Source organism: Lithobates pipiens, unplaced genomic scaffold (assembly GCF_037356315.1).
Source record: "Lithobates pipiens isolate NorthernLeopardFrog02 unplaced genomic scaffold, aLitPip1_a1.2 Scaffold_10, whole genome shotgun sequence".
NCBI classification, from domain to species: Eukaryota; Metazoa; Chordata; class Amphibia; order Anura; family Ranidae; genus Lithobates; species Lithobates pipiens.
In genome coordinates, this window is record NW_027507686.1 from 100,775,459 (window position 1) to 100,906,758 (window position 131,300).

The 131,300-nt window shown below is 47.9% G+C and overlaps 31 pseudogenes; 1 reads left to right on the forward strand and 30 right to left on the reverse strand.

The window, feature by feature from the left end:
- Positions 1-14,220: 14,220 nt before the first annotated feature.
- Positions 14,221-14,339, reverse strand: LOC143953693 (5S ribosomal RNA; annotated as a pseudogene).
- A 317-nt stretch (positions 14,340-14,656) lies between these two features.
- Positions 14,657-14,775, reverse strand: LOC143949084 (5S ribosomal RNA; annotated as a pseudogene).
- A 535-nt stretch (positions 14,776-15,310) lies between these two features.
- On the reverse strand, positions 15,311-15,429 carry LOC143955443 (5S ribosomal RNA; annotated as a pseudogene).
- A 317-nt stretch (positions 15,430-15,746) lies between these two features.
- LOC143946973 (5S ribosomal RNA) lies at positions 15,747-15,866 on the reverse strand (annotated as a pseudogene).
- Positions 15,867-15,966: 100 nt separating this feature from the next.
- LOC143951141 (5S ribosomal RNA) lies at positions 15,967-16,085 on the reverse strand (annotated as a pseudogene).
- A 321-nt stretch (positions 16,086-16,406) lies between these two features.
- LOC143951460 (5S ribosomal RNA) lies at positions 16,407-16,525 on the reverse strand (annotated as a pseudogene).
- A 98-nt stretch (positions 16,526-16,623) lies between these two features.
- On the reverse strand, positions 16,624-16,743 carry LOC143946442 (5S ribosomal RNA; annotated as a pseudogene).
- Positions 16,744-16,843: 100 nt separating this feature from the next.
- LOC143946773 (5S ribosomal RNA) lies at positions 16,844-16,962 on the reverse strand (annotated as a pseudogene).
- Positions 16,963-17,283: 321 nt separating this feature from the next.
- LOC143955458 (5S ribosomal RNA) lies at positions 17,284-17,402 on the reverse strand (annotated as a pseudogene).
- Positions 17,403-17,502: 100 nt separating this feature from the next.
- Positions 17,503-17,621, reverse strand: LOC143948189 (5S ribosomal RNA; annotated as a pseudogene).
- A 974-nt stretch (positions 17,622-18,595) lies between these two features.
- On the reverse strand, positions 18,596-18,714 carry LOC143943628 (5S ribosomal RNA; annotated as a pseudogene).
- A 565-nt stretch (positions 18,715-19,279) lies between these two features.
- Positions 19,280-19,398, reverse strand: LOC143954948 (5S ribosomal RNA; annotated as a pseudogene).
- Positions 19,399-20,067: 669 nt separating this feature from the next.
- Positions 20,068-20,186, reverse strand: LOC143956635 (5S ribosomal RNA; annotated as a pseudogene).
- A 39,868-nt stretch (positions 20,187-60,054) lies between these two features.
- LOC143953295 (5S ribosomal RNA) lies at positions 60,055-60,173 on the reverse strand (annotated as a pseudogene).
- An 8,420-nt stretch (positions 60,174-68,593) lies between these two features.
- LOC143955466 (5S ribosomal RNA) lies at positions 68,594-68,712 on the reverse strand (annotated as a pseudogene).
- Positions 68,713-70,736: 2,024 nt separating this feature from the next.
- LOC143948929 (5S ribosomal RNA) lies at positions 70,737-70,855 on the reverse strand (annotated as a pseudogene).
- Positions 70,856-71,614: 759 nt separating this feature from the next.
- On the reverse strand, positions 71,615-71,733 carry LOC143954596 (5S ribosomal RNA; annotated as a pseudogene).
- A 322-nt stretch (positions 71,734-72,055) lies between these two features.
- LOC143951471 (5S ribosomal RNA) lies at positions 72,056-72,174 on the reverse strand (annotated as a pseudogene).
- An 8,956-nt stretch (positions 72,175-81,130) lies between these two features.
- Positions 81,131-81,249, forward strand: LOC143943078 (5S ribosomal RNA; annotated as a pseudogene).
- Positions 81,250-102,455: 21,206 nt separating this feature from the next.
- LOC143953704 (5S ribosomal RNA) lies at positions 102,456-102,574 on the reverse strand (annotated as a pseudogene).
- Positions 102,575-102,891: 317 nt separating this feature from the next.
- LOC143949095 (5S ribosomal RNA) lies at positions 102,892-103,010 on the reverse strand (annotated as a pseudogene).
- Positions 103,011-103,545: 535 nt separating this feature from the next.
- Positions 103,546-103,664, reverse strand: LOC143955473 (5S ribosomal RNA; annotated as a pseudogene).
- Positions 103,665-103,981: 317 nt separating this feature from the next.
- Positions 103,982-104,101, reverse strand: LOC143946995 (5S ribosomal RNA; annotated as a pseudogene).
- Positions 104,102-104,201: 100 nt separating this feature from the next.
- Positions 104,202-104,320, reverse strand: LOC143951163 (5S ribosomal RNA; annotated as a pseudogene).
- Positions 104,321-104,641: 321 nt separating this feature from the next.
- On the reverse strand, positions 104,642-104,760 carry LOC143949382 (5S ribosomal RNA; annotated as a pseudogene).
- A 98-nt stretch (positions 104,761-104,858) lies between these two features.
- LOC143946453 (5S ribosomal RNA) lies at positions 104,859-104,978 on the reverse strand (annotated as a pseudogene).
- Positions 104,979-105,078: 100 nt separating this feature from the next.
- Positions 105,079-105,197, reverse strand: LOC143946784 (5S ribosomal RNA; annotated as a pseudogene).
- Positions 105,198-105,518: 321 nt separating this feature from the next.
- On the reverse strand, positions 105,519-105,637 carry LOC143955481 (5S ribosomal RNA; annotated as a pseudogene).
- A 100-nt stretch (positions 105,638-105,737) lies between these two features.
- Positions 105,738-105,856, reverse strand: LOC143948200 (5S ribosomal RNA; annotated as a pseudogene).
- A 974-nt stretch (positions 105,857-106,830) lies between these two features.
- Positions 106,831-106,949, reverse strand: LOC143943639 (5S ribosomal RNA; annotated as a pseudogene).
- Positions 106,950-108,294: 1,345 nt separating this feature from the next.
- On the reverse strand, positions 108,295-108,413 carry LOC143956641 (5S ribosomal RNA; annotated as a pseudogene).
- Between the last annotated feature and the right edge of the window lie 22,887 nt (positions 108,414-131,300).

The window sequence follows — 131,300 nt, forward strand, 5'->3', positions numbered from 1 at the left end:
ACTTTTCTGTTTTCTGTTTCTTTTCTAGGCTGTACTTCGCCGTATACCCGAACCATTCTTATTACCCCAGCCTCATTCCAATTATAATAGCCTCACTGTATACCCCAGGCGGTCTTATGTATACCCTAGCTTGTCTTTTATACACCTAGTCTCTCGGTATACCCAGGTCTCGTGTATACGTCTTTATACACTAGCCTCTCTGTGTACCCTATCCTCTCTGTATAATCTTGCCTCTCATTATACCCCAGCCTGTATTCTGTTTACCCAATTTTGTCGTTTATATAAACTAGCCTGTCTACTGTATAACCTAGCTTCTCTTTATACCCCAGCCTCACTGTCAGCTTGTCTCTGTACACTAGCCTCTCTGTTTTCCCTAGTCTCTCTGTATAAAATAGCCTCTCTGTATACACTAGTCTGTCTGTATACTCTAGCAAGTCTGCATACACTAGCCTCTCTGTGTAAAAAAGCCTCTACCTCTGTTTAACCTTCCTGTCTTGTGTACACATTAGCCTCTCTGTATAAACTAGCCGGTCTTCTGTATACACTATTCCGTCTGTATACACTAGCAAGTCTGTGTAACTCAGCCTCTCTCTCTGTATACCCTAGCCTCCATATCTGCATACCCAGGAAGTTTTTCTGTATAATCTAGCCTATCTGTATAAACTAGCCTGTCTTTTGTACAAATTAGCCTCTCTGTAGCCGTTCCTCTGTATGCACGAGCCTCACTGTCTACTCTTGGTTGTCTTTTGTATACACTAGCATCTCTTTATACATTATCTAGTCTTAACTAGTCCGTCTGTATACACTAGCAAGTCTGCATACACTAGCCTTTGTGTAACCCAGCCTCTCTCTCTGTATACCCTAGCCTCCATCTCTGCATACCCAGGACTTTCTTATCTATAATCTAGCCTATTTGTATAAACTAGCCTGTCTTTTGTACACATTAGCCTCTCTGTATAAACTAGAAAGGTCTTCTGTATACACTAGTCCGTCTGTATACACTAGCAAGTATGCATACTCTAGCCTCTCTCTCTGTATACCTTAGCCTCCATCTCTGCATACCTAGGACGTTGTTCTGTATAATCTAGCCTATCTATATACACTAGCCTGTGTTTTGTACACTTTAGCCTCTCTGTATAAACAAGCCCATCTTCTGCATTCACGAGCCTCTCTGTATACCCTTTTTTTTGCAAATCTTTTTATTAAGATTTAGGCAGTAAACAACAGCAAGCAAACTAACAAACAAAAAAGAACACATACATTGGTCACGACTACAGTTACAGGCGTGGTGTATACAGAGTTGTAATACAAGACAGTTTGGTACATACAGAATATGACGGAGAGTCTAAGGCACCTCATTGGCCACAGATAGCTGACTCCATGTGCAGCAGGACAACTTGGAGTTAAAACATGCTACTCAGACAAACAACATTTCCACTGGTGCAGTTTCCAGTTTACTAGCAAAAGGTAACTTGTTAAGTAGGCTGCGGGTCAGAGGCTGTGGAGGCGTCGGCCAGCCAGCTGGACCAGACCTTGTCATATTTTTGCGGGCAACCCCTATTAACATAGCAGTCTTTGTAAAGAGGCATGCTGCCGTTGACCAATTTTTTCCACAGGGAGAGAGGAGGAGGAGTTGGCTTACGCCAGCTGAGGGCTATGACCTTGCGGGCATAGAACAGGAGAAGCCCAACCAGGGTGCGTCGCGCCACAGTGGGAATAATATGATCTATCAGGCCCAGTATGCAAATTTCTATGGAGGGCTGGAGCGATATGGAGGTGGCCTGTGCAATGACCCTCAGTATCTCCTTCCAATAGTCGACAATAGCCGGGCAGGTCCAAAAAATATCAGTGAAGTCCCCCGGTATTGTCCCACAACGCCAACACCCCAGGGGGGAAGCGGGGTTCATTTTGTGCAATCTATATGGGGTGAAATATGCTCGGTGGACCATCTTAAACTGTATTAGCCGGTCTCTCAGGGAGACCAGGGATCTGAAAGGGAAGTCCCACATGTCATCCCAATCATCATTATCAAAGGTGGGAATGTCGCGCACCCATTTGTCTCTGAGTTTTCCCAAGGTAGGGAGGGAGGTCGTTATCAAATGGGAGTAAAGTTTCGAGGTGGGCTTATTTTCACATCTGGACGTGAGGAGGTCCGGACTGGACAACCTGGGGGGGAGACCCGGAGAACTGGCATCTGAAGGCATGGGAGAGTTGTAGATATCTAAAAAAATAGCTCTGCGGGACGTTGAAGTCAGAAATCAACTTGGGGAATGGGGCCAGCGATTGGTCGGAAATTATTTGGTCCGCTGTTTTAACGTTAAACTTAGTCCAAGCATGGGGTTCAGGTAGTTTGTAAAACTGCTCTAGGGTGGGGTTCAACCACAAGGGGGCAGCTGGAGAAAGTGCATTGGCAGGGTATTTTTCAAGTTTAAGTCCTGCCCCCCATGCACGCAACGTGGTGCGCATGGAGGGGGTCAGCGGGTATGTTGCTTTTGGGCCACGATACAGTAAAAATTTCAGCGCTTCCAGTGACTTCACCACCGCCGCCTCAACCAAGGTGGCAGGGTTCGTCCTATCAGGAGTGAGCCACCAAGCCGCAGTAACCAGCTGTGTCTCCTGAACCACTGGGGATAGATTCAGAGGTAAGAAGTCCGAAGCCTGCCTCGAGACCACCACCCCAAGGTACTTGAAGCTCTCCACCCACTGTAGAGGTATATCGGGGGGGGGGGGGGGGGCGGTGTCACTGGCTGCTGGGTCTATAGGGAACAGAAGTGATTTTGACCAGTTAACCTTAAGGCCCGTGATCGTGGAGAATGAGTTCAGAATTTGTAATGCCCCTCTGAGAGAGGAGTCTGCGTCGTTAAGGAAGAGAAGGAGGTCGCCCGCATACAGGGTGACCCTCTCCTCCAGCCAGCCAACACGCAGGCCCCTAATGTGCAGGGAGGTACGTAAGGCCTCCGCCAGGGGTTCCATTGCGATGGCGAACAGGGCCGGAGAAAGAGGGCAGCCCTGTCTCGTGCCCCTGGACAGAGGGAAGGACCGTGAGAGACCCCCCCCAGCTTAATGGCTGATGTGGGGTGCTGGTAGAGCGTCTGTAACCACGCAATAAATACCAAGGGGAACCCCATTCTACGGAGGACTTCCCACAGAAAAGGCCACTCCACAGTGTCGAAGGCCTTCTCTATGTCCAGGGAGGCCACCACCCGGGAACCCTCATTGAAGTGTTGTGCATGGATGTTGGTAAACAGGCGTCTTAAGTTGATGTCAGTGGCTCTATTAGGCATAAAACCGGTCTGGTCCGTCTCTATCACAGATGGCAGTAGGGGCTGTAGTCTCGTAGTGAGCAATTTGGTAAGGATTTTGAAGTCTGCATTTAGGAGGGCGATAGGCCTATATGAGGCGCAGGATGTGGGGTCCTTAGGGGCTTTATGGATTAGTATTATGTGTGCATGGCTCATGGAGGTGGGAAGGGTGCCCTCTGCCAGACAGTGAGTATAGAGCTGGGCCAGCTGGGGGGCAAGAAGGGCCCCGTGGGTTTTGTAGAACTCCATAGGGAGACCATCTGGACCCGGGGATTTTCCTGCAGGAAAGGAGCAAATTGCCCTCTGTACCTCCTCCGGGGTAATGGGCTTCACCAAATTTTCTCTCTCGGCGTCCGAGAGCCAGCCGAGTGCCAGGGGGTCCAGCCAAGGCGCCAGGTCCTGTGGCATGAGATCCGAGGGAAGCACAGAGGTATAAAGGGAACCATAGTATTGCCGAAATGCGTCCAATATGTCTGGGAGAGAGGAGACCGATTCACCCGAAGGGGACACCACACCCTAGTATCACCGTCATGGGCAGGTCGTGTTGAGCTAACATTGCCAGGAGGCGACCGTTCCGGTCCCCCTGCTCGAAAAATCTTTGCTTATTGCGGTAAAGATCCAGTCTGGTAAGCTCTGTGAGGTGGAGGTGTAATTCTCGTTTCGCCGCATTAAGGGCTTCAAAACTAGAGTCGGTGGGGTCAGCTGTGTAGGCCTCAGTCTGGGTATCTACCTTGCTCTGTAGCTCAGTCGTGGTGGCAGCTTGCTCTCTACGGATCCCAGCTATGGAGGAAATATAATGACCTCTACTGAAGGCCTTGAATGCGTCCCAAGTAACCCCTGGGGAGGAGGACCCTGCATTAATTTGCCAGTATTCGGCAAGGCGGGCGGGATAGTGTTGGTCAAATCGGCGTGGGAGAGCCAGTGGGTTCCCAGGCGCCAAAGGGCTGAGGTTCGGGAAGTGGGGGAGCGGACATTAAGGAGGAGGGGGCAGTGGTCCGACAGCCCGCTGGGCAAATACGTGGCGTCTAGCACGTATGATAGCATGGCTGGATTGGCAAAAGCTAAGTCGATGCGTGAGGACGTTTTATAGGTGGTGGAAAAGCAGGAGTAGGCCCTAGTCGAGGGGTGTTTCCACCTCCAGACCTCCGTCACTCCCATGGCCTGTGCCCAATTGGGTAGGTCTGAGGATCATTGTTTGGGGGGGACCGGCCTGTATAAGTCTGGGGCTAGAATAGCGTTAAAATCGCCCATAAGTAGCAGCCTAGCGGGGCAGTATGGAGTAACCTTTTCCAGGATAGTGTATAAGGTGGATGCTGAAAAGGGAGGAGGCAGGTATACATTTACCACAATATATCTCGTACCCCAAACTGTGAAAACTACTATCACGTATTTGCCCTGAGAGTCGGTGTGAATCTGCTCCACTGCACAGGGAAAGGATTTGCTGATCAGCACCGAGACCCCCCTGGCATAGGTAGAATAGGAGGCATGAAAGGCTCTCTGGATCCACGGCTTCTTTAGTGCCAACAGTTTGCTGCCCATGAGGTGTGTCTCCTGGAGCAGTATCATATGGGGGGAGTGCAATTTAAGATATTTAAACAGAACTGCTCTTTTAAATTTAGAATTGAGCTCCCGGACATTCCAGGATAGGATATTAAAAGAGGACATGTCACGTGTGGCCATCAGATGGTTCCGTTAATATTGCAAGGAGACGCCCATGGGTGTTAATATCATGTACCAAGAGCCGCCTAGACCCAGAGAGCCCATTGTAGAAAGAGTCATGACCAAACATTAACCATACAAACAAAAAAGTAAATACATAGACAAAAAACAAAAGTACCCTTGGTGACCGCCAGGGGTCAACCCTGCCCATATCTGGTGGCATCCCTGGAAACTGGGGAGCGATCAGATCGGGCCTATACCCAAAAAATAACAATTTAACCCCTTAAACTGTGCACGGCAACAGTGCAATGCCGTGTGTAAGAACGTGTAAAAGTCCTCCAGGGGGAAGTCCGCTGCAGGTTAGCAGCAACACTCCGTGCTAACCCGAGTACCTCGAGTGCGACTTAGAGAACAAAAAAAAAGGGAGAAGAAGGGGAACAGAAAACAAAATACAAAACCCCCCCAAAACAAGGGGGAAATATAGCTTCCACGGTGTATTCCAGCCGGGATGGAGAGGTATATCCCAGGCACAGCTACAATCGTCACCGAGACAAGCCAGAAGGGGGGGGAGCAACAACTTATCTTGTAAAGTTCCGTGTGGATAGCTCACTCAACATAGGAGTTCGCAGACATGTAAGGATGATGGGCCGATACTTGGGCCTGAAATAACATAAGAGTTCAGTGTGTCCATTCATGTTCATTGCCTTCCCCCAGTGAGCCCCAGACAACCTCCGGGCCCCCACGATGGAGTAATACACGCCACCTCAGCACAGCCCAGTAAGCCAGGCATCCACCTCGGCCGGCGTGTCGAAAAATTTGACAGTGCCCTCGTGCTGGACCCGCAGGCGACTAGGATAGAGCATTCCATATTTAATGTTGCGGTCTCGTAGTCTGCGCCGAACATCAGTGAAGGTCTGTCGTCTTCTCTATAGATCCGGGGAGAAATCGGGGAACAGCATGATGCGTGCATTACCATATTGCAGATTCGGGTGCTTCCTGGCCTCAGCGAGTATGCGATCTCGATCACGGTAGTTGAGGAAACGCACCAGGAAGGCACGTGGGGGTGCACCCGAGATAGGTCGACCCATCGGAACCCGATGAGCACGTTCTGCCACATACGTAGGGGGGATATCGGTCAGACCAAGTAGATCTTTGAAGAAGGTTTCTGCAAAGTCTGCCGGGTGGTCTCCCTCCGATCCTTCAGGAAGGCCCAGGACCCGAACATTGTTACGACGCATTCGGTTTTCGGCATCATCTGACTTCGCCACTAAAGCTTTAATCGTGTTGTGTAGGTCGGTGAGTTGGTCGGCATGTTGTCCCGTTCGATCCTCCACCTCCGAGATACGGTGTTCAGATTCCGAGAGACGCCCCCGTATTTTATCCAGATCGTTGCGGATAAGGTTGCACTCCTCTGCCAGGTGATCGATCCGTACCAATAGAGATGTCCTGCTGCTTTCGATTGCTGCTAAGATCATGTTGGTGTCACCTGTGGGAGGCTGGGGTGAGGAGGGCGTGGGAATGTCAGCCGGGGGACCGTCCTCCATGTCAACCAACAAGGCCTGCAGTTTCTGGAGTAAGGCGGGGTCCCCGCGGGGGGATGGGGCTGCAGCCGGTGTCCTGGGCTGTTGCACAGTCTTTGGAGGCTTCTTTGAAGGCATCATAGGGCTCTCGACCGGCAGCAGATCTCTGTAGCCGGAGCAAAGCAAGAGATGGGGACTGTGGAGACAGGAGGGCCAGCAGTTGGTATTATGGCGTAGTAATATGGCTGCTACGTGCAAGGCTGGCAGTGCGGACAATGTCCTGGTGAATCCAAAAAAAAGGGGGGCGGAGCCTCAGTTGTAGATGTTGCGGGCGGCAGTCCAGCCGGGGGGGCAGCTCTGGTGGCAGTGAGCTACAAGGGGAGGAGTCAGGGGGATCAGGATTGTGCACAGTACGGCTGGGTGGAGCAAGATGGACACTGCACGTGGCACCGGAGTCAGGGAGGAAGGCCACAAAAGGTCTGGAAGTGGAGGCTGATGCCCAGCACTGCGGGCAGGCCAGGGTGTCCTTAGAAGGAGTCCGGAGCAAGTGCAGAGGAGGCAGGAGATCCCCCGGGTGTAGCAAGATGGCCGCCAAGTGTCCGGCCGGAGCCACAGAGCGCTGTGCAGGAGGGCCAAAGCACGGGCTGCAGAGGGGTTATGGCACTGAGGGAGGCTAAGAAGCTGAGAACAGGCCCAGGGTGTCCAGGAGGCTAGGGGTGGATTCCAGGCCGCAGCCGGTTGTACCAAGATGGCCGCCAGACCGGGTGCAGGGCCCAAGACTAGGCCCAGCAAAACAGCGGTTGGAGCAGGAGGATGGAGGGTTGGCAGGGTGGCAGCGATCGTGTCCCAGCAACCGACGCCGGCCGCTGTCCGGCGGCCGGTGGTGTAGGAAAATCCGGTAGGCTGGAGGCTCTACTAGGCCGCACTAGGCCACACCAGGCCGCGGCCTTGACGGGCGGCACTGGGGGTCCCGCAGGCCACGAGGCCCCACCGGAGGTGCAGGGAAGCTGGCTGGAGGACAAGGGGGGGTCCCTTACCGCACCGCTGGTCCAGGAAAGGAGCTGCTTGCAGAGCACAGGCCTGGAAGATGGCGGCTGCCACTAGCACGCAGGCTCCCAGCCGATTGCGGGTCAGAATCCGCCCAATGGAGCCACGGACTGCAGCAGGCCACGGAGCAGAGCAAGGAGGTAGGGCCTCCGGCCGTTTTAGGGCTTTGAAAAAGAAGGATTGAGAAGGATTGAGTTCAGGATGTCAGGAGTTCTCCACTTAGACGTCCGTCGCCTTTCACATCCGGACACGCCCCCCTCTGTATACCCTTGGATGTCTTTTGTATACACTAGCTTCTCTTTATACATTAGCTCTCTGTATACCCAAGCCTCTCTATATACACTAGTCCGTCTGTATACACTAGCAAGTCTGCATAAACCACCCTCTCTGTGTAACCCAGCCTCGCTCTCTGTATACCCTAGCCTCCATCTCTGCATACCCAGGGCGTTCTTCTCTATAATCTAGCCTATTTGTATACACTAGCCTTTCTTTTGCACACATTAGCCTCTCTATATAAACTAGCCAGTCTTCTGTATACACTAGTTCGTCTGTATACACTAGCATACTCTAGCCTCTCTCTCTCTGTATACCCTAGCCTCCATCTCTGCATACCCAGGACGTTCTTCTGTATAATTTAGTCTATCTGTATACACTAGCTTGTCTATATATACTAGCCGGTCCTCTGTATACACTAGTACATCTGTATACACTAGCAAGTCTGTGTAACCAAGCCTGTCTAGTGTATACATACGGACTAGTGTATACAGAGGACCTGCTAGTTGATACAGAGAGGCTAATGTGTACAAAAGACAGGCTAATGTATACAGATAGGCTAGATTATACAGAAGAACGTCCTGGGTATGCAGAGCGCTCAGATTCAAGGAATGGCCGACGTGAGTAATATGAGGGACACTCCTCACCCCCCCACCTACCACCTTTCATCCCCTTTCCCTCTCTGCCCCGGTCATCTGGTGGCAGTTTTATGCACTCCCTGGCCCCCACCCATTCATAATCCTTACCGACCTTTCCTTCCGCTGCTCACAGGAACATACTGGATGACTTGTCTAATTAACTAACTGTACAAGACAGCGCTATCCTCCTGGAGGAGGCTTTACCCCTCACTGTTTGGGTGGTCCCTGCCTCCCCCTGGATGCTCCACATATACCCCGACGACATTGTCGGAGGGGCACCACTTGACAGGACATGGGGCTGTCATGCCAGTGGCATCTCCCATTGGAGGAAGGGATGATGGCCCCAACCCCTTGGCAGCAGGTTCTTTCATGTACAGACCAGTTCCGCTCATCTTCCCTTCTGGAATCTTGACCTTAGAGGGGGGAGTTGCACTTTGGGGGGTCTGAGTGATACCTAGTGCGCTGTACTGGAAGGCCTTGACATTCCCGCATATGTGTCCCCTCCCCCTGGTTGCGCCCCTCTTCCCCCCCCTCTGGCCCCCACCTACTCTTTGCCGACATTGCCTTCTGCAGCTTTTGGGGACACCCTGGATGACTTATTTATTGAGCCTATTGGTACGAGACACTGCTTCCCTCCAGTTTGACTCTGGACCCCCCTGGAGGATTTACCCCTTACTGTTTGGGCGGTCCCAGCCTCCCTCTGGATGCTCTACACAGCCCCCAATGGGGATGCAGGAGAGACACTAATTGGCGGGCCCCAGGACTGCTGCTCGGGTGAAGTCTCCCATTGGATGGAGGGATGGTGGCCCCAGCCCCTTGCCTGACGGATTTTCCATGCACCGACCAGGGCTGCTCCTCTTTCATCTTGATGTGGTGACCATGGAGGGGAGGAATTGAAATTTATGGGGTCCGGGTGGCTGCTGGTGTGAGTGCGCTAAAGGACTTGACATTTCCGTATGTTTGTCCCCTCTCCCTAGATGCCCCTCCTTCCCTCCCCCCTTCCCCCCCTTCCCTCCTTCCCTTCCCTCCCTCCTTTCCCCCTTCCCTCCCCCATTTCCCTCCCCCTTTTGCCCCTTCCTCCCTTTTTCCCCCCTTCCCTCCCCCTTATCCCCTGGGGTGTGGACGGGGGAGAGGGGGTAAGGAGAGGACAATCTGCCAAAGGGAGAAATGCATTTGTTCGGGGGCTGCATGTGTACTTTTGGGGTATCAGACGGGGGGTGGTGGATCCCATTCTGTGATGCCTTTTCTGTTGTGACGGGCTCCCTCATGCATGCCTACGTTTAGGGCGAGCCGAGGAGACCCCTCAGTGCTGATAGTTATATGCTCTACCTCGGTTTTGATTATACTATTGTTTTTTGGTTCTATGATGTTACTGATTGTCTTTTATTTGCATACCGGTATCAGACGTGACATTTACCACTGCCAGGACTGGGGGGACTGGGATCCGGGGGCTCCCTCTCTGACCTGTCTACCCACCAACCCAAGTAGGACGGCGCTTTAAACCCAGTGTACATCTGGTAAGCGCTATAGCATAATTGTGCTGTTTTAGTATACCCTTCCTGTACTGTTGAGTGCAGACAACCCTTAATTTCTCTCTCCCCCTGGGGTTGAGGTGCCCGGCCTCTTTTTCCCCTTACCTTTCCTTTCATTTGGCCTTCCTTTCTCCTCCTTAGTTCCCGCCATCCATTTCCTATCCAATACCTACCTTGGTTCAACTTTCTTTGCTTTTCTCTGACGTCCACCTCCCCCTCCCTGAGGAGCGATGGCAGACTCAGTCAAGGTCACCTCTCTAAACGTTAAGGGACTGAATTCCCCTGAAAAACGGCTGATCCTCCTGTGAGAACTGAAGACTTCCCGTACTGATGTGGCCTTTATGCAAGAAACACATTTTAATAATACTAGCCTCCCCTTTCTATGGTCGAGATCCTTCCCTAAGGTCTACCATTCTACTAACCCCTCCTCTAAGACCATGGGAGTCTCCATTCTGATCTCTAGCAGGCTCCCCTGGGTTCTCCAGGATTCTCTGGGGGACCCTGGGGGTCGATATCTTTTTCTTAGGGGCCACATTGGAGAGCTCCTTTTTACATTTGCCACTGTGTACGCTCCCAATGATCACCAAGACACGTTCCTCAGAACTACCCTGCACAGATTATGTGACTTTCGGGAGGGCCAGTTTATATTAGGTGGGTTGACACTTCTGCCTCTTGCTCCTCGCTCCTCATTTCCTCTAGAAAGCGGATTACTAAGTGTTTACTGAATGACCAATTAGTTGATGTCTGGCGTCTGCAACACTCTGGGGAAAGGGACTACTCTTTTTGCTCTTCCCCTCACAAATCATACTTTAGGATAGACTTCTTCTTGATTCCACATGACCAACTGCACTTGGTGAGCTCTTTCTCCATCGGCCATATTACTTGGTCTGACCACGCTCCTGTAGCCCTTACCTACACCCTCTCTAGGAACCCCTCACCTTGGTCTCTCTTCTGGCACCTTAATGAAAGCCTCCTCCAGATACCGGAAGTTTTAGCAGATGTGACCAGGGAATTGGACTTTTATTTCCAAGAAAACTAAACGCAGGACTGCGACTCGGGGATAATTTGGGAGGCTCATAAGTCAGTATTCTGCAGGGTACTTATCAGGCATGGGGCGCGCATCAAACGAACACGGAAGGAACAGCTTGCTAATCTGTTTCGTGAACTTGCCTCTGTGGAAGCGAAACATAAACATGCCCCCTCATGGACCTTAGAGATTGAATTGGGGACACTCCATACCTAGATTACTGACCTACTCCATTATAAAGCGAAAGCGGCACTCCAGTTTTGTCGTAAACTGACGTAGGAGTCAGGGGACAAATGCGGAAAAATCTTAGCCAGGTCGGTAAAGGAGTTGAAATCTGCCTCTTACATACCACAGTTGAGAGATGAGAATGGCCAGAGGGCCTCTACCCCAACCCAAATAGCCGAAGTCTTTGAAAAATGTTACTCTGATCTCTACAACCTGCCCGATTCAGGGTCTGGACAGGACAATATAGACAGATATGTAACCGTTTCTGGTCTACCAACCCTCTCATCGGAATCACGGGAGTACTTGGAGGACCCGATTACACTGGAAGAACTCCAGACGGCCGTGGGACCTCCGAAGGTGGGTAAGCCTCCGGGCCCTGACGGATATACCGCACAATACTATAAGACCTTCCTCCCTATTCTCGGCCCGCGCTTGGTGAATTTATTTAATACTCTGAGCTCGAATGGGGATTTTCCTGAGGATACCCTTAGAGCCCACATCTCGTTGATACCTAAGGTGGGCAAAGACCCGGGCCTATGTGGGAGCTACAGACCCATTTCCCTCCTAAATTCGGTCCTAAAACTATTCTCTAAAATCCTCGCCACGTGATTGGCACAGCACTTGCAGTCCCTTATACAGATTGACCAGTTAGGTTTTATTCCCACCAGGGAAGATAGGGACAACACCATTAGGGTGCTTACCCTGGTCCATAAAGTAAAGTCATCTGGGACCCCTTGTCTTTTCGTGAGTACTGATGCCGAGAAGGCTTTTGATCGGGTCAAATGGACATTCATGTTCTCGGTCCTTCGCCATATAGGTCTGAGTGAACGGATGCTGGCATGGATAAGTAAGATATACTCACGCCCTTCAGCTCAAGTCAAAGCGAATGGGGTGCTCTCATCTCCCCTTGACATCAGGAATGGGACCAGACAGGTTTGCCCCCTGTCACCCCTATTATTCGCATTGTCATTGGAACCCTTTCTCTCCACAATTCGACAAAACTCAGACATAACGGGTACTTTTGAGTGCAAGGTATCTGCCTACGCGTATGACATGCTGTTCTCGCTGACGAATCCCAGAGTTTCCTTGCCAAATCTCCTTCGGGAATTCCAGATATACGGGATACTTCTTGAAATCAGAGGCCATGGGGGTTGCAGTCCCCCCGCAAACGTTACTAGACTTGCAGTCCAATTTTCATTTTAAATGGACCCATATTAGGTACTTACATTCCACCGGACATCGCGCGTACGTTTATGTTGAACTTCCTCCCACCCCTTGTCAGTAAGATCTGCAGTTTGCTTCACGGGTGGCATTCTGGCCTCCATTCCTGGTTCAGGAGATGCAATCTCATTAAAATGAACATACGCCCTAAATTTACCTATCTTTTCCAAGCTCTCCCGATCCAGATTCCAGTCCCATTTTTTAAGCAAGCTCAATCCCTGCTCACTCAATTTAACTGGGCCCAGAAAAATCCCAGACTTAAGCGGTCACAGCTGACATTGTCTAAACAACAGGGAGGGTTGGTTCTCCCTGACTTGCGACGCTACTACCTGGCCTCCCATCTGGGGCGTGTATTGGACTGGCATCGAAACAAACTTTCTAAGCTCTGGGTGCAACTAGAACAATCTCACTCCCGAATTCCGCTAAGAAGCGCCATGTGGTGCTATAAGGATTTACCCACAGAATTGACGTCACATCCCACTATAGGGGCTTCGTTGAAAGTCAGTCACCTGATCGCTACCCAAAACACACTCACGTCTTTGACTTCCCCCTTATTCCCTATATGTGGCCATCCGAACTTTGAACCGGGGACCCACTTAGAAATTCCAACCTAGACCATGCGTCTAAATTCGCCATTGATGGAAAATGGCCTTCTTTTTCAACCCTAAGAGATCCGACAGGGCTTTTCCAACAGCCTTTTTGGAGAGCGCGCAATGACATAATTTTCTCCATTCCATTCCCAATCCTCAAACTTTCGCCCGCCCTCAGATGGAGTTTGAGACTCTATGCAGGAGCGAAGGCCCTTTGGCCCACATTCTCTCTCAAACAGATCACCCACACTTAACCTGTCTGTCCAACTGGGAAAAAGACCTTAATTGCTCGTTTTCCCCAGCACAGAGACAACGCATTATCACTTTGGCTCTCAAAACCTCGCTGTGCACGAAGATACAGGAGACGAATTTTAAACTTCTCACCAGGTGGTATTTGACACCATCAAAGCTGCATAAATGTTTCCCCTCTTCCTCGAACATATGCTGGAGGTGTGGAGAAGAAGAGGGCACGTCGCTCCACATTTTTTGGTCCTGCCCCAGCTTGGTGGACTTCTGGACAGAGATCCGATGCATAACACAAAAATTCACAGACTTCTCCATCCCGGAAGAGGCTGCATTCTTTCTCTTGCACCATTCACAGATTCCCATTAAGAAGTACAAAAAATCTATTTTACAGCATGTGATAAATGTGGCAAAATCCTGCATCCCTCTCTATTGGAAAAAATGTTCCCCCCCCTTTCATTACATTTCAAACAAACCTGGGACATCTGGAATACCTTTATATTCTCGCTGGAAGGATGTCGCCTGCTATCGCCTTAGTGCTCTGAGCTTTCCTTGACTGGCCCCTTGGGCAGTGGCTGCCATCGTGTCTCGTCCCATTTTCTTCTTTCCTGATCTTTCACCCCTTCTCTTTTATGCCTTCCTCCCCTATCTCTCACCCCCTCTTTTGGAAAAAGTGGAAAATTGGCAATGACGGCCCCACACCCCCCTCTGGATGGATTATGCCGGAGGGACCTGGGGTTTGTGTGACCCTGGATCTTGGTACAGTACTTTATCCGTGCCTCGAATCATTATGATTGATGGAAGGCAGACTCACAGTTGCAAATATACCAGTATCAAGTATTGTTCAGCTGCTTTTTGCTTTGTATTTTTCTGTTGCATTATGTACTCGGGGGACCGCCTTCCCCTGTTTGGAGAAAAAATTATATTTGAAAAAATAAAAAGAAGCCTACGACACCTGGTATTCCCAGGTGGTCTCCCATCCAGGCATTAACCAGGCCCGACCCTGCTTAGCCTCCAAGATCAGATGAGAGGGAACAGATTCAGGGTGATGTGGCCGTAGCCAATATCTTCAGGCACTCTCAACTCTCTTGACAAACGCCAAGATGGTCACCTTGGGAACAAGCGGGAAAAAATAGGTCAACGGCAACAACATAAAAAGAAGACTACGGCATCTGGAAATCCCAGGCGGTCTCCCATCCAGGTACTAAACTGGTCCCAACCCTGCTTAGCCTCTGAGATCAGATGATATTGGGCTCTTTCAGGGTGATGTGGCCATAGGAGATTTCTTCAGGCACTCTCAACCCTCTTGACTAACGCCAAGATGGTCACCTTGGGAAACAAACAAAAAAAAACAAGTCAACGCCAACAACATAAGAAGAAGTCTACAGCACCTAGTATTCCCAGGTGGCCTCCCATCCGGGTATTAACAAGGCCCGACCCTGTTTAGTCTCTGAGATCAGACGAGATCTGGTGCTTTCAGGGTTATGTGGCCATAGGCGAGCTCTTCAGGCACTCTCAACCCTCTTGCCAAACACCAAGATGGTCGCCTTGGTAAACAAACAAAACAAAAACAAGTCAACGCCAACAACATAAAAAGAAGCCTACTGCACCTAGTATTCCCAGGTGGTCTCCAATCCAGGTACTAGCAAGGCCCGACCCTGTTTAGCCTGTGAGATCAGAGGAGATCGGGCGCTTTCAGGGTTTTGTGCCCATAGGCAATCTCTTTGGGCACTCTCAACCCTCTTGACAAATACCAAGATAGTCACCTTGAGATACAAGCGAAAAAAAACAGGTAAATGTCAACAACATAAAGAGAAGAATACGGCACCTGGTATTCCAACGCCATCTCCTATCCAGGTACTAACTAGGCCCAACCCTTCTTAGCCTCCGAGATGAGAAGAGATAGGGCTCTTTCAGAGTGTTGCTGCTGTAAGCGATCTCTTTGGGCACTCTCAAGCCTCTTGACAAATGCCAAGATGGTCACCTTGGGAAACAAGCGAAAAAAACTAATCAACGCCAACAACATAAAAAGAAGCCTACAATAACTGGTATTCCCAGGTGGTCTCCCATCCAGGTACTAACCAGGCCTGACTCTTCTTAGCCTCCAAGATCAGACGAGATTGGGTGCTTTCAGAGTGATGTGGCCATAGGCAATCTCTTCAGGCACTCACAACCCTCTTGACAAACACCAAGATGGTCACCTTGGGAAACAAGCGAAATAAAAACAGGTCAACGCCAACAGCATAAAAAGAAGCCTACGACACCTGGAATTCCCAGGCGGTCTCCCATCCAGGTACTAACAAGGCCTGACTTTTCTTAGCCTCCAACATCAAACGAGATCGGGTGCTTTCAGGGTGATGTGCCCGTAGGCAATCTCTTCTGGCACTTTTAACCCTCTTGACAAACGCCAAGATGGTCACCTTGGGAAACTAACAAAAAAAACAAGTCAACGCCAACAACATAAGAAGAAGTCTACAGCACCTAGTATTCCCAGGTGGTCTGCCATCCGGGTATTAACAAGGCCCAGACCCTGTTTAGCCTCTGAGATCAGACGAGATCTGGTGCTTTCAGGGTTATGTGGCCATAGGCGAGCTCTTCAGGCACTCTCAACCCTCTTGACAAACACCAAGATGGTCAACTTGGTAAACAAACAAAACAAAAACAAGTCAACGCCAACAACATAGAAAGAAGCCTACGGCACCTAGTATTCCCAGGTGGTCTCCAATCCAGGTACTAGCAAGGCCCAACCCTGTTTAGCCTTTGAGATCAGAGGAGATCGGGCGCTTTCAGGGTTATGTGCCCATAGGCAATCTCTTTGTGCACTCTCAACCCTCTTGACAAATGCCAAGATAGTCACCTTGAGATACAAGCGAAAAAAAACAGGTCAATGTCAACAACATAAAAAGAAGAATACGGCACCTGGTATTCCAACGCCATATCCCATCCAGGTACTAACTAGGCCCAACCCTTCTTAGCCTCCGAGATGAGAAGAGATAGGGCTCTTTCAGGGTGTTGCTGCTGTAAGCGATCTCTTTGGGCACTCTCAACCCTCTTGACAAATGCCAAGATGGTCTCCTTGGGAAACAAGCGAAAAAAAACAAACGAATCAACGTCAACAACATAAAAAGAAGCCTACAATAACTGGTATTCCCAGGTGGTCTCCCATCCAGGTACTAACCAGGCCTGACTCTTCTTAGCCTCCAACATCAAACGAGATCGGGTGCTTTCAGGGTGATGTGCCCGTAGGCAATCTCTTCTGGCACTTTTAACCCTCTTGACAAACGCCAAGATGGTCACCTTGGGAAACTAACAAAAAAAACAAGTCAACGCCAACAACATAAGAAGAAGTCTACAGCACCTAGTCTTCCCAGGTGGTCTGCCATCCGGGTATTAACAAGGCCCAGACCCTGTTTAGCCTCTGAGATCAGACGAGATCTGGTGCTTTCAGGGTTATGTGGCCATAGGCGAGCTCTTCAGGCACTCTCAACCCTCTTGACAAACACCAAGATGGTCAACTTGGTAAACAAACAAAACAAAAACAAGTCAACGCCAACAACATAGAAAGAAGCCTACGGCACCTAGTATTCCCAGGTGGTCTCCAATCCAGGTACTAGCAAGGCCCAACCCTGTTTAGCCTCTGAGATCAGAGGAGATCGGGCGCTTTCAGGGTTATGTGCCCATAGGCAATCTCTTTGTGCACTCTCAACCCTCTTGACAAATGCCATGATAGTCACCTTGAGATACAAGCGGAAAAAAACAGGTCAATGTCAACAACATAAAAAGAAGAATACGGCACCTGGTATTCCAACGCCATCTACTATCCAAGTACTAACTAGGCCAAACCCTTCTTAGCCTCCGAGATGAGAAGAGATAGGGCTCTTTCAGGGTGTTGCTGCTGTAAGCGATCTCTTTGGGCACTCTCAACCCTCTTGACAAATGCCAAGATGGTCTCCTTAGGAAACAAGCGAAAACAAACAAACGAATCAACGTCAACAACATAAAAAGAAGCCTACAATAACTGGTATTCCCAGGTGGTCTCCCATCCAGGTACTAACCAGGCCTGACTCTTCTTAGCCTCCAAGATCAGACGAGATTGGGTGCTTTCAGAGTGATGTGGCCATAGGCAATCTTTTCAGGCACTCTCAACCCTCTTGACAAACACCAAGATGGTCACCTTGGGAAACAAGCGAAATAAAAACAGGTCAACGCCAACAACATTAAAAGAAGCTTACGACACCTGGTATTCCCAGGCGGTCTCCCATCCAGGTACTAACAAGGCCCGACTCTTCTTAGCCTCCAACATCAAACGAGATCGGGTGCTTTTAGGGTGATGTGCCCGTAGGCAATGTCTTCAGGCACTTTCAACCCTCTTGACAAACGCCAAGATGGTCACCTTGGGAAACAAGCAAAAAAAAAATAAGTCAATGCCAACAACTTAAAAAAAAAGCCTATGGCATTGAGAAATCCCAGGCGGTCTCCCACCCAGGTACTAACCAGGTCCCAACCCTGCTTAGCCTCTGAGATCAAATGAGATTGGGCTCTTTCAGGGTGATGCGGCCATAGTAGATTTTTTTCAGGCACGCTCAACCCTCTTGACAAACGCCAAGATGGTCACCTTGGGAAACAAACAAAAAAAACAAGTCAACGCCAACAACATAAAAAGAAGCCTACAACACCTAATATTCCCAGGCGGTCTCCCATCCAGGTATTAACAAGGCGCGAACCTTTCTAGCCTCTGAGATCAGAGGAGATTGGGCACTTTCAGGGTGATGTGCTCATAGGCAATCTCTTTGGGCACTCTCATCCCTCTTGAAAAATGCCAAGATAGTCACCCTGGAAAACAAGCGAAAAAAAACAGGTCAACGCCAACAACATAAAAAGAAGAATACGGCACCTGGTATTCCAAGCCCGTCTCCCATTCAAGTACTAACTAGGCCCAACCCTTCTTAACCTCCGAGATCAGAAGAGATAGGATGCTTGCAGGGTGATGTGGCTGTAAGCGATCTCTTTAGGCACTCTCAACCCTCTTGACAAATGCCAAGATGATCACTTTGGGAAACAAGCGAAAAAAAACAGGTCAACACCAGCAACATAAAAAGAAGCCTGCGGCATCTGGAAAACCCATGCGGTCTCCCATCCAGGTACAAACCAGGCCCAACCCTGCTTAGCCTCTGAGACCAGACGAGATTGGGCGCTTTCAGGGTGTTGTGCCCATAAGCAATTTCTTTGTGCGCTCTCAACCCTCTTGACAAATGCCAAGATGGTCACCTTGGGAAACAAGGGAAAAAAAATAGGTCAACGCCGACAACATAATGAGAAGCCTACGGCACCTGGTATTCCCAGGCTATCTCCCATCCAGGTACTAACCAGGCCCATCGCTGCTTAGCCTCTGAGATCAGATGAGATTGGGCTCTTTCAGGGTGATTTGGCCGTAGGCACTCTCTTTGGGCACTCTGAAGCCTCTTGACAAAGGCCAAGATGGTCACCTTGGGAAACAAGCTAAAAAAAGCAGGTCAAAGCCAACAATATAAAAAAAAGCCTACGGCATCCGGTATTCCCAGGCGATCTCCCAATCAAGACACTAACCAGGCCAGATCCTTCTATGGCACCTGGTCTTCCCAGGCAGTCTCCCATCCAGGTGCTAACCAGGCCTGACGCTGTTTAGCCTCTGAAATCAGACGAGATCGGGTGCTTTCAGGGTTATGTGGCCGTAAGTGTTCTCTTCAAGAAATGCCCAACCCTCTTGACAAACGCCAATATGGTCGCCTTGAGAAACAAGCGAAAAAAAACAGGTCAAAGCCAACAACATAAAAAGAAGCTAGGTACTAACCAGGCCCGACACTGTTTAGCCTCCCAGATCAGATGAGATTGGGCACTTTCAGGGTGATGGGGCCGTAGGTGATCTCTTCGGGCACTCTCAACCCTCTTCACAAACGCCAAGATGGTCACCTTGGGAAACAAGTGAAAAAAAAAAACAGGTCAAGGCCAACAACATAAAAAGAAGCCTACGGCACCTGTTATTCCCAGACGTTCTCCCATCCTGGTACTAACCAGGCCCGACACTGCTTAGCCTCTGAGATCAGATGAGATCGGGTGCTTTCAGGGTGATGAGGCCATAGGTGATCTCTTTGGGATCTCTCAACCCTCTTGTTAAACACCAAGATGGTCACCTTGGGAAACAAGCGAAAATAAACAGGTCAATGCCAACAACATAAAAAGAAGCCTACGGGACCTGGTATTCACAGATGGTCTCCCATACAGGTATTAACCAGGCAGTACACTGCTAGGCCTCCGAGATCAGATGAGAGCTTTCAGGGTGATGTGGCCATAGGTGTTCTATTCAGACACTCTCAACCCTCTTAACAAATGCCAAGATGGTCATCTTGGGAAACAAGTGAAAAAAAAACAGGTCAACGCCAACAACATAGACCCTGGCGGTCTCACATCTGACCCTGACCCTGCTTAGCCTCTGAGATCGGGCGCTTTCAGGGTGATGTGGCCTTAGGCTAACGCTTCGGGACATACTCAAAACTCTTGACAGATGCTAAAATGGTCCCCTTGGGAAACAAGCGGAAAAAAATCATGTCAAAGCCAACAATATAAAAAGATTCCTATGGCACCTGTAATTATATACTATTTAGGCCGGACCCTGCTTAGCCTCTGAGATCAGTGATGTGGCCGTAGGAGATTTCTTTGGGCTCTCTCAGCCCTCTTGACAAATGCCAAGATGGTCACCTTGGGAAACAAGTGGGAAAAAAAAAAACATGTCAACGCCAACAACATAAAAAGAAGCCTACGGCACCTGGTATTCCCAGTCGATCTCCCATCCAGTTACTAATCAGGCCCGACAATGCTTAGCCTCCGAGATCAGACAAGATCGGGCACTTTACTTGTGATTTGGCCGTAGGCACTTTCTTTGGGCACTCTCAACCCTCTTGACAAACGCCAAGATGGTCATCTTGGGAAACAAGCGAAAAAAAACAGGTCAACGCCAACAACATAAAAAATAAGATTTTTATGTACAGCTTACCTGGAAAATCCTTTTCTTGAGAGTACATCACGGGACACAGGAGCTTTATTATATAGTGGGTTATATAGGCACCTCTGGTGATTGGACACTGGTTAACCCCCAATTAAGGAGAATTCCTCCCCTATATAACCCCTCCCATATGGGAGGCACCTCAGTTTTGTAGCAAAGCAATAGGAAACCACGTAAAACCCAAGAGGGGCGGGAGCTCTGTGTCCCGTGATGTACTCTCAAGAAAAGGATTTTACAGGTAAGCTGTATATAAAAATCCTATTTTCTTGATCATACATCACGGGACACAGGAGCTTCATTACATAGTGGGATGTCCCAAAGCAATGCTCAGATTGAGGGGAGGGAGACACAGATCATAATATATAGACCGCCAAGGACCAGAGGACCTAAACTGCAGCCTGCAGTACACTGCGCCCAAAGGCGATATCCTCTTGCCCTCTGACATCCACCTGATAGAATCTGGTGAATGTGTGGACTGATGACCAAGTTGCAGCCTTTCAGATCTGAGCCAGGGAGGCCTGGTGATGCACTGCCCAATAAGCACATACAGCCCTAGTTGAGTGCGCTTTCACTTGAAAAGGAGGGATCTTCCTTTTAACACTATAGGCCTGAGAAATAATCTGTCTAATCCACCTTGAGATAGTGGAATTTGATGCCGCCTGGCCCTTCCTAGAGCCTTCCGGCAAAATAAATAAGCAATCAGTTTTCCTTATCTGAGCAGTTGCCTGATGATAGATACTGATTGCCCTTACCACATGCAAAGTGTGCAAAGATTCTTCTTCTGCGGACTGTTGGTCCTGAAAAAGTAATGGTAGGATTACATCTTGATTCAAATGGAATCCTGAAACCACCTTAGGCAGAAAGGACCTGTTGGGAGGCATTACCACCCGGTCCTTATGAATAATTAGATACGGCTCTTTGCTGGAGAGAGCTGCTAGTTCTGACACTCTTCTAGCCGTGGATATGGCTACCAAGAAAACCAATTTTTTAGTCAAAAGAACTAACGAAGGCTGATGCAAAGGTTCAAAAGGTTGCCCCTGCAAAGCTGAGAGAACCAAATTCAGATCCCATGGGCATACCGGAGGTTTGGCCGGCGGCCTTATCCGCATAGCCCCCTGGATGAAAGCCCGCACCAGGGAATGCGATGCCAGTGGCTTCTGAAAAAACACTGAGAACGCCGAAATCTGCACCTTGATAGTGCTTACGGCCAAATTAATTTCTAGGCCTGACTGGAGGAAGGCCAAGATCCTGCTAATGACATACTTTCTAGGATGCCATTCCCTGAGTTCACACCAGAAAACATATGCCCTCCAGATTTTGTAGTAAATAAGCCTGGAGGCCGGCTTTCTGGCATTGACCAGAGTAGAAAGGACTGGCCCCGAAAGCCCACGGTCTCTCAGAATGTGGGTCTCAGCAGCTAAACCATCAAATTCAGACTGTGTAAAGCAGGATGGTAAATTGGACCCTGTGAGAGCAGATCTGGCCAGAGAGGGAGGATCCACGGCCTGCCTACTGCCAACTTCATGATCTCTGCATACCACGGTCACCTGGGCCAAGCCGGGCTACCAAAAGAACCGACTTTGTCTCCCTCTTGACTCTTCCCAGGAACCGCGACAGAAGCGGGCACAGGGGAAAGGCATAAAACAAATTGTACTGATCCTAGGGAACTGTTAGAGCATCCGACTCCTGAGCGAGTGTATCTCTTGTCCTTGACACGAATTTGTCTAGTTTTCTGTTGAACCTGGACGCAAACAGATCTATGTCTGGAGTACCCCACCTGTGACATATGTTCCAAAACACGTCGGGGTGCAGAGCCCATTCTCCTGGGCACAACTGCTGGTGGCTCAGAAAATCCGCCTGCCAATTTTCCACTCCTGGAATGAAGACTTCAGAAAGGCATGGAACATGCCTTTCTGCCCAGACAAGTATGCGATTCACCTCTTTTTGCGCAACCAGACTCATGGTACCGCCCTGGTGATTGATATAGGCACCTGCTGTGGCATTGTCAGACTGAACCTGAACAGGGAGACCCCGTAGTCTGAAAGACCAGTTTATGAGAGCCATATAAACTGCCCGGATCTCCAAGAAATTTATGGGCAATAGCTTCTCGATCGCAGACCATTTCCCCTGCGAGCACGTCTCCTCCAACACTGCTCCCCAGCCTGTCAGGCTGGCATCTGTTGTAATAATCTTCCATGGAAGAGGAAGAAAAGTTTTGCCTTTCAGCAAATTCTCGGTTTGTAACCACCAGATGAGACTCTTGCATGTCCCTGGGGATAGACGCATAGGAAGATCCAAGGACTGGGGCTTCCTGTTCCAAGCCGCAAGGATGCATCTTTGCAGAGGCCTTGAGTGCAACTGGGCGAATGGAACGGCCTTGAAGGAGGCGACCATTTTCCCTAACAGTCTCATGCACAACCGAATGGGGGAAGATCTTCTGCCCAGAATTAGGCGCACCAGATCCCCAATGGCCAATGGCCTTGGTAGAAACACCTTGCCCTGAGCGGTATCGATAACCATACCCAGGTATTCCAACCTGGTAGCAGGCTGTAGGGACGACTTTTCTAGGTTTATAATCCAACCTAGTTGTTCCAGGTGTTCTAGCGTTCTGGTAACACTGTGGTTCAGGAGCGCTACTGTTTTCTCTATGAGAAGCAAATCGTCTAGATAAGCCATGACGGCTATACCCTGAGCTCTTAGGTTTGCCAAGAGAGGGTCCAGAATCTTTGTGAAGACTCGAGGGGCTGTAGCGAGCCCGAACGGCAAGGCCAGAAATTTAAAATGGCGCCGCTCTACCGCGAACCTTAGATAATTTTGGTGTGCGGGAAAAATTGGCACATGGAGATATGCATCCTTGATGTCTATTGATGACATAAACTCTCCCCCTTGCAGGCAGGAGACCACAGTGCGAATTGACTGCATTCGGAAGGACCGGATGCGTAAAAACCGGTTCAGATCCTTCAGATCCAGGATAGGTCTGACACTTCCATTTGGCTTTGGAACGGTGAAGAGATTCGAGTAAAACCCTCAACCCTGTTCTTTTGGGTCCACTTCTACTATCACCCCCTGGGATAGTAAGTGATCTAAGGCCAGAAATAGCGGTCTTTGCTTTACTGGGTCCCTGGGGATCCTTGACCTTAGAAAGCGAGAAGGTGGAATCTCCTGAAATTCCAGCTTGTAGCCCAGAGATACTGAAGAGACCACCCACTTGTCCCGGATCTCTTCCCGCCAGGCTTCCGCAAACTGCAGGAGCTTTCCTCCCACTCGGCCGAGTGGGGGCGCCCCTTCACAAGGAAGCTTTTGGGCTCTGCTTGGCAGGCTTTCGCCCCCAGGATTTCTTCTGCCCCTGAGCCCGGCATAGAGCCTTTCCTGTGGAGGGGGGTTGAGAAGGCCGTAGAAGAAACAGCCGCATCGACAAATGGGACCCCCCATTTCTTGGTGAAACTTTCCTCCAGAGGATAAAGCATAGAAAACCTTTTAGGAGGAGCAAACAGTTTATCAGGATGTTCCCAATCCTCATACAACAATTTATCCATTAAGGGATGAGTTGGAAAGGAAAAGGCAGTCTGTGGGATTTTCCTGACTCCCAGGGAAGAAACAGAGGATGTAGCGATCTCAGCAGCAGGCATTCTGAATGTGGTACGCACCAATTCAGTATAATACTGCACCTGTTTTCTGAGCGCCTGGGAGGAGGGGACTCTCTCCTCTTCCTCTGATTCATCCGACTGCTCAAGATCCCTGTCCCAAGATAGGGATCTCTCCTCATTGTCAGAAGTGTCATCTGAAAGAGGAATCTCAGCAGAGGGAGGGGATCTACCCCTTTTCCTGCTATCTTTCAGGGAAGCTGAAATAAAATTAATGATTCTCCCTTCAAAACCCTCCAATGTAGCCCTAAGGGAGTCCCCAGTGACGTATATCGGGGCTGAAAAATTAGGAGAGGCTGCAAAACCTGACAGGGGCACTGACTCATCCTGTGAGGCTGGCTCCAGTCTTGCAGGGGGGGATGGTAACCTACAGGCATTTTTAGAACCCCTAGACCTAGGCGGTGACTTACCAGTGCCCTTGTTACCTCCCACTGAGACCCTCTTACGAGGAGACATAGTCATAAGCTACAAAGCAGAGGTACTAGTACAAAGTGCAATCACTGTTGTGCTTAAAGTCTTACAATAAATATATATGCTTAAACTGCACAACCTGATGCTGAGTAGGTGTCTTAGATTTGCCTGGATCCAATCCCTTGGGATGCTTACTGCCCACAGCTCCTGTGTCTCCACTTACAGCCCCCTGACGCTCTGGGCTTTTTAAAACTGCCGCCTGGTGCCTGGTGCCACACCGACGTGCACGGCTCGCAACCACACTCCCCCTCCTCCATTAGCACGGGAGCGCGCTCAGCGCGCATGCACGATGACCGCCGCTATCCAGGGGGGAAGGGAATTGCCATCGGAGCTGCGTGGGACCCCTAGACTACGTGGGACCCCTGTATTACCTTCATTGTGGCAGAGATTGCAGTGGAGACGTGAATCATCTGGGAGAACCAGGCTTCACTGAGCGTGTGTATCTGAAAGGCATGTAAGTATGCATCAGGCTGCTCTTACTCCCTCTAGTGGTGGAAACCAGGTAAGACATACAACTACTCAATGAAGAAATCCATAATATAATTTATAGAGGATTAACTTCCCTTACCTGTCCTCACCGCAGGAATTGCTGAAAACAGACAGATTCCAGCCTTCACCCATCACAGCGGGCAGAGTTGTGGAAAGCTTCAGGGTTTTTTTGGGGTTCCTTCTCAGAAGAACCTCCTACCTGGACCTTGTAAAAGACTCTGCCAGAAATTTTCGTGCCACTATGTAAATAGTACACCAAGTCTGGTTTTCCCAGAGCCCAGTCTTCCAATAGGAGAGGACTTACAGGCAAAACCTTGTTTCTTCGGATGATGAGGCCCGGGTACCATATCATCTTGGGAGTCAAAATATCGGCCCGAGATATGGATCCGGTTTGTTGTAGCCCTTAGGCCCCCGCAGGGACCTGCACAGAGCTTTCTTCATAGCACATGTTTTACGTGACCAACCACCATAGACACTGGCGAGAAAACTGAGGTGCCTCCCATATGGGAGGGGTTATATAGGGGAGGAATTCTCCTTAATTGGGGGTTAACCAATGTCCAATCACCAGAGGTGCCTATATAACCCACTATGTAATGAAGCTCCTGTGTCCCGTGATGTATGATCAAGAAATAAGCAAACGGCACCTGGTATTGCCAGTCGGTCTTCCATCCACTTACTAATCAGGCCCGACAATGCTTAGCCTCCGAGATCAGACAAGATCTGGCACTTTCAAGGTGATGGGGCCATAGACGATCTCTTCGGGCATTCTCAACCATCTTGACAAACGCCAATATGGTCATCTTGGGAAACAAACGAAAAAAAACAAGTCATTGCCAACATTGGAGGCTAAGCAGGGTTGGGCAATCAGTTTCCTTGCCTGAAATAGGCATCTCAGAACTGCCATCTGGCTGCTTCCCGGGTTTCCAACTCCTTCAACTAATCCCAGGAGACAATACTTTGCCTCCATGCTGGTGGAGGTTCCAAACACTCGATCAATGGTTCCTGTGACCTCCGTCCAGTAGCGGATCAACTTCGTGCATCTCCAAAACATGTGCATCATGTCTCCCCCCATGTTCCCGCACCGGGGGCAACTTGCGTCCGGCCGTTCGGCCAAATTGAAAAAGTGTACGAGGAGCATAATAAGTTCTATATAATAAGAACAGATGTGACATCCTCTGAGAGGAGAGCCACAATTGACCACAGGGAGGATTCCTGTGGCCAATTATATCTCAGGCGGCCTTGTATAGTGTATTGCGGCGGTCAGGGAAAGAGGACGATAGTCAGGGACAGTGTCTTTACTTCTTGGGAACCTGTTACAGTGGGTGTTATGTGCCTCCTGCACAGTACACACCTGAAGCTACCCTTTATTACTGGTGTTCAATTTCTGCAATACAGGCATCTGCGGTGCAGAAGTTAGAGTGGGTGTTGTGTGCCTCCTGCACAGTATAAACCTGAAGATACCCCTTATTGCTGGTGTTCTGGTTCTGTAATACAGGAACCTAGCACTGTTACAGTGGGTGTTGTGTGCCTCCCACTCTTGTCCTTATTTTCGGCAGCTGGACGTGTTGAGCCACATCATGCCGAACACTTGGTCGGATGTGGAAGACCAAGCCCTCCTAATGCTCCTCATCCTCTCTCACCCAGGCTCAGGGTACTAGCCTGTGTTCTGTATACACTAGGCTTTCTTCTGTATACCCTATCCTCTCTTTATACTCTAGCCATTCATTTATGTACACTACACTTCTTGTTTACCTCATAAATGGCAGTGTATATAGAAGGAAGGCTAGTTTATACAGAGAGGCTAAAGGTATACAGAAGGTAGGCTAGATTATACAGAAAACAGGTTGGGAATACAAAGTATGTATTTTATTTAGATGGCAGGCTATTGTATACAGAGAGGCTAGAGAATAAAGAAGACAGGCTAGTGTATACAGGACACATTCTAATGTATACAGAAAACAGGCTTGGTTATAGAGAGAGACTGAGACTTTTATATTCAGAAGAAAAGCTAGTGTATATAGAGAGGCAGGCTGGGGTATACAGAGAGGCTAGTGAATACAGATAGGGGGATGCATACAGAAATGCTAGTGTATACAGAGATGCTAGAGTAAACAGTGAGGCTGGGGTACACAGAGAGGCTAGTTTAAAGAGAGGCTAGTATTTACAAAGATGTTAGTGTATATAGAGAGGTTAGTGTATAGAGAGAGTCAAGTGTATACAGAAAGGACAGTGCATATAGAGAAACTAGTGTATCCAGAAGACAGGCTTGGGTATACACCAAAGCTGTCAGTGTATACAGAAGACTGGGTAGTGTATACAGAGAGTCTAGTGGGTACAGAAGACAGGCTGGTGTATTCTAGCTAGTTTTTACAGTCTAGTGTATACAGAAGACAGGCTGTGGTATACAGAGGGTTTAGTGTATTCAGAGAGTCTAGTGTATACAGTCGGCGAGTGTATACATAAGACTGGCTAGTTTACACAGTGTTTACAGAGATGCAAGGGTGTACAGAGAAGCTGGTATATATAGAAGACTACAGCATACAGAAGAAAGGCTAGTGAATACAGAATACAGACTCATGTATGCAGATAGGCTTGAGTATACAGAGATGCTAGAGTAAACAGTGAGGCCGGGGTACACAGAGAGGCTAGTTTAAAGGGATGCTAGTATATACAAAGATGTTAGTAAATATAGAGAGGTTAGTGTATAGAGAGAGTCGAGTGTATACAGAAAGGACAGTGCATATAGAGAAACTAGTGTATACAGAAGACAGGCTTGGGTATACATCAAAGCTGACAGTGTATACAGAAGACTGGGTAGTGTATACAGAGAGTCTAGTGGGTACAGAAGACAGGCTGGTGTATTCTAGCTAGTTTTTACAGTCTAGTGTATACAGAAGACAGGCTGTGGTATACAGAGGGTTTAGTGTATTCAGAGAGTCTAGTGTATACAGTCGGCGAGTGTATACATAAGACTGGCTAGTTTACACAGTGATTACAGAGATGCAAGGGTGTACAGAGAAGCTGGTATATATAGAAGACCACAGCATACAGAAGAAAGGCTAGTGAATACAGAATACAGACTCATGTATGCAGATAGGCTTGAGTATACAGAGATGCTAGATTAAACAGTGAGGCTGGGGTACACAGAGAGGCTAGTTTAAAGAGAGGCTAGTATATACAAAGATGTTAGTGTATATAGAGAGGTTAGTGTATAGAGAGAGTCAAGTGTATACAGAAAGGACAGTGCATATAGAGAAACTATTGTATACAGAAGACAGGCTTGGGTATACATCAAAGCTGACAGTGTATACAGAAGACTGGGTAGTGTATACAGAGAGTCTAGTGTGTACAGAAGACAGGCTGGTGTATTCTAGCTAGTTTTTACAGTCTAGTGTATACAGAAGACAGGCTGTGGTATACAGAGGGTTTAGTGTATTCAGAGAGTCTAGTGTATACAGTCGGTGAGTGTATACATAAGACTGGCTAGTTTACACAGTGTTTACAGAGATGCAAGGGTGTACAGAGAAGCCGGTATACATAGAAGACTACAGCATACAGAAGAAAGGCTAGTGAATACAGAATACAGACTCATGTATGCAGATAGGCTTGAGTATACAGAGATGCTAGAGTAAACAGTATAGGCTGCGGTACACAGAGAGGCTAGTTTAAAGAGAGGCTAGTATATACAAAGATGATAGTGTATACAGTCGGCGAGTGTATACATAAGACTGGCTAGTTTACACAGTGTTTACAGAGATGCAAGGGTGTACAGAGAAGCTAGTATATATAGAAGAGTAAAGCATACAGAAGAAAGGCTAGTGAATACAGAGTACAGACTCACGTATGCAGATAGGCTTGAGTATACAGAGATGCTAGAGTAAACAGTGAGGCTGGGGTACACAGAGAGGCTAGTTTAAAGAGAGGCTAGTATATACAAAGATGTTAGTGTATATAGAGAGGTTAGTGTATAGAGTGGGTCGAGTGTATACAGAAAGGACAGTGCATATAGAGAAACTAGTGTATAAAGAAGACAGGCTTGGGTATACATCAAAGCTGACAGTGTATACAGAAGACTGGGTAGTGTATACAGAGAGTATAGTGGGTACAGAAGACAAGCTGGTGTATTCTAGCTAGTTTTTACAGGCTAGTGTATACAGAAGACAGGCTGTGGTATACAGAGGGTCTAGTGTATTCAGAGAGTCTAGTGTATACAGTCGGCGAGTGTATACATAAGACTGGCTAATTTACACAGTGTTTACAGAGATGCAAGGGTATACAGAGAAGCTAGTATATATAGAAGACTACAGTATACAGAAGAAAGGCTAGTGAATACAGAATACAGACTCATGTATGCAGATAGGCTTGAGTAAACAGAGATGCTAGAGTAAAAAGTGAGGCTGGGGTATACAGATAGGACAGTGCATATAGAGAAACTAGTGTATACAGAAGACAGGCTTGGGTATACATCAAAGCTGACAGTGTATACAGAGAGTCTAGTGGGTACAGAAGACAGGCTGGTGTATACAGAGATGCTAGTTTATACAGAGAGACTAATGTTCTAATGCTCTATTTTGCATATTTTTAATTCTCCACATCAACTGTCACATTAATATAACCACTGACGACACACCATCCTGACTTATTTTGCTTTATTTATTATTAGAAATACTATCTCAAAATCCGGTTAAATCTATTCACTTCGATGAGGTCTACCGCTAATTGTACGTTAATGTAAAATGTTCACAAAACCATCCATTTGCTACCAGACATGCTGCTAACGATGTAAAAATTTTTTTTTGCTTTTCTGACATTAACCGAGTATCTCTGACATTAACTGAGTATCTCTCTGCACTAGGATTGTAATAATAATAATAATAATAATAATAATAGGATTGTGTAATGCAAAGATCAAACTAGTCTAATATAAGCTTTCTCAATGGTACCGGCATATCCTTTAAATTTAGACTAACGCAACTATTTTCTGCCATTCTCAAGCTAAGCTTTCAATCTCTTACCGTTGAAACAGCGATACTTTCTCCCTGCAACATTAAGCCATTTAAATGTCCTATTGGTCGCCTATATTATACAACTCTCTGAAAAGTATATATGTAGAGAAAACTAGTCTTACATCTTAATAAAACAGTTTTATTGCTCAACCAGTATCAGCTGTCATTACACAAGCAAATAAACGTTTCCACTGTTTGACTCTATTTTCTGTATTACAATTTTTCTCCACCTTAACTCTCACAGTTAAAACACAGTGACAAAACATTTCTTTTTACCGCAGCAAAATGTGAGAAAAGCAGTTTAAGCCGTCTTTCTGACATATGCTTCAGAAAAGTAATTAGCTTTTAAATCCATATCAATTCCACATCCTAATGTAAACCGTCTTACAATTTTAACATTTACTGATAGCAATAACTGATATTACATAATGATTATACCAGTGGAAAAGGACCGCGTAATTGAACTGTCAAATTAATCATAATCTCAGAGCTAACTTATCTGATAAATTTACGATTTACTCAAAGATTTAAACATAGATTTTTTCAAGCTAAATCAATTTAATCTTAAATAATTTATACTATATTCTACTGTACTCTTAAATTATGTACTGTTTTTCTGTATTTTAGCCGTGCTCATATTTCGTGTTATGTTGCAACCATTTAATCTCATTGCTATTCCGACATTCTGCCTTAATGAGGATATTACTTTGCAACTATCCCTTGATCCCTTTTGTGTATTCACTTTATCTCGACCTATATATACTGCCTCAATATTTTCCTAATTTGTTTTGCTATACTTATTATTATATTATAGAGATTGCTATTCCTAAATCATTGTAAAACTAACCATAGTTATAATGTCTACAGCTAATTTTACGTTAAAGCAAAATTCACACAAAACCATCTTTTTAAAACCTTTTACACACTGCACATTAAGAGTAATGCAAGCATCTCTCGCTACCTCTATGCAATAGGATTGTCTTTCTGACTCTATTTTGTGTATTACTTCTTCTCCACATTAACTGTCACACTGATAACACATAACACTGGCAACACATTTTTTAACAGCAGCAAAATGTGAGAAAAGCAGTGGGACGGTTTACTTGTTGTAGTAGTGGTTGCAGTAGCAAAGGATAGCAATAAAGTTTGATTACATTTAATAACACATAATGCAACTATTTTACATTCACATCAAGCATACATCATAATGTCTATCACTATTAATGTTCAGGGTTACTGATACATTATGCCGATAACCAGTCAGTGTAAGCCGTCTTCGTGCGTAACAAAATTATATAGGATAATACAAAACCATCTTATTGCTGCTTTACACGCTGCACATATTAAGAGTAATACAATGCTACCGATGTGAACAGTTTAATTGCTCTTCTCACATTTAGCTCGTATCTCTCTGCTATAGGAAACTGAATTTGTACTACAACGATCACTGATCTAATATCAGTCCACTCAGTGCTACCGGGATTTTACATTTAGAGTAATGAAATGATTTCTCAGTCATTTTGAAGCAACTAACGCTTCCGATCTCTTTTCAACTGCAATACTTAATCTCTGAATATTAAGTAATATTTAGCTGCTTAGCTCACGCTTTGCTGTACGTAGCCGTGTTAACTGTAGTAATGGTTACCTGTAAGTAACCAATGGGGATTGACATTTCATCTCTAATTCACATTCACATTTCTAATGCAGTTTGTCTTTTTGCCATGTCATCCTCTGCCAGTTATTATCCTTTCTCATCCTTATCCTATATTTTGGGTATATTCACTACATGATTAAAGACACGTAATGAACCTGATTGATAAAAACCTACACACGTCGTTGCTTTTATTTCGTGTATTTCCACTTAAACCCGACCTGTATATACTGGTTCAATATTAATCTTTGTAATTTTGCTATATTTATTATTAGAATAAACACATTACTATCTCTAAATCCTGGTAAACCAACTCACACAAAACCATCTTATTTCTACCTTACACGCAGCAAATATTAAGATATTAGCCGGTATCTCTCTGCAATAGTAAACGAAATGTGTAGATCACTCATCTAATATCAGTCTTCTCAGTGCTACCAGAACAAAATAAACAATGTACTGCCAAACCAATAACGGCCAATTACTTAACGTCTATCAGTCAATGACTTAACAAAATAAACTTAGCACGCTTTTGCTCTATTTTGTATATTTGTAGTTCTCCACATTAACTGTCACATTGATATCACCACTGACAACACACCACTGACCTTTTAACAGCACCAAAGAATGAAAAAAGCACTCTAACGCTTTACATGATTAAGAAGTAGTTGCATTATCAAAAAATAAAGTCCTGTCTTCTTTTTTTTTTTAATTCTTTATTTATGGATTGCAGGTAATACAGAAGCAAACTGTAAAAGAAACAATAGACGCCCAGTCGTCTCATTACATCAAATAATACATTCAGTACATGGTGGGGAGCATTTGATAGTTTATCACAGTACATCTGTAGCAGACCTAGAGTAGCCAAGGCCCCAACCCTTACTGGGTTCTTTGAGTCTCCCGCTCGGTACTTCCTTTTATAGTAATGCGGCACATGGGGTGGTCCCTTCTAGGCCGACCCCGAGGGGTCTTCGTTAATAGCTTGGGGTCACTCGCAGAATGGGAAGCCCAGTCGGGGCCACTCCCACGGCCAGCAGCCATTTAGAAAGAAAACTGGGTAAATAGCGTGGTAAAGCCCTCGCAATCACTAGTTATTTTTATCGAGATTGTGGGGAGTGGAAGAGGGAATGGAAGTGGGGTGGGGGGCGGGGAGGCTAAGGAACAGGAAGAAAAGAGGGGGTGTTAAATTGGGTTAAAAGGTATAAGGGGAATAAGGGGGGGTGGTGTGGACCCTAATGGTCCTCAGGTGGAGGTACAGACTGTGGTGATCCCGGTGGTGAGCCCATACCGGAACTGTCTTTCTATTCCCATGCCAAGTATCACAAGTAAGTTCTGTATGCATCAGAATACCTAAACAGGCTCCAGGGCATCCATCGAGCGGTGTGTTCCTCCTCTCTATCATGCAGGGACGCTGTAAGCTGTTCCATTCGATAGATGTCGCAAACTCTCGCAAACCATTGAGACACCGTCGGGGCGGCCTGCTGCTTCCACATACTGGGTATGCATGCCCTGGCTGCGTTCAAAAGGTGTTTTAAAAGTGACTTACGAAACCTCTTACCAGAAAGTGGAGTCAGGTTAAGAAAGATTGCCGCTGGGTCATTCCTAAGATCGACAGCTGTGAGATCAAGTATAATCTTGAGAACTTGCCCACAGAAATGGGACAATTGCGGGCATTCCCAAAATATATGGAGCAGAGTACCTGCATGTGCACTGCATCTCCAACACCCAGGGCTATGTCCCGGGAACATGACTGCTAGGACTGTGGGAGTCCTGTACCAGCGGGTCAAGATCTTATATGTGATTTCCTGATACTTGCTGCACTTGTGTGCAAACAGAAGCACTCGAGCCTTTTGTTCCGTTGAGAACCTGACATCAAGGTCCCTCTTCCACTTTCCTATAAACGTCGGGTCTCCCCGAGATAGAAGGTCCATTAAGATCCCATACGATTGGGAAAGAGACCCACGGATCGGCCCCTCACCCAAGCACAGGTCTTTGAACGGAGTTAACGGTCTGCGAAAGCTCTCACTGTTGGGCAAGGACTTCAAAAAGTGAGAGAGTTGGGCCAGTTTCCACCTGCCCAGGGCAGTGTGCCCCAACTGCTCATCAACAGTCAGGACACTCTTCCATGCCCTCGGGCCCAAGAAGTGGGAAACTCTGATCAGATCCTGGTGTGGAATGAGGCGAAAGGACTGGTCTACCATGCCTGGAGCAAATTGCGGGTGTCCAATAATTGGAGTCATTGGAGTCCGGTCTTCTTTACATGCTAGCCTTTCTGTATACATTAATCTCTCTGTGTACACCAGCCTCTCTATATAGACTAGCCTCTCTGTCTTCTGTATACACGTGCCCATAATCTATATACACTAGCCTGCCTTCTTTTTACAATAGTCTCGGTGTCCCAGCCTCTTTGCATACACTAGCCTCACTGAATTCCCCAGACTGTCTTCTGTATACACAAGCCTATCTGTACACACTAGCCTCTCTGTATACACTAGCCATTCTTCTGTATACACTAGGCTCAGGGGAATAACATTAGCCTATCTGTATTACCTTGTTTGACTTTTCTGTTTCTTTTCTAGGGTGTACCTCGCCGTATCACCCGAGCCAATCTTATTAATCCAGCCTCATTCCAATTATAATAGCCTCACCGTATACCCCAAGCGGTCTTATGTATACCCTAGCTTGTCTTTTATACACCTAGTCTCTCGGTATACCCAGGCCTTTATGTATACATCTTTATACACTAGCCTCTCTGTGTACCCTAGCCTCTCTGTATAATCTTACCTCTCATTATACCCCAGCCTGTATTCTGTTTACCCAATTTTGTCTTTTATATAAACTAGCCTGTCTACTGTATAACCTTTATACCCCAGCCTCACTGTCAGCTTGTCTCTGTACACTAGCCTCTCTGTTTTCCCTAGTCTCTCTGTATAAAATAGCCTCTCTGTATACACTAGTCTGTCTGTATACTCTAGCAAGTCTGCACACACTAGCCTCTCTGTGTAAAACAGCCTCTCCCTCTGTATAACCTAGCCTCCATCTCTGCATACCCAGGACGTTCTTCTATATAATCTAGCCTGTCTTTTGTACACATTAGCCTCACTGTATAAACTAGCCGGTCTTCTGTGTACACTATTCCGTCTGTATACACTAGCAAGTCCCCTAGCCTCCATATCTACATACCCAGGAAGTTTTTCTGTATAATCTAGCCTATCTGTATAAACTAGCCTGCCTTTTGTACAAATTAGCCTCTCTGTAGCCGTTCCTCTGTATGCACGAGCCTCACTGTCTACTCTTGGTTGTCTTTTGTATACACTAGCATCTCTTTATACATTATCTCTCTGTATACCCAAGCCTCTCTGTATATACTAGTCCGCCTGCATACACTAGCAAGTCTGCATACACTAGCCTCTCTTTGTAACCCAGCCTCTCTCTCTGTATACCCTAGCCTCCATCTCTGCATACCCAGGACGTTCTTCTCTATTATCTATCCTATCTGTATACACTAGCCGGTCTTCTTTAGCCTCCCTGTATAAACTAGCTGGTCTACTGTATACACTAGTCCGTCAGTATACACTAGCAAGTCTGCATACACTAGCCTCTCTTTGTAACCCAGCCACTCTCTCTGTATACCCTAGCCTCCATCTCTGTATACCCAGGACGTTCTTATCTATAATCTAGCCTATTTGTATACACTAGGCTGTCTTTTGTACACATTACCTTCTCTGTATAAACTAGAAAGGTCTTCTGTATACACTAGTCCGTCTGTATACACTAGCAAGTATGCGTACTCTAGCCTCTCTCTCTGTATACCTTAGCCTCCATCTCTGCATACCGAGGACGTTCTTCTGTATAATCTAGCCTATCTATATACACTAGCCTGTGTTTTGTACACTTTAGCCTCTCTGTATAAACTAGCCCGTCTTCTGCATACACGAGCCTCTCTGTATACCCTTGAATGTCTTTTGTATACACTAGCTTCTCTTTATACATTAGCTCTCTGTATACCCAAGCCTCTCTGTATACACTAGTCCATCTGTATACACTAGCAAGTCTGCATAAACCAGCCTCTCTGTGTAAGGGGAGTTGCACTTTGGGGGGTCTGAGTGATACCTATCGCGCTGTACTGGAAGGGCTTGACATTCCCGCATATGTGTCCCCTCCCCCTGGTTGCGCCCCTCGTCCCCCCCCTCTGGCCTCCACCTACTCTTTGCCGACATTGCCTTCTGCAGCATTCGGGGACACCCTGGATGACTTATTTATTGAGCCTATTGGTACGAGACACTGCTTCCCTCCAGTTTGACTCTGGACCCCCCTGGAGGATTTACCCCTTACTGTTTGGGCGGTCCAAGCCTCTCTCTGGATGCTCTACACAGCCCCCGATGGGGATGCAGGAGAGACACTAATTGGTGGGCCCCAGGACTGCTGCTCGGGTGAAGTCTCCCATTGGATGGAGGGATGGTGGCCCCAGCCCCTTGCCTGCCTGATTTTCCATGCATCGACCAGGGCTGCTCCTCTTTCATCTTGATGTGGTGACCATGGAGGGGAGGAGTTGAAATTTATGGGGTCCGGGTGGCTGCTGGTGTGAGTGCGCTAAAGGACTTGACATTTCCGTATGTTTGTCCCCTCTCCCTAGATGCCCCTCCCCCCTTCCCCCTTCCCTCCTTCCCTTCCCTCCCCATTTCCCTCCCCCTTTTGCCCCTTCCTCCCTTTTTCCCCCCTTCCCTCCCCCTTTTCCCCTGGGGCGTGGACGGGGGAGAGGGGGTAAGGAGAGGACAATCTGCCAAAGGGAGAAATGCATTTGTTCGGGGGCTGCATGTGTACTTTTGGGGTATGGGACGGGGGGTGGTGGATCCCATTCTGTGATGCCTTTTCTGTTGTGACGGGCTCCCTCGTGCATGCCTACATTTAGGGCGAGCCGAGGAGACCCCTCAGTGCTGATAGTTATATGCTCTACCTCGTTTTTGATTATACTATTATTTTTTGGTTCTATGATGTTACTGATTGTCTTTTATCTGCACACCGGTATCAGACGTGACATTTACCACTGCCGGGACTGGGGGGACTGGGATCCGGGGGCTCCCTCTCCGACCTGTCTACCCACCAACCCAAGTAGGACGGCGCTTTAAACCCAGTGTACATCTGGTAAGCGCTATAGCATAATTGTGCTGTTTTAGTATACCTTTCCTGTACTGTTGAGTGCAGACAACCCTTAATTTCTCTCTCCCCCTGGGGTTGAGGTGCCCGGCCTCTTTTTCCCCTTACCTTTCCTTTCATTTGCCCTTCCTTTCTCCCCCTTAGTTCCCGCCATCCATTACCTACCCAATACCTCCCCGAGGAGCGATGGCAGACTCAGTCAAGGTCACCTCTCTAAACGTTAAGGGACTGAACTCCCCTGAAAAACGGTGGATCCTCCTGTGAGAACTGAAGACTTCCTGTACTGATGTGGCCTTTATACAAGAAACACATTTTAAAAATACTAGCCTCCCCTTTCTACAGTCGAGATCCTTCCCTGAGGTCTACCACTCTACTAACCACTCCTCTAAGACCAAGGTATTCTCCATTCTGATCTCTAGCAGGCTCCCCTGGGTTCTCCAGGATTCTCTGGTGGACCCTGGGGGTCGATATCTTTTTCTTAGGGGCCCCATTGGAGAGCTCCTTTTTACATTTGCCACTGTGTACGCTCCCAATGATCACCAAGACACGTTCCTCAGAACTACCCTGCAAAGATTATGTGACTTTCGGGAGGGCCAGTTGATATTAGGTGGGGACTTTAATGTCCCCTTTCGCCATCGGTTGACACTTCTGCCTCTTGCTCCTCGCTCCTCATTTCCTCTAGAAAGCGGATTACTAAGTGTTTACTGAATGTCCAATTAGTTGATGTCTGGCGTCTGCAACACTCCGGGGAAAGGGACTACTCTTTTTGCTCTTCCCCTTACAAATCATACTTAAGGATAGACTTCTTCTTGATTCCACATGACCAACTGCACTTGGTGAGCTCTTTCTCCATCGGCCATATTACTTGGTCCGACCACGCTCCTGTAGCCCTTACCTACACCCTCTCTAGGAACCCCTCACCTGGGTCTCTATTCTGGCACCTTAATGAGAGCCTCCTCCAGATACCGGAAGTTTTAGCAGATGTGACCAGGGAATTGGACTTTTATTTCCAAGAAAACTAAACGCAGGACTGCGACCCGGGGATAATTTGGGAGGCTCACAAGTCAGTATTCCGCAGGGTACTTATCAGGCACGGGGCGCGCATCAAACGAACACGGAAGGAACAGCTTGCTAATCTGTTTCGTGAACTTGCCTCTGTGGAAGCGAAACATAAACATGCCCCCTCACGGACCTTAGAGATTGAATTGGGGACATTCCGTACCCAGATTACTGACCTACTCCACTATAAAGCGAAAGCGGCACTCCAGTTTTGTCGTAAACTGACGTAGGAGTCAGGGATCAAATGCGGAAAAATCTTAGCCAGGTCGGTAAAGGAGTTGAAATCTGCCTCTTACATACCACAGTTGATAGATGAGAATGGCCAGAGGGCCTCTACCCCAACCCAAATAGCCGAAGTCTTTGAAAAATTTTACTCTGATCTCTACAACCTGCCCGATTCAGGGTCCGGACAGGACAATATAGACAGATATGTAACCGTTTCTGGTCTACCAACCCTCTCATCGGAATCACAGGAGTACTTGGAGGACCCGATTACACTGGAAGAAGTCCAGACGGCCGTGGGACCTCCAAAGGTGGGTAAGCCTCCGGGCCTTGACGGATATATCGCACAATACTATAAGACCTTCCTCCCTATTCTCGGCCCGCGCTTGGTGAATTTATTTAATACTCTGAGCTCGAATGGGGATTTACCCTTAGAGCCCAGATCTCGTTGATACCTAAGGAGGGCAAAGACCCGGGCCTATGTGGGAGCTACAGACCCATTTCCCTCCTAAATTCGGTCCTAAAACTATTCTCTAAAATCCTCGCCACGTGATTGGCACAGCACTTGCAGTCCCTTATACAGATTGACCAGTTAGGTTTTATTCCCACCAGGGAAGATTGGGACAACACCATTAAGGTGCTTACCCTGGTCCATAAAGTAAAGTCATCTGGGACCCCTTGTCTTTTCGTGAGTACTGATGCCGAGAAGGCTTTTGATCCAAATGGATGTTCTCGGTCCTTCGTCATAAAGGTCTGAGTGAACGGATGCTGGCATGGATAAGTAAGATATACTCACGCCCTTCAGCTCAAGTCAAAGCGAATGGGGTGCTCTCATCTCCCCTTGACATCGGGAATGGGACCAGACAGGGTTGCCCCCTGTCGCCCCTATTATTCGCACTGTCATTGGAACCCTTTTTCTCCACAATTTGACAAAACTCAGACATAACGGGACTCCTAATGGGTACTATTGAGTGCAAGATATATCTGCCTATGTGGATGACATGCTGTTCTCGCTGACGAATCCCAGAGTTTCCTTGCCAAATCTCCTTCGGGAATTCCAGATATACGGGATACTTCTTGAAATTAGAGGCCAAGGGGTTTGCAGTCCCCCCGCAAACATTACTAGACTTGCAGTCCAATTTTCATTTTAAATGGACCCATACAGCCCTTAAGTACTTAGGTACTTACATTCCACTGGACATCACGCGTTCGTTTATGTTGAACTTCCCCCCACCCCTTGTCAGTAAGATCCGCAGTTTGCTTCCCGGGTGGCATTCTGGCCTCCATTCCTGGTTCAGGAGATGCAATCTCATTAAAATGAACATACTCCCTAAATTTACCTATTTTTTCCAAGCTCTCCCGATCCAGATTCCAGTCCCATTTTTTAAGCAAGCTCAATCCCTGCTCACTCAATTTAACTGGGCCCACAAAAATCCCAGACTTAAGCGGTCACAGCTGACATTGTCTAAACAACAGGGAGGGTTGGTTCTCCCTGACTTGCGACGCTACTACCTGGCCTCCCATCTGGGGCGTGTATTGGACTGGCATTGAAAAAAACTTTCTAAGCTCTGGGTGCAACTAGAACAATCTCACTCCCGAATTCTGCTAAGAAGCGCCATGTGGTGCTATATGGATTTACCCACAGAATTGACGTCACATCCCACTATAGGGGCTTCGTTGAAAGTCAGTCACCTGATCGCTACCCAAAACACACTCACGTCTTTGACTTTCCCCCTATTCCCTATACGTGGCCATCCGAACTTTGAACTGGGGACCCACTTAGAAATTCCAACCTAGACCATGCGTCTAAATTCGTCATTGATGGGAAATGGCCTTCTTTCTCAACCCTAAGAGATCCGACAGGGCTTTTCCAACTGCCTTTTTGGAGAGCGGCGCAACGACATCATTTTCTCCATTCCATCCCCAATCCTCAAACTTTCGCCCGCCCTCAGACGGAGTTTGAGACTCTATGCAGGAGCGAAGACCCTTTGGCCCACATTCTCTCTCAAACAGATCACCCACACTTAACCTGTCTGTCCAACTGGGAAAAGGACCTTAATTGCTCGTTTTCCCCAGCACAGAGACAACGCATTATCACTTTGGCTCTCAAAACCTCACTGTGCATGAAGATACAGGAGACAAATTTTAAACTTCTCACCGGGTGGTATTTGACACCATCAAAGCTGCATAAATGTTTCCCCTCTTCCTCGAACATATGCTGGAGGTTTGGAGAAGAAGAGGGCACGTTGCTCCACATTTTTGGTCCTGCCCCAGCTTGGTGGACTTCTGGACAGAGATCCGATGCATAACAAAAAAATTCACAGACTTCTCCATCCCGGAAGAGGCTGCATTCTTTCTCTTGCACCATTCACAGATTCCCATTAAGAAGTACAATTTTACGGCATGTGATAAATGCGGCGAAATCCTGAATCCCTCTCTATTGGAAAAAATGTTCCCCCCCTTTCATTACTCACTGGCTTAGGAAAATAGAGGACATTAAAAAAAATGGATGGGGGCGTGGCCAGCGGCGGACATGTAGACAGCGTGTCTTGAGAGCTCCTCCGGCACCAAAGAATCCTGCACAGCATCCGACCACACCGACACTGTCCCTGTCTCGCAGACACCACCGGAACACCCACCGCCTTCGCCAGGACCCGTTAAAATGGGTCGGAATGGCCCGGCGAGTCATAAATCCGCCGCGGAGCGAGCGGCCTCACAGGCGGGGAACAAGGCCAAAGATGACGCCGGCGCATCCTCCTCTAATGGTAAGCCGCCGAAATGCAAGCCGCAGACGAATCCGGCCCCTCGGCCGGTACACAAACATCCTCTAGCAATGGCATTAAACCTAAGCCCCTGACGACCATTAAGGAACATTTTGCGGACTCCCCGCACAGTCAGCATACCCCTCCGCCGGTGATGCCACAGGCGGAGGAGGACATGGAGCCATGGGAGGAGGATGGGGCCTGGGAGAAGGATAGTGACCCTGGCGATCCCACACCATGGGCGGACCGGGGGATGGAGGCTGAGGGGACGGTGGAGGGAGAGGAAGAGCTTACTTTAAAACATGTGATGGAGGCTATACATCAATGCCAGACTACACTAACCACACAGATCGAAACAGTCAGACTGGATTTATCCATTGTTAAACATGACATGCAGAAGATTTGCTCTAGGATATCTACTGCAGAGCAAAGAATCAGTGATATGGAGGACAGTATACAACCTATGTCTGCTACTATCCGCATGCACCAACAGGAGCTTAAAGAGCATGCCACTAATTTGGGAGACCTTGAAGACCGAATGCGCAGGAACAATCTGCGATTCGTGGGGTTCCCGGAAGGCGCGGAAGGCAGGGACACAGAGCAATTCCTGGAGCAATGGCTGGGTACTTTGCTGGGGCGGGAGGCCCTGTCACCCTTGTTTGCGATTGAACGGGCTCATAGGGTACCTATGCGCCCTATGCCCCCTGGAGCGCCCCCACGTCCCATCCTGGCAAAGTTGCTCCACTTTCGGGACAAAGAATGCATTATGCTTACTGCCTGGAACTTACAAGATATACAATATAACGGAAAGAAGATCTCCATTTTCCCTGATTTTTCTGCAAACACCCAAAAACAAAGAGCAGCTTTCCTCCACGTTAAGAAGCGTCTACGAGAGAAACACCTTCCTTAAAGCATGATGTATCCTGCTAAGCTGAGAGTCGTTAATGAAGGCAGAGTACAATTTTTTCTTTCACCCACAAAAGCTTCAGAATGGTTAGATGGACTGCAATAAACCTATCTTTCTAAGGCATTGCACAGACATCGCGGAGATTGCCCTTACCTATTATTACGGATGGATTTGTTGTTTACGGGCTGGGGCGAACATCGTGTGAGGTATCTCTGTGTTTTCCTACCCAGGAGTTATGTTTAATGCTGAGTTACCCTCACGTTTACCTGGCGGACCTAGATTTGGTGCCCATAACCCAACATAGGATGCGCACTTTTTCATTTTGTTACAACATCAGGTGCCTTTTATTTGCTATGATTTGCCGGGGGATGCCCAAGATTCCCCTTAACTGACCTGACAAGGTTTTACTACTAACTGAACCTGGGAGCTACGTCTGGTCACTCCCTAGACTGAACTGTTTTTCCTTTTTGGTTTTTGGGATGAAGCTCGTTACAGTTGGGGACAATGAGCAGGGAGGGGGGAGGGGGGAACCTGGATGGTTAAGGTTGGGTTGTTTGTTCTGTTTTTCTTGCATAGACAATGCACGCACAAACTGGCAACGAAAATACTGGTGGAATAGACATGATCGATTTTTGAATTCCTTACACAATGTTCATGATATGTTGGTAGAGGGGGGGAGATGGGGGCTAGTTTTTTTCTGGCCTGTCCTCTCTCCCCTTTTCTGTTATATGGGCTCTACATCCCACCGATGAGTTTTAATTGTATTACTTGGAATGTCAGAGGACTAAATTCAAAGATTAAGAGATCACTCGTCTTTGATTACTTAAAGCGTACTAAGGCGCAAATACTTATGCTCCAAGAAACTCACCTGGTGGGATCACGGGTCATGGCCCTAAAAAAGAGATACATTGCACATGCTTTTCATGCAACTTATTCAAATTACTCTAGAGGTGTGTCTATACTTATACTGAGATCTCTACCAGTCCAGATACTGGAAGTCAAGACTGACCCGCAGGGCTGCTATGTTGTGGTAGTTTTACAATACCTAGGAGTGTTGTATACTTTAGCAAATATGTATATGCCGCCGCCGTTTGACTTGCAAAGGCTGAGGGCCAGTATGAAGGTGGTGCTTCCCATGTTACAAGGTCACCTCCTTATAGGAGGAGATTTTAACCAGGTTATGAGCGCAGATCGAGATAGGCTCCGATGCACTAGACCGTCGTCCACAGTGTTGAGTGATTGGGCCGCTTCCTATGACCTTAAGGAGGTATGGCGTTGGAAGCACCCGGAGTTGTGGGAGTTCTCTTGTGCATCGGCATCCTATAGATCTCTTTCTAGACTGGATATGTTTTTCCTCTCTGGGGCTGCGTTTCCCGGAGTAGAGGAGATTTCCTACTTGAGCAGGGTGAATAAGGGTTCCACATTTAAAAGGGTGTAGTCAGTCAGCAATCGTGAACATTGCACTCCCAAATATTTCACCTGACTTGCCCTGACCAAGGGCATTGCCGCCTGATCAGCGGACGGGGCACCCAAGTCTAAAGGGAGGATCTGGGACTTGGACCAGTTAATACGTAGTCCAGAGTATTCCCCAAACTGCTCTATCAATCGCAGGGCTGCTTGCAAAGAGGGACCCGAGTCTTCGAGGTATAATAACATATCGTCAGCGTATAAACTGAGGGTTTCTGTCAAAAGGCCCGAACGCAGGCCCTTAATTTGCGGGTGAGCACGAATGGCAATGGCCAGCGGCTCAACCGCGAGGGCATACAGGAGGGGGGACAACGGGCAACCCTGGCGAGTACCCCTAGACAGAGGGAAAGGATCCGAGATCCTGCCATTAACCTGGATCCGGGCAGTGGGAGCGCTATATAAAAGCTGAATCCACTTAATGAAGTTAGGGCCAAAGCCAAAGTTAGTCAGGCATTCCCATAGGTAACTCCATTCAACGGAGTCAAACGCCTTCGCGGCATCCAGACTCACGACTACCCGGGAGCCGATGTTATCGTGAGTGGCCTGCAGATTCATAAAGAGTCTGCGGAGATTGAAGGCAGTATTTTTGTTAGGCATGAACCTCGTTTGATCTGGATGTATAAGGCTGAGGACAACTTTATTGAGTCGCAGGGCCAGAATTTTAGCCAGGATTTTTACATCCAGCTGTAAGAGGGAAATCGGGCGGTACGACTCTGGGTAGTAGGGGTCCTTACCGGGCTTGGGTATGAGGATAACAAGGGCCTCTCCCATGGAGGCGGGAAGGGACATTGTATCAAACATATGGGTGTATAACGTGTGCAGTTCTGGGATTAGCGTGTCTTGAAAATGAGAATAAAATTCCAGGGGCAGCCCGTCCGAGCCAGGCGCCTTGGAGGATGGGAGGGAGGCAAGTGCCTCGGCAATACAGTCAGGGGAGATGGGGGCTTCCAGGAGGGTTCTCTGCTCTGGGCTGATAGAGGGGAAATCTATGGAGTGAAGGAATTGGGTGAGGTCAGCGTGCGTGTGTCTGGTTGTGGAGGTATATAGAGTGGAGTAGAACATTCTGAACTCACGTAGAATCAGGTCAGGGTCGGAGATCAAGTCGTCGGCGGCACCACGGAGCTGAACCACCACCGGAGGGCTATGGTCAAGCCGGGCCATATAAGCTAGCAGTTTGCCCGCCCGCTCGCCGTGTTCAAACACACGCTGTCTACTAAAGAAAAGGCCCTGCTTCGCTTTCTCATAATGAAGGTGATCAGTCAGTCGGGACTGGAGGCGGAGCTGGGTGGCATGTTCCAGGGAAGGATCCGTCACAAACAGTTGCTCAAGGGATTGTAGGCGCTCCTCAGCCTGTGTCAGTGCCTGTCTAGAATTAGCCTTGTACCTGTTAATACGGGTGATCAGGAGCAGCCTAGCATGAAGCTTAAATGATTCCCATATTGACCCAGGGGACGCAGATCCCGCGTTTGAACGGAGAAAAAAAACTAGTTCCCTCTGTAGGTCCTCCAGATCTGGGATAACCGTAAGCCAGAAGGGGTTCAGTCTCCACACACGGGGGGGGACAGTCGCAGGCAGTCTCAGCGTCAACCAGTATGGGGAGTGGTCCGACAGCACCCTGGCGTCAAAGCCGACCTCCAATAATTCGGGAAGCAGGGAGGGAGAGAGCAGGGCCATGTCTATACGAGACATAGCTCGGCGGGCGGGAGTGAAGCAAGAAAAGGCCTGTGTTGTTGGATGCTTATGTCTCCAGGAGTCTGTCATGGCCAGTTCAGCTGCAAATCTACCGAACCTAGTGGTATGAGGGGGGGAAGACGTGCGGTCAGGTGCGCCAAGTCGGTCGAGACCGGGGTTGATGGTCATGTTGAAATCACCTATCCAGATTACCGGGACTGTAGGGAATTTGGTCATAAAATTAAGACCTTCGTGCAGGGCCTGAAACTGGAAGGGTGGTGGTATGTAAAACGCCATAATAAGCATCGTCAGGCCGCTCACAGTGGCATGTAAAAATAGAAATCTACCGTGAGGGTCTGAGCATAGGTCATGTAACTGGAACTGCACAGTTTTAGCAATTAAAATGGCTACACCTCGGGAATGGGAAGTGTGAGGGGCGCTGTACATCCAGCCGACCCAAGGTTTTCTAAGCGCCCTTTGGGACTGGCCTGTAAGGTGAGTCTCGACGAGGATCGAGATGTCCACTTTCAGGCGTTTGAGGTGAGTAAGGACGGCTAATCTCTTGGGTTTAGCGCCAAGGCCCCTGACATTCCAGGTTACAAATTTAAGCGCAGCCATGGAACATGTCGGCACAGATTAGACTAGTGTAGGCCCCCGGCCCAGGAAGTTCGGGCATGCAGGGCGCCTGGGCAACCTCTAGATCCTCCATGGCTGGCAGCAACAAATACAAGAACACATTTGCAATAAAATTACAGCTGTAAATAACACAATATAAAACACATACAACCAGTAAAACAGTCATAACAATGCCTACTCTGGACCAGCGGGGCAAAACAAAAAAACTGTCACTCGCCGCAGCCGCGGTAGTGACTGCTGGCCAGGGAAACAACACAAACATGGGCGCAATTATAACAAACTGCAGAGCAGACAGTGCAGCGGGTTGCAGTGGGTGTACTTTCCAGAGCAAGAGTCAGCAGGTCGTCTGAGAGACCAAGTAAAAGCATAGCGCGTGGGGCAGACAGGGGGGGAAAAAAAAAAAAAAAGGGGGGGGGGGGGAACCCAGGCATGTGGAAAAATGGGCCAAATAGGGGAGACAAGGAGTTCAAGCAGTACATGGTTACCTCCGTGTGCATCAGTAAAAATAGGGAGGGAAGGGAGAGAGGGGAGAGTGAAAAAATGGAGCGAGACAGGGGCAAGGGTAGCACGTCCCAGAACATGACCCCCCTCACGATCTGCGCCATCACACCGGTGTTCATCTCAGAGAAAACAATGAAGGGTGCACGGGAGTCTGACAAAGGAGGGGAGGCAGAAACTGTAAATCCAGGGCACAGAGAGAGTCCAGCGGCGGTCACCGCAGAGGGCAATCAGCACAGCGTTCTCCCATGCAGGGGGTGATAGCAGCAAAAATGGAGGCAGTCCATAGGGTCAAAGGAGAAAAAAGAGGGGGGGTATAGTAGAGGGAACAGGAGAGGGCAGGGATCACTCACGGTAGCCAAGGTGGATAGGTAGGCACTACTCAGGGGCTGTAGTGGTCAGCTTTCAAGCAGGGCCTTGCACCGCATCCCGTTCCAACCATGACGAGGCCGCAGCAGGATCTTCAAAGAAATAGGTCTTGCCCTCACGGGTCACCCGGAGTCGAGCTGGAAACAACATTGCATATGGCAAATGGCGAACTCGCAGCTGGCGCTTGACCTCCGTAAATTGTGCTCGTTTTCGTTGGACCTCCGCCGAGAAATCTGGGAACACTGCCACCGTAACATTGTCAACCGGGATATTTCCACGTTCGCGGGTGAGGCGAAGCACCGTATCCCGGTCTCTGTAGTTAAGTAGCTTGGCAATGAAAGCCCGCGGGGGTGCGCCGGCTGGAGGCGGGCGGGCCGCCAGACGATGCGCTCGTTCGATCACGAACGTGGAGGAGAAAGATTCCCTGCCGAAGGTTTTAACGAGGAGGTTTTCCAGGTAGGTGGGAGGGTCGGAGCCCTCCGATCGTTCCGGGAGACCCACGAAACGAAGATTGCAGCGTCGAAGTCTATTTTCCATGTCGTCCTGCTTGTGAAGGACGACACTAAGTTGGTGCTGCAAACGTTCGACCGAGTGTTGTAAAGGAGGGATGTCCGTCTCCACGTGTTCCACTCTTCGTTCGGCCTCGGACACCCTGTCCCTCAGCTTCTGCAGGTCATGCCGAATATGGGAGATGTCCATCTTAACCTCCTCTATCTTGGTAGTGAGGGCGGTTTGGCAGGAGGAGACGGCCTCAAGGATCTTAGCGGTGTCGTTTGCAGGAGACTCCTCCGCGGTAGGTGCGGGGCCGGCGCCATCTTGCTCCGTCGCGCCCTGGCCCTCGTGGCGGAACTTAGCCAGCTTGGCGGCCGCCTCGGAGGGTCTTTTAGTCGGCGACATGAGGCACAAAGTGAGCACAAGGTTCCCGGGCGTCTGTACAGTAAATAGCTAAGAAAAATCCCCAAAGGATAAGGTAAAAGGATAAGGTCTCAGACGGAGCTCTCACTCAGCACGTCCTACACCATGAAGCTCCAGGCCACGCCCCAGGAGATTTCCTACTTACCGAGGGCAATATCGGATCACTCACCCCTGCAATTGACTATGAGAACATGCACTGCCTTGGGCGACCGGGTGTGGCGGATGAGCTCATATTGGCTGCAGGAGCCCATGGTGACATATACCTGCAAAGACGCAGTGACACACTTTTGGCAGGAAAACAGGGATGAGGTCCCCGAACTAATAACTTGGGATGCTTTTAAGGCGATTTCTAGAGGGGCCTACATGAAGGGGGTACTGGATCTGAGGAGGGCAAATGGGGAGCGCCTACGAAAGTTGGCCTCTCAGCTAAAGTTGGCGGAGGATTCCTATGTCAGGGATCCCTCTCCCCTCTGTTATCAGAACTTACAGAGCATTAGTAGAGAATATGAACTTGCACTTCTTTCAAAGACCCAAAAAAAAGCCCTATACCAACGTCAGCGGATTTTTGAAATGGGCGATAGGAGCGGGAAACTGCTGGCGTTTTTGGCCGCACCGCTCCCTGACCCCATTTTCATCCCTTGTGTCTATGATACTTTGAATACACTCAAAGATACACAGGATGAGATTATGGAGATTTTCCAAAGCTTCTACACAAACTTATATCGTTCCCAGGCCCACTATACCATTCCTGAACTATATGAATATGTTGATACGATTGACTTCCCAGTGTTGCCCCTAGAACAGAAGATGTCCCTGGAATCGCCCATTTCTGCTGAGGAGATAACGCTCACCATTAAAAACTTTGCTAAACACAAGACCCCGGGTCCAGATGGATTCCCCATTGAATGGTATCTAGAATATCAGGATATCCTAGTGCCCAGACTGTGTAAATTTTTTTCAACCATTTTTGCACAGCGCTGCCTACCCCCATCCATGAAAGAAGCACTTATTGTATTAATTCCCAAACCCAACAAAGACCCGCATTACTGTGAATCATACAGACCAATCTCGTTAATTAATACGGACCTGAAAATTTTATCTAAAATTCTAGCCACTCGATTAAATTCTATAATTAGCACCCTAATTAACCCGGATCAGACCGGCTTTATCTCCGGAAGATCTACCTATAGTAACGTTCGCAGATTATATACCAATCTACAGACCCCCAATCCACTAAAGCCCCGTACACACGAGAGGACTTATGTCCGACAGACTTCCGAAGGAGTTCTGCCGGAGTTCCGACAGAGTTCTGACGGACTTTTCGAATGAGCGGACTTGGCCACACACAATCACACTAAACTCCGACGGATTCGAACGTGATGACGTACGACTGGACTCGAATAAGGAAGTTCATAGCCAGTAGCCAATAGCTGCCCTAGTGTCGGTTTTAGTCCGTCGGAATAGCATACACACGAGCAAATTTTTTGAAGGGACCGGGTCCGGCGGAGTTCCGTCGGAAAAATTTGAAGCATGTTCCATATTCTAAAGTCCGTCAGACTTTGGCGAATCAAAAGTCCGTTGCAGCCCACACACGATCGAATAGTCTGACGGAATCAGTCCGCCGGACTTTGGATGTTGAAAAGTCCGCTCGTGTGTACGCAGCATAACAGTCCCTAGAGCAATTGTGTCTCTGGATGCCCATAAGGCGTTTGATTCAGTGGAATGGCCTTATCTCCTATATGTTACGGAAAAATTTGGCTTCGGACACAATGTTATTACCTGGATTAGAATATTGTATGACCAACCCATAGCACGCCTTCGGCTTAATGGTGTAATTTCTAAACCCTTTAGAATTCATAGAGGCACCCGGCAGGGTTGTCCTCTGTCACCCCTTCTATATGCGTTGGCAGTGCAGCCTCTGGCAAGGTTGTTAAGGGGTTCCACGGAGCTACAGGGCATGTGGATAGGGCTGTTGGAAGAGCGTATATCACTATATGCCGTGCTGCTTTATTTGTCGAATCCTAAATGTACGATTCCCAGGTTGCTGCAGTTGATCACTGCTTTTGGCGCATATTCAGGGCTGAAGATTAATTGGATCAAATCCATTATATTCCCAATAGACTCAGATTCCCCTGATCAATTACCACAAAACTGTCCTCTGCAGATTGCCACAAAGTTTAAATACTTAGGGGTGGTGGTTCGGCTACCAATCTCAAAGTACATCCCAGATAATCTTCTCCCTTGTATAGCTTCCCTTAAGGTTAAACTTAATAACTGGGTTAACTTACCCCTTACGTTGATGGGGAGGGCCAATTTATTTAAAATGGTGTTTTTTCCCAAACTATTATACATCTTAGCAAACTGCCCGGTATATGTGCCCAAGGCGATTTTTCAAGAGATTGACTCTTTAGTATCCACATTTCTGTGGTCTCCTAAAAACCCACGGATAGCAATGACTACTCTGCAATTACCCATAAATAAGGGGGGGCTGGCACTACCAAACCTGAGACTGTACTACTATGCCTCACAATTGGTATATGTACATTGGTGGCTGTTCCCACAATTGAATAATGCTGCGACTGCGGCAGAGGCAGCATTGCTTTCCTCCTATGAGGCACTATCGAACGTTGTATTTAGGGGGGTAGTTGCTGGGAGGAGTGGTACAGACATGATCAAGGTCTCTCTCAAAATCTTTAAAGTATGTCAGACACTGGTGCCTGAAGCCCACCCTACGATATCACCCAATCAGCCCATATGGAACAACCCTTCATTCCCACACTTTCGAGATTTACCTGCTGCAGGCAGATGGGCTGAAAGAGGCTTAAAATACGTTCACCAACTGTACGAGGAGGGGGGCTTTAAAACATTCCCAACGTTGCGACAGGAGCTGGATATACCTGAGTCCTGGAGATTTAGATATTTACAACTGAAACACGCATCTGATTCTCAGTTTGGACTCAGGGATGTTTTCTTTCAGAATTCTACATTAGAGGGAGCGCTAGCACGACCAGAGTATGTTAAACTTGTTTCCACTTATTACAAGGTACTGAATGAACCTAGAGCTACTAGATTACAAATCCTGAAACAACAATGGACGAGGGATATACCTGAGCTTTCAGAGGGTAACTGGGAGGAACTCCTGGATACGTATTTTAGCACTGCTATCTCCGCCAGAGATAGAATGATACAGATACGTATTTTTCACAGGATATACTACACTCCTCTACGTCTTTTTCGTATGCGGAAAATACCTACCCCAGTGTGTCATAAGTGTGGTAGAGGGGAGGGAAACTTGTTACATATGCTATGGGACTGTGAGAAGATAAGACCATTTTGGTCTCAGATGACCCACTTTGCTGCGGTCACTTTTGACCTGCCCAATATATGTAGTCCTAAATGGTGTCTCCTCTCGGTATTTGAGGAGGTAGATCTTAGTAGTTACCGTAAGCAATTTTTGCGCTTTCTGCTATATTATGCTAGGAAGACTGTACTCTTACAATGGACACAAACCGCAATGATCTCCTTAAACAGATGGAAAGCCTTGATTAATCAGGACATACCGATATACAAAATAACATATGAGGCAAGGGGAAGGGCAGGAAAGTTTCTTAAAATATGGGGAGATTGGGTGGAAAAGGTAGAAACATGTGGAACTGCTGAATTGTGAACCTAACATTATATGAGAATACTACCATGAGACTCTCTTGACCTCAGAGGAATGGGTTTGTGCTTCGAACTTTTTGCCACCTGACTATCTTACATATGCGTGCAACAGTTTGTTTGTATGTTTGTTTATTGTTGTTGGGGTTTAGGGGGGGGGAGAAAAAGTACACACTTACTGAATAAATGAAGCACAGGGAAGCTAAAAACGTAAGACTTGATACTATACATGATGTCCTGTTTGTATTACACCCTGATGTACAATGTCTGTTATATCATACCTGTCTGTACCAATTACTAATAATAAAAAAAAAGAAGTTTAAAAAAAAAAAAAATAGGGGGCGTGTCCGGCAGCCGACCTGGAAGGACGCACAGTGTGAGTGCTCTCCTCCAGCCCGCCGCTACAAGGCCTTGAATCGGGGACCCCACCTGCACCTCATGGGGAGATCACGGGCCACTCGTTCCTCCTCACTCCGGGGAACGCCTCAGCCTCCGCCGGGACCCGCCGCGGCCTTCAAAAGCTACTTCCAGCCGCCCGAGGCCTTGCCGGGCGGAGGAAGCAAGATGGCGCCGGACGGCGCGGAGCCTCACAGACGGCCTCCTTCGGCGCCCTCTGACCTCCGGACGGATGTCGCATATCAGCCCCTGCTCCCCCCGGAGATTGCGGGGGAGCGGGATGCCTTCTACCACCCCCCGGACCCTGCTTTGGACTGCCAGGAGGCCCCGGATGGGCCGGCCAGGGATCCTCTCCTTGCGCTAGGCCGCAACGGCAAGATGGCGCGGATCGGGCGCCCAGCGTCCTCTCAGGTATGCCAGCCCTCCCCCCTGCCTGCAACTGCACAGCCCCTGTCCCTGTCTGCCTTCTCCCAGGACCTTTTGCAGGGCAGGCAACCTTCTGGAGAGGCCACCCAGGGTTCCCCATCTCCCTCCCCCCCTCTGTGCTCTGGGGGGAGCAGGCCATGGATCCACCACCTTCCCTGCTGCATACCCAGTGCTCAGAGGCCTTCCCCCGCCTTCTCCGCTCAGCTCCTCTCCCGAGCAAGGCCCTCAGCTCTTCCTTGTCCCCCACATCCTTGGGCGTTATGGAGGACTCTCGGGAGCGCTCGGACTGTCTCCCTAGTGGGGATGCTGGAACGCCCCTGGCGGCTGTGGGGGGGCTCCGGTGGCATGGCCGCAGCCTGCCTCCCCTAAGGCGCAGAGGCCCCCCCGTTCTCGGGACTCTAGTGAAGTCAGGGACCGCTCAGATGCCATCCCCTCCTATGCCCAGGTGGCCCGGGCCCCTGGCCGCCTCCGAGGAACTGCCCAACTGGACCCCTCACCCTGCCCCCCCCATGCTACCTCCTGGGCTGACCCCAGGGGACCTTTGCCATCGTGGCCCCCCTCCCCTACCCGATGCCATGAGGCCGTTCGCCCTGACTGGCAGATGTACCTGCAATCTATGCAGACGAAAGAGGACTTTAAACAGCTTATCACGGAGGTACAGGCCACTTGCCGCGCTGAGATCCAGTCCCTGCACACTGGCCTCAAACATCTATCTGACCGTGTGGAGATGGTGGAAGAGGAGGTCCAGGAGACCAAGCTGGCGGTCCATCGTGCTCAGGTGGAGACCTCTGACCACCGCCTCTTGCTACGGGATATGCAACGCCACGTGGAAGACCTCGACAATAGAGGTCGCAGAAACAACATCCGCATTCGCGGTCTGCCTGAGTCGGAGGGCGCCGAGGACCTTCAGTCTTCACTGCAAACGCTATTCAACGAGATGTTGGGGGAAGATCCGGACAAGCACATTGAAATGGATAGAGCCCATCGGGCCCTGAGACCCAAAGGCCCGGCCTCCAAACCCAGGGACGTTATTTGCAGAATTCACTCCTTCGCGCTTAAGGAAGACATTATGCGCAAGTCCCGCGCCATCCGAAATCTGGCCTTCGATAACTCACCGATTCAGCTTTACCCGGACCTTTCCTGGATCACGCTTCAGAAACGGAGGCTGTTGCAGCCTCTTCTCCGAGCCCTGCAAGATAAGCACGTTCTCTACAGATGGGGCTTCCCCTTCAGCCTGACCGCGAGACATCAAGGAAAGTCGGCAACTCTCCGCTACCCGGAAGATCTTGTCCCCTTTTGTGACACTCTTGACATTCCTGTCCCTCAGCTGCCTGATTGGGATCTGGTCGCCTCTCCCCCTCCGATGCCGGTGCTCTGGCAGAAAGTCCCTTCAGCCAAATGGCGCAGAGGCCCGGATCCCCACCGCGGGTCACCCAAGCGTGACTGAAGCACTGGCCCTGTCCAACGGACGTCTCCCCTCTACAGTTTTTTCTTTTCCCCTATTTTTGGGGTTTTGTTACTTTTTTTCCCCCCGATTGCCGGAGCTACATATTTTACCAGTTTTTCTTCCTCGGGCTGGCCTAGGTTGAGTCTCGAACCGGATCGACTCCCGGGTTACTGCCCCCCCTGTGGTTTTGCACTTGTTGGTTCCTTTGGTGGAGTGGACTGTTGGTGCCTCCCTAACCCGATTTTTTTTTTTTTCTTTTTGGGTTGGGGAGTCGATAAGGAACCGTACAGATCCGGTGTCCCTATAGGACCTCCGGACCTGTTACTTGATAATGTTTTCTTTTATCTTGTACTGTGTTTTTGTTTCTCTTTTTTCCTCTCTTTCTAGGCTTTTTCCTCTTCTTGCCTCCTCAGAAGTGCCATGCCAGTGGTTCTCCCGGTTGCCGTATCTCCTCCAGTGGTCGCTGCTCCTCCCGAGGCACCTGGGCCTCCAATGGACCGAGCTAAGTATGCCCTATGCTCCACCCCTACTTGACCATGGCTAGGATCCTGTCCCTTAACGTTCATGGCCTAAACTCCAACAAAAAGCGGCACCTGGCACTTAGGGAGTTCCGACAGGCGGGGGCGGATATAGTAATGGTTCAGGAGACACATTTCAACCGGGGAGACTCCTTTGCGTTTGCCTCCAGGCATTTCCCTCAGGTTTATCAGGCCTTCAACCCACGGAAGAGAGCGGGAGTGGCCATTCTTTTCCGGCGGGGAGTCCCCTTTACTTGTACCTCCGTGCACCTAGATCCACGGGGCCACTACATTATACTCCGTGGTCTGTGGCGTACGCAGGCACTGACCTTATGCGTCCTCTATGCCCCCAATGTCCATCAACATAAATTCTTGTCTAAGGTGTTTTCCCGTTTGTTTAAGACGCCCCCCGGGCTCCTGGTGATAGGGGGAGATTTTAACCTTACTCAGTCCACACTCCGAGATCGCCTAGCAGTGGGCCTCCGGATGCCTCAGGCTAGGACCTTGAGAGACTCCAGGCTCTTCCGCCAAATTACCAGAAGGCGGGGTCTTTTTGACGCCTGGCGAGCTCTGCACCCGCAAGACCGCCAGTACACCTTCTTCTCCGCTCCCCACGGCACACACTCGCGCATCGATCACTTTTTTGTTAACAACGCGACACTGCGGGCGGTCCAATCTGCAAATATACTCCCCATCTCCTGGTCAGATCACGCCCCCATAACTCTAACTCTAGCACTGGACTCCCCCCTTTATAAGCCCTGCACCTGGAGGCTGAATAACTATCTCCTGCAGCATGCTCCGGCAAAGGCGGAGCTGGAGTCTTCGCTCCGGCACTATTTTGTTGAGAACGACACTCCAGACGTCTCCCTCACTACCCTCTGGGCCGCCCACAAGGCTGTCATCCGGGGGCGCTGTATAGCTCTGTCTTCAGCCTTAAAGCGGGACGCACGGACCGCCAGGTTACTGGCTGAAAAACGACTTAAGACCCTTGAGGCCCGTCTCTTGGTCTCCCCCTCCGCCCCCACCCTTAAGCGAATCGTCCAGACTAGGCAGACACTTCGGGACCTGGCGTTGGGATCGGTTGAGAAAGCTCTAGTCCGCTTACGACAACTGTACTATGACAAAGGGAACAAAGCACAGTCACTATTGGCCCGGAAATTGGCGGACCGTACGGCGACCTCTGCCCCCGCCCAAATTAAAAATAAGGGGGGGACCTTTTGACCCACCCCCAAGCGATGGTGGATGCGTTCGCGGACTATTATACTGACTTGTACAACAGACCGGACATCCCCCACAATCCCCCAACCTCGGACCAGTCCGCCCGCATTACCCAGTACTTGGACAATATAGTTCTACCCCGACTGCAAGACGCGGACCTCCGAGAACTGAACGCCTCTGTCACTGAAGAGGAGCTCTTGGAGACTGTGAGGACCCTCCCTGCCCACAAGTCCTCGGGACCAGACGGGCTCCCCTACGAATACTACAAGGCGTTTATACCCCTCTTAAGCCCGCACATGACCAAGCTTTTTAACTCCTTTCTCCAACAGACCCCGGTCCCGACCGACATGCTAGGCTCGTTTATTTCCCTTATTCCCAAGCCAGACAAAGACCCGACTGTTTGCGCTAGTTACCGACCTATAACCTAAAATTTTTTACGAAGCTGCTAGCGAATCGCCTTAACACAATCCTCCCTTCCCTAATACACAAGGATCAAGTGGGATTTGTCCCCTTGAGACAGGCAGGGGATAACACTAGAAAGATCATTGATCTTATTGACGTGGCGAATAGGGATAACCTAGGATCTTTGGTTCTCAGTTTAGACGCCGAGAAGGCGTTTGACCGCCTCAGCTGGCCCTTTATGGAGGCCACGTTACACCGCATGGGCTTCCGGGGCCCATATCTGCGAGCGGTGCGGCACCTCTACACCACCCCCTCCTCGCAGGTTAAAACCCCCTTCGCCACATCCTCAACTTTCTCTATCACTAATGGCACCCGCCAGGGCTGTCCGCTCTCTCCTCTCCTTTTTGCTCTATGTGTGGAGCCTCTGGCGGCTGCCGTTAGAAGCAACCCCGATATTCGGGCGATCCCGGTCAGGGGCAAGGAATTCAAGATTTCGCTCTTCGCAGATGACGTTATCCTCACCTTGGCTCAGCCCGGGATCTCACTCCCCAACCTCCACTCCAAGCTAGACCGATATGGGGAACTTTCCGGCTACAAAATTAACCCGTCCAAATCGGTGGCCCTCCCACTAAACATGGGGGCGACTGAGACGACCCGCCTACGCGCCGCTTTCCCATACAAATGGGAAAGCTCTTCCCTTAAATATTTGGGGGTCCTCCTTACGCCATCATTCCACTCCCTATATCAGGCTAATTTCCCCCCCCCTCTTTCGGGCGATTAGGGAATTACTACGTAAATGGAAGGCCCACCACATATCACTCATAGGACGGATCACGTCTATTAAAATGGTGATCCTCCCCAAGCTCCTGTATCTGTTCCAGGCACTGCCAATCCCGGTCCCGTATGCACAGTTACGCGGGCTCCAGAAGGATCTGTTGAAATTCGTATGGAACTACAGAAAACACCGGGTCCCGAGCTCTGTCCTGACGGCCTTGCGCTCTGACGGCGGTTTGGCGTTCCCCGACTTAGTCCGCTACTACCAGGCCGGTCAGCTGCGGGCCATAGCCTCCTGGTTTCCGCAGAAGTCTTATAATAGATGGTCAGAGATTGAAAAGATCTGGCTGGCTCCTGTACACCCGAACAGTTTCTTATGGGGAGCGAAGTTCGATATAGATTCGGGTCGACTACTGGGGCTGATGGCCCAGCTTCGTCTCCTCTGGCGGAAGCTCTCCCGCGACCACAGTCTCCACTCTGAGTTCTCCCTACTGACCTCCTTCCTCTACAACCCGACTCTACCGACCAGCTTGACCCACCAGATGTCCTGGCCTTGGGCCTCGCGTGACCTGTTCCACTTGGGGCACCTGGTGGACCCCAGAACACGACGGCTGTTGTCCTTCTCGGAGCTCCAGGCTAAGCATGACCTCCCCCATCAGACGTTCTACAGCTACCTACAAATTAGGCACTTTGCACAATCTAGGGCCCCTCACCTACGGTTCTCCCCGCCCTCTCCCTTTGAACTGATAATCCTGGCAGGATGGAATCGCAGAGGGTTGATTTCAGACATTTATCGCGTCCTCAACGCATACCACTTTCAAACGAAGGGGAAGCACTCCTACATGAAACGCTGGGAGGGGGAATTGGGTGAGGAGCTCCCCCTTGAGACCTGGCAGGGGGTGTGGCGCCAGGCAGCCAAATCTTCTCTGTGTACATTGTACAAAGAGAATTTCTACAAAATTCTTTTCTTCTGGTACCAGACCCCGGATATTCTCCACAGGATATACCCCTCTACCTCGGATCGCTGCTGGCGATGTCTGAGGGAGCGGGGCTCCCTGTTCCATATCTACTGGGCCTGTCCCCTGATTGCCCCATACTGGCTTACGACTCGTAGGCTGCTCCAGCGTCTATTCGACGTTCCTGTGCCCCACTCCCCCAAATTTTTCTTGATGGGCCGGTCCCAACCCGCTCTGACTAGGCCGGGCCGGAAGCTCCTTAGGCACATCCTGACAGCGGCCCGCTGCCTGATAGCCCTTAACTGGAAAAATCCATTGCCCCCGTCTAGGGAGGCCCTTTACTCCAGGATCAAGGATGTTGAGCTCATGGAGAAAATGACTGCCAGGGTGAGGGACAGGCTTGAGGAGCATGACCTGGTCTGGGGGAGATGGCGGCTGCTGGAGGACTGATGGTGAACCGGTGTGGACATGGTGATGTGGACCGTTGGCACTCTATTCCCTTTTCTATGTCTTTCCCTCTTTCTTTCCTTCTCTCTCCTCTTCTCTTTTCCACTCTTCTCGCTCATACTACTGATGGTCCTTGTTTTGTTTTAAGTTTGGCATATAAGCTAGGCAGCAGGCCCTGGGTGGCCTTTTGGTTTCCAGCACGGATAACTGACTTTTGGTGTCTTCCGTCCTGCTGTGCACCCTGGGTCGGTTGGTCTGATCCCGCTGCATTTCCCGGTACTGTATTCTTCTGCACTGTCTATTTACAATGGGCCTCCTGTGTTTTGGAAGCCATGTTACCACTGCTGTATGCCTGTGCTATTACTTTTGTTATGCGACCACGAAAACCAAATAAATTGTTATTTGAAAAAAAATAAAAAAAATAAAAATGGAGGACTCACATCACAAGGTAAACAAGAATTTTTTAAACAAACCTGGGACATCTGGAATACCTTTATATTCTCGCTGGAAGGATGTAGCCTGCTATCGCCTTAGTGCTCTGAGCTTTCTTTGACTGGCCCCTTGGGCAGTGGCTGCCATCGTGTCTCGTCCCCTCTTCTCCTTTCCTGATCTTTCACCCCTTCTCTTTTCTGCCTTCCTCCCCTATCTCTCACCCCCTCCACCCCCTCTCTCTTTTGGAAAAAGTGGAAAATTGGGAATGACGGCCCCACACCCCCCTCTGGATGGATTATGCCGGAGGGACCTGGGGTTTGTGTGACCCTGGATCTTGGTACAGTACTTCATCCGTGCCTCGAATCATTATGATTGATGGAAGGCAGACTCACAGTTGCAAATACAGTGGTGTGAAAAAGTGTTTGCCCCCTTCCTCATTTCCTGTTCCTTTGCATGTTTGTCACACTTAAGTGTTTCGGAACATCAAACCAATTTAAACAATAGTCAAGGACAACACAAGTAAAAAATGCAATTTGTAAATGAAGGTGTTTATTATTAAAGGTGAAAAAAAATCCAAACCATCATGGCCCTGTGTGAAAAAGTGATTGCCCCCCTTGTTAAAATATACTATAACTGTGGTTGTCCACACCTGAGTTCAATTGCTCTAGCCACACCCAGGCCTGATTATTGCCACACCTGTTCACAATCAAGGCATCACTTAAATAGGAGCTGCTTGACACAGTAAGGTCCACCAGAAGATCCTTAAAAGCTACACATCATGCCGAGACCCAAAGAAATTCAGGAACAATTGAGAAAGAAAGTAATTGAGATCTATCAGTCTGGAAAGGGTTATAAAGCCATTTCCAAAGCTTTGGGAATCCAGCGAACCACAGTGAGAGCCATTATCCACAAATGGCGAAGACATGGAACAGTGGTGAACCTTCCCAGGAGTGGCCGGCCGCCCAAAATTACCCCAAGAGCGCAGCGACGACTCATCCAAGAGGTCACAAAAGACCCCACAACAACGTCCAAGGAACTGCAGGCCTCACTTGCCTCAGTTAAGGTCAGCGTTCATGCCTCCACCATCAGGAAAAGACTGGGCAAAAATGGCCTGCATGGCAGAGTTCCAAGGAGAAAACCACTGCTGAGCAAAAAGAACATCAAAGCTCATCTCAATTTCTCCACAACACATCTTGATGATCCCCAAGACTTTTGGGACAACATTCTGTGGACCGATGAGACAAAAGTGGAACTCTTTGGAAGGTGTGTGTCCAAGTATATCTGGCGTAGAAGGAACACTGCATTTCATAAAAAGAACATTATACCAACAGTAAAATATGGTGGTGGTAGTGTGATGGTCTGGGGCTGTTTTGCTGCTTCAGGACCTGGAAGACTTGCCGTGATAAAAGGAACTATGAATTCTGCTGTCTACCAAGAGATCCTGAAGGAGAATGTCCGACCATCTGTTTGTGTACTCAAGCTGAAACGAACTTGGGTTCTGCAGCAGGACAATGATCCTAAACACACCAGCAAGTCCACCACCGAATGGCTGAAGAAAAACAAAATGAAGACTTTGGAGAGGCCTAGCCAAAGTCATGACCTGAATCCTATTGAGATGTTGTGGTATGACCTTAAAAAGGCTGTTCATGCTCGAAAACCCTCTAATGTAACTGAATTAGGACAATTCTGCAAAGATGAGTGGGCCAAAATTCCTCCAGGACGCTGTAAAAGCCTCATTGCACGTTATCGCAAACGCTTGGTTGCAGTTGTTGCTGCTAAGGGTGGCCCAACCAGTTATTAGATTTAGGGGGCAATCACTTTTTCACACAGGGCCATGATGGTTTGGATTTTTTTTCACCTTTAATAATAAACACCTTAATTTACAAATTGCATTTTGTGTTTACTTGTGTTGTCCTTGACTATTGTTTAAATTGGTTTGATGTTCCGAAACACTTAAGTGTGACAAACATGCAAAGGAACAGGAAATGAGGAAGGGGGCAAACACTTTTTCACACCACTGTATACCAGTATCAAGTATTGTTCAGCTGCTTTTTGCTCTGTATTTCTCTGTTGCATTATGTACTCGGGGGACCATCTTCCCCTGTTTGGAGAAAAAATTATATTTGAAAAAAAAAAGAAGCCTACGACACCTGGTATTCCCAGGCGGTCTCCCATCCAGGCATTAACCAGGCCCGAACCTGCTTAGCCTCCAAGATCAGACGAGATGGAACAGATTCAGGGTGATGTGGCCGTAGACAATATCTTCAAGCACTCTCAACTCTCTTGACAAACGCCAAGATGGTCACCTTGGGAACAAGCGGAAAAAAATAGGTCAACGACAACAACATAAAAAGAAGACTGGGGGCGTGGCTTGGCCAGCAGCGAGGATGGCGGCGCACTAGCTGAGCTCCGGGGAGAGAGTCGGCAAAAAGCACAGTCTGTCCCACACCAGCAGCTCGAGATGGGCAAGAAAACACAGCTCACCCCTCACTCGAGTGCCCGGCGGAACCCAAGTGGCGGAGCAGCCAGGAATATCACCGAAATCTTCAAATCTCAATCCATGCTGAGGACCGGCGGCCCAGACAAGATGGCGCGGGCGCATGGCGAGGAGGAAGATTTTAGCGAGGACTCTCAGTCCGCTCCGGAGGACACAGGTAGGAGTCGTTTTCACTCCTCCAAACCCCTCACATACGACCACATGTCGGGCTTTGCTGCAGACATTAAGTCCACATTTTCAGCGGCCATTACGGACTTAAAAACCAACCTGCTGGTTCTCACAGAGAATATCACAGCAGCAGAGGCGGCAGGGAAACGGAGAGACAAAGACATCCGTGCACTGGAATCAGTGGCGGTGGCCCACTCTTCACATTTCATAGAAATGAACCGTCATTTAGAGGACCTGGACAATAGGGGGAGGAGGAATAACATTAGGGTACGGGGGATCCCAGAGTCGGTGGAACCGGATCAAATAGTCCCTGCTCTACGAAGACTTTTTAATAGCCTCTTGGATAGACAGGAAGACACCGCCATAGATTTTGTACGGGCCCACAGAGCACTCAGAGCGAAGGGACCGGACTCTGCCCCCCCCAGGGACATAATCTGCTGTCTTCAGAGCTTCCCCCTTAAGGAGGATATAATGAGAAGAGCCAGGAGGAATGACTGCATTGTCTTTAACGGAGCAGCCATCATGCTTTTCCAAGACCTATCACAAATCACACTGCGCAATAGGAGAGCCCTGCGCCCTCTATTAGATGTCCTCAGGATGAGGGAGATTCGCTATACCTGGCGCTTCCCATTCGCTTTGGTAGTCACACACGGAGGTAAGCAGCTTTCCCTGCGTACCCCGCAAGACCTTCCGGAATTCTGCGAGGCCCTGCACATAGAACCACTGTCACTACCGGACTGGTACCAGGAGTTCTTGCCATCGGTAGGGCCCCAGGAGCCCCCTGGTTCAGCTTGTTCAACGCCGGAAAAACACCTCCCGAAGCGCATGAGGAACAACCCAGGGAATCACTCAGCCATGGGAACCCCTGACTCCCGCCGTGCCCCTTCTAGAGCTAGAGAGGGGGACCAGGGTTAGATTGATTTGTTCTATCCCACAGTGTGCTCTACGTGGGAATTCTTTGGGTCACCCCTGCAAAACGTATGGCTTCGAGGGGTATGTCTTGGGCGGGCTAGAGATTGATGTTATGGAAGACACACATTAGCCCACCCCTGGTAATGAACACCTCGCCTTTCATACTGTGACCTACTAACTCTCTTGTTTTGTGGTTGGGGTGCAACTAGTGGGTAGGTAATGACTCGATAAGACGATATTAGAAATTTCCACTACCCAAGCAGTGTTATTGTGTCCATGTACCTAGAGCGCAACCTTGCAGAGCCAGTTATTTGAAGGATTTGGCATGGCACAGGAGTCTGGGGGAGGATTGCTGCACTTTCTGTCTTAGGCGGGTAAAGCTTGGACACGCTTCACACTCATCAGCCCCCTCGAGGATTGCATGAACTTTGTTTCCCGGCTAACTCTGTGCATCTGGCTTTTTTAGTGTGCATCTCCTTCACTGTTTGCCCCCAGCATACCCACAGACTGGTCTATCCTCGTGCTCAGTGAGCAATTACTTTGTACAGCTTCTATCAGGGCAGTGATGGTCCAACAAGAGGTGGCCGTGACCCTACCCGGTATTGTAATGTAAGTTCATACCCCAGAGGAGACAATGTCAGACGAAGGATGACCCACGGACTCTTGCCTAGATGGCCTTAATGTATTCTCCTTTTATAGGTTAAGAGGAACGAAGATGACAGACTTTTTTTTTTTGCTTTTTCTTTTACAAATAATTGGTTTATTATTGCTGACTCTCTATCCCATTTCAGCGTGCTGTTTAATTGATTGTTCTTAGACACTGTGTTCTTTATTTTCTTCTGTTTTGATTTTTCTGTTTTTTTTTACAGTGTCCTGGTTAGTCGCTTATTCAGGTCAGCACTCCAGAAAAAGCGATACGCTTTCTGGACTGACCCACGACCCTACCAAGCCCTCCAGGATCGGGCGCTTTGCCGGATTCAGCGAGAGGCTAATTTGTAATCCTGTGGGCTGAGTACAGCTCACAGAGGTTAAATATCTGTTCACTTACACTCGGGGACAGCTATCTTCTGTCTGCTGTTCCCTACCTCTTTTTCATTCCTTTCAGCTCTTCATTCATTCCTCCCTCTCCTTCTTTCTCCACTGTTCTTTCCTATCTGTTACTAGATTCTAATACCTCCCACGCGTTGACTTGCTTTATTAAAGGGTACAACAGTTTCGTACTTTGTCCATAACCCGAGGGTTTTTTTTTTCTTTTCTTTTTCTTTTAGTTCTACCTTTATTTTATTGATTTCCTAGATCTCCAGACCACAGAGGGCGAGACCAGTCTGAACACAAGCCTGGGGTTATAGGCCTAAGGAATTTCTTGAATGGCATACTCAACGTTGGGCTCCACGCCCCTGGTGGTCTCCCACAATATACAGGGATTGAACATTCCGGAAAAAAGAACCACGGTCCTCAGAGAACTGCAAAAAGGTAGGCCACAATGCGTTTTCCTTCAGGAGACGCATTTTCTCTCGCGCCAGACGCACAGACTGACTAATAGATTCTTTAAAAGAGCTTTCCATGCTACTAATCCCTTATCCAAGACAAAGGGGGTTTCAATTCTTCTGGGTAAAGATACTCCATTTGAAGTATCCGAGACGGTCTCCGACCCGGGGGGACGTTATATTTTCCTAAAAGGCTCCTACAAGGGCAGGCCTCTTACCCTGGCCAACACTTACTTTCCCAATAGGAACCACTTACAATTTTGCAAAAAACTAATGCAGGAATTACAGGGTTTCGTGTCAGGTTGCATCATTTTGGGCGGGGATTTTAATATCCCCTTAGACCCACTAGCGGATACCTCGACGGGGAAGTCATGTGTCCAGTTTCAGGTACTGAGACAGATCAAGAAGCTTCTGCAATCCTTACAACTCGTAGATTCGTGGCGTTTATTGAATCCAGAGGGTAGAGACTACACACACTTCTCTGCACCTCATAAAAAATATTCCCGCATAGATTACCTGTTTGTGTCCCAACGCGATTTATCAGTCATCAGTGCCGCCAAAATAGGCACACAAGTTATCTCAGACCATGCTCCAATAGCGGTGACCCTGGACCTTAATTTGCATAGACAGAAATCCGACACCTGGAGATTAAATTCATCCCTCTTGACAGACCCCCACACTCTACCTCAAATTGAGGAAGCGATTAAATAATATTTCTTGACCAACGACTTACCCGACACGGACCCACTGGTACTCTGGGAAGCACATAAATGCACTGTTAGGGGGGTACTAATCAAATTAGGTTTGAGACGCAAGCGAGCTCAGGAAGAGGAGACAAGGGGCCTATTGGAAAAAATAAATAGACTTGAAACTTTGCACAAACGCACACTATGCGAACGAACGGCCACAGACTTGTTGGAAACCAGGAAACACCTACATGACTTGCTTCTCATTAAATCCAAACGTATGTTATTTTTCAAAAAAAATATTTATTATGAAGGGGGCAACAAATCTGGCCGACTGCTTGCCACAGCCCTTCGGGAACACCACTCAGGACAGACCATCAATGGGATTCGGAATGCGGACGGTTCCTTAGCGGTCAACAACGAAACTATAGCTGCACACTTTCACGACTACTATATGGGGTTATATAACCTACCCCACAACATAGACCACCCGACCTGGACGGCAACAGATCCCAAATTATCACGGACTTCTTACTAAAAAGTGGACTCCCATCTCTTGGGGACCAAGACCTAGCTCTCCTTGACGAACAGATTTCTGATGAAGAGATTAAAAGGGCTGTTAACGAACTGAAGACTGGGAAGAGCCCTGGGCCAGATGGCTACATGGCCATTTATTATAAAACATTCCTGAATATCCTTTCGGTTCCCCTTAAGAAAGCCTTGAACTCCCTGTCCATACCCAGACAGGTCACCCCCGACTTCCTATCAGCACATATAGCGGTGCTGCCCAAACCCAATAAAGACCCTTCCCTATGCTCGAGCTACAGGCCGATATCGCTACTAAATTTAGATCTAAAAATACTGACAAAAATCCTAGCTTGCAGACTGTGCCCCCTACTATCGGACCTGATTGGTCCGGAGCAGGTAGGCTTCATGCAGGGGAGGGAGGAAAAAGACAACATTATTAAAACGCTTCTGCTGACTCAGGCCGCTCGTGCAGGGCAGCTCAGAGGCCTTCTCCTGTCCACGGATGCGGAGAAGGCCTTCGACCGAGTTGCGTGGGATTACATGCTGGCCTCATGCAGATGGGTAGGAATGGGAGAGCGGATGATGTCGTGGCTCTCGGCGATACACCAAAATCCCTTGGCTAGAGTCAGGGTTAATGGTTCCTTGTCGGATCCGGTGACTATCGCAAATGGGACCAGACAGGGATGCCCCCTGTCCCCACTTTTATTCATACTCTCCCTTGAGCTGTTTATTAGAACGATCAAAGGGGAGGACTCGATCAGAGGGTTCAGGGTTCGAGATAGGGAGTTTAAAGTAGCGGCTTACGCCGATGACCTGATGTTTTACCTAGTGGACCCACACACGCCGATCCCCAATTTACTTAAGGCCTTTACGAACTTTGGTTACATATCAAATTTAAAAATCAACTTCTCCAAATCTGAAGCTTTAAATATAAACTTAAACCCTGAAGACCTACCGTATATACTCGAGTATAGGCCGACCCGAATATAAGCCGAGGCCCCCAATTTACCCCCAAAAAAACTGGCAAACTTATTGACTCGTGTATAAGCCGAGGGTGAGACATGCCTGTCCATCCCTGTGTGTGTGTCCGTCCATCCCTGTGTGTCCGTCCATCCCTGTGTGTCCGTCCATCCCTGTGTGTCCGTCCATCCCTGTGTGTCCGTCCATCCATCCCTGTGTGTGTGTGTGTCCATCCATCCATCCATCCCTGTGTGTGTGTGTGTCCATCCATCCATCCATCCCTGTGTGTGTGTGTGTCCATCCATCCATCCATCCCTGTGTGTGTGTGTCTCCATCCATCCATCCATCCCTGTGTGTGTGTGTCTCCATCCATCCATCCATCCCTGTGTGTGTGTGTCTCCATCCATCCATCCATCCCTGTGTGTGTGTGTCCATGTGTGTGTGTGTGTGTGTGTGTGTGTGTGTGTGTGTGTGTGTGTCCAGCCTACCTGTGTCCCGAGCCTGTGTCCCGAGCCTCCGTCCCGTGCCTTGCCTCCTTGCCTCCGTCCCGTGCCGTGCCTTGCCTCCTTGCCTCCGTCCCGTGCCTTGCCTCCGTCCCGTGTCGTGCCTTGCCTCCGTCCCGTCCCGTGCCGTGCCTTGCCTTGCCTCCGTCCCGTGCCTTGCCAGGATCGCCGCTCTTCGTCGGCGCCTCGGCGGCCATTCTAAAATTCAAAAGCCGCGCCTCCGCCTTCGCCTGTGATAGGCGGAACACTGAATTTCCCAGCAGCCTGTGTTCCGCCTATCACGGACATCGTCTCATCCTCGTCCGTAGTACGAGGATGAGACGATGTCCGTGATAGGCGGAACACAGGCTGCTGGGAAATTCAGTGTTCCGCCTATCACAGGCGAAGGCGGAGGCGGAGGCGCGGCGTTTGAAGGGTAGAATGTCCGCTGTCTGTCTGCTCGACACGCTGATCGAGCAGGCAGACAGCGATGACTCGAGTATAAGCCGAGGGGGGCACTTTCAGCCTCAAAAAAGAGGCTGAAAATCTCGGCTTATACTCGAGTATATACGGTAACTAGATTTGAAGGGAACTGCCCGTTCCGCTGGGAGAAGGTAGCGCTTAAATACCTAGGGGTGTGGGTGGCGCCAGACATTGGTAAAGTTTTTGATCTTAACTTTCCCCCGTTGCTAAAAACAATTGAAGAAGACTTGCGTTCATGGGGTGCGCGGTGGTTCTCCTGGTTTGGACGGGCCGCTATTCTGAAGATGTCAATATTACCTAGACTGATTTACCTATTCAGGACGCTACCGGTCCGGATTCCGAGAAGCTTCTTCCATAAATTAAATTCACTGGTGTTGAATTTCTTATGGAACAAAAAGAGGGCGAGGATTAGATTCGCCCTTCTGACGAAACCCAAGGTCAAGGGAGGGCTGGGGCTTCCGGACTTCAAGAAATACCAGTTAGCGGCCCACCTGACCAGGATAGTCGATTGGCAATGCCATAAGAGCGATAAGGACTGGGTGGGATTGGAAGACATGCTGTCTGAGAATAGATTAAGATTCTCTCCATTGATTCCCCTGAACAGACTAAAAGAAGAGATTAGCCTGAACCCCCTGACTGAGACAACACTGGCACTGCTACACGCGACGACAAAATATTTTGCTGTAACAACCCCATATGGCCCCCTGACTCCACTACGAGACAACCCGGACTTTATTCCGGGGACGGGAAACACTTTCTTCTATAACGCGACTTCCGAAGCCCCGAGGCTGGTGAAGGACTGTTTCACCCATGGCAGAATGAAAGACCTGAACACACTTAGGAGAGACTGGGAAGCCCCCAAAATCCCCCTTTGGACGTACTTCGTACTCAGGAGCTTTGTTAATTCCCCGAGACATAAGGAAGCATTTCATAGACCCTTGACGGATTTTGAGTCGGTCTGTGCGTCTGGTGAGTGACAGATTAAGACTACCTCTGTAGCGTATTCCTGGCTGCAGAATCTAACTAAGCACTCTGAGGACAACTGTAAGATTAAGTGGTCTCTGGAACTCCAAAGAAATATTACGGACTCGCAGTGGGGGGACGCTTGTGCATTGGCCCATAAATGTTCAATTAGCGCTTCCACCCAAGAGTTATGCTACAAACTACTGATAAAATGGTACCACACTCCAGACAAACTTCACAGATGGTTCCCACAGGTGTCGGAGATGTGTTGGAGATGCCAAAGCGATGTGGGGACACTTACACATATCTGGTGGAGCTGCCCCAAGTTAACTCCCTACTGGGATGAGGTGAGATCATTAATCACTCAAATGACACGTACCTCCATTACATTGGACGTGGCTTGTTGTCTCCTGCACATCACCGACATACCTCGGAAGAGGTATAAAAATTCGTTGCTCAAACATCTGCTGAATGCTGCTAAAGCACTGGTGCCGCTGCACTGGCGTTCCCCCAGAGTCCCCACGGTGAAAGAATGGTTGATTAAGGTAGCTGATACCTATGCAATGGAAGAAACGGTGGCTCAGGCCCATGAGGTGGTGGACCAATTTGATGACACCTGGACACCTTGGGTAGTGTTCAGATATTCTAAGAGACATGCCGATATCCTCCAGACCATCTGAGGCATGGTATACTTGCATAGACTACTCACCTCTGTTCTCTGGTTTTTTTTTTTCTTTTTTCTTCTCTTTCTTTTTTCCTCTTTTCCTCTTTTATCTTTCCTCTCTGCTCCCTTCAACTCTGAATGATCTTTCTTTCAGTTATTAATCACAGATTTTATCTGGAGGATTAGTTCATTTTGCTGTATGGTACAGGCGGTTTAGGCACCTGCGAGCTTACTCACATTCTTTCCTCACTGGTTAAGAATACTAGACGAAGGGGGTTTGCCTTAGACGATCGAGTAGCTTTTATTGTACAAGCTATAGCCTCTGGCAAATAGGTGTACCAAGAGGACAAGATTTCGCTGATTCTTAAAGTATTTTTTATGTACCACCAAACGCAATTGTAATGTTATAACTCCTGTTATTGTTTCACCTTTATTTTCAATAAATGCTATTGATGTGAAAAAAAAAAAAAAGAAGACTACGGCATCTGGAAATCCCAGGCGGTCTCCCATCCAAGTACTAAACTGGTCCCAACCCTGCTTAACCTCTCAGATCACATGAGATTGGGCTCTTTCAGGGTGATGTGGCCGTAGGAGATTTCTTCAGGCACTCTCAACCCTCTTGACTAACGCCAAGATGGTCACCTTGGGAAACAAACAAAAAAAACAAGTCAACGCCAACAATATAAAAAGAAGCCTACAGCACCTAGTATTCCCAGGTGGTCTCCCATCCAGGTATTAACAAGGCGCGACCCTTTCTAGCCTCTGAGATCAGAGGAGATTGGGTGCTTTCAGGGTGATGTGCCCAGCGAAAAAAAATAAACGAATCAATGTCAACAACATAAAAAGAAGCCTACAATAACTGGTATTCCCAGGTGGTCTCCCATCCAGGTACTAACCAGGCCTGACTCTTCTTAGCCTCCAAGATCAGACGAGATTGGGTGCTTTCAGAGTGATGTGGCCATAGGCAATCTCTTCAGGCACTCTCAACCCTCTTGACAAACACCAAGATGGTCACCTTGGTAAACAAACAAAATGCTTTCGGACCATCGTGCAACAATTTTGGCCTTTATTACAGGCCGACCCTATTGTAAATCAATACATAACTGACTCACCTGCAATTACTTTTAAGAGATCACAATCTCTAAAAGATTGTTTAGTTAAAAGTCATTTTATTGACAATCCATTATCCACTTCTTTGAAACAATTCGGCACATATTCCTGTGGTCAATGCGACACGTGTCCGTATATTAATAACTCTTGTAAAGTGAAACTACCCAATGGTAGTTGTTTTTTTCCTAAGTTTCATGTTACGTGTTCCACCCCCGGCATCGTATTTCTAGCGCAATGCCGATGCGGAGGCTTCTATGTTGGTAAGACTAAACGACTGTTTTCAATCCGCATTAAGGATTATATTAAACCTATACTAAATAAGTCACAGCCATAAGTAGGCATATTGGGACTTACCATTCCTTTGACCCTGATTGGATTCGTTTTACAGCTTTGGCACATATACCCTTGAATTCACGAGGTGGTTCTGTTGACAAGTTTCTTTTACAAACCGAGGCCAAATGGATTTTCACTTTAAAAGATACCCAGTACCCGGGGTTCAATGAAAATATCAGTTTTAGATCATTTTTATAACAGTGTTCTTTTCCACTTTTTCCCCTAACCCCCATTCTGGGTTTTCCCTGACAACAGGACTTAGATGAAGAAATTTCCTTCTTTTTTTCTCCCCCTCCTCCCCTCTCTCCATTCCCCCTTTTTTTTTTTTTTTTTTTTATTATTTCATTATTGGATTTGTTATAACACCATATGAATTGACTTGATCATTGCTGTAATTATAATTGATATTTTTTTCTCCTTTTGTGTCTAATAATAAACTAGTTATCATGGTACCCTGGTTTGTTTGTATCTGTGTTCGCGGATCATGCTGCACAAACATTGGGATCTCTGTTGTTCACTATGACTCTCGTTCACAGGGCGGCGCTCCACAGATCGCTAGCGCCGTGTCCGGGATTAATCGATACCTTTTTTTTTGCATCGCTGGGATAAATCAGTGGGTCCATTAGCCTTTTCCTTTTGGTTGGGGGGCATACGGACACCCAGGGTGCCTCTTGAGTCATTGACTTTGGGGACACCCGTTATGGTGGATCACTGGCTGTTACCCCTATTATGGGGATAGGGCTAGTTTGCATACAGGCTTGTCTACTTCCGTCTCTATAACACCAGAGACCCATTATGGCCATCTCTCTATTGTTAACCCTGTTGGCAACTGCCCAGCTGGAAGCTCCACCTCCAGCTTAGTGGCATGATGGGAAATGTAGTCTGGCAGTCGGCGTAACTGGCTCTGCACATGCGCGGTGTTCTCTCCAGAATGTCCGCATCGAGCCGGTGACGTCAGACGCCGGTGACGCCGGTGACGCCGGTGACACCGGTGACGCCGGTTGCACATATCTTCATCTAGTGTTGATTCCTGGTTTGCGGTTGCTGGTCGATAGGTGGTAAGCGCCATTTTGTTTAGATCACATATGCCTGGGTTGCTATATATATCTATATTTATCTATGTATCTTTGTAATTACATTGTAGATTTATGTTACTTTGTATATTAATTCTATATTATATTTATCGTTAGTTGCACATTCCCCTGAAGAAGCTTGTTGCGAAACATGTTGGGAACGAGTGCTATCAGTCTTTCAACTTGCATTTCCGGGATCCCTCTAGTCCAGTAAAAATGCGTACATTGTTCTTTGTATTTCTACGTACTATATTTGACACTATAGTGCTTTTTAATGTATATGAATAAATTAATTTTTATTATATTTCGTTCTATTAGTGTTTATAATTGCACCGCTTAAAAATCTCCCTTGTTTCCCCTTCCCATCCCCCTTCCCCGTTTTGTAATTTTCATATTTATTAGGAGATGATGTGCCTATCTCTGCACGGTGTCACTGGATAGGTTGGACCATATTGTTTCTATAACATAAGAAGAAGTCTACAGCACCTAGTATTCCCAGGTGGCCTCCCATCCGGGTATTAACAAGGCCTGACCCTGTTTAGTCTCTGAGATCAGACGAGATCTGGTGCTTTCAGGGTTATGTGGCCATAGGCGAACTCTTCAGGCACTCTCAACCCTCTTGACAAACAACAAGATGGTCACCTTGGTAAACAAACAAAACAAAAACAAGTCAACGCCAACAACATAAAAATAAGCATGCGGCACCTGGTATTCCCAGTCGGTCTTCCATCCAGTTACTAATCAGGCCCGACAATGCTTAGCCTCAGAGATCAGACACGATCGGGCACTTTCAAGGTGATGGGGCTGTAGGCAATCTCTTCAGGCACTCTCAACCCTCTTGACAAACACCAAGATGGTCACCTTGGGAAACAAGCGAAACAAAAACAAGTCAATGCCAACAACATAAAAAGAAGCCTACGGCACCTAGTATTCCCAGGTGGTCTCCAATCCAGGTACTAGCAAGGCCCAACCCTGTTTAGCCTCTGAGATCAGAAGAGATTGTGCGCTTTCAGGGTTATGTGCCCATAGGCAATCTCTTTGGGCACTCTGAACCCTCTTGACAAATTCCAAGATAGTCACCTTGAGATACAAGCGAAAAAAAAACAGGTCAATGTCAACAACATAAAAAGAAGAATACGGCACCTGGTATTCCAACGCCATCTCCTATCCAGGTACTATCTAGGCCCAACCCTTCTTAGCCTCAGAGATGAGAAGAGATAGGGCTCTTTCAGGGTGTTGCTGCTGTAAGCGATCTCTTTGGGCACTCTCAACCCTCTTGACAAATGCCAAGATGGTCACCTTGGGAAACAAGTGAAAAAAACAAACGAATCAACGCCAACAACATAAAAAGAAGCCTACAATAACTGGTATTCCCAGGTGGTCTCCCATCCAGGTACTAACCAGGCCTGACTCTTCTTAGCCTCCAAGATCAGATGAGATTGGGTGCTTTCAGAGTGATGTGGCCATAGGCAATCTCTTCAGGCACTCTCAACCCTCTTGACAAACACCAAGATGGTCACCTTGGGAAACAAGCGAAAAAAAAACAGGTCAACGCCAACAACATAAAAAGAAGCCTACGACACCTGGTATTCCCAGGCGGTCTCCCATCCAGGTACTATCTAGGCCCAACCCTTCTTAGCCTCAGAAATGAGAAGAGATAGGGCTCTTTCAGGGTGTTGCTGCTGTAAGCGATCTCTTTGGGCACTCTCAACCCTCTTGACAAATGCCAAGATGGTCACCTTGGGAAACAAGTGAAAAAAAACAAACAAATCAACGCCAACAACATAAAAAGAAGCCTACAATAACTGGTATTCCCAGGTGGTCTCCCATCCAGGTACTAACCAGGCCTGACTCTTCTTAGCCTCCAACATCAAACGAGATCGGGTGCTTTCAGGGTGATGTGCCCGTAGGCAATCTCTTCAGGCACTTTTTCACCCTCTTGACAAACGCCCAGATGGTCACCTTGGGAAACAAAAAAAACAAGTCAACGCCAACAACATAAGAAGAAGTCTACCACACCTAGTATTCCCAGGTGGTCCCCCATCCGGGTATTAACAAGGCCCGACCCTGTTTAGCCTCTGAGATCAGATGAGAACTGGGATCCCAGTTGAAGTCATTGGATGACGTAACGCGTAGGAAACCGGAAGTGACGTTTACATCCGAGCAAGGCGCTCGCCGGTCCATTGTTATAACTGTGTACTGTTCCGTTTTTCTTGTGAGTAGACAAGTTTTATCTTAAATAAAAGTGTTGGTTTGAAATACTACACCATGGTGGACCTTTCTGACTTATCCCTTTGAGCTTGCCTGTCATTTATAACCCACGAGGAAATCGGAGGAGTTTGTGGTATCTCCAGAAGTCCGCTCTGCAGCCATCCCTTTGATCATTCTCTGTAATTTAGTTGCTTTGTTTCTCGCTGCATACCTTGCAGCTGCGAGGTAATTATATAGCATAAGCATCACTGGCACGGAATATCACCAGAAGAGAGTTGGTTTGGCACATTGCACTTTAATTTTTGGATTGTGATTATTGCATTCAAATTGCACGATTGGACTATGTATGGGACACTTTAGTGTGATTCACTGATGTTATCGTAACTCACTCATTTGCTGCTATTGATTCCCGTTGGAATTAGTCTATTTTTTGCGTGTTTTAATTAATTTTATATACACTGCAATTTTACACTGTTTTTTTTTTTTATTTTTTTTTTGGTGATATGTGTTTTATTGCATTTAGCAATGTACCCTGAATTTTTGACACCTGAATGATGCATAGAGACACCTTTAAATAGTTAATTTATGTATAAATGCATGTATGCACTTTTCATATAACTTTTAAGCACTTGGCACTGTTTTAGTTTACAAACTCAGTTGCACCGATACTCGTTTTTGCTAGTATTAATGATTTATTTTTATTTTTTCATATTATTTGGTTTTCAAGGTAGCGCAACACAACCCCCCCTGTTTTAAGTATATATAGCATTGAGAGCCAACTCATACAGTGATTGCTGCTCCTGTTGTTATTTTGCCTTCTGACCTTATTTGCCATAGAGCGCGGAAGCCTCTTGATATACAAGGGCACTGGTAAGTCACTTCCTAGGTCTAGGGGGTTATAAAAATGCCTGTAGGTTACCACCCCCCCCCCCTGCAAGACTGGAGCCAGCCTCACAGGATGAGTCAGTGCCCCTGTCAGGTTTTGCAGCCTCTCCTAATATTTCAGCCCCGATATACGTCACTGAGGACTCCCTTAGGGCTACATTGGAGGGTTTTGAAGGGAGAAACATATTGTTTCAGCTTCCCTGAAAGACAGCAGGAAAAGGGGTAGACCCCCTCCCTCTGCTGAGATTCCTCTTTCAGATGACACTTCTGACAATGAGGAGAGATCCCTAGCTTGGGACAGGGATCTTGAGCAGTTGGATGAACCAGAGGAAGAGGAGAGAGTCCCCTCCTCCAAGGCGCTCAGAAAACAGGTGCAGTATTATACTGAATTGGTGCGTACCACATTCAGAATGTCTGCTGCTGAGATCGCTACGTCCTCTGTTTCTTCCCTGGGAGTCAGGAAAATCCCACAGACTGCCTTTTCCTTTCCAATTCATCCCTTAATGGATAAATTGTTGCATGAGGATTGGGAACATCCCGATAAACTGTTTGCTCCTCCTAAAAGGTTTTCTATGCTTTATTCTCTGGAGGAAAGTTTCACCAAGAAATGGGAGGTCCCATCTGTCGATACGGCTGTTTCTTGCGTGAATAGAAACCTGACCTGTCCTTTGGATAATGCTCAGGTATTTAAAGATCCAACTGATAAAAAGCTGGAAACATTATTAAAAGCCTCCTTTTCCATGACTGGCGCTGTAGTGCAACCTACAGTCGCAGCTGTGGGGTTGTGTCAGTTCCTCAAGGAACAGGTTAAGCAGATGCTTGGCCTCCTTCCCAGTGAGGAAGTGGAGAATTATGCAGAAATACCTCAAATTCTGTGTTTCATGATTGATGCGATTTTGGATTCTGTCCAACAAGCATCTCGTTTGTCTCTCCTGTTGGTACACATGTGAAGGGCCCTATGGCTAAAGAATTGGACAGCTGAGCTATCATGCAAGAAGCATTTGATTGGGTTCCCGTTTAAAGGGGAAAGTTTGTTTGGAGAAGAATTAGACAAATTCGTCCAAAAAATTTCATGGGGTAAATCTACTCTCCTTGCAGTCAAAACGTCCATCATTTAGGCGTTCTCTCTCTCCCGGAGCATCAAGCTCTAAGCAGTGGCGACGGTCTTCTCAACCCCCCTCTACAGGAAAGGCTCAAGGCCGGGCCCAGGCGCAGAAGAAATCCGGGGGGCAAAAGCCTGCCAAGCAGAGCCCAAAAGCTTCCTTGAGAAGGGGCGCCCCCGCTCGGCCGAGTGGGAGGAAGGCTCCTGCAGTTTGCGGAAGCCTGGCGGGAAGAGATCCGGGACAAGTGGGTGGTCTCTTCGGTATCTCTGGGCTACAAGCTGGAGTTTCAGGAGATTCCACCTTCTCGCTTTCTAAGGTCAAGGATCCCCAGGGACCCAGTAAAGCAAAGACCGCTATTTCTGGCCTTAGATCACTTACTATCCCAGGGGGTGATAGTAGAAGTGGACCCAAAAGAACAGGGTTCAGGGTTTTACTCGCATCTCTTCACTGTTCCAAAGCCAAATGGAAGTGTCAGACCTATCCAGGATCTGAAGGATCTGAACAGTTTTTTACGCATCCAGTCCTTCCGAATGCAGTCAATTCGCACTGTGGTCTCCTCCCTGCAAGGGGGAGAGTTTATGGCATCAATAGACATCAAGGATGCATATCTCCATGTGCCAATTTTTCGCGCACACCAAAAGTATCTAAGGTTCGCGGTAGATTGGTGCCATTTTCAATTTGTAGCCTTGCCGTTCGGGCTCGTGACGGCCCCTCGAGTCTTCACAAAGATTCTGGACCCTCTCTTGGCAAACCTAAGAGCTCAGGGTATAGCCGTCATGGCTTATCTAGATGATTTGCTTCTCATAGAGAAAACAGTAGCGCTCCTGAACCACGGTGTTACCAGAACGCTAGAACACCTGGAACGTCTAGGTTGGATTATAAAAAGTCATCCCTACAGCCTGCTACCAGGTTGGAATACCTGGGTATGGTTATCGACACCGCTCAGGGCAAGGTGTTTCTACCAAGGCCAAAAGCCTTGGCCATTGGGGATCTGGTGCGCCTAATTCTGGGCAGATGATCTTCCCCCATTCGGTTGTGCATGAGACTGTTAGGGAAAATGGTCGCCTCCTTCGAGGCCGTTCCATTCGCCCAGTTCCACTGAAGGCCTCTGCAAAGATGCATCCTTGCGGCTTGGAACAGGAAGCCCCAGTCGTTGGATCTTCCTATGCGTCTATCCCCAGGGACACGCAAGAGTCTCGTCTGGTGGTTACAAACGAGAATTCGCTGAAAAGCAAAACTTTTCTTCCTCTTCCATGGAAGATTATTACGACAGATGCCAGCCTGACAGGCTGGGGAGCAGTGTTGGAGGAGACGTGCTCGCAGGGGAAATGGTCTGCGATCGAGAATCTATTGCCCATAAATGTCTTGGAGATCCGGGCAGTTTATATGGCTCTCATAAACTGGTCTTTCAGACTACGGGGTCTCCCTGTTCGGGTTCAGTCTGACAATGCCACTGCAGTGGCCTATATCAATCACCAGGGCGGTACCAGGAGTCTGGTTGCTCAAAAAGAGGTGAATCGCATACTTGTCTGGGCAGAAAGGCATGTACCATGCCTTTCTGCAGTCTTCATTCCAGGAGTGGAAAATTGGCAGGCGGATTTTCTGAGCCACCAGCAGTTGTGCCCAGAAGAATGGGATCTGCACCGCGCCGTATTTTGGAACATATGTCGCAGGTGGGGTACTCCAGACGTAGATCTGTTTGCGTCCAGGTTCAACAGAAAACTGGACAAGGTCGTGTCAAGGACAAGAGATACACTCGCTCAGGGGTCGGATGCTCTGACAGTTCCCTGGGGTAAGTACAATTTGATTTATGCCTTCCCCCCGTGTCCGCTTCTGTCGCGGTTCCTGGGAAGAGTCAAGAGGGAGACAAAGTTGGTTCTTTTGGTAGCCCCGGCTTGGCCCAGGCGACCGTGGTACGCAGAGATCATGAAGTTGGCAGTAGGCAGGCCGTGGATCCTCCCTCTCCGGCCAGATCTGCTCTCACATGGTCCAATTTACCATCCTGCTTTACACAGTCTGAATTTGACGGTTTGGCTGCTGAGACCCACATTCTGAGAGACCGTGGGCTTTCGGGGCCAGTCCTTTCTACTCTGGTCAATGCCAGAAAGCCGGCCTCCAGGCTTATTTACTACAAAATCTGGAGGGCATATGTTTCCTGGTGTGAACTCAGGGAATGGCATCCTAGAAAGTATGTCATTAGCAGGATCTTGGCCTTCCTCCAGTCAGGCCTAGAAATGAATTTGGCCGTAAGCACTATCAAGGTGCAGATTTCGGCCTTGTCAGTGTTTTTTCAGAAGCCACTTGCATCACATTCCCTGGTGCAGGCTTTCATCCAGGGGGCTATGCGGATAAGGCCGCCAGTCAAACCTCCGGTGTGCCCATGGGTTCTGAATTTGGTTTTCTCAGCTTTGCAGGGGCAACCTTTTGAACCTTTGCATCAGGCTTCGTTAGTTCTTTTGACTAAAAAATTGGTTTTCTTGGTAGCCATATCCACGACTAGAAGAGTGTCAGAACTAGCAGCTCTCTCCAGCAAAGAGCCGTATCTAATTATTCATAAGGACCGGGTGGTAATGCGTCCCAACAGGTCCTTTCTGCCTAAGGTGGTTTCAGGATTCCATTTGAATCAAGATGTAATCCTACCATCCTTTTTTCCGGACCCACAGTCCGCAGAATAAGAATCTTTGCACACTTTGCATGTGGTAAGGGCAATCAGTATCTATCATCAGGCAACTGCTCAGATAAGGAAAACTGATTGCTTATTTATTTTGCTGGAAGGCCCTAGGAAGGGCCAGGAGGCATCAAAATCCACTCTCTCAAGGTGGATTAGACAGATTATTTCTCAGGCCTATAGTGTTAAAGGGAAGATCCCTCCTTTTCAAGTGAAAGCGCACTCAACTAGGGCTGTAAGTGCTTCTTGGGCAGTGCATCACCAGGCCTCCCTGGCTCAGATCTGTAAGGCTGCAACTTGGTCATCAGTCCACACATTCACCAGATTCTATCAGGTGGATGTCAGAGGGCAAGAGGATATCACCTTTGGGTGCAGTGTACTGCAGGCTGCAGTTTAGGTCCACCGGTCCTTGGCGGTCTACAGGGGCGGGCTGGGCCGGGGGGCAGGGTGGCAATTTCCCCCTAGGCTGCCCTAACAATATATGCATAATGGCTGGCGGCCACTGCTCACGATTTTTTTTCCTTTTCGGGTCAGGGCAGGGGCTGCAAGCTGAGGCAGAGGGAGGGGCGCGGAAACTCAAGAGACACTCACACTCACTTATGTAGTGGAGGCCGCTCTGTTCCTGCACCTCCCGTCGGTCGCACTCACACTAATCCACTGACAGTGGAGTGAGAGCCAACCTGACCTGTCAGTTCGTGTGGGGGATTCCCCCCCTCCTCTCCTCCGAACACTGCAGCCTGTGTGAGCGTCCGCCCACTCTGTTCCCTCCCCTGCTTCCTCATTGGTAGAGGGAGGGAGCCCATCAGAGCCTCCAGCAGCTGCAAAGCATTGTGGGACATATAGTCCCGGTGGCCTAATAGCAATTCCTGGGCGCAAAAAATTCCCTAGCCTGACCACAGGAAGAGAACAAACGAGAGGCTGCGGGGGAGCAGACTGTCACCCCATGAGGCTGATCCTGAGGACAGAGCAGAGATAATGTAAGTTTTTTGGTGAATGTGTTTTTTTTATTTTTTCTTAAAAAGAAAAGTCTTACACTATGAAGATTTCTCACTTCTTTCCCATTGTTTCAAGCTGGGAGCTGATATTATTAACCCCTTCATGCCTAAACCTTTTTTGACACTTGTTTACAAGTAACAAATCTTTTGTTAGAAAATTACTTAGAACCCCCAAGCATTATATATATATATATATATATATATATATATATATATATATATATATATATATATAGAATTTTTTTTTTTTTTTTTTTAGCAGAGACCCTAGAGAATAAAATGCCAATTGTTGCAATATTTTACGTCACACTGTATTTATGTAGCTGTTTTTCAAATACAATTTTTTTTGGAAGAAATACACTACCGGCATTTTCATCCCTTCCTGCCCAGGTCAGTTTTCATTGTGCGGTCATGCAACATTGTACCCAAATAAATTTTTTCCCACAAATAGAGCTTTCTTTTGGTGGTATTTGATCACCTCTGCGGTTTTTATTATTTGCACTTTAAACAAAAAAAGAGTGCCAACTTTAACCACTTCAGCCCCGGACCATTTTACTGGCCAAAGACCAGACCACTTTTTGCGATTCGGCACTGCATCGCTTTAACTGACAATTGCGCGGTCCTGCGATGTGGCTCCCAAACTAAATTGACGTTCTCTTTTTCCTACAAATAGAGCTTTCTTTTGGTGGTATTTGATCACCCCTGCGGTTTTTATTTTTTGCGCTATAAACAAAAATAGAGCGACAATTTTGAAAAAAACGCATTATTTTTTACTTTTTGTTATAATAAATATCCCCCAAAAATATATAAAAAAAAAATTTTTTCCCTCAGTTTAGGCCGATACGTATTCTTCTACATATTTTTGGTAAAAAAAATCGCAATAAGCGATTATTGATTGGTTTGCGCAAAAGTTATAGCGTTTACAAAATAGGGGATAGTTTTATGGCATTTTTAGTAATATTTTTTTTTTACTAGTAATGGCAGCGATTAGTGATTTTTATTGTGACTGCGACATTACGGCGGACACATCGGACATTTTTGACACATTTTTGGGACCATTGTCATTTATACAGCAATCACTGCTATATAAATGCAGTGATTCCTGTGTAAATGACACTGGCAGTGGAGGGGTTAACCAGGGGGTGGCAGTGTAGGGGTTAAGTGTTCCTAGGGGTGTGTTACTAACTGTGGGGGGGGGGGGGCTGGGCTTTCATTTAGTGAACACTGATCTCTGCTCCAATCACACGGAGCAGAGATCAGCGTAATTTGTTGCTAGGCAGAACGGGGAGATGCTGTTTACAACGGCATCTCTCCGTTCAGCCGCCCCGTGAGACGATCGCAGATATGCCCGCGGCGATTGAGTCCGCGGGACCCATGACCGGACTCACAGGGGTCCCAACCAGATTGTACGTACCTGTACGCCAATATGCCTGCCTGTGCCATTGTGCCGATGTACATCGGCGTGCGCTGGTCGGGAACTGGTTAAAAAAAACACAATATTTTTTACTTTTTGCTATAATATGCCAACTTAAGCCTTAACAGTTTAGGCTGATGTGTAATTTTCTACATATTTTTGGTAAAAAAAATTGCGATAAGCAGTAATAAGTTATTGATTTATGGAATTTTTATTATTTTTTTCTTTTTACTAGTAATGCTGCAATTTTTATTGTGACTGTGACATTGCTGTGGACAGATCGGACACTTTTGACACTATTTTGGGACGAGTGACTTTTATACAGCGATCAGTGCTATAAAAATGCACTGATTACTGTATAAATATCACTGGCAGGGAAGGGGTTAACACTAGGGGCAATCAAGGGGTTAAATGTGTTACCTAGGGAGTGATTCTAACTGTGGGGGAGATGGGACTGACTAGGGAGGAGACCAATCCTATATACTAGGAACATACGATCTGTCTCCTCTCCCCTGACAGGATGTGGATCTGTGTATTTACACACACAGATCCACATTCCTGCTCTGTCATGAGCGATTGCGGGTGCCCGGCAGACATCACAGCAACTGGGTACGTGCATCGGCTCCTCGTGACGTGTACCTCAGTGTACCGCCAGGAAGCCAAGCATGTCCTATGATAAAGAGCACACTGGTGACATCTATCATAGAACCTGGTCCAGGAGGCACGACTTCGTATGACAGAAGCCGCACTGGGTAAGCGGGAGATCTCCGCTCTGTGTTATCCAGCAGCTTTTCTCTCTCTAATCCCCATGCACTGAACAGACTGCATTGATGGGCTATGGTGAGGCTGCATTGATGGGCACTGACAAGGCTGAGCTGATGGGCACTGGTGAGGCTGCATTGATGAGCAATGATGAGGCTGCATTGATAAACACTAGTAAGGCTGCATTGATGGGCATTGGTGAGGCTGCATTGATGGGCATTGGTGAGGCTGCATTGATGGGCACTGTTGATGGTGAGCTGATTCGTGGATTAATGGGCCACTTGACTAGACTTGCCCCCCAGGCCTAAGGCTGCCAGCCCTCCCCTGGCGGTCTATATATTATGATCTCTGTCTCCCTCCCCTCAATCTGAGCATTGCTTTGGGACATCCCACTATGTAATGAAGCTCCTGTGTCCCGTGATGTATGATCAAGAAAATAGGATTTTTATATACAACTTACCTGTAAAATCCTTTTCTTGAGAGTACATCACGGGACACAGGGCTCCCGTCCCTCTTGGATTTTACGTGGTTTCCTATTGCTTTGCTACAAAACTGAGGTGCCTCCCATATGGGAGGGGTTATATAGGGGAGGAATTATCCTTAATTGGGGGTTAACCAGTGTCCAATCACCAGAGGTGCCTATATAACCCACTATGTAATGAAGCTCCTGTGTCCCGTGATGTACTCTCAAGTAAAGGATTTAACAGGTAAGCTGTATATAAAAATCCTATTTTTAATGTTGTTGGCGTTGACCTGTTTTTTTTTTTGCTTTTTTCCCAAGATGACCATCTTGGCGTTTGTCAAGAGGGTTGAGAGTGCCCAAAGAAAGTGCCTACGGCCAAATCACCCTGAAAGCGCCCGATCTTGTCTGATCTCGGAGGCTAAGCATTGTCGGGCCTGATTAGTAACTGGATGCGAGAACGACTGGGAATACCAGGTGCCGTAGGCTTCTTTTTATGTTGTTGGCGTTGACATGGTTTTTTTTTCCGCTTGTTTCCCAAGGTGACCATCTTAGCATTTGTCAAGAGGGCTGAGAGAGCCCAAAGAAATCTCCTACGGCCACATCACCCTGAAAGCGCCCGATCTCATCTGATCTCAGAGGCTAAGCAGGGTCCGGCCTGGATAGTACCTAATTACAGGTGCTATAGGAATCTTTTTATATTGTTGGCTTTGACCTGTTTTTTTTTCGCTTGTTTCCCAAGGTGACCATTTTAGCATCTGTCAAGAGTTTTGAGTATGTCTGAAGCGGTCGCCTAAGGCCACATCACCCTGAAAGCGCCCGATCTCAGAGGCTAAGCAGGGTTAGGGCCAGATGGGAGACCGCCAGGGTCTATGTTGTTGGCTTTGACCTGTTTTTTTTTTCACTTGTTTCCCAAGATGACCATCATTTGTCAAGAGGGTTGAGAGTGTCTGAATAGAACACCTTTGGCCACATCACCCTGAAAGCGTACAATCTCATCTGATCTCAGAGGCCTAGCAGCGTACGGCCTGGTTAATACCTGTATGGGAGACCATCTGTGTATGTTGTTGGCGTTGACCTGTTTATTTTCGCTTGGTGTTTAACAAGAGGGTTGAGAGTGCCCAAAGAGATCACCTATGGCCCTATAGAGGGTGTAGGTAAGGGCTACAAGAGCGTGGTCAGACCAAGTAATATGGCCGATGGAGGAAGAGCTCACCAAGTGCAGTTGGTCATGTGGAATCAAGAAGAAGTCTATCCTAAAGTATGATTTGTGAGGGGAAGAGCAAAAAGAGTAGTCCCTTTCCCCGGAGTGTTGCAGACGCCAGACATCAACTAATTGGTCATTCAATAAACACTTAGTAATCTGCTTTCTAGAGGAAATGGGGAGCGAGGAGCAAGAGGCAGAAGTGTCAACCCACCTAATATCAACTGGCCCTCCCGAAAGTCACATAATCTGTGCAGGGTAGTTCTGAGGAACGTGTCTTGGTGATCATTGGGAGCGTACACAGTGGCAAATGTAAAAAGGAGCTCTCCAATGTGGCCCCTAAGAAAAAGATATCGACCCCCAGGGTCCACCAGAGAATCCTGGAGAACCCAGGGGAGCCTGCTAGAGATCAGAATGGAGACTCCCTTGGTCTTAGAGGAGGGGTTAGTAGAATGGTAGACCTTAGGCCGCGTACACACGCGGGGACTGTTCGCTCAACTTTGTCCGTCAAACAGCGGACAGTCCGCTCAAAATTAGCATGGACGGACTTGGCCACACACGACGAACGAACAGTCCGCTGAAACCATGCGCGATGACGTGAACGGCACGTACGACGGGACTAGAAAACGACGTCCTATACACTGCAATGCAAACTTCTGCGTGTAAATCCTTTCTGAGCATGCGCGGAACTTAGTTTGACGAACAAGCCTACACACGAGGGGACTGTTCGCTGAAACAAAGTTTCAGCGGACAGTTTTTCGGAATTTCCGGAAAACTTTGTTCAGCAGACTGTCCACTGAAACTGTCCACTGAAAGCCCACACACGAGCGGACTGTGCGCCGAAACACTGTTCAGCGGACAAAGTTGAGCGAACAGTCCCCGCGTGTGTACGCGGCCTGAGGGAAGGATCTCGACCATAGAAAGGGGAGGCTAGTATTTTTAAAATGTGTTTCTTGTATAAAGGCCACATCAGTACGGAAAGTCTTCAGTTCTCACAGGAGGATCCGCCGTTTTTCAGGGGAGTTCAGTCCCTTAACGTTTAGAGAGGTGACCTTGACTGAGTCTGCCATCGCTCCTCGGGGAGGGGGAGGTGGACGTCAGAGAAAAGCAAAGAAAGTTGAACCAAGGTAGGTATTGGGTAGGTAATGGAACTAAGGGGGAGAAAGGAAGGGCAAATGGAAGGAAAGGTAAGGGGAAAAAGAGGCCGGGCACCTCAACCCCAGGGGGAGAGGGAAATTAAGGGTTGTCTGCACTCAACAGTACAGGAAGGGTATACTAAAACAGCACAATTATGCTATAGCGCTTACCAGATGTACACTGGGTTTAAAGCGCCGTCCTACTTGGGTTGGTGGGTAGACAGGTCGGAGAGGGAGCCCCCGGATCCCAGTCCCCCCAGTCCTGGCAGTGGTAAATGTCACGTCTGATACCGGTATGCAAATAAAAGACAATCAGTAACATCATAGAACCAAAAAACAATAGTATAATCAAAACCGAGGTTGAGCAGATAACTATCAGCACTGAGGGGTCTCCTTGGCTCGCCCTAAACGTAGGCATGCACGAGGGAGCCCGTCACAACAGAAAAGGCATCACAGAATGGGATACACCACCCCCGTCCCATACCCCAAAAGTACATGCAGCCCCCGAACAAATGCATTTCTCCCTTTGGCAGATTGTCCTCTCCTTACCCCCTCTCCCCCGTCCATGCCCCGGGGGGAAAAGGGGGAGGCAAGGGGGGAAAACGGGGGGAAGGGGTGAAAGGGGGTGGGAAAGGGGGGAGGGAAGGGGGAAAGGAGGGAGGGGAGGGAATGGAAGGAGGGAAGGGGGGGAAGAGGGGGAGGGGGGAAGGGGGGAGGGAAGGAGGGGAAGCTAGGGAGAGGGGACAAACATGCGGAAATGTCAAGTCCTTTAGCGCACTCACACCAGCAGCCACCCGGACCCCATAAATTTCAACTCCTCCCCTCCATGGTCACCACATCAAGATGAAAGAGGAGCAGCCCTGGTTAGTGCATGGAAAATCCGGCAGGCAAGGGGCTGGGGCCACCGTCCCTCCATCCAATGGGAGACTTCACCCGAGCAGCAGTCCTGGGGCCCGCCAATTAGTGTCTCTCCTGCATCGCCATCGGGGGCTGTGTAGAGCATCCAGAGGGAGGCTGGGACCGCCCAAACAGTAAGGGGTAAATCCTCCAGGGGGGTCCAGAGTCAAACTGGAGGGAAGCAGTGTCTCGTACCAATAGGCTCAATAAATAAGTCATCCAGGGTGTTCCCGAAAGCTGCAGAAGGCAATGTCGGCAAAGAGTAGGTGGGGGCCAGAGGGGGGGAGGGGCGCAAACCGGGGTTGGGGACACATATGCGGGAATGTCAAGCCCTTCCAGTACAGCGCACTAAGTATCACTCAGACCCCCCAAAGTGCAACCCCCCCTCTAAGGTCAAGATTCCAGAAGGGAAGATGAGCCGCCCTGGTCTGTACATGAAAGAACCTGCAGCTAAGGGGTTGGGGCCATCATCCCTTCTTACAATGGGAGATGCCACTGGCATGACAGCCCCATGTCCTGTCAAGTGGTGCCCCTCCGACAATGTCGTCGGGGTATATGTGGAGCATCCAGGGGGAGGAAGGGACCACCCAAACAGTGAGGGGTAAAGCCTCCTCCAGGATGATAGCGCTGTCTTGTACAGTTGGTTAATTAGACAAGTCATCCAGTGTGTTCCTGTGAGCAGCGGAAGGAAAGGTTGGTAAGGATTATGAATGGGTGGGGGCAAGGGAGTCCATAAAACTGCCACCAGATGACCGGGGCAGAGAGGGAAAGGGGATGAAAATCAGATCTAGTAGATGGGGGGGGGGGGGTGAGGAGTGTCCCTTATATTACTCACGTTGGCCATCCCTTAAAGCTGAGCGCTCTGCATACCCAGGAAGTTCTTCTGTATAATCTAGCCTATCTGTATACATTAGCCTGTCTTTTGTACACATTAGCCTCTCTGTACCAACTAGCCGGCCCTCTGTATACTCTAGTCCGTCTGTATACACTAGAGAGGCTTGGTTACACAGACGGCTAAAAAAGGGTTTAAGAGGCTTGTGAATGCAGAAGACGGGCTAGTTTATACAGAGAGGCTAAAGTGTACAAAACACAGGCTAGTGTATATAGATAGGCTAGATTAATACAGAAGAACGTCTTGGGTATGCAGAGATGGAGGCTAAGGTATACAGAGAGAGAGGCTAGAGTACGCATACTTGCTAGTGTATGCAGACGGACTAGTGTATACAGAAGACCTTTCTAGTTTATACAGAGAGGCTAATGTGTACAAAAGACAGGCTAGTGTATACAAATAGGCTAGATGATAGATAAGAACGTGCTGGGTATGCAGAGATGGAACCTAGGGTATACAGAGAGGCTAGTGTATGCAGACTTGCTAGTGTATACAGACGGACTAGTGTATACAGTAGACCAGCTAGTTTATACAGGGAGGCTAATGTCTATAGAAGACCGGCTAGTGTATACAGATAGGATAGATAATAGAGAAGAACATCCTGGGTATGCAGAGATGGAGGCTAGGGTATACAGAGAGAGAGGCTGGGTTACAAAGAGAGGCTAGTGTATGCAGACTTGCTAGTGTATGCAGGCGGACTAGTATATACAGAGAGGCTTGGGTATACAGAGAGATAATGTATAAAGAGATGCTAGTGTGTACAAAAGACAACCAAGAGTAGACAGTGAGGCTCGTGCGCGGAAGCCACGGAACGGCTACAGAGAGGCTAATTTGTACAAAAGACAGGCTAGTGTATACAGATAGGCTAGATTATACAGAGGAAGGTCCTGGGTATGCACAGATGGAGGCTAGGGTACCCAGAGAGAGACTGTGTTACACAGAGTGGCTAGAGTATGCAGTATACACTAATACGTCTGTATACACTAGCAAGTCTGTGTAACCAAGCCTCTCTAGTGTATACAGACGGACTAGAGTATACAGAGGACCGGCTAGTTTATACAGAGAGGCTAATGAGTACAAAAGACAGGCTAGTGTATACAGATAGGATAGATAATAGAGCCTAGTGTATACAAAAGAATGGCTAGTGTATACAGAGAGGCTAGATGATAGATAAGAACGTGCTGGGTATGCAGAGAGGCTAGTGTATGCAGACTTGCTAGTGTATACAGACGGACTAGTGTATACAGTAGACCAGCTAGTTTATACAGGGAGGCTAATGTCTACAGAAGACCGGCTAGTGTATACAGATAGGATAGATAATAGAGCCTAGTGTATACAGAAGAATGGCTAGTGTATACAGAGAGGCTAATGTGTACAGATAGGCTTGTGTATACAGAAGACAGTCTGGGGAATTCAGTGAGGCTATTGTATGCAGAGAGGCTGGGACAACGAAACTATTTGTAAAAAGAAGGCAGGCTAGTGTATATAGATTATGGGCACGGAGAGATTAATGTATACAGAAAAGCTAGCGTGTAAAGAAGACAGGACTTTATTTTTTGCTAATGCAACTACTTCTGAATCATGTAAAGCGCTTTTTTCATTCATGCTTTTTTCATTCTTTGGTGCTGTTAAAAGGTCAGTGGTGTGTTGTCAGTGGTGATATCAATGTGACAGTTAATGTGGAGAACTACAAATATGCAAAATAGAGCAAAAGAGTGCTAAGTTTATTTTGTTAAGTCATTGACTGATAGACGTTAAGTAATTGGCCGTTATTGGTTTGGCAGTACATTGTTTATTTTGTTCTGGTAGCACTGAGAAGACTGATATTAGATGAGTGATCTACACATTACGTTTACTTTTGCAGAGAGATACCGGCTAATATCTTATTATAGAGTTTGCTATGTCTAAATCCAGGTTACCTACTCACCTTTATTACGTATTCTGCAAATTTTAAGATAATACAAAACAATCTTATTGCTTCTTTACACGCCGCACATATTAGGAGTAATACAATGCTACCGATGTGAACAGTTTAATTGCTCTTCTCACCTTTATCTGGTATCTCTCTGCTATAGGAAACTGAATTTGTACTACAACGATCACTCATCTAATATCAGTCCACTCTGTGCTACCGGGATAACTTTTTGGTCTCTTTTTAACTGCAATACTTAATCTCTGCAATATTAAGTAATATTTTACTGCTTAGCTCACACTTTGCTGTACGTAGCCGTGTTAACTGTATTAATAGTTACCTGCAAGTAACCAATGGGGATTGACATTTCATCTCTAATTCACATTCACATTTCTTAAAGACACGTAATGAACCTGATTGATAAAAACCTACACACGTCGTTGCTGTTATTTCGTGTATTTCCACTTAAACCCGACCTGTATATCTGTCTCAATATTAATCTGAGTAATTTTGCTATATTTATTATTAGAATAAACACATTACTATCTCTAAATCCTGGTAAACCAACTCACACAAAATCATCTTATTTCTACCTTACACGCAGCACATATTAAGATATTAGCCGGTATCTCTGCAATAGTATCACTCATCTAATATCTTCTCAGTGCTACCAGAACAACAAAAAACAATGTACTGCCAAACCAATAATGGCCAATTACTTAACGTCTATCAGTCAATGACTTAACAAAATAAACTTAGCACTTTTTTGCTCTATTTTGTATATTTGTAGTTCTCCACATTAACTGTCACATTGATATCACCACTGACAACACACCACTGAACTTTTAACAGCACCAAAGAATGAAAAAAGCACTGTAACGCTTTACATGATTCAGAAGTAGTTGCATTAGCAAAAAATAAAGTCATGTCTTCTTTACACGCTAGCCTTTCTGTATACAATAATCTCTCCGTGCCCATAATCTATATACACTAGCCTGCCTTCTTTTTACAATAGTCTCGGTGTCCCAGCCTCTCTGCATACGCTAGCCTCACTGAATTCCCCAGACTGTCTTCTGTATACACAAGCCTATCTGTACACACTAGCCTCTCTGTATACACTAGGCTCAGGGGAATAACATTAGCCTATCTGTATTACCTTGTTTGACTTTTCTGTTTTCTGTTTCTTTTCTAGGCTGTACTTCGCCGTATACCCGAACCATTCTTATTACCCCAGCCTCATTCCAATTATAATAGCCTCACTGTATACCCCAGGCGGTCTTATGTATACCCTAGCTTGTCTTTTATACACCTAGTCTCTCGGTATACCCAGGTCTCGTGTATACGTCTTTATACACTAGCCTCTCTGTGTACCCTATCCTCTCTGTATAATCTTGCCTCTCATTATACCCCAGCCTGTATTCTGTTTACCCAATTTTGTCGTTTATATAAACTAGCCTGTCTACTGTATAACCTAGCTTCTCTTTATACCCCAGCCTCACTGTCAGCTTGTCTCTGTACACTAGCCTCTCTGTTTTCCCTAGTCTCTCTGTATAAAATAGCCTCTCTGTATACACTAGTCTGTCTGTATACTCTAGCAAGTCTGCATACACTAGCCTCTCTGTGTAAAAAAGCCTCTACCTCTGTTTAACCTTCCTGTCTTGTGTACACATTAGCCTCTCTGTATAAACTAGCCGGTCTTCTGTATACACTATTCCGTCTGTATACACTAGCAAGTCTGTGTAACTCAGCCTCTCTCTCTGTATACCCTAGCCTCCATATCTGCATACCCAGGAAGTTTTTCTGTATAATCTAGCCTATCTGTATAAACTAGCCTGTCTTTTGTACAAATTAGCCTCTCTGTAGCCGTTCCTCTGTATGCACGAGCCTCACTGTCTACTCTTGGTTGTCTTTTGTATACACTAGCATCTCTTTATACATTATCTAGTCTTAACTAGTCCGTCTGTATACACTAGCAAGTCTGCATACACTAGCCTTTGTGTAACCCAGCCTCTCTCTCTGTATACCCTAGCCTCCATCTCTGCATACCCAGGACTTTCTTATCTATAATCTAGCCTATTTGTATAAACTAGCCTGTCTTTTGTACACATTAGCCTCTCTGTATAAACTAGAAAGGTCTTCTGTATACACTAGTCCGTCTGTATACACTAGCAAGTATGCATACTCTAGCCTCTCTCTCTGTATACCTTAGCCTCCATCTCTGCATACCTAGGACGTTGTTCTGTATAATCTAGCCTATCTATATACACTAGCCTGTGTTTTGTACACTTTAGCCTCTCTGTATAAACAAGCCCGTCTTCTGCATTCACGAGCCTCTCTGTATACCCTTTTTTTTTTTTTGCAAATCTTTTTATTAAGATTTAGGCAGTAAACAACAGCAAGCAAACTAACAAACAAAAAAGAACACATACATTGGTCACGACTACAGTTACAGGCGTGGTGTATACAGAGTTGTAATACAAGACAGTTTGGTACATACAGAATATGACGGAGAGTCTAAGGCACCTCATTGGCCACAGATAGCTGACTCCATGTGCAGCAGGACAACTTGGAGTTAAAACATGCTACTCAGACAAACAACATTTCCACTGGTGCAGTTTCCAGTTTACTAGCAAAAGGTAACTTGTTAAGTAGGCTGCGGGTCAGAGGCTGTGGAGGCGTCGGCCAGCCAGCTGGCCAGACCTTGTCATATTTTTGCGGGCAACCCCTATTAACATAGCAGTCTTTGTAAAGAGGCATGCTGCCGTTGACCAATTTTTTCCACAGGGAGAGAGGAGGAGGAGTTGGCTTACGCCAGCTGAGGGCTATGACCTTGCGGGCATAGAACAGGAGAAGCCCAACCAGGGTGCGTCGCGCCACAGTGGGAATAATATGATCTATCAGGCCCAGTATGCAAATTTCTATGGAGGGCTGGAGCGATATGGAGGTGGCCTGTGCAATGACCCTCAGTATCTCCTTCCAATAGTCGACAATGGCCGGGCAGGTCCAAAAAATATCAGTGAAGTCCCCCGGTATTGTCCCACAACGCCAACACCCCGGAGGGGAAGCGGGGTTCATTTTGTGCAATCTATATGGGGTGAAATATGCTCGGTGGACCATCTTAAACTGTATTAGCCGGTCTCTCAGGGAGACCAGGGATCTGAAAGGGAAGTCCCACATGTCATCCCAATCATCATTATCAAAGGTGGGAATGTCGCGCACCCATTTGTCTCTGAGTTTTCCCAAGGTAGGGAGGGAGGTCGTTATCAAATGGGAGTAAAGTTTCGAGGTGGGCTTATTTTCACATCTGGACGTGAGGAGGTCCGGACTGGACAACCTGGGGGGGAGACCCGGAGAACTGGCATCTGAAGGCATGGGAGAGTTGTAGATATCTAAAAAAATAGCTCTGCGGGACGTTGAAGTCAGAAATCAACTTGGGGAATGGGGCCAGCGATTGGTCGGAAATTATTTGGTACGCTGTTTTAACGTTAAACTTAGTCCAAGCATGGGGTTCAGGTAGTTTGTAAAACTGCTCTAGGGTGGGGTTCAACCACAAGGGGGCAGCTGGAGAAAGTGCATTGGCAGGGTATTTTTCAAGTTTAAGTCCTGCCCCCCATGCACGCAACGTGGTGCGCATGGAGGGGGTCAGCGGGTATGTTGCTTTTGGGCCACGATACAGTAAAAATTTCAGCGCTTCCAGTGACTTCACCACCGCCGCCTCAACCAAGGTGGCAGGGTTCGTCCTATCAGGAGTGAGCCACCAAGCCGCAGTAACCAGCTGGGTGGCTAAAAAATATTTGTACAGGTCAGGGCACGCCAGTCCTCCCTGGGAGGACTGACGCGTAAGCGTTTACCATCCATACCTGGGGGACTGGCCCCCCCAGATAAAGGAGGTAAAAAGGCTATGCAGTCGGGAGAAAAATGATTTAGGGATCCATTGTGGGGATTGGCGAAGTAGGTAGAGAAATTTGGGCAGGATTTTCATTTTTATCAGGTTTATCCGCCCTAGCAATGATAGGGGTAGAGATTCCCATGCCTTCAGTCGCAGCCGTGTCTCCTGAACCACTGGGGATAGATTCAGAGGTAAGAAGTCCGAAGCCTGCCTCGAGACCACCACCCCAAGGTACTTGAAGCTCTCCACCCACTGTAGAGGTATATCGGGGGGGGGGGCGGTGTCACTGGCTGCTGGGTCTATAGGGAACAGAAGTGATTTTGACCAGTTAACCTTAAGGCCCGTGATCGTGGAGAATGAGTTCAGAATTTGTAATGCCCCTCTGAGAGAGGAGTCTGCGTCGTTAAGGAAGAGAAGGAGGTCGCCCGCATACAGGGTGACCCTCTCCTCCAGCCAGCCAACACGCAGGCCCCTAATGTGCAGGGAGGTACGTAAGGCCTCCGCCAGGGGTTCCATTGCGATGGCGAACAGGGCCGGAGAAAGAGGGCAGCCCTGTCTCGTGCCCCTGGACAGAGGGAAGGACCGTGAGAGACCCCCCCCCAGCTTAATGGCTGATGTGGGGTGCTGGTAGAGCGTCTGTAACCACGCAATAAATACCAAGGGGAACCCCATTCTACGGAGGACTTCCCACAGAAAAGGCCACTCCACAGTGTCGAAGGCCTTCTCTATGTCCAGGGAGGCCACCACCCGGGAACCCTCATTGAAGTGTTGTGCATGGATGTTGGTAAACAGGCGTCTTAAGTTGATGTCAGTGGCTCTATTAGGCATAAAACCGGTCTGGTCCGTCTCTATCACAGATGGCAGTAGGGGCTGTAGTCTCGTAGTGAGCAATTTGGTAAGGATTTTGAAGTCTGCATTTAGGAGGGCGATAGGCCTATATGAGGCGCAGGATGTGGGGTCCTTAGGGGCTTTATGGATTAGTATTATGTGTGCATGGCTCATGGAGGTGGGAAGGGTGCCCTCTGCCAGACAGTGAGTATAGAGCTGGGCCAGCTGGGGGGCAAGAAGGGCCCCGTGGGTTTTGTAGAACTCCATAGGGAGACCATCTGGACCCGGGGATTTTCCTGCAGGAAAGGAGCAAATTGCCCTCTGTACCTCCTCCGGGGTAATGGGCTTCACCAAATTTTCTCTCTCGGCGTCCGAGAGCCAGCCGAGTGCCAGGGGGTCCAGCCAAGGCGCCAGGTCCTGTGGCATGAGATCCGAGGGAAGCACAGAGGTATAAAGGGAACCATAGTATTGCCGAAATGCGTCCAATATGTCTGGGAGAGAGGAGACCGATTCACCCGAAGGGGACACCACACCCTAGTATCACCGTCATGGGCAGGTCGTGTTGAGCTAACATTGCCAGGAGGCGACCGTTCCGGTCCCCCTGCTCGAAAAATCTTTGCTTATTGCGGTAAAGATCCAGTCTGGTAAGCTCTGTGAGGTGGAGGTGTAATTCTCGTTTCGCCGCATTAAGGGCTTCAAAACTAGAGTCGGTGGGGTCAGCTGTGTAGGCCTCAGTCTGGGTATCTACCTTGCTCTGTAGCTCAGTCGTGGTGGCAGCTTGCTCTCTACGGATCCCAGCTATGGAGGAAATATAATGACCTCTACTGAAGGCCTTGAATGCGTCCCAAGTAACCCCTGGGGAGGAGGACCCTGCATTAATTTGCCAGTATTCGGCAAGGCGGGCGGGATAGTGTTGGTCAAATCGGCGTGGGAGAGCCAGTGGGTTCCCAGGCGCCAAAGGGCTGAGGTTCGGGAAGTGGGGGAGCGGACATTAAGGAGGAGGGGGCAGTGGTCCGACAGCCCGCTGGGCAAATACGTGGCGTCTAGCACGTATGATAGCATGGCTGGATTGGCAAAAGCTAAGTCGATGCGTGAGGACGTTTTATAGGTGGTGGAAAAGCAGGAGTAGGCCCTAGTCGAGGGGTGTTTCCACCTCCAGACCTCCGTCACTCCCATGGCCTGTGCCCAATTGGGTAGGTCTGAGGATCATTGTTTGGGGGGGACCGGCCTGTATAAGTCTGGGGCTAGAATAGCGTTAAAATCGCCCATAAGTAGCAGCCTAGCGGGGCAGTATGGAGTAACCTTTTCCAGGATAGTGTATAAGGTGGATGCTGAAAAGGGAGGAGGCAGGTATACATTTACCACAATATATCTCGTACCCCAAACTGTGAAGACTACTATCACGTATTTGCCCTGAGAGTCGGTGTGAATCTGCTCCACTGCACAGGGAAAGGATTTGCTGATCAGCACCGAGACCCCCCTGGCATAGGTAGAATAGGAGGCATGAAAGGCTCTCTGGATCCACGGCTTCTTTAGTGCCAACAGTTTGCTGCCCATGAGGTGTGTCTCCTGGAGCAGTATCATATGGGGGGAGTGCAATTTAAGATATTTAAACAGAACTGCTCTTTTAAATTTAGAATTGAGCTCCCGGACATTCCAGGATAGGATATTAAAAGAGGACATGTCACGTGTGGCCATCAGATGGTTCCGTTAATATTGCAAGGAGACGCCCATGTGTGTTAATATCATGTACCAAGAGCCGCCTAGACCCAGAGAGCCCATTGTAGAAAGAGTCATGACCAAACATTAACCATACAAACAAAAAAGTAAATACATAGACAAAAAACAAAAGTACCCTTGGTGACCGCCAGGGGTCAACCCTGCCCATATCTGGTGGCATCCCTGGAAACTGGGGAGCGATCAGATCGGGCCTATACCCAAAAAATAACAATTTAACCCCTTAAACTGTGCACGGCAACAGTGCAATGCCGCGTGTAAGAACGTGTAAAAGTCCTCCAGGGGGAAGTCCGCTGCAGGTTAGCAGCAACACTCCGTGCTAACCCGAGTACCTCGAGTGCGACTTAGAGAACAAAAAAAAAAAGGGAGAAGAAGGGGAACAGAAAACAAAATACAAAACCCCCCCAAAACAAGGGGGAAATATAGCTTCCACGGTGTATTCCAGCCGGGATGGAGAGGTATATCCCAGGCACAGCTACAATCGTCACCGAGACAAGCCAGAAGGGGGGGGGAGCAACAACTTATCTTGTAAAGTTCCGTGTGGATAGCTCACTCAACATAGGAGTTCGCAGACATGTAAGGATGATGGGCCGATACTTGGGCCTGAAATAACATAAGAGTTCAGTGTGTCCATTCATGTTCATTGCCTTCCCCCAGTGAGCCCCAGACAACCCCCGGGCCCCCACGATGGAGTAATACACGCCACCTCAGCACAGCCCAGTAAGCCAGGCATCCGCCTCGGCCGGCGTGTCGAAAAATTTGACAGTGCCCTCGTGCTGGACCCGCAGGCGACTAGGATAGAGCATTCCATATTTAATGTTGCGGTCTCGTAGTCTGCGCCGAACATCAGTGAAGGTCTGTCGTCTTCTCTGTAGATCCGGGGAGAAATCGGGGAACAGCATGATGCGTGCATTACCATATTGCAGATTCGGGTGCTTCCTGGCCTCAGCGAGTATGCGATCTCGATCACGGTAGTTGAGGAAACGCACCAGGAAGGCACGTGGGGGTGCACCCGAGATAGGTCGACCCATCGGAACCCGATGAGCACGTTCTGCCACATACGTAGGGGGGATATCGGTCAGACCAAGTAGATCTTTGAAGAAGGTTTCTGCAAAGTCTGCCGGGTGGTCTCCCTCCGATCCTTCAGGAAGGCCCAGGACCCGAACATTGTTACGACGCATTCGGTTTTCGGCATCATCTGACTTCGCCACTAAAGCTTTAATCGTGTTGTGTAGGTCGGTGAGTTGGTCGGCATGTTGTCCCGTTCGATCCTCCACCTCCGAGATCCGGTGTTCAGATTCCGAGAGACGCCCCCGTATTTTATCCAGATCGTTGCGGATAAGGTTGCACTCCTCTGCCAGGTGATCGATCCGTACCAATAGAGATGTCCTGCTGCTTTCGATTGCTGCTAAGATCATGTTGGTGTCACCTGTGGGAGGCTGGGGTGAGGAGGGCATGGGAATGTCAGCCGGGGGACCGTCCTCCATGTCAACCAACAAGACCTGCAGTTTCTGGAGTAAGGCGGGGTCCCCGCGGGGGGATGGGGCTGCAGCCGGTGTCCTGGGCTGTTGCACAGTCTTTGGAGGCTTCTTTGAAGGCATCATAGGGCTCTCGACCGGCAGCAGATCTCTGTAGCCGGAGCAAAGCAAGAGACGGGGACTGTGGAGACAGGAGGGCCAGCAGTTGGTATTATGGCGTAGTAATATGGCTGCTACGTGCAAGGCTGGCAGTGCGGACAATGTCCTGGTGAATCCAAAAAAAAGGGGGGCGGAGCCTCAGTTGTAGATGTTGCGGGCGGCAGTCCAGCCGGGGGGGGCAGCTCTGGTGGCAGTGAGCTACAAGGGGAGGAGTCAGGGGGATCAGGATTGTGCACAGTACGGCTGGGTGGAGCAAGATGGACACTGCACGTGGCACCGGAGTCAGGGAGGAAGGCCACAAAAGGTCTGGAAGTGGAGGCTGATGCCCAGCACTGCGGGCAGGCCAGGGTGTCCTTAGAAGGAGTCCGGAGCAAGTGCAGAGGAGGCAGGAGATCCCCCGGGTGTAGCAAGATGGCCGCCAAGTGTCCGGCCGGAGCCACAGAGCGCTGTGCAGGAGGGCCAAAGCACGGGCTGCAGAGGGGTTATGGCACTGAGGGAGGCTAAGAAGCTGAGAACAGGCCCAGGGTGTCCAGGAGGCTAGGGGTGGATTCCAGGCCGCAGCCGGTTGTACCAAGATGGCCGCCGGACCGGGTGCAGGGCCCAAGACTAGGCCCAGCAAAACAGCGGTTGGAGCAGGAGGATGGAGGGTTGGCAGGGTGGCAGCGATCGTGTCCCAGCAACCGACGCCGGCCGCTGTCCGGCGGCCGGTGGTGTAGGAAAATCCGGTAGGCTGGAGGCTCTACTAGGCCGCACTAGGCCACACCAGGCCGCGGCCTTGACGGGCGGCACTGGGGGTCCCGCAGGCCACGAGGCCCCACCGGAGGTGCAGGGAAGCTGGCTGGAGGACAAGGGGGGGTCCCTTACCGCACCGCTGGTCCAGGAAAGGAGCTGCTTGCAGAGCACAGGCCTGGAAGATGGCGGCTGCCACTAGCACGCAGGCTCCCAGCCGATTGCGGGTCAGAATCCGCCCAATGGAGCCACGGACTGCAGCAGGCCACGGAGCAGAGCAAGGAGGTAGGGCCTCCGGCCGTTTTAGGGCTTTGAAAAAGAAGGATTGAGAAGGATTGAGTTCAGGATGTCAGGAGTTCTCCACTTAGACGTCCGTCGCCTTTCACATCCGGACACGCCCCCCTCTGTATACCCTTGGATGTCTTTTGTATACACTAGCTTCTCTTTATACATTAGCTCTCTGTATACCCAAGCCTCTCTATATACACTAGTCCGTCTGTATACACTAGCAAGTCTGCATAAACCACCCTCTCTGTGTAACCCAGCCTCGCTCTCTGTATACCCTAGCCTCCATCTCTGCATACCCAGGGCGTTCTTCTCTATAATCTAGCCTATTTGTATACACTAGCCTTTCTTTTGCACACATTAGCCTCTCTATATAAACTAGCCAGTCTTCTGTATACACTAGTTCGTCTGTATACACTAGCATACTCTAGCCTCTCTCTCTCTGTATACCCTAGCCTCCATCTCTGCATACCCAGGACGTTCTTCTGTATAATCTAGTCTATCTGTATACACTAGCTTGTCTATATATACTAGCCGGTCCTCTGTATACACTAGTACGTCTGTATACACTAGCAAGTCTGTGTAACCAAGCCTGTCTAGTGTATACATACGGACTAGTGTATACAGAGGACCTGCTAGTTGATACAGAGAGGCTAATGTGTACAAAAGACAGGCTAATGTATACAGATAGGCTAGATTATACAGAAGAACGTCCTGGGTATGCAGAGCGCTCAGATTCAAGGAATGGCCGACGTGAGTAATATGAGGGACACTCCTCACCCCCCCACCTACCACCTTTCATCCCCTTTCCCTCTCTGCCCCGGTCATCTGGTGGCAGTTTTATGCACTCCCTGGCCCCCACCCATTCATAATCCTTACCGACCTTTCCTTCCGCTGCTCACAGGAACATACTGGATGACTTGTCTAATTAACTAACTGTACAAGACAGCGCTATCCTCCTGGAGGAGGCTTTACCCCTCACTGTTTGGGTGGTCCCTGCCTCCCCCTGGATGCTCCACATATACCCCGACGACATTGTCGGAGGGGCACCACTTGACAGGACATGGGGCTGTCATGCCAGTGGCATCTCCCATTGGAGGAAGGGATGATGGCCCCAACCCCTTGGCAGCAGGTTCTTTCATGTACAGACCAGTTCCGCTCATCTTCCCTTCTGGAATCTTGACCTTAGAGGGGGGAGTTGCACTTTGGGGGGTCTGAGTGATACCTAGTGCGCTGTACTGGAAGGGCTTGACATTCCCGCATATGTGTCCCCTCCCCCTGGTTGCGCCCCTCTTCCCCCCACTCTGGCCCCCACCTACTCTTTGCCGACATTGCCTTCTGCAGCTTTTGGGGACACCCTGGATGACTTATTTATTGAGCCTATTGGTACGAGACACTGCTTCCCTCCAGTTTGACTCTGGACCCCCCTGGAGGATTTACCCCTTACTGTTTGGGCGGTCCCAGCCTCCCTCTGGATGCTCTACACAGCCCCCAATGGGGATGCAGGAGAGACACTAATTGGCGGGCCCCAGGACTGCTGCTCGGGTGAAGTCTCCCATTGGATGGAGGGATGGTGGCCCCAGCCCCTTGCCTGATGGATTTTCCATGCACCGACCAGGGCTGCTCCTCTTTCATCTTGATGTGGTGACCATGGAGGGGAGGAATTGAAATTTATGGGGTCTGGGTGGCTGCTGGTGTGAGTGCGCTAAAGGACTTGACATTTCCGTATGTTTGTCCCCTCTCCCTAGATGCCCCTCCTTCCCTCCCCCCTTCCCCCCCTTCCCTCCTTCCCTTCCCTCCCTCCTTTCCCCCTTCCCTCCCCCATTTCCCTCCCCCTTTTGCCCCTTCCTCCCTTTTTCCCCCCTTCCCTCCCCCTTATCCCCTGGGGTGTGGACGGGGGAGAGGGGGTAAGGAGAGGACAATCTGCCAAAGGGAGAAATGCATTTGTTCGGGGGCTGCATGTGTACTTTTGGGGTATCAGACGGGGGGTGGTGGATCCCATTCTGTGATGCCTTTTCTGTTGTGACGGGCTCCCTCATGCATGCCTACGTTTAGGGCGAGCCGAGGAGACCCCTCAGTGCTGATAGTTATATGCTCTACCTCGGTTTTGATTATACTATTGTTTTTTGGTTCTATGATGTTACTGATTGTCTTTTATTTGCATACCGGTATCAGACGTGACATTTACCACTGCCAGGACTGGGGGGACTGGGATCCGGGGGCTCCCTCTCTGACCTGTCTACCCACCAACCCAAGTAGGACGGCGCTTTAAACCCAGTGTACATCTGGTAAGCGCTATAGCATAATTGTGCTGTTTTAGTATACCCTTCCTGTACTGTTGAGTGCAGACAACCCTTAATTTCTCTCTCCCCCTGGGGTTGAGGTGCCCGGCCTCTTTTTCCCCTTACCTTTCCTTTCATTTGGCCTTCCTTTCTCCTCCTTAGTTCCCGCCATCCATTTCCTATCCAATACCTACCTTGGTTCAACTTTCTTTGCTTTTCTCTGACGTCCACCTCCCCCTCCCTGAGGAGCGATGGCAGACTCAGTCAAGGTCACCTCTCTAAACGTTAAGGGACTGAATTCCCCTGAAAAACGGCTGATCCTTCTGTGAGAACTGAAGACTTCCCGTACTGATGTGGCCTTTATGCAAGAAACACATTTTAATAATACTAGCCTCCCCTTTCTATGGTCGAGATCCTTCCCTAAGGTCTACCATTCTACTAACCCCTCCTCTAAGACCATGGGAGTCTCCATTCTGATCTCTAGCAGGCTCCCCTGGGTTCTCCAGGATTCTCTGGGGGACCCTGGGGGTCGATATCTTTTTCTTAGGGGCCACATTGGAGAGCTCCTTTTTACATTTGCCACTGTGTACGCTCCCAATGATCACCAAGACACGTTCCTCAGAACTACCCTGCACAGATTATGTGACTTTCGGGAGGGCCAGTTTATATTAGGTGGGTTGACACTTCTGCCTCTTGCTCCTCGCTCCTCATTTCCTCTAGAAAGCGGATTACTAAGTGTTTACTGAATGACCAATTAGTTGATGTCTGGCGTCTGCAACACTCTGGGGAAAGGGACTACTCTTTTTGCTCTTCCCCTCACAAATCATACTTTAGGATAGACTTCTTCTTGATTCCACATGACCAACTGCACTTGGTGAGCTCTTTCTCCATCGGCCATATTACTTGGTCTGACCACGCTCCTGTAGCCCTTACCTACACCCTCTCTAGGAACCCCTCACCTTGGTCTCTCTTCTGGCACCTTAATGAAAGCCTCCTCCAGATACCGGAAGTTTTAGCAGATGTGACCAGGGAATTGGACTTTTATTTCCAAGAAAACTAAACGCAGGACTGCGACTCGGGGATAATTTGGGAGGCTCATAAGTCAGTATTCTGCAGGGTACTTATCAGGCATGGGGCGCGCATCAAACGAACACGGAAGGAACAGCTTGCTAATCTGTTTCGTGAACTTGCCTCTGTGGAAGCGAAACATAAACATGCCCCCTCATGGACCTTAGAGATTGAATTGGGGACACTCCATACCTAGATTACTGACCTACTCCATTATAAAGCGAAAGCGGCACTCCAGTTTTGTCGTAAACTGACGTAGGAGTCAGGGGACAAATGTGGAAAAATCTTAGCCAGGTCGGTAAAGGAGTTGAAATCTGCCTCTTACATACCACAGTTGAGAGATGAGAATGGCCAGAGGGCCTCTACCCCAACCCAAATAGCCGAAGTCTTTGAAAAATTTTACTCTGATCTCTACAACCTGCCCGATTCAGGGTCTGGACAGGACAATATAGACAGATATGTAACCGTTTCTGGTCTACCAACCCTCTCATCGGAATCACGGGAGTACTTGGAGGACCCGATTACACTGGAAGAACTCCAGACGGCCGTGGGACCTCCGAAGGTGGGTAAGCCTCCGGGCCCTGACGGATATACCGCACAATACTATAAGACCTTCCTCCCTATTCTCGGCCCGCGCTTGGTGAATTTATTTAATACTCTGAGCTCGAATGGGGATTTTCCTGAGGATACCCTTAGAGCCCACATCTCGTTGATACCTAAGGTGGGCAAAGACCCGGGCCTATGTGGGAGCTACAGACCCATTTCCCTCCTAAATTCGGTCCTAAAACTATTCTCTAAAATCCTCGCCACGTGATTGGCACAGCACTTGCAGTCCCTTATACAGATTGACCAGTTAGGTTTTATTCCCACCAGGGAAGATAGGGACAACACCATTAGGGTGCTTACCCTGGTCCATAAAGTAAAGTCATCTGGGACCCCTTGTCTTTTCGTGAGTACTGATGCCGAGAAGGCTTTTGATTGGGTCAAATGGACATTCATGTTCTCGGTCCTTCGCCATATAGGTCTGAGTGAACGGATGCTGGCATGGATAAGTAAGATATACTCACGCCCTTCAGCTCAAGTCAAAGCGAATGGGGTGCTCTCATCTCCCCTTGACATCGGGAATGGGACCAGACAGGTTTGCCCCCTGTCACCCCTATTATTCGCATTGTCATTGGAACCCTTTCTCTCCACAATTCGACAAAACTCAGACATAACGGGTACTTTTGAGTGCAAGGTATCTGCCTACGCGTATGACATGCTGTTCTCGCTGACGAATCCCAGAGTTTCCTTGCCAAATCTCCTTCGGGAATTCCAGATATACGGGATACTTCTTGAAATCAGAGGCCATGGGGGTTGCAGTCCCCCCGCAAATGTTACTAGACTTGCAGTCCAATTTTCATTTTAAATGGACCCATATTAGGTACTTACATTCCACCGGACATCGCGCGTACATTTATGTTGAACTTCCTCCCACCCCTTGTCAGTAAGATCTGCAGTTTGCTTCACGGGTGGCATTCTGGCCTCCATTCCTGGTTCAGGAGATGCAATCTCATTAAAATGAACATACGCCCTAAATTTACCTATCTTTTCCAAGCTCTCCCGATCCAGATTCCAGTCCCATTTTTTAAGCAAGCTCAATCCCTGCTCACTCAATTTAACTGGGCCCAGAAAAATCCCAGACTTAAGCGGTCACAGCTGACATTGTCTAAACAACAGGGAGGGTTGGTTCTCCCTGACTTGCGACGCTACTACCTGGCCTCCCATCTGGGGCGTGTATTGGACTGGCATCGAAACAAACTTTCTAAGCTCTGGGTGCAACTAGAACAATCTCACTCCCGAATTCCGCTAAGAAGCGCCATGTGGTGCTATAAGGATTTACCCACAGAATTGACGTCACATCCCACTATAGGGGCTTCGTTGAAAGTCAGTCACCTGATCGCTACCCAAAACACACTCACGTCTTTGACTTCCCCCTTATTCCCTATATGTGGCCATCCGAACTTTGAACCGGGGACCCACTTAGAAATTCCAACCTAGACCATGCGTCTAAATTCGCCATTGATGGAAAATGGCCTTCTTTTTCAACCCTAAGAGATCCGACAGGGCTTTTCCAACAGCCTTTTTGGAGAGCGCGCAATGACATCATTTTCTCCATTCCATTCCCAATCCTCAAACTTTCGCCCGCCCTCAGATGGAGTTTGAGACTCTATGCAGGAGCGAAGGCCCTTTGGCCCACATTCTCTCTCAAACAGATCACCCACACTTAACCTGTCTGTCCAACTGGGAAAAAGACCTTAATTGCTCGTTTTCCCCAGCACAGAGACAACGCATTATCACTTTGGCTCTCAAAACCTCGCTGTGCACGAAGATACAGGAGACGAATTTTAAACTTCTCACCAGGTGGTATTTGACACCATCAAAGCTGCATAAATGTTTCCCCTCTTCCTCGAACATATGCTGGAGGTGTGGAGAAGAAGAGGGCACGTCGCTCCACATTTTTTGGTCCTGCCCCAGCTTGGTGGACTTCTGGACAGAGATCCGATGCATAACACAAAAATTCACAGACTTCTCCATCCCGGAAGAGGCTGCATTCTTTCTCTTGCACCATTCACAGATTCCCATTAAGAAGTACAAAAAATCAATTTTACAGCATGTGATAAATGTGGCAAAATCCTGCATCCCTCTCTATTGGAAAAAATGTTCCCCCCCCTTTCATTACATTTCAAACAAACCTGGGACATCTGGAATACCTTTATATTCTCGCTGGAAGGATGTCGCCTGCTATCGCCTTAGTGCTCTGAGCTTTCCTTGACTGGCCCCTTGGGCAGTGGCTGCCATCGTGTCTCGTCCCATTTTCTTCTTTCCTGATCTTTCACCCCTTCTCTTTTATGCCTTCCTCCCCTATCTCTCACCCCCTCTTTTGGAAAAAGTGGAAAATTGGCAATGACGGCCCCACACCCCCCTCTGGATGGATTATGCCGGAGGGACCTGGGGTTTGTGTGACCCTGGATCTTGGTACAGTACTTTATCCGTGCCTCGAATCATTATGATTGATGGAAGGCAGACTCACAGTTGCAAATATACCAGTATCAAGTATTGTTCAGCTGCTTTTTGCTTTGTATTTTTCTGTTGCATTATGTACTCGGGGGACCGCCTTCCCCTGTTTGGAGAAAAAATTATATTTGAAAAAATAAAAAGAAGCCTACGACACCTGGTATTCCCAGGTGGTCTCCCATCCAGGCATTAACCAGGCCCGACCCTGCTTAGCCTCCAAGATCAGATGAGAGGGAACAGATTCAGGGTGATGTGGCCGTAGCCAATATCTTCAGGCACTCTCAACTCTCTTGACAAACGCCAAGATGGTCACCTTGGGAACAAGCGGGAAAAAATAGGTCAACGGCAACAACATAAAAAGAAGACTACGGCATCTGGAAATCCCAGGCGGTCTCCCATCCAGGTACTAAACTGGTCCCAACCCTGCTTAGCCTCTGAGATCAGATGATATTGGGCTCTTTCAGGGTGATGTGGCCATAGGAGATTTCTTCAGGCACTCTCAACCCTCTTGACTAACGCCAAGATGGTCACCTTGGGAAACAAACAAAAAAAAACAAGTCAACGCCAACAACATAAGAAGAAGTCTACAGCACCTAGTATTCCCAGGTGGCCTCCCATCCGGGTATTAACAAGGCCCGACCCTGTTTAGTCTCTGAGATCAGACGAGATCTGGTGCTTTCAGGGTTATGTGGCCATAGGCGAGCTCTTCAGGCACTCTCAACCCTCTTGCCAAACACCAAGATGGTCGCCTTGGTAAACAAACAAAACAAAAACAAGTCAACGCCAACAACATAAAAAGAAGCCTACTGCACCTAGTATTCCCAGGTGGTCTCCAATCCAGGTACTAGCAAGGCCCGACCCTGTTTAGCCTCTGAGATCAGAGGAGATCGGGCGCTTTCAGGGTTTTGTGCCCATAGGCAATCTCTTTGGGCACTCTCAACCCTCTTGACAAATACCAAGATAGTCACCTTGAGATACAAGCGAAAAAAAACAGGTAAATGTCAACAACATAAAGAGAAGAATACGGCACCTGGTATTCCAACGCCATCTCCTATCCAGGTACTAACTAGGCCCAACCCTTCTTAGCCTCCGAGATGAGAAGAGATAGGGCTCTTTCAGAGTGTTGCTGCTGTAAGCGATCTCTTTGGGCACTCTCAAGCCTCTTGACAAATGCCAAGATGGTCACCTTGGGAAACAAGCGAAAAAAACTAATCAACGCCAACAACATAAAAAGAAGCCTACAATAACTGGTATTCCCAGGTGGTCTCCCATCCAGGTACTAACCAGGCCTGACTCTTCTTAGCCTCCAAGATCAGACGAGATTGGGTGCTTTCAGAGTGATGTGGCCATAGGCAATCTCTTCAGGCACTCACAACCCTCTTGACAAACACCAAGATGGTCACCTTGGGAAACAAGCGAAATAAAAACAGGTCAACGCCAACAGCATAAAAAGAAGCCTACGACACCTGGAATTCCCAGGCGGTCTCCCATCCAGGTACTAACAAGGCCTGACTTTTCTTAGCCTCCAACATCAAACGAGATCGGGTGCTTTCAGGGTGATGTGCCCGTAGGCAATCTCTTCTGGCACTTTTAACCCTCTTGACAAACGCCAAGATAGTCACCTTGGGAAACTAACAAAAAAAACAAGTCAACGCCAACAATATAAGAAGAAGTCTACAGCACCTAGTATTCCCAGGTGGTCTGCCATCCGGGTATTAACAAGGCCCAGACCCTGTTTAGCCTCTGAGATCAGACGAGATCTGGTGCTTTCAGGGTTATGTGGCCATAGGCGAGCTCTTCAGGCACTCTCAACCCTCTTGACAAACACCAAGATGGTCAACTTGGTAAACAAACAAAACAAAAACAAGTCAACGCCAACAACATAGAAAGAAGCCTACGGCACCTAGTATTCCCAGGTGGTCTCCAATCCAGGTACTAGCAAGGCCCAACCCTGTTTAGCCTTTGAGATCAGAGGAGATCGGGCGCTTTCAGGGTTATGTGCCCATAGGCAATCTCTTTGTGCACTCTCAACCCTCTTGACAAATGCCAAGATAGTCACCTTGAGATACAAGCGAAAAAAAACAGGTCAATGTCAACAACATAAAAAGAAGAATACGGCACCTGGTATTCCAACGCCATATCCCATCCAGGTACTAACTAGGCCCAACCCTTCTTAGCCTCCGAGATGAGAAGAGATAGGGCTCTTTCAGGGTGTTGCTGCTGTAAGCGATCTCTTTGGGCACTCTCAACCCTCTTGACAAATGCCAAGATGGTCTCCTTGGGAAACAAGCGAAAAAAAACAAACGAATCAACGTCAACAACATAAAAAGAAGCCTACAATAACTGGTATTCCCAGGTGGTCTCCCATCCAGGTACTAACCAGGCCTGACTCTTCTTAGCCTCCAACATCAAATGAGATCGGGTGCTTTCAGGGTGATGTGCCCGTAGGCAATCTCTTCTGGCACTTTTAACCCTCTTGACAAACGCCAAGATGGTCACCTTGGGAAACTAACAAAAAAAACAAGTCAACGCCAACAACATAAGAAGAAGTCTACAGCACCTAGTCTTCCCAGGTGGTCTGCCATCCGGGTATTAACAAGGCCCAGACCCTGTTTAGCCTCTGAGATCAGACGAGATCTGGTGCTTTCAGGGTTATGTGGCCATAGGCGAGCTCTTCAGGCACTCTCAACCCTCTTGACAAACACCAAGATGGTCAACTTGGTAAACAAACAAAACAAAAACAAGTCAACGCCAACAACATAGAAAGAAGCCTACGGCACCTAGTATTCCCAGGTGGTCTCCAATCCAGGTACTAGCAAGGCCCAACCCTGTTTAGCCTCTGAGATCAGAGGAGATCGGGCGCTTTCAGGGTTATGTGCCCATAGGCAATCTCTTTGTGCACTCTCAACCCTCTTGACAAATGCCATGATAGTCACCTTGAGATACAAGCGGAAAAAAACAGGTCAATGTCAACAACATAAAAAGAAGAATACGGCACCTGGTATTCCAACGCCATCTACTATCCAAGTACTAACTAGGCCAAACCCTTCTTAGCCTCCGAGATGAGAAGAGATAGGGCTCTTTCAGGGTGTTGCTGCTGTAAGCGATCTCTTTGGGCACTCTCAACCCTCTTGACAAATGCCAAGATGGTCTCCTTAGGAAACAAGCGAAAACAAACAAACGAATCAACGTCAACAACATAAAAAGAAGCCTACAATAACTGGTATTCCCAGGTGGTCTCCCATCCAGGTACTAACCAGGCCTGACTCTTCTTAGCCTCCAAGATCAGACGAGATTGGGTGCTTTCAGAGTGATGTGGCCATAGGCAATCTTTTCAGGCACTCTCAACCCTCTTGACAAACACCAAGATGGTCACCTTGGGAAACAAGCGAAATAAAAACAGGTCAACGCCAACAACATTAAAAGAAGCTTACGACACCTGGTATTCCCAGGCGGTCTCCCATCCAGGTACTAACAAGGCCCGACTCTTCTTAGCCTCCAACATCAAACGAGATCGGGTGCTTTTAGGGTGATGTGCCCGTAGGCAATGTCTTCAGGCACTTTCAACCCTCTTGACAAACGCCAAGATGGTCACCTTGGGAAACAAGCAAAAAAAAAATAAGTCAATGCCAACAACTTAAAAAAAAAGCCTATGGCATTGAGAAATCCCAGGCGGTCTCCCACCCAGGTACTAACCAGGTCCCAACCCTGCTTAGCCTCTGAGATCAAATGAGATTGGGCTCTTTCAGGGTGATGCGGCCATAGTAGATTTTTTTCAGGCACGCTCAACCCTCTTGACAAACGCCAAGATGGTCACCTTGGGAAACAAACAAAAAAAACAAGTCAACGCCAACAACATAAAAAGAAGCCTACAACACCTAATATTCCCAGGCGGTCTCCCATCCAGGTATTAACAAGGCGCGAACCTTTCTAGCCTCTGAGATCAGAGGAGATTGGGCACTTTCAGGGTGATGTGCTCATAGGCAATCTCTTTGGGCACTCTCATCCCTCTTGAAAAATGCCAAGATAGTCACCCTGGAAAACAAGCGAAAAAAAACAGGTCAACGCCAACAACATAAAAAGAAGAATACGGCACCTGGTATTCCAAGCCCGTCTCCCATTCAAGTACTAACTAGGCCCAACCCTTCTTAGCCTCCGAGATCAGAAGAGATAGGATGCTTGCAGGGTGATGTGGCTGTAAGCGATCTCTTTAGGCACTCTCAACCCTCTTGACAAATGCCAAGATGATCACTTTGGGAAACAAGCGAAAAAAAACAGGTCAACACCAGCAACATAAAAAGAAGCCTGCGGCATCTGGAAAACCCATGCGGTCTCCCATCCAGGTACAAACCAGGCCCAACCCTGCTTAGCCTCTGAGACCAGACGAGATTGGGCGCTTTCAGGGTGTTGTGCCCATAAGCAATTTCTTTGTGCGCTCTCAACCCTCTTGACAAATGCCAAGATGGTCACCTTGGGAAACAAGGGAAAAAAAATAGGTCAACGCCGACAACATAATGAGAAGCCTACGGCACCTGGTATTCCCAGGCTATCTCCCATCCAGGTACTAACCAGGCCCATCGCTGCTTAGCCTCTGAGATCAGATGAGATTGGGCTCTTTCAGGGTGATTTGGCCGTAGGCACTCTCTTTGGGCACTCTGAAGCCTCTTGACAAAGGCCAAGATGGTCACCTTGGGAAACAAGCTAAAAAAAGCAGGTCAAAGCCAACAATATAAAAAAAAGCCTACGGCATCCGGTATTCCCAGGCGATCTCCCAATCAAGACACTAACCAGGCCAGATCCTTCTATGGCACCTGGTCTTCCCAGGCAGTCTCCCATCCAGGTGCTAACCAGGCCTGACGCTGTTTAGCCTCTGAAATCAGACGAGATCGGGTGCTTTCAGGGTTATGTGGCCGTAAGTGTTCTCTTCAAGAAATGCCCAACCCTCTTGACAAACGCCAATATGGTCGCCTTGAGAAACAAGCGAAAAAAAACAGGTCAAAGCCAACAACATAAAAAGAAGCTAGGTACTAACCAGGCCCGACACTGTTTAGCCTCCCAGATCAGATGAGATTGGGCACTTTCAGGGTGATGGGGCCGTAGGTGATCTCTTCGGGCACTCTCAACCCTCTTCACAAACGCCAAGATGGTCACCTTGGGAAACAAGTGAAAAAAAAAAAACAGGTCAAGGCCAACAACATAAAAAGAAGCCTACGGCACCTGTTATTCCCAGACGTTCTCCCATCCTGAGGCCCGACACTGCTTAGCCTCTGAGATCAGATGAGATCGGGTGCTTTCAGGGTGATGAGGCCATAGGTGATCTCTTTGGGATCTCTCAACCCTCTTGTTAAACACCAAGATGGTCACCTTGGGAAACAAGCGAAAATAAACAGGTCAATGCCAACAACATAAAAAGAAGCCTACGGGACCTGGTATTCACAGATGGTCTCCCATACAGGTATTAACCAGGCAGTACACTGCTAGGCCTCCGAGATCAGATGAGAGCTTTCAGGGTGATGTGGCCATAGGTGTTCTATTCAGACACTCTCAACCCTCTTGACAAATGCCAAGATGGTCATCTTGGGAAACAAGTGAAAAAAAAACAGGTCAACGCCAACAACATAGACCCTGGCGGTCTCACATCTGACCCTGACCCTGCTTAGCCTCTGAGATCGGGCGCTTTCAGGGTGATGTGGCCTTAGGCTAACGCTTCGGGACATACTCAAAACTCTTGACAGATGCTAAAATGGTCCCCTTGGGAAACAAGCGGAAAAAAAACATGTCAAAGCCAACAATATAAAAAGATTCCTATGGCACCTGTAATTATATACTATTTAGGCCGGACCCTGCTTAGCCTCTGAGATCAGTGATGTGGCCGTAGGAGATTTCTTTGGGCTCTCTCAGCCCTCTTGACAAATGCCAAGATGGTCACCTTGGGAAACAAGTGGGAAAAAAAAAAATATGTCAACGCCAACAACATAAAAAGAAGCCTACGGCACCTGGTATTCCCAGTCGATCTCCCATCCAGTTACTAATCAGGCCCGACAATGCTTAGCCTCCGAGATCAGACAAGATCGGGCACTTTACTTGTGATTTGGCCGTAGGCACTTTCTTTGGGCACTCTCAACCCTCTTGACAAACGCCAAGATGGTCATCTTGGGAAACAAGCGAAAAAAAACAGGTCAACGCCAACAACATAAAAAATAAGATTTTTATGTACAGCTTACCTGGAAAATCCTTTTCTTGAGAGTACATCACGGGACACAGGAGCTTTATTATATAGTGGGTTATATAAGCACCTCTGGTGATTGGACACTGGTTAACCCCCAATTAAGGAGAATTCCTCCCCTATATAACCCCTCCCATATGGGAGGCACCTCAGTTTTGTAGCAAAGCAATAGGAAACCACGTAAAACCCAAGAGGGGCGGGAGCTCTGTGTCCCGTGATGTACTCTCAAGAAAAGGATTTTACAGGTAAGCTGTATATAAAAATCCTATTTTCTTGATCATACATCACGGGACACAGGAGCTTCATTACATAGTGGGATGTCCCAAAGCAATGCTCAGATTGAGGGGAGGGAGACACAGATCATAATATATAGACCGCCAAGGACCGGAGGACCTAAACTGCAGCCTGCAGTACACTGCGCCCAAAGGCGATATCCTCTTGCCCTCTGACATCCACCTGATAGAATCTGGTGAATGTGTGGACTGATGACCAAGTTGCAGCCTTTCAGATCTGAGCCAGGGAGGCCTGGTGATGCACTGCCCAATAAGCACATACAGCCCTAGTTGAGTGCGCTTTCACTTGAAAAGGAGGGATCTTCCTTTTAACACTATAGGCCTGAGAAATAATCTGTCTAATCCACCTTGAGATAGTGGAATTTGATGCCGCCTGGCCCTTCCTAGAGCCTTCCGGCAAAATAAATAAGCAATCAGTTTTCCTTATCTGAGCAGTTGCCTGATGATAGATACTGATTGCCCTTACCACATGCAAAGTGTGCAAAGATTCTTCTTCTGCGGACTGTTGGTCCTGAAAAAGTAATGGTAGGATTATGGATTACCACATAATTAGATACGGCTCTTTGCTGGAGAGAGCTGCTAGTTCTGACACTCTTCTAGCCGTGGATATGGCTACCAAGAAAACCAATTTTTTAGTCAAAAGAACTAACGAAGGCTGATGCAAAGGTTCAAAAGGTTGCCCCTGCAAAGCTGAGAGAACCAAATTCAGATCCCATGGGCATACCGGAGGTTTGGCCGGCGGCCTTATCCGCATAGCCCCCTGGATGAAAGCCCGCACCAGGGAATGCGATGCCAGTGGCTTCTGAAAAAACACTGAGAACGCCGAAATCTGCACCTTGATAGTGCTTACGGCCAAATTAATTTCTAGGCCTGACTGGAGGAAGGCCAAGATCCTGCTAATGACATACTTTCTAGGATGCCATTCCCTGAGTTCACACCAGAAAACATATGCCCTCCAGATTTTGTAGTAAATAAGCCTGGAGGCCGGCTTTCTGGCATTGACCAGAGTAGAAAGGACTGGCCCCGAAAGCCCACGGTCTCTCAGAATGTGGGTCTCAGCAGCTAAACCATCAAATTCAGACTGTGTAAAGCAGGATGGTAAATTGGACCCTGTGAGAGCAGATCTGGCCGGAGAGGGAGGATCCACGGCCTGCCTACTGCCAACTTCATGATCTCTGCATACCACGGTCACCTGGGCCAAGCCGGGCTACCAAAAGAACTGACTTTGTCTCCCTCTTGACTCTTCCCAGGAACCGCGACAGAAGCGGGCACAGGGGAAAGGCATAAAACAAATTGTACTGATCCTAGGGAACTGTTAGAGCATCCGACTCCTGAGCGAGTGTATCTCTTGTCCTTGACACAAATTTGTCTAGTTTTCTGTTGAACCTGGACGCAAACAGATCTATGTCTGGAGTACCCCACCTGTGACATATGTTCCAAAACACGTCGGGATGCAGAGCCCATTCTCCTGGGCACAACTGCTGGTGGCTCAGAAAATCCGCCTGCCAATTTTCCACTCCTGGAATGAAGACTTCAGAAAGGCATGGAACATGCCTTTCTGCCCAGACAAGTATGCGATTCACCTCTTTTTGCGCAACCAGACTCATGGTACCGCCCTGGTGATTGATATAGGCACCTGCTGTGGCATTGTCAGACTGAACCTGAACAGGGAGACCCCGTAGTCTGAAAGACCAGTTTATGAGAGCCATATAAACTGCCCGGATCTCCAAGAAATTTATGGGCAATAGCTTCTCGATCACAGACCATTTCCCCTGCGAGCACGTCTCCTCCAACACTGCTCCCCAGCCTGTCAGGCTGGCATCTGTTGTAATAATCTTCCATGGAAGAGGAAGAAAAGTTTTGCCTTTCAGCAAATTCTCGGTTTGTAACCACCAGATGAGACTCTTGCATGTCCCTGGGGATAGACGCATAGGAAGATCCAAGGACTGGGGCTTCCTGTTCCAAGCCGCAAGGATGCATCTTTGCAGAGGCCTTGAGTGCAACTGGGCGAATGGAACGGCCTTGAAGGAGGCGACCATTTTCCCTAACAGTCTCATGCACAACCGAATGGGGGAAGATCTTCTGCCCAGAATTAGGCGCACCAGATCCCCAATGGCCAATGGCCTTGGTAGAAACACCTTGCCCTGAGCGGTATCGATAACCATACCCAGGTATTCCAACCTGGTAGCAGGCTGTAGGGACGACTTTTCTAGGTTTATAATCCAACCTAGTTGTTCCAGGTGTTCTAGCGTTCTGGTAACACTGTGGTTCAGGAGCGCTACTGTTTTCTCTATGAGAAGCAAATCGTCTAGATAAGCCATGACGGCTATACCCTGAGCTCTTAGGTTTGCCAAGAGAGGGTCCAGAATCTTTGTGAAGACTCGAGGGGCTGTAGCGAGCCCGAACGGCAAGGCCAGAAATTTAAAATGGCGCCGCTCTACCGCGAACCTTAGATAATTTTGGTGTGCGGGAAAAATTGGCACATGGAGATATGCATCCTTGATGTCTATTGATGCCATAAACTCTCCCCCTTGCAGGCAGGAGACCACAGTGCGAATTGACTGCATTCGGAAGGACCGGATGCGTAAAAACCGGTTCAGATCCTTCAGATCCAGGATAGGTCTGACACTTCCATTTGGCTTTGGAACGGTGAAGAGATTCGAGTAAAACCCTCAACCCTGTTCTTTTGGGTCCACTTCTACTATCACCCCCTGGGATAGTAAGTGATCTAAGGCCAGAAATAGCGGTCTTTGCTTTACTGGGTCCCTGGGGATCCTTGACCTTAGAAAGCGAGAAGGTGGAATCTCCTGAAATTCCAGCTTGTAGCCCAGAGATACTGAAGAGACCACCCACTTGTCCCGGATCTCTTCCCGCCAGGCTTCCGCAAACTGCAGGAGCTTTCCTCCCACTCGGCCGAGTGGGGGCGCCCCTTCACAAGGAAGCTTTTGGGCTCTGCTTGGCAGGCTTTCGCCCCCAGGATTTCTTCTGCCCCTGAGCCCGGCATAGAGCCTTTCCTGTGGAGGGGGGTTGAGAAGGCCGTAGAAGAAACAGCCGCATCGACAAATGGGACCCCCCATTTCTTGGTGAAACTTTCCTCCAGAGGATAAAGCATAGAAAACCTTTTAGGAGGAGCAAACAGTTTATCAGGATGTTCCCAATCCTCATACAACAATTTATCCATTAAGGGATGAATTGGAAAGGAAAAGGCAGTCTGTGGGATTTTCCTGACTCCCAGGGAAGAAACAGAGGATGTAGCGATCTCAGCAGCAGGCATTCTGAATGTGGTACGCACCAATTCAGTATAATACTGCACCTGTTTTCTGAGCGCCTGGGAGGAGGGGACTCTCTCCTCTTCCTCTGATTCATCCGACTGCTCAAGATCCCTGTCCCAAGATAGGGATCTCTCCTCATTGTCAGAAGTGTCATCTGAAAGAGGAATCTCAGCAGAGGGAGGGGATCTACCCCTTTTCCTGCTATCTTTCAGGGAAGCTGAAATAAAATTCATGATTCTCCCTTCAAAACCCTCCAATGTAGCCCTAAGGGAGTCCCCAGTGACGTATATCGGGGCTGAAAAATTAGGAGAGGCTGCAAAACCTGACAGGGGCACTGACTCATCCTGTGAGGCTGGCTCCAGTCTTGCAGGGGGGGATGGTAACCTACAGGCATTTTTAGAACCCCTAGACCTAGGCGGTGACTTACCAGTGCCCTTGTTACCTCCCACTGAGACCCTCTTACGAGGAGACATAGTCATAAGCTACAAAGCAGAGGTACTAGTACAAAGTGCAATCACTGTTGTGCTTAAAGTCTTACAATAAATATATATGCTTAAACTGCACAACCTGATGCTGAGTAGGTGTCTTAGATTTGCCTGGATCCAATCCCTTGGGATGCTTACTGCCCACAGCTCCTGTGTCTCCACTTACAGCCCCCTGACGCTCTGGGCTTTTTAAAACTGCCGCCTGGTGCCTGGTGCCACACCGACGTGCACGGCTCGCAACCACACTCCCCCTCCTCCATTAGCACGGGAGCGCGCTCAGCGCGCATGCACGATGACCGCCGCTATCCAGGGGGGAAGGGAATTGCCATCGGAGCTGCGTGGGACCCCTAGACTACGTGGGACCCCTGTATTACCTTCATTGTGGCAGAGATTGCAGTGGAGACGTGAATCATCTGGGAGAACCAGGCTTCACTGAGCGTGTGTATCTGAAAGGCATGTAAGTATGCATCAGGCTGCTCTTACTCCCTCTAGTGGTGGAAACCAGGTAAGACATACAACTACTCAATGAAGAAATCCATAATATAATTTATAGAGGATTAACTTCCCTTACCTGTCCTCACCGCAGGAATTGCTGAAAACAGACAGATTCCAGCCTTCACCCATCACAGCGGGCAGAGTTGTGGAAAGCTTCAGGGTTTTTTTGGGGTTCCTTCTCAGAAGAACCTCCTACCTGGACCTTGTAAAAGACTCTGCCAGAAATTTTCGTGCCACTATGTAAATAGTACACCAAGTCTGGTTTTCCCAGAGCCCAGTCTTCCAATAGGAGAGGACTTACAGGCAAAACCTTGTTTCTTCGGATGATGAGGCCCGGGTACCATATCATCTTGGGAGTCAAAATATCGGCCCGAGATATGGATCCGGTTTGTTGTAGCCCTTAGGCCCCCGCAGGGACCTGCACAGAGCTTTCTTCATAGCACATGTTTTACGTGACCAACCACCATAGACACTGGCGAGAAAACTGAGGTGCCTCCCATATGGGAGGGGTTATATAGGGGAGGAATTCTCCTTAATTGGGGGTTAACCAATGTCCAATCACCAGAGGTGCCTATATAACCCACTATGTAATGAAGCTCCTGTGTCCCGTGATGTATGATCAAGAAATAAGCAAACGGCACCTGGTATTGCCAGTCGGTCTTCCATCCACTTACTAATCAGGCCCGACAATGCTTAGCCTCCGAGATCAGACAAGATCTGGCACTTTCAAGGTGATGGGGCCATAGACGATCTCTTCGGGCATTCTCAACCATCTTGACAAACGCCAATATGGTCATCTTGGGAAACAAACGAAAAAAAACAAGTCATTGCCAACATTGGAGGCTAAGCAGGGTTGGGCAATCAGTTTCCTTGCCTGAAATAGGCATCTCAGAACTGCCATCTGGCTGCTTCCCGGGTTTCCAACTCCTTCAACTAATCCCAGGAGACAATACTTTGCCTCCATGCTGGTGGAGGTTCCAAACACTCGATCAATGGTTCCTGTGACCTCCGTCCAGTAGCGGATCAACTTCGTGCATCTCCAAAACATGTGCATCATGTCTCCCCCCATGTTCCCGCACCGGGGGCAACTTGCGTCCGGCCGTTCGGCCAAATTGAAAAAGTGTACGAGGAGCATAATAAGTTCTATATAATAAGAACAGATGTGACATCCTCTGAGAGGAGAGCCACAATTGACCACAGGGAGGATTCCTGTGGCCAATTATATCTCAGGCGGCCTTGTATAGTGTATTGCGGCGGTCAGGGAAAGAGGACGATAGTCAGGGACAGTGTCTTTACTTCTTGGGAACCTGTTACAGTGGGTGTTATGTGCCTCCTGCACAGTACACACCTGAAGCTACCCTTTATTACTGGTGTTCAATTTCTGCAATACAGGCATCTGCGGTGCAGAAGTTAGAGTGGGTGTTGCGTGCCTCCTGCACAGTATAAACCTGAAGATACCCCTTATTGCTGGTGTTCTGGTTCTGTAATACAGGAACCTAGCACTGTTACAGTGGGTGTTGTGTGCCTCCCACTCTTGTCCTTATTTTCGGCAGCTGGACGTGTTGAGCCACATCATGCCGAACACTTGGTCGGATGTGGAAGACCAAGCCCTCCTAATGCTCCTCATCCTCTCTCACCCAGGCTCAGGGTACTAGCCTGTGTTCTGTATACACTAGGCTTTCTTCTGTATACCCTATCCTCTCTTTATACTCTAGCCATTCATTTATGTACACTACACTTCTTGTTTACCTCATAAATGGCAGTGTATATAGAAGGAAGGCTAGTTTATACAGAGAGGCTAAAGGTATACAGAAGGTAGGCTAGATTATACAGAAAACAGGTTGGGAATACAAAGTATGTATTTTATTTAGATGGCAGGCTATTGTATACAGAGAGGCTAGAGAATAAAGAAGACAGGCTAGTGTATACAGGACACATTCTAATGTATACTTAAAACAGGGAGACTGAGACTTTTATATTCAGAAGAAAAGCTAGTGTATATAGAGAGGCAGGCTGGGGTATACAGAGAGGCTAGTGAATACAGATAGGGGGATGCATACAGAAATGCTAGTGTATACAGAGATGCTAGAGTAAACAGTGAGGCTGGGGTACACAGAGAGGCTAGTTTAAAGAGAGGCTAGTATTTACAAAGATGTTAGTGTATATAGAGAGGTTAGTGTATAGAGAGAGTCAAGTGTATACAGAAAGGACAGTGCATATAGAGAAACTAGTGTATCCAGAAGACAGGCTTGGGTATACACCAAAGCTGTCAGTGTATACAGAAGACTGGGTAGTGTATACAGAGAGTCTAGTGGGTACAGAAGACAGGCTGGTGTATTCTAGCTAGTTTTTACAGTCTAGTGTATACAGAAGACAGGCTGTGGTATACAGAGGGTTTAGTGTATTCAGAGAGTCTAGTGTATACAGTCGGCGAGTGTATACATAAGACTGGCTAGTTTACACAGTGTTTACAGAGATGCAAGGGTGTACAGAGAAGCCGGTATACATAGAAGACTACAGCATACAGAAGAAAGGCTAGTGAATACAGAATACAGACTCATGTATGCAGATAGGCTTGAGTATACAGAGATGCTAGAGTAAACAGTATAGGCTGCGGTACACAGAGAGGCTAGTTTAAAGAGAGGCTAGTATATACAAAGATGTTAGTGTATACAGTCGGCGAGTGTATACATAAGACTGGCTAGTTTACACAGTGTTTACAGAGATGCAAGGGTGTACAGAGAAGCTAGTATATATAGAAGAGTAAAGCATACAGAAGAAAGGCTAGTGAATACAGAGTACAGACTCACGTATGCAGATAGGCTTGAGTATACAGAGATGCTAGAGTAAACAGTGAGGCTGGGGTACACAGAGAGGCTAGTTTAAAGAGAGGCTAGTATATACAAAGATGTTAGTGTATATAGAGAGGTTAGTGTATAGAGTGGGTCGAGTGTATACAGAAAGGACAGTGCATATAGAGAAACTAGTGTATAAAGAAGACAGGCTTGGGTATACATCAAAGCTGACAGTGTATACAGAAGACTGGGTAGTGTATACAGAGAGTATAGTGGGTACAGAAGACAAGCTGGTGTATTCTAGCTAGTTTTTACAGGCTAGTGTATACAGAAGACAGGCTGTGGTATACAGAGGGTCTAGTGTATTCAGAGAGTCTAGTGTATACAGTCGGCGAGTGTATACATAAGACTGGCTAATTTACACAGTGTTTACAGAGATGCAAGGGTATACAGAGAAGCTAGTATATATAGAAGACTACAGTATACAGAAGAAAGGCTAGTGAATACAGAATACAGACTCATGTATGCAGATAGGCTTGAGTAAACAGAGATGCTAGAGTAAAAAGTGAGGCTGGGGTATACAGATAGGACAGGACATATAGAGAAAATAGTGTATACAGAAGACAGGCTTGGGTATACATCAAAGCTGACAGTGTATACAGAGAGTCTAGTGGGTACAGAAGACAGGCTGGTGTATACAGAGATGCTAGTTTATACAGAGAGACTAATGTTCTAATGCTCTATTTTGCATATTTTTAATTCTCCACATCAACTGTCACATTAATATAACCACTGACGACACACCATCCTGACTTATTTTGCTTTATTTATTATTAGAAATACTATCTCAAAATCCGGTTAAATCTATTCACTTCGATGAGGTCTACCGCTAATTGTACGTTAATGTAAAATGTTCACAAAACCATCCATTTGCTACCAGACATGCTGCTAACGATGTAAACATTTTTTTTTGCTTTTCTGACATTAACCGAGTATCTCTGACATTAACTGAGTATCTCTCTGCACTAGGATTGTAATAATAATAATAATAATAATAATAATAGGATTGTGTAATGCAAAGATCAAACTAGTCTAATATAAGCTTTCTCAATGGTACCGGCATATCCTTTAAATTTAGACTAACGCAACTATTTTCTGCCATTCTCAAGCTAAGCTTTCAATCTCTTACCGTTGAAACAGCGATACTTTCTCCCTGCAACATTAAGCCATTTAAATGTCCTATTGGTCGCCTATATTATACAACTCTCTGAAAAGTATATATGTAGAGAAAACTAGTCTTACATCTTAATAAAATAGTTTTATTGCTCAACCAGTATCAGCTGTCATTACACAAGCAAATAAACGTTTCCACTGTTTGACTCTATTTTCTGTATTACAATTTTTCTCCACCTTAACTCTCACAGTTAAAACACAGTGACAAAACATTTCTTTTTACCGCAGCAAAATGTGAGAAAAGCAGTTTAAGCCGTCTTTCTGACATATGCTTCAGAAAAGTAATTAGCTTTTAAATCCATATCAATTCCACATCCTAATGTAAACCGTCTTACAATTTTAACATTTACTGATAGCAATAACTGATATTACATAATGATTATACCAGTGGAAAAGGACCGCGTAATTGAACTGTCAAATTAATCATAATCTCAGAGCTAACTTATCTGATAAATTTACGATTTACTCAAAGATTTAAACATAGATTTTTTCAAGCTAAATCAATTTAATCTTAAATAATTTATACTATATTCTACTGTACTCTTAAATTATGTACTGTTTTTCTGTATTTTAGCCGTGCTCATATTTCGTGTTATGTTGTAACCATTTAATCTCATTGCTATTCCGACATTCTGCCTTAATGAGGATATTACTTTGCAACTATCCCTTGATCCCTTTTGTGTATTCACTTTATCTCGACCTATATATACTGCCTCAATATTTTCCTAATTTGTTTTGCTATACTTATTATTATATTATAGAGATTGCTATTCCTAAATCATTGTAAAACTAACCATAGTTATAATGTCTACAGCTAATTTTACGTTAAAGCAAAATTCACACAAAACCATCTTTTTAAAACCTTTTACACACTGCACATTAAGAGTAATGCAACCATCTCTCGCTACCTCTATGCAATAGGATTGTCTTTCTGACTCTATTTTGTGTATTACTTCTTCTCCACATTAACTGTCACACTGATAACCTTTTGTAACACATAACACTGGCAACACATTTTTTAACAGCAGCAAAATGTGAGAAAAGCAGTGGGACGGTTTACTTGTTGTAGTAGTGGTTGCAGTAGCAAAGGATAGCAATAAAGTTTGATTACATTTAATAACACATAATGCAACTATTTTACATTCACATCAAGCATACATCATAATGTCTATCACTATTAATGTTCAGGGTTACTGATACATTATGCCGATAACCAGTCAGTGTAAGCCGTCTTCGTGCGTAACAAAATTATATAGGATAATACAAAACCATCTTATTGCTGCTTTACACGCTGCACATATTAAGAGTAATACAATGCTACCGATGTGAACAGTTTAATTGCTCTTCTCACATTTAGCTCGTATCTCTCTGCTATAGGAAACTGAATTTGTACTACAACGATCACTGATCTAATATCAGTCCACTCAGTGCTACCGGGATTTTACATTTAGAGTAATGAAATGATTTCTCAGTCATTTTGAAGCAACTAACGCTTCCGATCTCTTTTCAACTGCAATACTTAATCTCTGAATATTAAGTAATATTTAGCTGCTTAGCTCACGCTTTGCTGTACGTAGCCGTGTTAACTGTAGTAATGGTTACCTGTAAGTAACCAATGGGGATTGACATTTCATCTCTAATTCACATTCACATTTCTAATGCAGTTTGTCTTTTTGCCATGTCATCCTCTGCCAGTTATTATCCTTTCTCATCCTTATCCTATATTTTGGGTATATTCACTACATGATTAAAGACACGTAATGAACCTGATTGATAAAAACCTACACACGTCGTTGCTGTTATTTCGTGTATTTCCACTTAAACCCGACCTGTATATACTGGTTCAATATTAATCTTTGTAATTTTGCTATATTTATTATTAGAATAAACACATTACTATCTCTAAATCCTGGTAAACCAACTCACACAAAACCATCTTATTTCTACCTTACACGCAGCAAATATTAAGATATTAGCCGGTATCTCTCTGCAATAGTAAACGAAATGTGTAGATCACTCATCTAATATCAGTCTTCTCAGTGCTACCAGAACAAAATAAACAATGTACTGCCAAACCAATAACGGCCAATTACTTAACGTCTATCAGTCAATGACTTAACAAAATAAACTTAGCACGCTTTTGCTCTATTTTGTATATTTGTAGTTCTCCACATTAACTGTCACATTGATATCACCACTGACAACACACCACTGACCTTTTAACAGCACCAAAGAATGAAAAAAGCACTGTAACGCTTTACATGATTCAGAAGTAGTTGCATTATCAAAAAATAAAGTCCTGTCTTCTTTTTTTTTTTAATTCTTTATTTATGGATTGCAGGTAATACAGAAGCAAACTGTAAAAGAAACAATAGACGCCCAGTCGTCTCATTACATTAAATAATACATTCAGTACATGGTGGGGAGCATTTGATAGTTTATCACAGTACATCTGTAGCAGACCTAGAGTAGCCAAGGCCCCAACCCTTACTGGGTTCTTTGAGTCTCCCGCTCGGTACTTCCTTTTATAGTAATGCGGCACATGGGGTGGTCCCTTCTAGGCCGACCCCGAGGGGTCTTCGTTAATAGCTTGGGGTCACTCGCAGAATGGGAAGCCCAGTCGGGGCCACTCCCACGGCCAGCAGCCATTTAGAAAGAAAACTGGGTAAATAGCGTGGTAAAGCCCTCGCAATCACTAGTTATTTTTATCGAGATTGTGGGGAGTGGAAGAGGGAATGGAAGTGGGGTGGGGGGCGGGGAGGCTAAGGAACAGGAAGAAAAGAGGGGGTGTTAAATTGGGTTAAAAGGTATAAGGGGAATAAGGGGGGGTGGTGTGGACCCTAACGGTCCTCAGGTGGAGGTACAGACTGTGGTGATCCCGGTGGTGAGCCCATACCGGAACTGTCTTTCTATTCCCATGCCAAGTATCACAAGTAAGTTCTGTATGCATCAGAATACCTAAACAGGCTCCAGGGCATCCATCGAGCGGTGTGTTCCTCCTCTCTATCATGCAGGGACGCTGTAAGCTGTTCCATTCGATAGATGTCGCAAACTCTCGCAAACCATTGAGACACCGTCGGGGCGGCCTGCTGCTTCCACATACTGGGTATGCATGCCCTGGCTGCGTTCAAAAGGTGTTTTAAAAGTGACTTACGAAACCTCTTACCAGAAAGTGGAGTCAGGTTAAGAAAGATTGCCGCTGGGTCATTCCTAAGATCGACAGCTGTGAGATCAAGTATAATCTTGAGAACTTGCCCACAGAAATGGGACAATTGCGGGCATTCCCAAAATATATGGAGCAGAGTACCTGCATGTGCACTGCATCTCCAACACCCAGGGCTATGTCCCGGGAACATGACTGCTAGGACTGTGGGAGTCCTGTACCAGCGGGTCAAGATCTTATATGTGATTTCCTGATACTTGCTGCACTTGTGTGCAAACAGAAGCACTCGAGCCTTTTGTTCCGTTGAGAACCTGACATCAAGGTCCCTCTTCCACTTTCCTATAAACGTCGGGTCTCCCCGAGATAGAAGGTCCATTAAGATCCCATACGATTGGGAAAGAGACCCACGGATCGGCCCCTCACCCAAGCACAGGTCTTTGAACGGAGTTAACGGTCTGCGAAAGCTCTCACTGTTGGGCAAGGACTTCAAAAAGTGAGAGAGTTGGGCCAGTTTCCACCTGCCCAGGGCAGTGTGCCCCAACTGCTCATCAACAGTCAGGACACTCTTCCATGCCCTCGGGCCCAAGAAGTGGGAAACTCTGATCAGATCCTGGTCTGGAATGAGGCGAAAGGACTGGTCTACCATGCCTGGAGCAAATTGCGGGTGTCCAATAATTGGAGTCATTGGAGTCCGGTCTTCTTTACACGCTAGCCTTTCTGTATACATTAATCTCTCTGTGTACACCAGCCTCTCTATATAGACTAGCCTCTCTGTCTTCTGTATACACGTGCCCATAATCTATATACACTAGCCTGCCTTCTTTTTACAATAGTCTCGGTGTCCCAGCCTCTTTGCATACACTAGCCTCACTGAATTCCCCAGACTGTCTTCTGTATACACAAGCCTATCTGTACACACTAGCCTCTCTGTATACACTAGCCATTCTTCTGTATACACTAGGCTCAGGGGAATAACATTAGCCTATCTGTATTACCTTGTTTGACTTTTCTGTTTCTTTTCTAGGGTGTACCTCGCCGTATCACCCGAGCCAATCTTATTAATCCAGCCTCATTCCAATTATAATAGCCTCACCGTATACCCCAAGCGGTCTTATGTATACCCTAGCTTGTCTTTTATACACCTAGTCTCTCGGTATACCCAGGCCTTTATGTATACATCTTTATACACTAGCCTCTCTGTGTACCCTAGCCTCTCTGTATAATCTTACCTCTCATTATACCCCAGCCTGTATTCTGTTTACCCAATTTTGTCTTTTATATAAACTAGCCTGTCTACTGTATAACCTTTATACCCCAGCCTCACTGTCAGCTTGTCTCTGTACACTAGCCTCTCTGTTTTCCCTAGTCTCTCTGTATAAAATAGCCTCTCTGTATACACTAGTCTGTCTGTATACTCTAGCAAGTCTGCACACACTAGCCTCTCTGTGTAAAACAGCCTCTCCCTCTGTATAACCTAGCCTCCATCTCTGCATACCCAGGACGTTCTTCTATATAATCTAGCCTGTCTTTTGTACACATTAGCCTCACTGTATAAACTAGCCGGTCTTCTGTGTACACTATTCCGTCTGTATACACTAGCAAGTCCCCTAGCCTCCATATCTGCATACCCAGGAAGTTTTTCTGTATAATCTAGCCTATCTGTATAAACTAGCCTGTCTTTTGTACAAATTAGCCTCTCTGTAGCCGTTCCTCTGTATGCACGAGCCTCACTGTCTACTCTTGGTTGTCTTTTGTATACACTAGCATCTCTTTATACATTATCTCTCTGTATACCCAAGCCTCTCTGTATATACTAGTCCGCCTGCATACACTAGCAAGTCTGCATACACTAGCCTCTCTTTGTAACCCAGCCTCTCTCTCTGTATACCCTAGCCTCCATCTCTGCATACCCAGGACGTTCTTCTCTATTATCTATCCTATCTGTATACACTAGCCGGTCTTCTTTAGCCTCCCTGTATAAACTAGCTGGTCTACTGTATACACTAGTCCGTCAGTATACACTAGCAAGTCTGCATACACTAGCCTCTCTTTGTAACCCAGCCACTCTCTCTGTATACCCTAGCCTCCATCTCTGCATACCCAGGACGTTCTTATCTATAATCTAGCCTATTTGTATACACTAGGCTGTCTTTTGTACACATTACCTTCTCTGTATAAACTAGAAAGGTCTTCTGTATACACTAGTCCGTCTGTATACACTAGCAAGTATGCGTACTCTAGCCTCTCTCTCTGTATACCTTAGCCTCCATCTCTGCATACCCAGGACGTTCTTCTGTATAATCTAGCCTATCTATATACACTAGCCTGTGTTTTGTACACTTTAGCCTCTCTGTATAAACTAGCCCGTCTTCTGCATACACGAGCCTCTCTGTATACCCTTGAATGTCTTTTGTATACACTAGCTTCTCTTTATACATTAGCTCTCTGTATACCCAAGCCTCTCTGTATACACTAGTCCATCTGTATACACTAGCAAGTCTGCATAAACCAGCCTCTCTGTGTAAGGGGAGTTGCACTTTGGGGGGTCTGAGTGATACCTATCGCGCTGTACTGGAAGGGCTTGACATTCCCGCATATGTGTCCCCTCCCCCTGGTTGCGCCCCTCGTCCCCCCCCTCTGGCCCCCACCTACTCTTTGCCGACATTGCCTTCTGCAGCATTCGGGGACACCCTGGATGACTTATTCATTGAGCCTATTGGTACGAGACACTGCTTCCCTCCAGTTTGACTCTGGACCCCCCTGGAGGATTTACCCCTTACTGTTTGGGCGGTCCAAGCCTCTCTCTGGATGCTCTACACAGCCCCCGATGGGGATGCAGGAGAGACACTAATTGGTGGGCCCCAGGACTGCTGCTCGGGTGAAGTCTCCCATTGGATGGAGGGATGGTGGCCCCAGCCCCTTGCCTGCCTGATTTTCCATGCATCGACCAGGGCTGCTCCTCTTTCATCTTGATGTGGTGACCATGGAGGGGAGGAGTTGAAATTTATGGGGTCCGGGTGGCTGCTGGTGTGAGTGCGCTAAAGGACTTGACATTTCCGTATGTTTGTCCCCTCTCCCTAGATGCCCCTCCCCCCTTCCCCCTTCCCTCCTTCCCTTCCCTCCCCATTTCCCTCCCCCTTTTGCCCCTTCCTCCCTTTTTCCCCCCTTCCCTCCCCCTTTTCCCCTGGGGCGTGGACGGGGGAGAGGGGGTAAGGAGAGGACAATCTGCCAAAGGGAGAAATGCATTTGTTCGGGGGCTGCATGTGTAGTTTTGGGGTATGGGACGGGGGTGGTGGATCCCATTCTGTGATGCCTTTTCTGTTGTGACGGGCTCCCTCGTGCATGCCTACATTTAGGGCGAGCCGAGGAGACCCCTCAGTGCTGATAGTTATATGCTCTACCTCGGTTTTGATTATACTATTATTTTTTGGTTCTATGATGTTACTGATTGTCTTTTATTTGCACACCGGTATCAGACGTGACATTTACCACTGCCGGGACTGGGGGGACTGGGATCCGGGGGCTCCCTCTCCGACCTGTCTACCCACCAACCCAAGTAGGACGGCGCTTTAAACCCAGTGTACATCTGGTAAGCGCTATAGCATAATTGTGCTGTTTTAGTATACCTTTCCTGTACTGTTGAGTGCAGACAACCCTTAATTTCTCTCTCCCCCTGGGGTTGAGGTGCCCGGCCTCTTTTTCCCCTTACCTTTCCTTTCATTTGCCCTTCCTTTCTCCCCCTTAGTTCCCGCCATCCATTACCTACCCAATACCTCCCCGAGGAGCGATGGCAGACTCAGTCAAGGTCACCTCTCTAAACGTTAAGGGACTGAACTCCCCTGAAAAACGGTGGATCCTCCTGTGAGAACTGAAGACTTCCTGTACTGATGTGGCCTTTATACAAGAAACACATTTTAAAAATACTAGCCTCCCCTTTCTACAGTCGAGATCCTTCCCTGAGGTCTACCACTCTACTAACCACTCCTCTAAGACCAAGGTATTCTCCATTCTGATCTCTAGCAGGCTCCCCTGGGTTCTCCAGGATTCTCTGGTGGACCCTGGGGGTCGATATCTTTTTCTTAGGGGCCACATTGGAGAGCTCCTTTTTACATTTGCCACTGTGTACGCTCCCAATGATCACCAAGACACGTTCCTCAGAACTACCCTGCAAAGATTATGTGACTTTCGGGAGGGCCAGTTGATATTAGGTGGGGACTTTAATGTCCCCTTTCGCCATCGGTTGACACTTCTGCCTCTTGCTCCTCGCTCCTCATTTCCTCTAGAAAGCGGATTACTAAGTGTTTACTGAATGTCCAATTAGTTGATGTCTGGCGTCTGCAACACTCCGGGGAAAGGGACTACTCTTTTTGCTCTTCCCCTTACAAATCATACTTAAGGATAGACTTCTTCTTGATTCCACATGACCAACTGCACTTGGTGAGCTCTTTCTCCATCGGCCATATTACTTGGTCCGACCACGCTCCTGTAGCCCTTACCTACACCCTCTCTAGGAACCCCTCACCTGGGTCTCTATTCTGGCACCTTAATGAGAGCCTCCTCCAGATACCGGAAGTTTTAGCAGATGTGACCAGGGAATTGGACTTTTATTTCCAAGAAAACTAAACGCAGGACTGCGACCCGGGGATAATTTGGGAGGCTCACAAGTCAGTATTCCGCAGGGTACTTATCAGGCACGGGGCGCGCATCAAACGAACACGGAAGGAACAGCTTGCTAATCTGTTTCGTGAACTTGCCTCTGTGGAAGCGAAACATAAACATGCCCCCTCACGGACCTTAGAGATTGAATTGGGGACATTCCGTACCCAGATTACTGACCTACTCCACTATAAAGCGAAAGCGGCACTCCAGTTTTGTCGTAAACTGACGTAGGAGTCAGGGATCAAATGCGGAAAAATCTTAGCCAGGTCGGTAAAGGAGTTGAAATCTGCCTCTTACATACCACAGTTGATAGATGAGAATGGCCAGAGGGCCTCTACCCCAACCCAAATAGCCGAAGTCTTTGAAAAATTTTACTCTGATCTCTACAACCTGCCCGATTCAGGGTCCGGACAGGACAATATAGACAGATATGTAACCGTTTCTGGTCTACCAACCCTCTCATCGGAATCACGGGAGTACTTGGAGGACCCGATTACACTGGAAGAAGTCCAGACGGCCCTGGGACCTCCAAAGGTGGGTAAGCCTCCGGGCCTTGACGGATATATCGCACAATACTATAAGACCTTCCTCCCTATTCTCGGCCCGCGCTTGGTGAATTTATTTAATACTCTGAGCTCGAATGGGGATTTACCCTTAGAGCCCAGATCTCGTTGATACCTAAGGAGGGCAAAGACCCGGGCCTATGTGGGAGCTACAGACCCATTTCCCTCCTAAATTCGGTCCTAAAACTATTCTCTAAAATCCTCGCCACGTGATTGGCACAGCACTTGCAGTCCCTTATACAGATTGACCAGTTAGGTTTTATTCCCACCAGGGAAGATAGGGACAACACCATTAAGGTGCTTACCCTGGTCCATAAAGTAAAGTCATCTGGGACCCCTTGTCTTTTCGTGAGTACTGATGCCGAGAAGGCTTTTGATCCAAATGGATGTTCTCGGTCCTTCGTCATAAAGGTCTGAGTGAACGGATGCTGGCATGGATAAGTAAGATATACTCACGCCCTTCAGCTCAAGTCAAAGCGAATGGGGTGCTCTCATCTCCCCTTGACATCGGGAATGGGACCAGACAGGGTTGCCCCCTGTCGCCCCTATTATTCGCACTGTCATTGGAACCCTTTTTCTCCACAATTTGACAAAACTCAGACATAACGGGACTCCTAATGGGTACTATTGAGTGCAAGATATATCTGCCTACGTGGATGACATGCTGTTCTCGCTGACGAATCCCAGAGTTTCCTTGCCAAATCTCCTTCGGGAATTCCAGATATACGGGATACTTCTTGAAATTAGAGGCCAAGGGGTTTGCAGTCCCCCCGCAAACATTACTAGACTTGCAGTCCAATTTTCATTTTAAATGGACCCATACAGCCCTTAAGTACTTAGGTACTTACATTCCACTGGACATCACGCGTTCGTTTATGTTGAACTTCCCCCCACCCCTTGTCAGTAAGATCCGCAGTTTGCTTCCCGGGTGGCATTCTGGCCTCCATTCCTGGTTCAGGAGATGCAATCTCATTAAAATGAACATACTCCCTAAATTTACCTATTTTTTCCAAGCTCTCCCGATCCAGATTCCAGTCCCATTTTTTAAGCAAGCTCAATCCCTGCTCACTCAATTTAACTGGGCCCACAAAAATCCCAGACTTAAGCGGTCACAGCTGACATTGTCTAAACAACAGGGAGGGTTGGTTCTCCCTGACTTGCGACGCTACTACCTGGCCTCCCATCTGGGGCGTGTATTGGACTGGCATTGAAACAAACTTTCTAAGCTCTGGGTGCAACTAGAACAATCTCACTCCCGAATTCTGCTAAAAAGCGCCATGTGGTGCTATATGGATTTACCCACAGAATTGACGTCACATCCCACTATAGGGGCTTCGTTGAAAGTCAGTCACCTGATCTCTACCCAAAACACACTCACGTCTTTGACTTTCCCCCTATTCCCTATACGTGGCCATCCGAACTTTGAACTGGGGACCCACTTAGAAATTCCAACCTAGACCATGCGTCTAAATTCGTCATTGATGGGAAATGGCCTTCTTTCTCAACCCTAAGAGATCCGACAGGGCTTTTCCAACTGCCTTTTTGGAGAGCGGCGCAACGACATCATTTTCTCCATTCCATCCCCAATCCTCAAACTTTTGCCCGCCCTCAGACGGAGTTTGAGACTCTATGCAGGAGCGAAGACCCTTTGGCCCACATTCTCTCTCAAACAGATCACCCACACTTAACCTGTCTGTCCAACTGGGAAAAGGACCTTAATTGCTCGTTTTCCCCAGCACAGAGACAACGCATTATCACTTTGGCTCTCAAAACCTCACTGTGCATGAAGATACAGGAGACAAATTTTAAACTTCTCACCGGGTGGTATTTGACACCATCAAAGCTGCATAAATGTTTCCCCTCTTCCTCGAACATATGCTGGAGGTTTGGAGAAGAAGAGGGCACGTTGCTCCACATTTTTGGTCCTGCCCCAGCTTGGTGGACTTCTGGACAGAGATCCGATGCATAACAAAAAAATTCACAGACTTCTCCATCCCGGAAGAGGCTGCATTCTTTCTCTTGCACCATTCACAGATTCCCATTAAGAAGTACAATTTTACGGCATGTGATAAATGCGGCGAAATCCTGAATCCCTCTCTATTGGAAAAAATGTTCCCCCCCTTTCATTACTCACTGGCTTAGGAAAATAGAGGACATTAAAAAAAATGGATGGGGGCGTGGCCAGCGGCGGACATGTAGACAGCGTGTCTTGAGAGCTCCTCCGGCACCAAAGAATCCTGCACAGCATCCGACCGCACCGACACTGTCCCTGTCTCGCAGACACCACCGGAACACCCACCGCCTTCGCCAGGACCCGTTAAAATGGGTCGGAATGGCCCGGCGAGTCATAAATCCACCGCGGAGCGAGCGGCCTCACAGGCGGGGAACAAGGCCAAAGATGACGCCGGCGCATCCTCCTCTAATGGTAAGCCGCCGAAATGCAAGCCGCAGACGAATCCGGCCCCTCGGCCGGTACACAAACATCCTCTAGCAATGGCATTAAACCTAAGCCCCCGACGACCATTAAGGAACATTTTGCGGACTCCCCGCACAGTCAGCATACCCCTCCGCCGGTGATGCCACAGGCGGAGGAGGACATGGAGCCATGGGAGGAGGATGGGGCCTGGGAGAAGGATAGTGACCCTGGCGATCCCACACCATGGGCGGACCGGGGGATGGAGGCTGAGGGGACGGTGGAGGGAGAGGAAGAGCTTACTTTAAAACATGTGATGGAGGCTATACATCAATGCCAGACTACACTAACCACACAGATCGAAACAGTCAGACTGGATTTATCCATTGTTAAACATGACATGCAGAAGATTTGCTCTAGGATATCTACTGCAGAGCAAAGAATCAGTGATATGGAGGACAGTATACAACCTATGTCTGCTACTATCCGCATGCACCAACAGGAGCTTAAAGAGCATGCCACTAATTTGGGAGACCTTGAAGACCGAATGCGCAGGAACAATCTGCGATTCGTGGGGTTCCCGGAAGGCGCGGAAGGCAGGGACACAGAGCAATTCCTGGAGCAATGGCTGGGTACTTTGCTGGGGCGGGAGGCCCTGTCACCCTTGTTTGCGATTGAACGGGCTCATAGGGTACCTATGTGCCCTATGCCCCCTGGAGCGCCCCCACGTCCCATCCTGGCAAAGTTGCTCCACTTTCGGGACAAAGAATGCATTATGCTTACTGCCTGGAACTTACAAGATATACAATATAACGGAAAGAAGATCTCCATTTTCCCTGATTTTTCTGCAAACACCCAAAAACAAAGAGCAGCTTTCCTCCACGTTAAGAAGCGTCTACGAGAGAAACACCTTCCTTAAAGCATGATGTATCCTGCTAAGCTGAGAGTGGTTAATGAAGGCAGAGTACAATTTTTTCTTTCACCCACAGAAGCTTCGGAATGGTTAGATGGACTGCAATAAACCTATCTTTCTAAGGCATTGCACAGACATCGCGGAGATTGCCCTTACCTATTATTACGGATGGATTTGTTGTTTACGGGCTGGGGCGAACATCGTGTGAGGTATCTCTGTGTTTTCCTACCCAGGAGTTATGTTTAATGCTGAGTTACCCTCACGTTTACCTGGCGGACCTAGATTTGGTGCCCATAACCCAACATAGGATGCGCACTTTTTCATTTTGTTACAACATCAGGTGCCTTTTATTTGCTATGATTTGCCGGGGGATGCCCAAGATTCCCCTTAACTGACCTGACAAGGTTTTACTACTAACTGAACCTGGGAGCTACGTCTGGTCACTCCCTAGACTGAACTGTTTTTCCTTTTTGGTTTTTGGGATGAAGCTCGTTACAGTTGGGGACAATGAGCAGGGAGGGGGGAGGGGGGAACCTGGATGGTTAAGGTTGGGTTGTTTGTTCTGTTTTTCTTGCATAGACAATGCACGCACAAACTGGCAACGAAAATACTGGTGGAATAGACATGATCGATTTTTGAATTCCTTACACAATGTTCATGATATGTTGGTAGAGGGGGGGAGATGGGGGCTAGTTTTTTTCTGGCCTGTCCTCTCTCCCCTTTTCTGTTATATGGGCTCTACATCCCACCGATGAGTTTTAATTGTATTACTTGGAATGTCAGAGGACTAAATTCAAAGATTAAGAGATCACTCGTCTTTGATTACTTAAAGCGTACTAAGGCGCAAATACTTATGCTCCAAGAAACTCACCTGGTGGGATCACGGGTCATGGCCCTAAAAAAGAGATACATTGCACATGCTTTTCATGCAACTTATTCAAATTACTCTAGAGGTGTGTCTATACTTATACTGAGATCTCTACCAGTCCAGATACTGGAAGTCAAGACTGACCCGCAGGGCTGCTATGTTGTGGTAGTTTTACAATACCTAGGAGTGTTGTATACTTTAGTAAATATGTATATGCCGCCGCCGTTTGACTTGCAAAGGCTGAGGGCCTGTATGAAGGTGGTGCTTCCCATGTTACAAGGTCACCTCCTTATAGGAGGAGATTTTAACCAGGTTATGAGCGCAGATCGAGATAGGCTCCGATGCACTAGACCGTCGTCCACAGTGTTGAGTGATTGGGCCGCTTCCTATGACCTTAAGGAGGTATGGCGTTGGAAGCACCCGGAGTTGTGGGAGTTCTCTTGTGCATCGGCATCCTATAGATCTCTTTCTAGACTGGATATGTTTTTCCTCTCTGGGGCTGCGTTTCCCGGAGTAGAGGAGATTTCCTACTTACCGAGGGCAATATCGGATCACTCACCCCTGCAATTGACTATGAGAACATGCACTGCCTTGGGCGACCGGGTGTGGCGGATGAGCTCATATTGGCTGCAGGAGCCCATGGTGACATATACCTGCAAAGACGCAGTGACACACTTTTGGCAGGAAAACAGGGATGAGGTCCCCGAACTAATAACTTGGGATGCTTTTAAGGCGGTTTCTAGAGGGGCCTACATGAAGGGGGTACTGGATCTGAGGAGGGCAAATGGGGAGCACCTACGAAAGTTGGCCTCTCAGCTAAAGTTGGCGGAGGATTCCTATGTCAGGGATCCCTCTCCCCTCTGTTATCAGAACTTACAGAGCATTAGTAGAGAATATGAACTTGCACTTCTTTCAAAGACCCAAAAAAAAGCCCTATACCAACGTCAGCGGATTTTTGAAATGGGCGATAGGAGCGGGAAACTGCTGGCGTTTTTGGCCGCACTGCTCCCTGACCCCATTTTCATCCCTTGTGTCTATGATACTTTGAATACACTCAAAGATACACAGGATGAGATTATGGAGATTTTCCAAAGCTTCTACACAAACTTATATCGTTCCCAGGCCCACTATACCATTCCTGAACTATATGAATATGTTGATACGATTGACTTCCCAGTGTTGCCCCTAGAACAGAAGATGTCCCTGGAATCGCCCATTTCTGCTGAGGAGATAACGCTCACCATTAAAAACTTTGCTAAACACAAGACCCCGGGTCCAGATGGATTCCCCATTGAATGGTATCTAGAATATCAGGATATCCTAGTGCCCAGACTGTGTAAACTTTTTTCAACCATTTTTGCACAGCGCTGCCTACCCCCCATCCATGAAAGAAGCACTTATTGTATTAATTCCCAAACCCAACAAAGACCCGCATTACTGTGAATCATACAGACCAATCTCGTTAATTAATACGGACCTGAAAATTTTATCTAAAATTCTAGCCACTCGATTAAATTCTATAATTAGCACCCTAATTAACCCGGATCAGACCGGCTTTATCTCCGGAAGATCTACCTATAGTAACGTTCGCAGATTATATACCAATCTACAG